The sequence below is a fragment of the Tachyglossus aculeatus genome, chromosome 4 (genome assembly GCF_015852505.1).
Source record: "Tachyglossus aculeatus isolate mTacAcu1 chromosome 4, mTacAcu1.pri, whole genome shotgun sequence".
Taxonomy (NCBI): domain Eukaryota; kingdom Metazoa; phylum Chordata; class Mammalia; order Monotremata; family Tachyglossidae; genus Tachyglossus; species Tachyglossus aculeatus.
This window is the reverse complement of record NC_052069.1, coordinates 36,963,478-37,107,656: the sequence shown is the minus strand read 5'-3', so window position 1 is coordinate 37,107,656 and position 144,179 is coordinate 36,963,478. Positions and strand designations below refer to the sequence as shown.

The 144,179-nt window shown below is 45.0% G+C and overlaps 1 protein-coding gene across 1 annotated transcript; it reads left to right on the top strand.

Annotated features, from left to right (window-relative positions):
• The first annotated feature begins 56,909 nt into the window (after positions 1-56,909).
• Positions 56,910-121,717, top strand: LOC119927311 (uricase-like). The gene is made up of 8 exons (XM_038745906.1): positions 56,910-57,002; positions 73,178-73,396; positions 80,794-80,910; positions 80,998-81,076; positions 100,890-101,076; positions 105,139-105,262; positions 105,945-106,028; positions 120,612-121,717. The coding sequence occupies exons 1-8, from the start codon at positions 56,973-56,975 to the stop codon at positions 120,684-120,686; spliced, it is 915 nt and encodes a 304-aa protein (XP_038601834.1). The 5' UTR covers positions 56,910-56,972; the 3' UTR covers positions 120,687-121,717.
• The last annotated feature ends 22,462 nt before the right edge of the window (positions 121,718-144,179 follow it).

Here is a 144,179-nt window from a genome sequence, read left to right as displayed (position 1 = left end):
GTGCAGAGCACTGTACTAAGTGCTTGGGAAGTACAAGTCTGAAGTACAAGTTGGCAACATAAGCACTTTATTAAGTGCTTACTATGTGCAAAGCACTGTTCTAAGCACTGTGGGGGGAAAGGTAATTAGCTTGTCCCACGGGGGGGCAGGGGGTCACAGGCTTCATCCCCATTTTCCGGATGAGGGAACTGAGGCCCGGAGAAGTGAAGTGACTTGCCCAAAGTCACAGAGCTGAGAATTGGCGGAGCTGGGATTTGAACCCATGACCTCTGACTCCAAAGCCCAGGCTCTTTCCACTGAGCTACGCTGCTCCTCATTCATTCATTCATTCAATCGTATTTATGGAGCACTGACTGTGTACAGAGCACTGTACTACGTGCTTGGAAACATATAGAGACGGTCCCTACCCAAAAACGGGCCCACAGAAGGGGGAGAAAGACAACAAAACAATTTATTATTCTCTGTGCCTCAGTTCCCTCATCTGTAAAATGGGGATGAAGACCGTGAGCCCCACGTGGGACAACCTGATGACCTTGTAACCTCCCCAGCACTTAGAACGGTGATTTGCACATAGTAAGTGCTTAACAAATACCAACATTATTATTATTCTCTGTGCCTCAGTTCCCTCATCTGTAAAATGGGAATGAAGACTGTGAGCCCCCCATGGGACAACCTGATCACCTTGTAACCTCCCCAGCGCTTAGAACGGTGCTTTGCACATAGTAAGCACTTAACAAATGCCATCATTATTATTACAGTGCTCTGCCCACACTGGGCGCTCAATAAATATGATTGAATGAATTAATTAATATGCTTGACTGAGTGACCAACTATTATTTGGTGCCTCAGGTTGCCACCGAGATGGGGCTGGCAGGAGAGAGTGGTGGCCATCCAGGCTTACAAGGAAGCATTCTGGAGCAGCCCGCTCCAAACTAAGGGAGACCTCTCCCCATTCCGGAGGTGAGGTGGTTAACCCAGAAATTATTATTATTATTATTATTATTACTATTATTATAATGATGGTATTTATTAAGCACTTACTATGTGCAAAGTACTGTTCTAAGCGCTGGGGGGGATATAAGGTGATCAGGTTGTCCCAATGGGGCTCACAGTCTTAATCCCCACTTTACAGATGAGGGAACTAAGGCACAGAGAAGTTAAGCCACCTGCCCAAAGTCACACAGCTGACAAGTGGTGGAGCTGGGATTAGGACCCATGGCCTCTCACTCATTCATTCAATCATATTTATTGAGCACTTATTGTGTGCAGAGCACTGTACTAAGCGCTTGGGAAGTACAAGTTGGCAACATATAGAGACGGTCCCTACCCAACAATGGGCTCACAGTCTCCCAAAGCCCAGGCTCTTTCTGCTGAGCCATGCTGCTTCTCTTTACTATTCTTAATAATTAATTATTAATTAATTAATAATTGTTCTTATTATTGTGCTTGTTAAGCTTGTTAGAGAAGCAGCGTGGCTTAGTGGAAAGAGCATGGGCTTTGGGGTCAGAGGTCATGGGTTCAAATCCCGGCTCCATCAATTGTCAGCTATGTGACTTTGGGCAAGTCACTTCACTTTTCTGGGCCTCAGTTCCCTCATCTGGAAAATGAGGATTAAGACTGTGAGCCCTCCGTGGGACAACCTGATCACCTTGTAACCTCCCCAGCACTTAGAACAGTGCTTTGCATATAGTAAGCGCTAAATAAATGCCATCATTATTAAGCACTTACTAAGCACTTACTATGTAATTATATTATATTATTATTATTCTAATAATACCCCCTTTTTCCTCTCCTCCTCCCCATCCCCTTGTACATATTTACTATTTTATTTATTTTGTCAATGATGTGCATTTAGCTTTACTTCTATTTATTCCGATGACACCTGTCCACATGTTTTGTTTTGTTGTCTGTCTCCCTCTTCTAGACTGTGAGCCCATTGTGGGGTAGTGACCGTCTCTATATGTCGCCAACCTGGACTTCCCAAGCGCTTAGTCCAGTGCTCTGCACACACTAAGCGCTCAGTAAATACGATTGAGTGAATGAATGAATGAATACCAAACACAGTTCGAAGCACTGGGATAGATACAAATTAACCAGGTTGGACATAGTCCCTGTCCCCCACGGGGCTCACGCTTTCAATCCCCATTTTACAGATGAGGTAAACTGAGGACCGGAAAAGTACGGCGGCTTGCCCAAGGTCACACAGCAGACGTGGCAGAGGCGGAATTAGAACCCATGACCTTCTGACTTCCAGCCTGGGGATCTGTCCTCTACTCTGTGTCCCTGCACCCTCAGGACAGATGGATGGCGGGCCGTCTCCCACGATGGCTCGGCTTGCCGCTCACGGCAGTCAGTCTTCATTTAGGAACCGGTAGAAAAATCCTTTTCTAAGGACCCGAAGCTCCTCCTCTGGACTGTGAGCTCCTTGTGGGCAGGGGACTTGTACTTCCCAAGCGCTTAGTACAGTGCTCTGCACACAGTAAGTGCTCAAGCTATAATTCTATTGATTTTGACACCTGTTTGCATGTTTTGCTTTGTTCCCTGTCTCCCCCTTCTAGACTGGGAGCCCGTGGTTGGGTAGGGACCGTCTCTATATGTTGCCGACTTGTACTTCCCAAGCGCTTAGTACAGTGCTCTGCACACAGTAAGTGCTCAATAAATACAAATGAATGAATGAATGCTCTGGCAGCGGCCAGGAGGCCCCACTGCTCTGCGACTTTCCCATCCTAAATTGCCGCGGAGACTACAAAGTCACCCCATCGTGAGCCGGTCCACGGACCTGATGGGGAATGATAATAATAATGGCATTTATTAAGCGCTTACTATGTGCAAAGCACTGTTCTAAGCGCTGGGGAGGCTACAAGGTGATCAGGTTGTCCCACGTGGGGCTCACAGGCTTAACCCCCATTTTCCAGATGAGGGAACTGAGGCCCAGAGAAGTGAAGTGACTTGCCCAAAGTCACACAGCTGACAAGTGGCGGAGGCGGGATTTGAACCCATGACCTCTGACTCCAAAGCCCTGGCTCTTTCCGTTGAGCCACGCTGCTTCTCAGCTTTGAGAAGCTTTGAGAGCCTTCTAATGTTTTCAGACTGTGAGCCCGCTGTTGGGTAGGGACCGTCTCTAGATGTTGCCAACTTGGACTTCCCAAGCGCTTCGTACAGTGCTCTGCACACAGTAAGCACTCGATAAATACGATTGAAGGAATGAATGGATGACTGTGTTGCTCCCTGCCAAGGAAATCCAAAAGAAAGAAGCCAACAGCCGATAACAGGGGAGCGAAGCAATAAACGAGAGCAAACACCTCGGCTACGAAAAGGCAAATGGAGAGAAGAATATCTTGGGCCGAAGGGGCTCCCGGCCCTCTACTTCACTCTGGTCTCTAGGACTAAAATATTAAATGCCGAAAGAAAGACTTGCTCTCAATCAATCGTATTTACTGAGCACTTATTGGGTGGAAGCTCGTCTTCTAGTCATTCATTCATTCAATCGTATTTATTGAGCACTTACTGTGTGCAGAGCACTGGACTAAGCGCTTGGGAAGTCCAAGTTGGCAACATCTAGAGACGGGCCCTACCCAACAGCGGGCTCACAGTCTAGAAGGGGGAGGCAGAGAACAAAACAAAACATATTAACAAAATAGAATAAGTAGAAGAAATATGTACATGGGCAGGGGATGCATCTGTTTATTGTTATATTGTACTCTCCCAAGCACTTTGAACACAGCAAGCGCTCAATAAATACGACTGAATGAACAAATGAATGATTGCGGAGCACTGGATTTGGGAGAGTACAATACAGCAGAGTTGGTGGATCCATTCCCAGCCAACAATAATAATAATAATGATGATATTTGTTAAGCACTTACTATATGAAGCAGCGTGGCTCAGTGGAAAGAGTCTGGGCTTTGGAGTCAGAGGTCATGAGTTCAAATCCTGGCTCCGCCAACTGTCAGCTGTGTGACTTCGGGCAAGTCACTTGACTTCTCTGGGCCTCAGTGACCTCATCTGAAAAAATGGGGATTAAGAATGTGAGCCCCACATGGGACAACCTGATCACCTTGTAACCTCCCCAACGCTTAGAACAGTGCTTTGCACATAGTAAGTGCTTAATAAATGCCATCATCATCATCATCATCATCATGTGCAAAGCACTGTTCTAAGCACTGGGGAGGTTACAAGGTGATCAGGTTGTCCCACGTGGAGCTCACAGTCTGAACCTCCATTTTACAGATGAGGGAACTGAGGCCCAGAGAAGTGAAATGACTTGCCCAAAGTCACACAGCTGACAATTGGCAGAGTCGGGATTTGAAGCCTGGGCTCTTTCCACTGAGCCACGCTGCTTCCCTACATATCATTATTTATTGACAATTTTGTATTAGAGAAGCAGCGTGGCTTACTGAAAAGAGCACAGGCTTGGGAGGCAGAGGTCATGGGTTCTAATCCTGCCTCCGCCACTTGTCAGCTGTGTGACTTTGGGCAAGTCACTTCACTTCTCTGCGCCTCAGTTACCTCGTCTGGAAAATGGGGATGAAGACTGTGAGCCCCACGTGGGACAACCTGATTACCTTCTATCTATCCCAGTGCTTTGAACAGGGCTTGGCACATAGTAAGCGCTTAACAAATACCATATTATTATTATTATTATTATTATTATTATTATTAGCCTTTCGCTTTGGATGTGTGATCATGGGAGCCAGGGGAGTGGGAAAGAAGTATCTGAGCACCCTCTTGTCTATAGCACCGTTCTAGTCACAGGGAAAAGAAAGCAGCATGACAGTGGAAAGAGCGCACGGGCTTGGGCGTCAGAGGTCATGGGTTCAAATCCTGGCTCTGCCAATTGTCAGCTGTGCGACTTTGGGCAAGTCACTTCACTTCTCTGCGCCTCAGTTACCTCGTCTGGAAAATGGGGATGAAGACCGTGAGCCCCCAGTGGGACAACCTGATCACCTTGGAACCTCCCCAGCGTTTAGAACAGTGCTTTGCACAGAGTAAGCGCCTAATAAATGCCATTATTATTATTATTCAGTAGAGGAATTCACAACCTGTGAATAAAGTCACAAGGGCAGATGGTGACAGACATACAAAAAAAGACGGAAACCATGAACACCCTAAAGGTAAAACGGTAAAAACAATAAGAGCACTCCAGCTAAAGGAGCAGTTTCCGGCTCCTTGGGGCTCATTCGTTCATTCAATCGTATTTATTGAGCTCTTACAGTGTGCAGAGCACTGTACTAAGCGCTTGGGAGGTACAAGTTGGCAACATATAGAGACGGTCCCTACCCAACAGTGGGCTCACAGTCACAGCCTCATGGTGGGAGGGAGACCCATGAGGTGTGGGAAAAACTTGGGAACTTGCTCGCGACATTTCAGCCCCTCAAGCCCACAGATATCATGGCTTGGAGAAGCAGCGTGGCTCACTGGAAAGAGCCCGGGCTTGGGAGTCAGAGGTCCTGGGTTCAAATCCCGGCTCTACCAATTGTCAGCTGTGAGACTTTGGGCTAGTCACTTCACTGGGCCTCAGTTACCTCATCTGTAAAATGGGGATGAATAATAATAATAATAATGACATTTATTAAGTGCTTACTATGTGCAAAGCACTGTTCTAAGCGCTGGGGGGGTTACAAGGTGATCAGGTTGTCTCTCAGGGGGCTCACAGTCTTCATCCTCATTTTACAGATGAGGTAACTGAGGCACGGAGAAGTGAAGTGACTTCATTCATTCATTCCTTCAATCACATTTATTGAGCGCTTACTGTGTGCAGAGCACTGTACTAAGCGTTTGGGAAGTACAAGTTGGCAACATATAGAGACGGTCCCCACCCAACAGTGGGCTCACAGTCGAGAAGGGGGGCTTGCCCAAAGTCACACAGCTGACAATTGGCGGAGCCGGGATTTGAACCCATGACCTCTGACTCCGAAGCCCGGGCTCTTTTCCACTGAGCCACGCTGCCTTTCGTAAGACTGTGAGCTCACCGTGGGACAACCCAATCACCTTGTAACCTCCCCAGCGCTTAAAAAATGTCATCATCATTATGATTATTATCATAATCAGAAAATCATCTTCTCCTCCAAGATCAATCAATCAATCAATCAATCGTATTTATTAAACGCTTACTGTGGGCAGAGCACTGTCCTAAGCGCTTGGGAAGTACAAGTTGGCAACCCGAGATCCCCTTCGACGGGTTACAGAGAGCTAAATCCCTCTGTGGAGATTCTTTTTTGTTCTTTTAGTAATTGTTCAGACTTTGATGTGCCCATATTTGCTGTTATTTTCTCTGATGCCACAGCTAATTTTCCCTCGTAACATTTCTCCCCCAGGGCAAAAAGCGCCGCTGTGCTCCTGACGACATTACGAAAGACTTGGGCCGGTCGGACCCACCCTCCAATGCTGCCACCTCCCAGGATGAGAAAAATAAAGTCGCCACTTCCTCGGGACCAACAGTCCGGAGTTGGGAAGATTGATCCATCACATGGAATCCCAGAGGCCGGTCCACAGAGGCTCCCTCGGGAGTCTCCCGCAAGTAAGTCTTCGGCGATCATCCCAAACGGCTTCCAACTAGGGGTGCAGATAATGAAATACTTAAGGGGCAGGATTTCTTTTCTTTTAATCGCTTTAATTTTGTCCTTTTGAAAACTGGCCTGGAGGAGCCGGGCTCCTAAAGCATAAGACTGGGATGAACAGGGGAATTCGGTTTACGTTGCTCGCTCTTTTTGCTCTGCATACAGTAAGCGCTCAATCAATCAATCAATCGCATTTATTGAGCGCTTCCTGTGTGCAGAGCACTGGACTAAGCGCTTGGGAAGTACAAGTTGGCAACATATAGCTCAATAAATACGATCGAATGAACGTGGGGATGCGTCTTCTCCTTCGATGAGATGCCTTGGCAAGCTCATCTCAATGGGTGGAAAGGAATGAGAAACTTGAAGGGGATCACTCATCGTCTTCGGTTCTACAGCACACGGATTCCCCCGAAAATAGTAAATAGTAATTGGAATAGTAAAGGACAAGTTTTAGCAGCGCTTTATTATTTATCTTCTAGACTGTGAGCCCACTGTTGGGTAGGGACTGTCTTATATGTTACCAACTTGTACTTCCCAAGCGCTTAGTCCAGTGCTCTGCACACAGTAAGCGCTCAATACGATTGATTGATTGATTGGCAGAATAATTTGACAGATTCTTTTCGGCGTGTTGTCCTTTTTTTTTTTTCTGTCTGGGTCTTCTTCGGCATTTCTTTAGCTGACTCCAACTGTAAATTTCCCCTGACACTTTTAACGAGGGAGAGTTTCGAATGGGAGCGCTACCCTCTCTTTTCCTAGAAAACACACACTAGAGCAAGGTACATATTAGCTGCATTACCTCAAGAATTAAGTTTGCTATAAAACGTTTTATAGAAAGCACGTTATTTTGAAGGTGTCCGTGAGGAGTACTGGAGCAGCAGAAGTATTGCTTTTCTTTTTGTACATAGCTCTTCTCTGCGGGGATCATGCCTACCGACTCTGTATTCTCCTGAGCGCTTAGTACAGTGCTCTGCACACATTAAGAAGCAGTGTGGTTCAGTGGAAAGAGCGTGGGCTTGGAGTCGGAGGTCATGGGTTCTAATCCCGGCTCTGCCACTTATCAGCTGTGTGACTTTGGGCAAGTCACTTAACTTCTCTGGGCCTCGGTTCCCTCATCTGTAAAATGGGGATTAAGACTGTGAGTCCCATGTGGGACAACCTGATTATCTTGTATCTCCCCCAGTGCTTAGAACAGTGCTTGGCACCTAGTAAGCGCTTAACAAATACCAAAATTATTATATTATTATTAATCCACTTTCCTGCTGTGTGATCTTGGGCAAGTCACTTCACTTCTCTGTGCTTCAGTTCCCTCATCTGTAAAATGGGGATTAAGACTGTGAGCCCCATGTGGGACAACCTGATTGCATTATATCTCCCGAGCGCTTAGTACAGTGCTCTGCGCACAGTAAGAAGCAGCGTGGCTCAGTGGAAAGAGTGTGGGCTTGGGAGTCAGAGGTCATGGGTTCTAATCCCGGCTCTGCCACTTATCGGCTGTGTGACTTTGGGCAAGTCACTTAACTTCTCTGGGCCTCAGTTCCCTCATCTGTAAACTGGGGATTAAAACTGGGAGCCCCATGTGGGACAACCCAATTACCTTGTACCTCCCCAGTGCTTGGCACATAATAAGCGCTTAACAAATACCAAAATTATTATTATTATTAATCCACTTGCCTGCTGTGTGATCTTGGGCAAGTCACTTCACTTCTCTGTGCTTCAGTTACTTCATCTGTAAAATGGGGATTAAGACTGTAAGCCCCACGTGGGACAACCTATTACAAGGTAATATCTACCCCAGTGCTTAGAACAGTGCTTGGTACATAGTAAGCGCTTAACAAATACTATTATTATTATTATTATTATTATGAAGTGCTCAGTAAATACCATCAATTGACTGATTGGGATCCAACTGTTGTCTCCAAGAGTGGGACTGGGTTAATTTTCTCCATTCTACTTGGATCTTATTCTTGGAAAATAGAAAAAAAATCGAATAGAAGAATCAATCAAATAGAAAACTGTCAAAGGTAACAGTGCCTTGTTTTTCCCTTATGCCTTGCTCCAAGGATCTCAAACAGGACTTTAAAATGGTTTCATTAAGCTCTGACAGTTTCCCTTTGAGGCAGGAATACATTACGATCCCAATTGCCCAGATTGAGAAACGGAGATTTCCATTAGTGAACTGATTTATTTCGAGTTACGCAGTGTAAAGGACAGATGTGGGAATAGACAGAGATGCCTTGACTTTCAATTTAGTCATTACCCTCCCTTCTAGTAAAAAACAAGCAACGCTATCCCATACTTTCATGTAAAGTTCCTGAAGTGACACAGGTTTTTATTTTAAAACAACAAACATCTTACGTGTTCCTCTCTGTCACATCAATTAAAGACGTTCCGTGCGAAGTCTCTAGTTGTAACCTGTAATTGACCTTAGATGCTCAAAAAGAAGTTTCATCTGGGGACAAAGTGACTCCGCCTTTTACGAAAATGACCCGTCAGATTGACAGAGGCTTCTCGTACTCTCTTTTCTTCGTTTTTTTTTCCTCCACGATTTTGTGAGGATTGAGAAAAGTGGGGGACCAAGAAAATACATGGCCTCCACTTGTCCCGTTTCATTCTGAAATAGGAATGAAGGCCACGGTAGTGTGAGTAAGCCCGCCACTTGGAAATGCAAGGAGGTACGGGAGATGTTCTCCCTCCTACATAGAAAAGCAGCGTAGCTCAATGGAAAGAGCATTGGCTGTGCAGTCAGAGGCCATGGGTTCAAATCCCGACCACCAATTGTCAGCTTTGGGCAAGTCACTTCACTTCTCTGAGCCTCAGTTCCCTCATCTGTAAAATGGGGATTAAGACTGTGAGCCCCATGTGGGACAACCTGATCACCTTGTATCCCCCCAGCACTTAGAACAGTGCTTTGCTCATAGTAAGTGCTTAACAAATGCCATTATTATTATTATTATTAGACTGTGAGCCCCAAGTGGAACCTGGTTATCTTGTATCTACCCCAGCGCTTAGTACAGTGCTTGGCACATAGTACGAGCTTAACAAATACCACGGTTGTTATTATGGGAACTTCACATGTAAGATTAGCCACTCCATTGACAGGACCAATCAATCGATCAATCAGATATATTGAGCGCTTACAGGGTGTACTGAGCCCTTGGGAGAGTACAGTGTTAACAGAGTTGGTAGACATATTCTTTGCTGATAATGAGCTTTCAGTCAGAGGGGGAGACAGGCATTAATATAAATACATTACAAATATGTACAAAAGTGCTGTGGGACTGAAGGAAGGGTGAATAAATAATAATAATAATGGCATTTATTAAGCACTTACTATGTGCAAAGCACTGTTCTAAGCACTGGGGAGGTTACAAAGTGATCGAGTTGTCCCACGGGAGGCTCACAGTCTTAATCCCCATGTTACAGATGAGATAACTGAGGTGCAGAGAAGTGACACGCAGCTGACAATTGGCAGAGCTGGGATTTGAACCCGTGACCTCCGACTCCAAAGCCCGGGCTCTCTCCACTGAGCCACGCTGCTCCTCTAAAGGGAGCAGATCCAAGTTCAAGGGCTAAAGCAGAAGGGAGTGGGTGAAGAGGAAACGAGGGCTTAGTCAGGGAAGACCGCTGGAGGAGATGGGCCTTCAATAAGGCTTTGAAGGTTAGGAAAATAATTGTCCGTCCGATATGGAGAGGGAGGGTGTGGGCGAGGTCGGTGGCGAGGGAGATAAGATCAAGGTATAATAAAGTGGTTACCATTTAGAGGAACAAAATGTGTGGACTGCGTTGGAGGAGGAGAGCAGCGAGTTGAGGTAAGGGGAGGGCTAGGTGATTAATTTCTTTAAAGCCGATGGTGAGAAATGTCTGTTTGATGGGGAGGTGGATGGGCAACCACTGGAGGTTCTTAAGGAGTGGGGAAACATGACCCGAACATTTTTACAGGGAAATGATCCAGGCGGCTGAGCAAAGTGTGGACTGCAGTGGGGAGAGACTAGAGGCAGGGAGGCCAGCTAGGAGGCTGACACGGTAATCAAGGCAAGATAGGATCAGTGCTCCGATGAACACGGGAGCAGTTTGGATGGAGAGGAAATGGTGGATTTTTGCCATGTTGTGAAGGTTGGACTGACGGATTGACCATGTGGGTTGAATGAGAGGGATGAGTCGAGGATAACGCCAGGTTACGGCCTCGTGAGACAAGAAGAATGGTGGTGCTGTCTACAGGGATGGGAAAATCAAGGGGAGGACCGGGTTTGGGTGAGACGATGAGGGGTTCACTCATTCATTCATTCAATCGTATTTATTGAGCGCTTACTGTGTGCGGAGCACTGTACTAAGCGCTTGGGAAGTACAAGTTGGCAACAGAGACGGTCCCTACCCAACAGTGGGCTCACAGTCTAGAAGGGGGAGACAGAGAACAAAACAAAACATATTAACGAAATAGAATAAATATGTACAAATAAAATAAATAGAGTAATAAATATTAAGAGCTTACTATGAGCCAAGCACTACGGTGGATACAAGCAAATCAGGTTGGACACAGGCTGTCATTCATTCAATCGTATTTATTGAGTGCTTACTGTGTGCAGAGCACTGGACTAAGCGCTTGGGAAGTACAAGTCGGCAACATATAGAGACGGTCCCTACATGACAACGGGCTCCCAGTCTAGAAGGGGGAGACAGACAACAAAACAAAACATGTAGACAGGTGTCATAATCGTCCCATGTGGGTCTCACAGTTTCAACCCCCACTTTACAAGATGAGGCAACTGAGGCAGAGAAGTGACTTGCCTGAGGTCACACAGCAGACAAGAGTGACCTTGGGCATTGATTCCCTAACCTAGGTTCTTTTTTGAACATGTTAAGTTTGAGATGTCGGCGGGACATCCAAGTAGAGATGTCTTGAAGGCATTCATTCAGTCGTATTTATTGAGCACTTACTGTGTGCAGAGCACTGTACTAAGCGCTTGGGAAGTCCAACAGTGGGCTCACAGTCTAGAAGGGGGAGAAACGCAGGACTGCAGAAAGGGAGAGAGATCAGGGCTGGAGGTGGAGGTTGGGGAATCATCAGCATAGAGGTGCTAGTTGAAGGCATGGGAGCGAATGAGTTCTCCAAGGGAGGTGGAAAATAGAAAGGGATCCGGAACTGGACTTTAAGGGACTCTCCCAGTTAGGGAATGGAAGGCAGAGGAAAAGACTGGGAAAGAGACCGAGAAGGAGCAGCCAGAGAGATAAGAGGAGAACCAGGAGAGGACAGTGTCAGTGAAGCCAACATTGAATAATGGCACATATGACCTTTGAAGTAGCATTGCCGGATAGAAAATAACGATGATATTTCTATCATAATTTTGAACTCGTTTCAATTTTGGTCAAAATTCAGTAGACTGGACCCTTGGATTTCCATTGTCAGTATCAGAGGTAAGAAAAGTAAGAGGTAAGGCTGATGTGGTAGCATGGATCAGTGGAAAGAGCCTGAGCTAAGAGTCAGAGGTCATGGGTTCAAATCCTGACTCTGCCAATTGTCAGCTGTGTGACTTTGGGCAAGTCACTTCACTTCTCTGTGCCTCAGTTCCCTCATCTGTAAAATGGATATTAAGATGGTGAGCCCCCGTGGGGCAACCTGATCACCTTGTAACCTCCCGGGCGCTTAGAACAGTGTTTAGAGAGAAGCAGCGTGGCTCAGTGGAAAGAGCAAGGGCTTTGGAGTCAGAGGTCATGGGTTCGAATCCCGACTCCACCGCATGACTGCTGTGTGACCTTGGGCAAGTCACGTAACTTCTCTGAGCCTCAGTTACCTCATCTGTAAAATGGGGATTAAGATTGTGAGCCCCAGATGGGGCAACCTGATCACCTTGTATCCCCCCCAGCACTTAGAACAGTGCTCTGCACATAGTAAGCACTTAAATGCCATCATTATTATTATTATTATTAAAAGTCGTCTCAGGTTAACCTAAAATCAGTCAATCAATCAATCAATGGCATTTATTGAGTACTTACTCTCTGCAGTGCAATGTGTTAAGTGCTCGGGAGAGCACAATTCAAAAGAATTAGCAAAAACGGTCGCTGCCCGTAACGAGCTTGCAGTCTAGAGGGAGAGACAGACATTAATATGATAAATAATTTATAATATACAATTTAAGATATAGACATAAGTGCTGTGCAGTTGGGGTGGAGTGAATATCAAATATGCAAATTCTAGCCTGCAGATGGGCAGGCGTCGGGTTTTGGGTTTTTTTACCGTAGATTACTAGTGAGCGATTGTCCTGCATCTCTTGCTCCCAAAAAACTTCAACAGACTGGTGCTAGAGAGACCTTTGCTGCATAATGTCCTTAAGATCGCATATAAGGTTATTCACAATTCAGTTGAATGTCTCATTGCATGAAATGTCCTCCAGACCTCAGGAAGAGATAGCTAGAAATAAGTGGCTTTTATTGCAGGGTTGGAATTAAAGGGGTTATAATACTTTGAAGCTGTTTGCATATCCTAACCACAATCTTCCAAAACCCCATTTGGGGGTAAAGTATTATTTCCCCTGAAGCCCAGAGAGGTTTAATGACTTGTAATAATAACAGTGATAATGATAATGGCATCTGTTAAGCACTTATGACATGACAAGCACTGTACTAAGCAATGGGGCGGATATAAAATAAACAGGTTGGACAAAGTCCCCGTCCTGTACAGGACTCAGAATCTAAGTAGGAGGGAGATCTGGTATTGAATATTATTTATTTTACTTGTACATATCTATTCTATTTATTTTATTTTGTTAGTATGTTTGGTTTTGTTCTCTGTCTCCCCCTTTTAGACTGTGAGCCCACTGTTGGGTAGGGACCGTCTCTATATGTTGCCAACTTGTACTTCCCAAGCACTTAGTACAGTGCTCTGCACACAGTAAGTGATCAATAAATACGATTGATTGATTGATTGAATCCTCATTTCAGAGAGGAGGAAACGGAGGCACAAAAAGGTAAGTGACCTGCCTAAGGTCACACAGCAGGCGAGTAGCAGAGCAGGGGTTCAAACCCATGTCCTCCAGTTCAAGGAACCCCGCTCTTTCGGCTAGGCCATACTGCTCTTTGGCCAAGGTCACCGGATAAATCAGTGTTGGACCAGGACAGAAAACCCCAAAATCCAGAATTCTAGTCTGCCTCTGTGTTGTTATATTGCACTCTCATTCATTCAACCATATTTATTGAGCACTTACTGTGTGCAAAGCACTGTACTAAGCACTTGGGAAGTACAAGTCGGCAACATACAGAAACGGTCCCTACCCAGCAACGGACTCACAGTCTAGAAGGGGGAGACAGATAACAAAACAAAACATGTAGACAGATGTCAAAACCATCAGAATAAATAGAATTATAGTTATATGCACATCATTAACAAAATAAATAGAATAGTAAATATGTACGAGTAAAATGAATGAGTAATAAATCTGTACAAATATATACAAGTGCTGTGAGGAGGGAAAGGAGGTAGGGCGGGGGGATGGGGAGGAGGAAAGGAAAAAGGGGACTCCGTCTGGGAAGGCCAAGCGCTTAGTACAGTGCTCTGCACACAGTAAGCCCTCCATGCCCATCACCCCCGCCAGCTCTTCCGTACACTCAACTCCCTTCTCAGGCCCCCGGTTCCTCCCCCTCCTCCTTCCCTCACCCCCAACGATCTGGCCTCCTACTTCATTAACAAAATTAAATCCATCAGGTCTGACCTCCCCAAAGTCTCTTCCCCCCTTTCTCCATCCCCCCGGCTCTCAACACTCTCTGCTACTCTCCCATCCTTCCCAGCAGTGTCCTCAGAGGAGCTCTCCTCCCTCCTCTCAAGTGCTACTCCGGCCACCTGTGCTTCTGACCCCATTCCCTCTCATCTCATGAAATCTCTCGCTCCATCCCTTCTCCCCTCCTTAACTTCCATCTTCAACCGCTCACTCTCCACTGGTTCCTTCCCCTCTGCCTTCAAACATGCCCATGTCTCTCCCATCCTAAAAAAACCCTCTCTTGACCCCACCTCACCTTCTAGTTATCGTCCCATATCCCTCCTACCATTCCTTTCCAAACTCCTTGAACGAGTTGTCTACACGCGCTGCCTAGAATTCCTCAACAACAACTCTCTCCTCGACCCCCTCCAGTCTGGCTTCCGTCCCCTACATTCCACGGAAACTGCCCTCTCAAAGGTCACCAATGACCTCCTGCTTGCCAAATCCAACGGCTCCTACTCTGTCCTAATCCTCCTCGACCTCTCAGCTGCCTTTGACACTGTGGACCACCCCCTTCTCCTCCACACGTTATCTGACCTTGGCTTCACAGACTCCGTCCTCTCCTGGTTCTCCTCTTATCTCTCCGGTCGTTCTTTCTCAGTCTCTTTTGCAGGCTCCTCCTCCCCCTCCCATTCTCTCACTGTGGGGGTTCCCCAAGGTTCAGTGCTTGGTCCCCTTCTGTTCTCAATCTACACGCACTCCCTTGGTGACCTCATTCGCTCCCACGGCTTCAATTATCATCTCTACGCTGATGACATCCAGATCTCCATCTTTGCCCCTGCTCTCTCCCCCTCTCTCCAGGCTCGCATCTCCTCCTGCCTTCAGGACTTCTCCATTTGGATGTCTGCCCGCCACCTAAAGCTCAACATGACGAAGACTGAACTCCTTGTCTTCCCTCCCAAACCCTGCCCTCTCCCTGACTTTCCCATCTCTGTTGATGGCACTACCATCCTTCCCGTCTCACAAGCCCGCAAACTTGGTGTCATCCTCGACTCCGCTCTCTCATTCACCCCTCACATCCAAGCCGTGACCAAAACCTGCCGGTCTCAGCTCCACAACATTGCCAAGATCCGCCCTTTCCTCTCCATCCCAACCGCTACCCTGCTCATTCAAGCTCTCATCCTATCCCGTCTGGACTACTGCATCAGCCTTCTCTCTGATCTCCCATCCTCGTGTCTCTCTCCACTTCAATCCATACTTCATGCTGCTGCCCGGATTATCTTTGTCCAGAAACGCTCTGGGCATATCACTCCCCTCCTCAAAAATCTCCAGTGGCTACCAGTCAATCTGCGCATCAGGCAGAAACTCCTCACCCTGGGCTTCAAGGCTGTCCATCACCTCGCCCCCTCCTACCTCCCCTCCCTTCTCTCCTTCTCCAGCCCAGTCCGCACCCTCCACCGCTGATCTCCTCACCGTACCTCGCTCTCGCCTGTCCTGCCATCGACCCCCGGCCCACGTCCTCCCCCGGGCCTGGAATGCCCTCCCTCTGCCCATCCGCCAAGCTAGCTCTCTTCCTCCCTTCAAGGCCCTGCTGAGAGCTCATCTCCTCCAGGAGGCCTTCCCAGACTGAGCACCTTCCTTCCTCTCCCCCTCGTCCCCCTCTCCATTCCCCCATCTTACCTCCTTCCCTTCCCCACAGCACCTGTATATATGTATATGTTTGTACATATTTTTTACTCTGTTTATTTATTTATTTATTTTATTTGTACATATCTATTCTATTTATTTTATTTTGTTAGTATGTTTGGTTTTGTTTTCTGTCGCCCCCTTTTAGACTGTGAGCCCGCTGTTGGGTAGGGACCGTCTCTAGATGTTGCCAATTTGTACTTCCCAAGCGCTTAGTACAGTGCTCTGCACATAGTAAGCGCTCAATAAATACGATTAATGATGATGATGACTGAACTAATGAATGTTCGGCATCTTTTTCCGACTCTTAGAAGTGGCTAAGGTTTTATTGTGAAAACGGGGGCCTTCTGTCCTTGTTCTGCTAGTTCATTCATTTATTCAATCGTATTTATTGAGCGCTTACTGTGTGCAGAGCACTGTACTAAGCACTTGGGAAGTACAAGTTGGCAACATAGAGAGACGGTCCCTACCCAACAGTGGGCTCACAGTCTAATACTCTCCTAGTATTCCTCACCACATCCCAAAAGCCCCAGAAGAGACATCTCTACTTAAAATCTTCCCCTTATTCACAAACCCTGATTATTCCGGGGTTTAGTGGTTGCTCCACAAGAAGCAGCGTGGCTCAGTGGAAAGAGCCCGGGCTTGGGAGTCAGAGGTCATGGGTTCTAATCCGCCACATGTCTGCTGTGTGACCTTGGGCAAGTCACTTCACTTCTCTGATCCTCAGTTACGTCTTCTGTAAAATGGAGATTAAGACGGTGAGCCCCACGTGGGACAACCTGATCACCTTGTATCCTCCCCAGCACTTAGAACAGTGCTTGGCACATAGTAAGCGCTTAATAACTACCATCATTATTATTACTATTATTTGATGGAGAAGGACAGAATATATGGGGAGAGATGAGGATGGAAGGCATCTTCTCAATCCTTCACACCTTTCTACGGAATCCTTCTAGTGATCCGGGGCCGCAGTAACGGAACGGGTTAACCCATTTACACTCAACCCTCCCAATCCGTGGTATTTATTAATAATCATCATCATCATCATCATCAATCATATTTATTGAGTGCTTACTGTGTACAGAGCACTGTATTAAGCGCTTGGGAAGTACAAGTTGGCAACATATAGAGACAGTCCCTACCCAACAGTGGGCTTATGTGTCGAGCACATAGGGGAAGCAGCGTGGCTCAGTGGAAAGAGCCCGGGCTTTGGAGTCAGAGGTCATGGGTTCAAATCCCAGCTCCTCCAATTGCCAGCCGTGTGACTTTGGGCAAGTCACTTCACTTCTCTGGGCCTCAGTTCCCTCATCTGTAAAATGGGGATGAAGACTGTGAGCCCCTCGTGGGACAACCTGATCACCTTGTAACCTCCCCAGCGCTTAGAACAGTGCTCTGCACATAGTAAGCGCTTAATAAATGCCATCATTATTATTATTAGAGCACTGTACTAAGGTCTTGGGAGAGTGCATTACAACAGAGGTGGTAGACACATTCCTTGTCCATGATAAAATTCCAGTCTAGAGGACAGGGCTTCTCTCTTTGTGGGGGGGGAGAATGGGAGCTGAAATCTGGTTCCCTATCCCCAATCCAGAGGCCAGATGGGAGCAAGGGAGAAAGCAGAGAGGAGCTGGCCTCCTGTGTCGTAACATGATTCGATCTTATTCCATCATTATTGAGTGCCTTCTGTGTGCGGGGCACTGTACTAAGTGCTTGAGAGAGTACAATATAACAATAAACAGACACATTCCCTGCCCAAAACGAGCTTACAGCCTAAAGGATCAGGTCTCCGAGCTTGAGGAAAGGTTTGGGAGCCTACCACAAACAAGGTAGAATCAATCAATCAATCAATCGTATTTATTGAGCGCTTACTGTGTGCAGAGCACTGTACTAAGCACTTGGGAAGTACAAGTTGGTAACATATAAGTGACCCCCGACTCCTCTCATCCCCTGATTTTGGGGTACCCCAGGAGCAGTGAGAAGACCAGGATAACTGGGGAAGCAGCGTGGCTCACTGGAAAGAGCCTGGGCTTTGGAGTCGGAGGTCGTGGGTTCAAATCCCGGCTCTGCCAACTGTCAGCTGTGTGACTTTGGGCAAGTCACTTCACTTCTCTGGGCCTCAGTTCCCTCATCTGTAAAATGGGGATTAAGACTGTGAGCCCTCCGTGGGACAACCTGATCACCTTGTAACCTCCCCAGCGCTTAGAACAGTGCTTTGCACATAGTAAGCACTTAATAAATGCCATTATTATTATTATTATTATTATTATAGCAGGGATTTTCCTCTTTGTGTTGGCAGCCTTCACACCCTCACCTTGCTTCCAGGTGACAGACGAGTGAGGGTGAGCTGACAGGTGAGCCAATCATCCACAGAGGGAACCTCACAGTAGCCTAGCGGACTGACATTTGATCATTTCCAGGCCTAATTTCGCAAGCCGCCTCTTTGTCGAGCCCCTGAGGGAGGGGATGTGGTTGGAGACGAGGGGGAATGTTGATCAGGCAGACGTGTTAACTTCCAGGTTTTGGGGCCTAGTTTGCTGGGGTCCGAGCACACTTTGCTCCAAATAATCGCTGCTGAGGTTCGGCCGAGGACGCTTATCATCAGGGTTGTCTGGTGGGCATGCCAGATAAAAATGAATCTTTCTTTCCCAGATTATCATAAAACATCCTTTTCTGTGAAGGCTCTTCGGGCTCTATATCATGCTGTTTCAAGCCAAGTTCAAGTTGTAATGATAATAGCAACTGTGGTATTTGATAAGCACTTACTATAATAATAATGATGATGATGGCATTTGTTAATCAATCGTATTTATTGAGCGCTTACTGTGTGCAGAGCACTGGACTAAGCGCTTGGGAAGTACAAGTTGGCAACATATAGAGACAGTCCCTACCCAACAGTGGGCTCACAGCCTAAAAGGGGATGGGAAGGAAGGGAAAGGATGGGAAGGAAAGGAAAGAAAGGAAAGGAAAGGAAGGAAGGGGAAGGAAGGGAAAGGAGGGAAGGAAGGGAAAGGAAGGAAAAGAAAGGAAAGGATGGGAAGGAAGGGAAGGCAGGGAATGAAAGGATGGGAAGGAAGGAAAAGGAAGGAAAGGATGGGAAGGAAGGAAAAGCAGGGAAGGAAAGGATGGGAAGGAAGGGAAAGGAAGGAAAAGAAAGGATGGGAAGGAAGGGGAAGCAGGGAAGGAAAGGATGGGAAGGAAGGGAAATGATGGCAAGAAAGGGAAAGGAAGGAAAAGAAAGGAAAGGATGGGAAGGAAGGGAAAGGATGGGAAGGAAGGGAAAGGATGGGAAGGAAGGGAAATGAAGGGAAGGAAGGGAAAGGAAGGAAAAGAAAGGAAAGGATGGGAAGGACGGGAAAGCAGGAAAGGAAAATATGGGAAGGAAGGGAAAGGAAGGAAATGAAAGGAAAGGATGGGAAGGAAGGGAAAGCAGGGAAGGAAAAGATCATCAATAGTATTTCATCAATCGCATTTATTGAGCGCTTACTGTGTGCAGAGCACTGTACTAAGCACTTGGGAAGTACAAGTTGGCAACATATAGAGACAGTCCCTACCCAACAGTGGGCTCACAGTCTAAAAGTTAAGCACTTACTATGTGCAAAGCACCGTTCTAAGCGCTGGGGAGGATACAAGGTAATCAGGTTGTCCCACGTTAGGCTCACGGCCCATTTTACGGATGAGGTAACAGGCACAGAGAAGTGAATAATAATAATAATGGCATTTGTTAAGCGCTTACTATGTGCAAAGCACTGTTCTAAGCGCTGGGGGGGATACCATGTGATCAGGTTGTCCCACGTGGGGCTCACAGTCAATCCCCATTTTACAGATGAGGTAACTGAGGCTCAGAGAAGTTCAGTGACTTGCCCAAGGTCACACAGCAGGCATGTGGCGGAGCTGGGATTCGAACCCAAGACCTCTGACTCCAAAGCCCGGGCTCTTTCCACTGAGCCACGCTGTTTATATACCTATACTTAATTCATTTTTATTAATGTCTGTCTCCCCCACTAGACCGTCAGCTTGTTGTGAGCAGGGAACGTGTAACAGCGTACTCTCTGTAATCGTGCTTAGTACGGTGCTCCGCACACAGTAGGCGCTCAATAAATACAACTGAAGTGACTTGCCCAAAGTCACACAGCTGACAATTAGCAATGCGGGATTTGAACCCGTGACCTCCAACTCCCAAGCCTGGGCTCTTTCCACCGAGCCACGCTGCTTCTACTATGTGCCTAGATCCGGGCTAAGCCCCGGGGTAAATTCAATACAATCAAATTGGGCACAGTCCCTATTGCACACGGGCTCCATAACCTAAAAAGGAGGGAAAACAGATATTTACTCTCCGTTTTACATTGGCAAAAACTGAGGTAAAAAGGCTAAGTGACTTGCTCAAGGTAACACAGCAGGGATAGGGCAAAGCTTGGATTAGAACTCAGATCTCTTGACTCCTCAGTCCTGCAATCTCTCCCCTAGGCTGTGTTGCTGTTCAGGCCATGTTTGTTCTCCTTATGGCGCATCTCATGATTGATTGATTGATTGATTGATTAATCTCTCCCAGTGCTTAGTACAGTGTTTCAATCAATCAATCATATTTATTGAGCGCTCACTGTTTGCAGAGAACTGTACTAAGTGCTTGGGGGAGTACAATATGTGATCTTTTAGACTGTGAGCCCACTGTTGGGTAGGGACTGTCTCTATATGTTGCCAACTTGTACTTCCCAAGCGCTTAGTACAGTGCTCTGCACACAGTAAGCGCTCAATAAATACAATTGATGATATATACCCTGCCCACAGTGAGCTAATAGTCTAGAGGAAGTGGCTTTGCCTAGTGGATAGAGCATGGACCAGTGAGCTCTAATTCTGGCTCCACCATTTAATAATAATAACGGCATTTATTAAGCGCTTACTATGTGCAAAGCACTGTTCTAAGCGCTGGGGAGGTTACAAGGTGATCAGGTTGTCCCATGGGGGGCTCACAGTCTTCATCCCCATTTTACAGATGAGGTAACTGAGGCCCAGAGAAGTTAAGTGACTTGTCCAAAGTCACACAGCTGACAATTGGAGGAGACGAGATTTGAACCCCTGACTTCTGGCTCCAAAACCCGGGCTCTTTCCACTGAGCCACGCTGCTTCACTTGTCTACTGTGAGACCTTAGGCAAGTCACTTAACTTCTCTGTGCCTCGGTTACCTCATCCGCCCAGTGCTTGGCAAATAGAAAGCACTTAACAAATGTCATTATTATTTATTATGTTGCCTGAAGAATATTTCCTTATTTTGCTATTGCGTTTTAGTAAAAATGTGTTCAAGCTACACATTCAATTCTGTCCTTTCTTGATTCGTCGGAGTCTGATTTATAAGTCTTTAGACTGGCTTTTTCTCCCCACTTCTTTTTTATTGCCTGCTTTTTGACAAATTCATCAAAAATGGCATTCAGGGAGCATCTACTGCATGCAGAAAACTATTCTAGGGGTTCAGGAACTGATAAGCATGAACTGATAAGCATGGGAAGCAGTAGTGGAAAGAGCACGGGTTTGGGAGTCAGAGGTCATGGGTTCTAATCCTGACTCCACCATGTCTGCTGTGTGGCCTTGGGCAAGTCACTTAACTTCTCTGAGCCTCAATGACCTCATCTGTAAAATGGGGATGAAGACTGTGAGCCCTACATGGGACAACCTGATCACCTTGTCTCCCCCCCACTGCTTAGAACAGTGCTTTGCACATAGTAAGCGCTTAACAAATGCCATTATTATTATTATTATTATTAGTAGTAGTAGTAGTAGTAGTAGTAGTAGTAGTAGTAGTAGTAGCACCTCCTCTAGAGATTGTGAAGACTGGAGCAGGGCAATGAAACTCAACAGTTCATTTCATTTACAGTTCTTGTAAAGAATTTTGAGAGAGAGGCGATTCATTCAAACGAAGATCTGAGGATTTAATTTATTCATTTGCAATTCCTGCTCCTCAGTGCCATGAATAAACCGAGTCTCAACTATTCATATTTTATAAGTGACTATACAAATGATATTCGTTGAGTGCTTACTATATGCCGGTCACTGTACTAAGCGTTGGGGTAGATACGAGATCATCAGGGTGAACACCGTTCATGTCCCACGTGGGGCTCACGGTTTTAATCTCCATTTTACAGATGAGGTAACCAAGGCACAGAGAAGTGATGTGATTTTTCCAAGGTCACACAGCAGACACGGTGGAACTGGGATTAGAACCCAGATCCTTCTGGCTCAGATCATCAGGTTGAACACAGTTCGTGTCCCACCTGCGGCTCACAGTTTTAATCTCCATTTTACAGATGAGGTAACCGAGGCACAGAGAAGTGATGTGATTTTTCCAAGGTCACACAGCAGACATGGTGGAACTGGGATTAGAACCCAGATCCTTCTGCCTCTCAGGCCTCTCTTCACTGGGCCACATTACTTATCTGATTGAACTACCACATTTCCTTCATATTTCTCAAGCTCCTCTTGCTTCAGATAATTTTCACCTCTTCCCTAGGGTCCCCAGCGAGAAAATGGGTCCTATAATAGCTTTTCGCTGGAGGGGGTTGTGAGGCTTCGTTAATGGTGCTTAGAGATCTCCAGATAACAGGCAAGACCAGAGTGCCAAGTATTCCTACGACTGTAGAATCGCAGTCTCAAAATATTAATCGGAAAGGGACTGGTGCAAAAACCTCTCCATGCTCGTGACAGGGATGAGGAATCACCTTCCTGAAGTTTTGCAAAGACGCAAAGCAATTTTCATTCTCTCCTGAGCTTTTTCTGGAAGGTTGCTTCCCATTCCGACAGGGCCCCTGAATCTCTGGCCTCTATCCATGCCGAAATCAAAGCCCCATTTATTTATTTTTAGAGGAAAGATGAGGCCAGGGTGTTATGTAGCATTTAAAATAATTCCACGTAGCTGAAGGGCTCTTGTTCCCAGTGGTGAAGAACACCTTCAAGCAGCTTGAACAGTAACGCAGATATGGGAGTTGTGAAACAGGAAATCAAATTTAGCTTAGTGTCTGTCGGTTTTTATATTGGGCATGTTTACTGTAATATCCAGCTGTTCCACTGATTTTGTTTACCTTGATTAATGACTCAATTTGCATCAGGGGACTTCTTCAGTCCCAGATGCTCAGTGCAGTTTGCTAATCAATAATCACAACCATCCTGGGCTTGCAGTTGGAGAAACTGAGGCCCAGAGAAGCAAGGTACTCTGCCCAAGGCTGCACTTGGAACAGAAGTAGAGAAATGAAGGCAATTCAAGCTTCCTGGTGCCAGCTCTGAGTTGCATTCTCTCTCACATATTTAATCCGTTACCAAATGCCGTCGGTCCCACCTTCCCAACATTGCTAAAATCCGCCCTGTCCTCTTCATCCGAACTGCTACCAGCCTCCCAACCTCCTGTCTCTCCCCACTCACCGAGAGTTTGGAAACCCAGGGTGACCTGCAGTCTCCGTCTTCATCCCACTCCCGCAAATTAAAGAGTTCACCAACTCACCGAATTCACAGAGTGTGGAGCTCCAGGGAGACAGAAACTGTAGCGACAGAGTAGTATGATCTGCTGTTACTTTTATTTGGTAGGCCTTTTTTCACAAGGCTTTCAATTCCACCTTTCAGCTTAGAACTTTTCTCTTTTAAAGTGGGGGGAAGGATGGGTTTGTAAGGGGGACGGAAGCAGCAGATTTGCAGGGTCTTCCGAATCCACTGCCCAGATCCTCTTTCTACAAAAATGTTCAGGACGTAAGAATAATAATAATGATGGCATCTATTAAGCGCTTACAATGTGCAAAGCACTGTTCTAAGCGCTGGGGAGGTTGCAAGGTGATCAGGTTGTCCCACGGGGGGCTCACAGTCTTCATCCCCATTTTCCAGATGAGGGAACTGAGGCCCAGAGAAGTGAAGTGACTTGCCCAAAGTCACAGAGCTGACAATTGGCAGAGCTGGGATTTGAACCCAGGACCTCTAACTCTACAGCCCATGCTCTTTCTACTGTCATGCTGCTTTCTTTCCCTGTGACTAGAACAGTGCTATAGACAAGAGGGTGCTCAAATACTTCTTTCCCACTCTCCTGGCTCCCATGATCACGCATCCAAGGCAAAAGTCTAATAATCATAGTAATAATAATTATGGTATTTGTTAAGCACTTACTATGTGCCAAGCACTGTTCAAAGCACTGGAGTAGATAGAAGGTAATTAGGTTGTCCCTCAGGGGGCTCACAGTCTTCATCCCCATTTTCCAGATGAGGGAACTGAGGCCCAGAGAAGTGAGTGACTTGCCCAGTCACACAGCTGACAGTTGGCAGAGCCGGGATTTGAACCCATGACCTCTGACTCCAAAACCCGGGCTCTTTCCACTGAGCCACGCTGCCCCGCTCCTCAAAAATCTCTAGTGGTTGCCCATCCACCTCCATATCAAACAAAAACTCCTCACCATTGGCTTTAAAGCCCTTCATAATAATAATAATAATAATAATAATGGCATTTATTAAGCACTTACTATGTGCAAATCACTGTTCTAAGCACTGGGGGGATACAAGGTGATCAGGTTGTCCCACGGGGGGCTCACAGTCAATCCCCATTTTACAGATGAGGTAACTGAGGCCCAGAGAAGTGAAGTGATTTGCCCAAAGTCACCCAGCTGACAATTGGCAGAGCTGAGATTTGAACCCATGACCTCTGACTCCAAAAACCCGGGCTCTTTCCACTGAGCCCCGCTGCCCTGCTCCTCAAAAATCTCCGGTGGTTGCCCATCCACCTCCTTATCAAACAAAAACTCCTCACCTTTGGCTTTAAAGCCCTTCATAATAATAATAATAATGATGGCATTTATTAAGCACTTACTATGTGCAAAGCACTGTCCTAAGCGCTGGGGGGACACAAGGTGATCAGGTTGTCCCACGGGGGGGCTCACAGTCAATCCCCATTTTCCAGATGAGGTAGCTGAGGCCCAGAGAAGTGAAGTGACTTGCCCAAAGTCGCAGAGCTGGAATTTGAACCTCTGACTTCAAAGCCTGGGCTCTTTCCACTGAGGCACGCTGCCCCGCTCCTCAAAAATGGTTGCCCATCCACCTCCATATCAAACAAAAACTCCTCACCATTGGCTTTAAAGCCCTTCATCACCTCGCCCCCTCCTTCCTCACCTCATTTCTCTCCTTCTATAACTTAACCCACACACTTTGCTTCTCTAGTGCTAAATTTCTCACTGGGCCTCCTTCTTGCCTGTCTCCCTGCCGACCCCTGGCCCACTTCCCGCCTGGCCTGGTGTGCCCTCCCTCCTCAATCCTGCCAATTACTCTCCCAAAAACCTTACTGAAGGCCCATCTCCTCCAAGAGGCCTTCCCAGATTAAGCCCAACTTTTCCTCATCTCCCACTCCCTTCTGCATCACCGTGACTTGCTCCCTTTTCTCCCCCAGCCCCACAACACTTAGGCATATATCTGTAATTTTATTTATTAATATTGATGTCTGTCTCCCTCCCTTTAGACCGTAAGCTCTTTGTGGGCAGGGAATGTCACTGTTTATTGTTGTACTGTACTTTCCCAAGCACTTAGTACAGTGCTCTGCACTCTGTGACTCAGTTCCCTCATCTGTAAAACAGGGATTAAGACTGCGAGCCCCCCGTGGAACAACCTGATCGCCTTGTAACCTCCCCAGCGCTTAGAACAGTGCTTTGCACATAGTAAGCGCTTAATAAATGCCATCATTATTATTATTTAGAGAAGCGGCGTGGCTCAGTGGAAAGAGCACGGGCTTTGGAGTCAGAGGTCATGGGTTCAAATCTCAGTTCCGCCAATTGTCAGCTGTGTGACTTTGGACAAGTCACTTAACTTCTCTGTGCCTCAGTTCCTCATCTGTAAAATGGGGATTAAGACTGTGAGCCCCCCGTGGGACAACCTGATCACCTTGTAACCTCCCCAGTGCTTAGAACAGTGCTTTGCACATAGTAAGTGCTTAATAAATGCCATTATTATTATTATTAATACATAGAATTGAAGGAATGAATGAATTTTCTGCCACATACCTGCTCTGTGACCTTAGGCAAGTCATATGACTTCCCGGCTTCCTTATCTGTAAAATGGGGATTAAATATCTGTCACACCGCCTTCTTAGTCTGAGAGCCCTATTTGGAAAGAGGATCGTGTCAGATCTGATTGCCTGTCTGCTGTGTGACCTTGCTGTATGTCACTTCACTTCTCTGAGCCTCAGTTCCCTCATCTGTAAAATGGGGATTAAGACTGTGAGCCCCACGTGGGACAACCTGATCACCTTGTAACCTCCCCAGCACTTAGAACAGTGCTTTGCACATAGTAAGTGCTTAATAAATGTCATTATTATTATTATTATTATTATTAATACATACAATTGAATGAATGAATTTTCTGCCACATACCTGCTCTGTGACCTTAGGCAAGTCATATGACTTCCCAACTTCCTTATCTGTAAAATGGGGATTAAATATCTGTCGCACCGCCCCCTTAGTCTGAGAGCCCTATTTGGAAAGAGGATCATGTCAGATCCGATTGCCTGTCTGCTGTGTGACCTTGCTGTGTGTCACTTCACTTCTCTGAGCCTCAGCTTCCTCATCTGTAAAATGGGGATGAAGACTGCGAGCCCCACGTGGGACAACCTGATCACCTTGTATCCCCCTCTGCAATTAGAACAGTGCTTTGCACATAGTAAGTGCTTTACAGATACCATTATTATTATTGTACCTATCCACATGATTAGCACATGGTAAACACTTAACAGATACCACTAATATTAGTGTTGACAGGAAGGCCATAGGTTCCAGAATGGTCCTATGTCCCTCTGTTAACCCAGAAGATGGTGCCCAGACTAAATGCTAAAATGTCTTCTCAAAGTCAGTCGCTCGCATTTATTGAGTGCTTACTGGAACCACCGTCTCCCTTTTTAGGTTGAGCAAGTTATCTACACCGCTGCCTTCACTTCCTCTTCTCCTTGAACCCCTCCCATCTGGCTTCCACCCCCTTCGCTCCACGGAAATTTCCCTTTCTAAGATTATCGGATTCTTCTTGCCAAATCCAATGGCTTCTATTCCATCCTCATCCTCTTTGACCTCTCAGTTGCATTCTACAATGTGAAGCATCCCATTCTCCTTGAAACATTATCCATTCTTAGTTTCACTGACACTGTCATCTCAATCAATCAATCGTATTTATTGAGTGCTTACTGTGTGCAGAGCACTGTACTAAGCGCTTGGGAAGTACAAGTTGGCAACATACCTCTCTGGTCATTCATTCTCAGTCTCTTTCCCAGGCCCCTCCTTTGTCCTCTAACCTCTAAATAATAATGATGATGGCATTTATTAAGCGCTTACTATGTGCCAAGCGTTGTTCTAAGTACTGGGGAGGTTACAAGGTGATCTTCAAGCAGAGAAGCAGCGTGGCTCAGTGGAAAGAGCCCGGACTTTGGAGTCAGAGGTCATGGGTTCAAATCCCAGGTCTGCCAATTGTCAGCTGGGTGACTTTGGGCAAGTTATTTAGCTTCTCTGTGCCTCAGTTACCTCAACTGTAAAATGGGGATTAATACTGTGAGTCCCCTGTGGGAAAGCCTGATCACCTTGTAGCCTCCCCAGCAGTTAGAACAGTGCTTTGCACATAGTAAGTGCTTAATAAATGCCATTATTATTATTATTATTATTATTATTATTATCAGGTTGTCCCATGGGGGGGCTCACAGTCTTAATCCCCATTTTACAGATGAGGTAACTGAGGCACAGAGAAGTTAAATGACTTGCCCAAAGTCACACAGCTGACAAGTGGTGGAGCTGGGATTTGAACCCGTGACCTCTGACTCCAAAGCCCGGGCTCTTTCCACTGAGCCACGCTGATTCCCTAATGGTGGAATCCCTCAAGGTTCAATTTTGGATCCCCTTCTATTCTCATCTACACGCACTCCCTTGGAGAACTCATTCCCTCCCACAGCTTCAACTACCACCTCTATGTGGATGATACCCAAATCTACATATCTAGCCCTGATATCTCTCCTTCTCTGCATTTCCTCCTGCCTTTAGGACATCTCTACTTCGCTGTCCTACTGACACCTCCAATTTAACATGTCCCAAACAGAACGCCTCATACCCCGAATCCCAAACACCCAAATCCCCTGTCTTTCCCTGTCTTCCCCATCACTCTAGACAACGCCACCACCCTTCCTGTCTCATAAAACTGTAGTCTTGGCATTATCCTTGACTGATCTCTCTTAATCAATCCGCATGCTCAATCTATCACCACACCCTGTTGGTTCAAACTTCACAACATCGCTAAAATCAGCCTTTCCTCTCCATCCAAATTGCTAGTACCCTGATCCAAACAAACCCATATCCCACCGTGGCGACGGCATCATTCTCCTCCCTGCCTCTTGTCTCTCATCACTCCAATCCATACTTCACCCTGCTGCCCAGATCATTTTTCTAACAAAAGTTTAGTCCATGATTCCCCACTCCTCAAGAACCTCCAGTGGTTGCCCATCCACCTCTGCGTACAACAGAAACTCCTCCCCGTCGGCTTTACAGCACTCAATCAGCTTCCCCCGTCCGATCTTATCCTACATCCCGTCTCCAGTTCCTCTTCTCTAATTCTCTCTTTGGCCCCCTCCAATCTGGCTTCCATCCCCTTTACTCCACAGAAACCACTCTCTCAAAGGTTACAAATGATCTCTTTCTTGCTAAATCCAACAGCCTCTACTCCTTCCTAACCTCCTTGACCGCTCACTGCTTTCCACATAGTGGACCGCCCCATTCTCCTGGAAACATTATCCAACCTTGGCTTCACTGACGCTGTCCTCCTCTCCTGGTTCTCTTCCTGGCCATTCATTCTCGGTCTCTCACGGGCTTCTCTGCCTCCCACCCTCTAACTGTGGGAGTCCCTCAAGATTCAGTTCTGGGTCCCCTTCTATTCTCCATCGACACCCACTCCCTTGGAGAACTCTTTCTCTCCTATGGCTTCAATTATCACCTCCATGAGGATGATTCTCAAATCTACATCTCCGGCCTTGATCTCTCTCCTCCTCTGCAGCCTCGCATTTCCTTCTGCCGCCAAGACATCTCTACTTGGATGTCCTGGTGTCACCTCAAACTTAACATGCCTAAAACAGAACTCATCTTCTCACGCTAACCCAGTGTCAAAGAAAACTTCACGGACTCTGCGTTGTGTTTAAATGGATATGTCAGAGGCAAGTTTATTTCAGCTAGCTCTGGCTGAAAGCAGCTGGGAAGCAGCATGGCTGAGTGGAAAAGAGCCCGGGCTTTTGAGTCAGAGGTCATGGGTTCAAATCCCACTCTGCCAATTGTCAGCTGTGTGACTTTGGGCAAGTCACTTAACTTCTCTGTGCCTCAGTGACCTCATCTGTAAAATGGGGATGAAGACTGTGAGCCGCATGTGGGACAACCTGATCACCTTGTAACCTCCCCAGCGCTTAGAACAGTACTTTGCACATAGTAAGCGCATAATGAATGCCATTATTATTATTAGCTCTAGCAGGGAGCAGTGGTTGGCAAGGCCATTTCTTTTGCCAGAAAAATCCAGCTTAAATTCAACAGTACAGTATTCACAGCATCCTAGCTTCGCCCGTATTGGAAGAGCACAATGCATGATACATACCTGAAGACAAACAACAGTAAATTTCTACTTGGGGTAATTGCTAGACCCTGCCTGGTTAATAATAATAATGGCATTTATTAAGCACTTACAATGTGCAAAACACTGTTCTAAGCACTGAGGAGGTTACAAGGTGATCAGGTTGTCCCTTGGGAGGCTCAAAGTCTGAATCCCCATTTTACAGATGGGGTAACTAAGGCCCAGAGAAGTGAAGTGACTTGCCCAAAGTCACACAGACGGGGATTGAACCCATGACTTCCGACTCCAAAGCCCGGGCTCTTTCCACTGAGCCACGCTGCTTCACTTATGGTTCTCTCCATTATATGGATCAGGTGGGTAAATGCCACTGATAAACCACGGAGGGGTCATGATTTTTCTAAGGGAAGACAGCTCCAACCCGTCTCAAGACCTTGGCATACCAAACTCCTCCAAAAGGCAGACAGCTGGACAAGAGGAAACAAAAGAGGAGAGGACATGAGGCGTTCCTGTTTTGAGTAAATGGCGGCTTGGCCAGACAAAACGGAGTCCAGGCCTAAATCAATCAATCAATCGTATTTATTGAGCGCTTACTCTGTGCAGAGCACTGTACTAAGCACTTGGGAAGTACAAGTCGGCAACACATAGAGACAGTCCCTACCCAACAGCGGACTCACAGTCTAGAAGCGGGCTCACAGCCTAAAGGCCCATCACATTCCACTCTTTGGTAGTCTACCATTCCTAGGGTATTTAATTACTGGAGTTACTCTTGTTCATTTAAACAAGATGGGTAGGAGACAATCAAGCAGGCCATGAGACATAATGGCTCAGTGGGTACAGTTGGATGAGAAGGGGCTAAATGCAAGTCCTAGACCACTGTGTTTCTACACCTGTCCTCCCCCTGACTTCTAGACTGTAAGCCCAGGATTGTCTCTGTTGCTGAATTGTACTTCCCAAGTGCTTAGTACAGTGCTCTGCACACAGTAAGTGCTCAATAAATACGATTAAGTGTAGTTGCCTAGTCACTGTACCTCAATCTCATCTATCTCACCCCTGACCCCTCACCCACATCGTGCCACTGGCCTGGAAATCCCTCCCCTTTCAATCCCCACTAGACCGTGAGCTCCTTGTGGGCAGGGGTTGTCACTGTTTATTGTTGTATTGTACTTTGCAAAGCTCTTAGTACATGCAGTAAGCACTTAACAAATATGACTGAATGAATTACCCTTCCCACAGCACCTGTGGCTCAGTGGAAAGAGCCCGGGCTTTGGAGTCAGAGGTCATGGGCTCGAATCCCGGCTCTACCACATGTCTGCTGTGTGACCTTGGGCAAGTAACTTAACTTCTCTGAGCCTCAGTTCCCTCATCTGTAAAATGGGGATTAAGACTGTGAGCCCCACGTGGGACAACCTGATCACCATGTATCCCCCCAGCACTTAGAACAGTGCTTTGCACATAGTAAGCGCTTAACAAATGCCAACATTATTATTATTATTATATATGTATATATGTTTGTACATATTTATTACTCTATTTATTTTACTTGCACATATTTATTCTATTTATTTTCTTTTGTTAATAAGTTTTGTTTTGTTGTCTGTCTCCCCCTTCTAGACTGTAAGCCCACTATTGGGTAGGGACCATCACTATATGTTGCCAACTTGTACTTCAATCAATCAATCAATTGTATTTATTGAGCTCTTACTGTGTGCAGAGCACTGTACTAAGCGCTTGGGAAGTACAAGTTGGCAACATATAGAGACAGTCCCTACCCAACAGTGGGCTCACAGTCTAAAAGGGGGAGACAGAGAACAAAACCAAACATACTAACAAAATAAAATAAATAGAATAGATATGTACAAGTAAAATAAATAGAGTAATAAATATGTACAAACATATATACATATATACAGGTGCTGTGGGGAAGGGAAGGAGGTAAGATGGGGGGGATGGAGAGGGAGATGAGGGGGAGAGGAAGGAAGGGGTTCAGTCTGGGAAGGCCTCCTGGAGGAGGTGAGCTCTCAGTAGGGCCTTGAAGGGAGGAAGAGAGCTAGCTTGGCGGATGTGTGGAGGGAGGGCATTCCAGGCCAGGGGGAGGACGTGGGCCGGGGGTCGATGGCGGGACAGACAAGAACGAGGCACGGTGAGGAAGTTAGCGGCGGAGGAGCGGAGGGTGCAGGCTGGGCTGGAGAAGGAGAGAAGGGAGGTGAGGTAGGACGGGGTGAGGGGATGGCAGCCTTATAGCCGAGGGTGAGGAGTTTCTGCCTGATGCGCAGATTGATTGGTAGCCACTGGAGATTTTTGAGCAGGGGAGTAACATGCCCAGAGCCTTTCTGGACAAAGACAATCTGGGCAGCAGCATGAAGTATGGATTGAAGTGGGGAGAGACACGAGGATGGGAGATCAGAGAGAAGGCTGATGCAGTAGTCCAGACGGGATAGGATGAGAGCTTGAACGAGCAGGGTAGCGGTTGGGATGGAGAGGAAAGGGCGGAGCTTGGCAATGTTGCGGAGCTGAGACCGGCAGGTTTTGGTGACGGCTTGGATGTGAGGGGTGAACGAGAGAGCGGAGTCGAGGATGACACCAAGTTTGCGGGCTTGTGAGACGGGAAGGATGGTAGTGCCGTCAACAGTGATGGGAAAGTCAAGGAGAGGGCAGGGTTTGGGAGGGAAGACAAGGAGTTCAGTCTTGGACATGTTGAGTTTTAGGTGGCGGGCAGACATCCAGATGGAGATGTCCTGAAGGCAGGAGGAGATGCGAGCCTGGAGAGAGGGGGAGAGAGCAGGGGCAGAGATGGAGATCTGGGTGTCATCAGCGTAGAAGTGATAGTTGAAGCCGTGGGAGCGAATGAGGTCACCAAGGGAGTGAGTGTAGATCGAGAACAGAAGGGGACCAAGCACTGAACCTTGGGGAACCCCCACAGTAAGGATATGGGAGGGGGAGGAGGAGCCTGTAAAAGAGACTGAAAATGAATGACCGGAGAGATAAGAGGAGAACCAGGACAGGACGGAGTCTGTGAAGCCAAGGTCGGATAGCGTGTTGAGGAGAAGGGGGTGGTCCACAGTGTCGAAGGTGGCTGAGAGGTTGAGGAGGATTAGGATAGAGTAGGAGCCGTTGGATTTGGCAAGTAGGAGGTCATTGGTGACCTTTGAGAGGGCAGTTTCCGTGGAATGTAGGGGACGGAAGCCAGACTGGAGGGGGTCGAGAAGAGAGTTGGTGTTGAGGAATTCGAGGCAGCACGTGTAGACGACTCGTTCAAGGAGTTTGGAAAGAAATGGTAGGAGGGATATGGGGCGATATCTAGAAAGTGAGGTGGGGTCAAGAGAGGGTTTTTTTAGGATGGGAGAGACATGGGCATGTTTGAAGGCAGAGGGGAAGGAACCAGTGGAGAGTGAGTGGTTGAAGATGGAAGTTAAGGAGGGGAGAAGGGATGGAGTGAGAGATTTCATGAGATGAGAGGGAATGGGGTCAGAAGCACAGGTGGCCGGAGTAGCACTTGAGAGGAGGGAGGAGAGTTCCTCTGAGGATACTGCTGGGAAGGATGGGAGAGTAGCAGAGAGTGTTGAGAGCCGGGGGGTTGGAGAAAGGGGGGAAGAGACTTTGGGGAGGTCGGACCTGATGGATTTAATTTTGTTAATGAAGTAGGAGGCCAGATCGTTGGGGGTGAGGGAAGGAGGAGGGGGAGGAACCCGGGGCCTGAGAAGGGAGTTGAATGCACGGAAGAGCTGGCGGGGATGATGGGCATGGGTGTGAATAAGGGAGGAGAAATAGTTTTGTCTGGCAGAGGAGAGGGCTGAGTTAAGGCAGGAAAGGATAAACTTGAAGTGAACGAAGTTGGCATGGTGTTTAGACTTTCGCCAGCAGCATTTGGCAGCTCGAGCATAAGAACGAAGGAGGCGGACAGTAGCAGTGATCCAGGGCTGTGGGTTAGTGGTACGAGAGCAGTGAAGGGAAAGGGGAGCGAGGGAGTCTAGCTGAGAAGAAAGGGTAGCATTGAGAGCAGTGCTTTGCCATAGTAAGTGTTTAACAAATGCTATTATTATTATTAGAACAGTGTTTTGCACATAGTAAACGCGAGTGATGGTAGAGGTTCAGGTACTGCATATCAGAAGTGCTCAAGAAATCTGCTTGATGGATTGACTGATCGAAGTCTAGCATTTAGAAGATGAAAGAACATGAAGAACGGATAGCAGCATTCACAACACTTTTCTAAGAAATCTGGGGAGTTGCAGAACATTGTTGATTTCACCCCTTCAGGAGCTTAATTCTAACGTCTGGGGATAAAGCACTGAGAAGTCCCTCGGAGAGGTGAATCGGGTTCATAGTTTCTCCTGAGAATTAGGAATCTGCAAACGATGCTGAGGAGCAGCATGGCCTAGTGGAGAGAGCACGGGCCTGGGGAATTAGAAGCACCTAAGTTTTAAGCCGAGATTAAGCAAGCAAGCAAGCAACTGTTTGCTGTGTGACCTTGGGCAAGTCACTTAACTTCTCCGTGCCTCGGTTTCCAACAATGTAAAATGTAGATACCTGTTCTCCCTCCAACTTAGGCTGTGAGCCCCATGAGGGACCGGGACAGTGTCCGACTTAATTGCCATGTACCTACCAAGTGCTGTGTTTGGCACATGGTAAGTAAGAAGCGTGGCTCAGTGGAAAGAGCCTGGGCTTTGGAGCCAGAGGTCATGGGTTCAAATCCCAGCTCCGCCAACTGTCAGCTGTGTGACTTTGGGCAAGTTACTTCACTTCTCTGGGCCTGTTACCTCATCTGTAAAATGGGGATTAAGACTGTGAGCCCCCCGTGGGACAACCTGATCACCTGGTAACCTCCCCAGAGCTTAGCACAGTGCTTTGCACATAGTAAGTGCTTAATAAATGCCATCATTATTATTACTTAACAAATACCATTAAACACACACACACAATTTCTAGCAGTAGGCTGACCTTTATAAGGGCCGGATTTGGGGTGATCAAGTGCTAATGGCCCGATTAATTTCTCGACTTTTACTCCATTATCCCGTACTATCTCCTCCACACATCTACACCACCTAAGAATTTGTGTACTCACAATGCTCCGTAGCACTTCCGTATATTTCTTGTGTACTCCGTTACCTCCTCGAAGCAGAGAAGCAGTGGGACCTAGTGAAAAGGGCACGGGCTTGAGTGTCAGAGGTCGTGGGTTCTAATCCTGGCTCCGCCACATGTCTACTGTGTGACCATGGGCAAGTCACTTCACTTCTCTGGGCCTCAGTGACCTCATCTGTAAAATGGGGATTGAGACTGTGAGTTCCTTGTGGGACAGGGATGTGTCCAAGCTGATTACCTTGTGGCTACCCCAGGGCTTAAAACAGTCCTTGGCACATAGTAATAATAATAATAATGGTATTTATTAAGTGCTTACTATGTGCAAAGCATAGTTCTAAGCGCTGGGGAGGATACAAGGTGATCAGGTTGTCCCACGGGGTGCTCACAGTTTTAATCCCCATTTTCCAGATGAGGGAACTGAGGCCCAGACAAGTGACTTGCCCAAAGTCACACAGCTGACAATTGTGGAAGTAGCGTGGCTCAGTGGAAAGAGCCCGGGCTTTGGAGTCAGAGGTCATGAGTTCAAATCCCAGCTCCACCACTGGTCAGCTGTGTGACTTTGGGCAAGTCACTTTACTTCTCTGTGCCTCAGTGACCTCATCTGTAAAATGGGAGTGAAGACTGTGAGCCCCCCATGGGACAACCTGTTCACCTTGTAACCTCCCCAGCGCTTAGAACACTGCTTTGCACATAGTAAGCGCTTTATAAATGCCATTAAAAAAAATTGGTGGGGCTGGGATTTGAACCCATGACCTCTGACTCCAAAGCCCGGGCTCTTTCCACTGAGCCATGCTGCTTCTCTAAGTAAGCACTTAAATACAATTACTATTATTGTCTGTCATATACTATCTTGAATACAATGTCTGTCTCCCCCACAAGATTGTAAGCTCCTCAAGGGCAGGGGTCATGTCTACTAATTCTGTTGGATTCTCCCAAGGGCTTAGTACAGTGCTCTGCATTCAGTAGGCCCTTGAGGGTTCAGAGGGCAAGGTTGGAGCGTGGCTCAGTGGAAAGCGCACGGGCTTTGGAGTCAGAAGTCATGGGTTCAAATCCCAGCCTCGCCAATTGTCAGCTGTGTGACTTTGGGCAAGTTGCTTCACTTCTCTGGGCCTCAGTTACCTCATCTGTCAAATGGGGTTAATAATAATAATAATAATGATGATGGCATTTGTTACGTGCTTATTATGTGCAAAGCACTGTTCTAAATGCTGGGGAGGTTACAAGGTGATCAGGTTGTCCCACGGGGGGCTCACAGTCTTAAACCCCATTTTACAGATGAGGTAACTGAAGCACAGAGAAGTTAAGTGACTTACCCATAGTCACCCAGCTGACAACTGGAGGAGCCGGGACTTGTGCTCTTTTCCACTGAGCCATGCTGCTTCTCTGAATGAAGACTGTGAGCCCCCCCCCGCCCCCCCCCCCATGGGACAACCTGATCACCTTGTAACCTCCCCAGCGCTTAGAACAGTGCTTTGTGCATAGTAAGCTCTTAATAAATGCCATCAGTATTGTTATTATTATTATTGGAGAAAGAGAAGACAAATACAGAGGAGAGTTTGCTCTCACCCCTACTCTCCCTATCCCTTCTCTCTTCTTCCTCTTCTCCCCCGCCATAGGCCTCCATCAGAATCAACCCATCAGTGGTACTTACAGCTTGAGTACTCTCTCAAGTGTTTAGTACAGTGCTCTGCACACAGTAAGCTCTCAATAAATACAACCGATCGATCGATTGATTTCAGAACACTAAGAATGTCCTCAAAGCTAGAAGAGGATTCCTGAAAGACCAGTGTTTGCTTTCTCAGAAACTCCTAGACCAGATCTTTTCATATTGTTGAAACTCTCCAATATCTGGTATCTCTAATATCTGGGATGTCTGCTGTGTGACCTTGGGAAGGTCACTTGACTTCTCTGAGCCTCAGTTGCCTCAACTGGAAAATGGGGATTAATAATAATAATGGCATTTATTAAGCACTTACTATGTGCAAAGCACTGTTCTAAGTGCTGGATTAAGCTGGATCAAGCACCTGTATATATGTTTGTACGTATTTATTACTCTATTTATTTTATTTGTACATATTTATTCTATGTATTTTATTTTGTTAATATGTTTTGTTCTCTGTCTCTCCCTTCTAGACTGTGAGCCCACTGTTGGGTAGGGACCGTCTCTATATGTTGCCAATTTGTACTTCCCAAGTGCTTAGTACAGTGCTCTGTACACAGTAAGTGCTCAATAAATATGATTGAATGAACAAATGATATTCAGTGGGCACTATCCTAATTGGCTAGGAGGGCTCAGTCCTGCTACATAATGGTTTGACCATCTATAATAATAACAATAATTGTGGTATTTGTTAAGCTCTTACTATGTGACAGTCATTGTACTAAACACTGAGGTAGATATAAGTGAGTCAGGTTGGACACAGTACCTGACCCCCAGAGGGTTTACAGTCACATTTTACAGATGAAGTTAACTGATGCCCAGAGAAGGAAAGGGATTTACCCAAGGTCACACAGCAGACAAATGGCAGAACTGGGATTAGAACAGAGGTCCTTCGGACTTCCAGCCTCGTGCTCTAACCATTAGCCCACGCTGCTTCCCCTCTACTAAGGGAAGACACAATTTAATCCCAGAAGGGAAATCTGGAGCAGTGGAATCAGAGACCTGGGCTCTCATTTCACCAGACTGAAGCCTCACCATTGGGTTTGGGAAGTGGATTGAAGCCGTGGCGGATGTGGTGGTCGGCTAACTTGAAAGGCCAGAGCTAACCTTGCTCTCCGAAAGGGTTTTCATAGCAAACTCATCACGCTCTTTTTGGCCTTGCATGGATGTTTGCAATTTCAAAGAATATGGGTGCACTTTTTGTGCGGGAAGAGTGGTTCCTTCTCAAAAAATAGGCAAAGAACAGAACCATTCGCTCAGCGAAAAGCCTTCAGAGACAGAGATTTGACCTTTTTTCGGTCTCTCTATCATCCCCTTTGATGAGCCCCTTTACCCCAACGGCGCTGTGGGCAGCGAGATGGGTGTACCTCTTACCGATAACAGAGAAATGGGATTTTGCAGTGGAGGAAATCTTCGCTCCTGGGCTGATGGCAGGTTGGGGAGATGTCAAAGAGGCATCAGAGGCAACTGAGAGCCAGCATACTGCTTAACCAACTGGGGTAGTCCTGGTGGAAAATGGCAAAGATGAAGCACCTGGAGGTACTTGGATTGCAGCTAATAGCTGGCAGTTGGAGTGGGATGGCCATGGAAAGGAATTGACAATCAGGAGGGAAATGAAATTCTGCTGATAGTGGCTGATTGCTCTATTCCCCGTTCAGTTTCCTCTGGCTCCTTCAACCACAATGCATTCCAAAAGCGAATCTTTTCCACAGAGCCAGTTGGAGTGTTTTTGAGCTTTCTGTGGAAAAAGCACAGACTTGGGAGTCAGAGGACTTGGTTCTAATCCTGGCTCCACCACTCTCCTGCTCTGTGACCTTGGACAAGTCATTCAGCTTCTCTGTGCCTCAGTTTCCTCCTCTGTAAAATGGGTTTCAATGCTCTGTGAGTTCTGTGTGGGACAAGGACCTTATCTGATCTGTATTTCCCCCAGTACTTGGCACAGTGCTTCATCATCCTCATTAATGCTATTTATTGAGTGCTCATATCATGCAGAATACTGTACTAAGAGATGAAGAGAGTACAGTTCAACAGGGTTGGCAGACATATTCCTTGCCTACAACAACTTGTACTTCCCAAGTGCTTAGTACAGTGCTCTGCACACAGTAAGCACTCAATAAATATGATTGAATGAATGAATGAATGAACAAGCTTACAGTCTCCAGGGGGAGATTGCCATTAATTGGCACCTAATAAACACTTAAACACAACAATTATAGTAATAATGAATGAGTTTATCCTTCTGGGGGAATACAACTTGACCCAAATATTATGGCCTAGGCATTTGACGAATATGAATTCTAATCCTGGTTCTATCACTGGGACAAGTCAGTGACTTCTCAGTAACTGCAAATTTATTTATTTTAATTTTTATTATGGCATTTATTAAGCACTTACTATGTAAAAAGCACTGTTCTAAGCACTGCGGAGGTTACAAGGTGATCAGGGTGTCCCACGGGGGGCTCACAGTCTTAATCCCCATTTTACAGATGAGGTAGCTGAGGCTCAGAGAAGTGAAGTCACTTGCCTAAAGTCACACAGCTGACAATTGGCGGAGCCAGGATTTGAACCCATGACCTCTGACTCCAAAGCCCAGGCTCTTTCCACTGAGCCACGCTGCTTCTCTAATTGAAGCTGGTGGATCAGTCTGTTGATGAAGACACTGAGGTACTAGGGTTTAGGGTATTTTTAAAATAATAATAATAATAATGGTATTTATTAAGCACTTACTATGTGCCAAGCACTATTCTTAGGGTAGATACAGGATAATCAGGTTGCCCCACGTGGGGCTAATATTTTTAATTCTCATTCTGCAGATGAAGTAAAACCGAGGCACAGAGAAGTTAAGTGCCTTGCCCAAGGTCACACAGCAGACAAGTGGCAGAGCCAGAATTAGAACTCACATCCTCCAATTTCCAAGCCCGGGCTCTTTCCACTAAGCCATGCTGCTTCTTCAAACTGGTCGTAATCATCAGCAATACAGACTGACCATTTTTCTTCCCACCGGGTAGATATTCATAGCCTTCTTGAGGAAATGGAGGCAAGCAGGGGACTGGGTGAATCAGCCAGAATCCTACCCGAGAGTTGAGAGCTGTCAAAGAAACAGTTCATGCAGAAGAATTAGGAAAACGAAGCTTCCTTTTCACAGGCTCTAAAGCTGCAGGATTCAAAGCTAGCTTATTAGACACCAGCTTTTTTGCCCATGGTCCCAGCTTTGCATACTAATTCAAACTAATAAGGTCAAGTTCTGACTTTTTTTCCAGCCCTTATTGCCTTCAAGGGTCAGGTGGCATTTTCAGACTTTGAAAGCAGTATGGAATCCTAGAATTTCGAGGGACCTCAGAACTGTAGAAAAACAATCAGGATAAACCTCTTACCTCCAGGAAGGTGAATGACTAAACTAGGAATAATAATGATGGTATTTGTTAAGTGCTTACTATGTGCCAAGCACTGTTCTAAGTGCTGTGGGGGGAGATACAAGGTAATCGGGTTGCCCCACGTGGGGCTCATAGCCTTAATTCCCATTTTACAGGTGAGGTCACTGAGGCGCAGAGAAGTAAAGTGACTTGCCCAAAGTCACACAGCTGACAAGTGGCGGAGCTGGGATTAGAACCCATGACCTCTGACTCCCGGGATCTTTCCACTGAGCCACATTGCTTCTCTAGAATATTCAAGACAGTGTTTAGCTGTAACCCTTATGTATATGCTCGTATTAATTCACCCTAGTACTCTGGTGATCCTCCAATCAGTCGATAAATGGTATTTACTGAGTGCTTACTGTGTGCCGAACACCGTAGGAAAGTACGACAGGAATGTACAATGCAATCTTTTTCTGCTGCATTTTTTTCCCTTCTTCTCTAGCAGTGTCATGTTCAACAATATACCCTGAACTTCTGTTTACTGAACAACACTTACTGAACTGAGAAGAAGTGTCATCTAGTGGATAGAGCATTGGCTTGGGAGTCAGAAAGACCTGGGATCGAATCCCGGCTCTGCCACTTGTCATCTGTGAGACTTCGGGCAGGTCACTTCACTTCTCTGGGCCTCAGTTACCTCAGCTGTAAAATGGGGATTAAGACTGTGAGCCCCACGTGGGACGGGGACTGTGTCCAACGTGATACACTTGCATCTACCCCTAGCACTTAATACAGTGTCGGGCACATAGCAAGCACCTAACCAATACTAAAAATCAAAAACCTCATCTTGTGTACAGAACACTGTCTAGGTACTTGGGAATTACACAGAAGAGTTATATGTTCATGAGTCACTTCCCCCTTCCCTGAAGGGCTCTGGGAAATGTTGTCACATTCATTCATTCAATCGTATTTATTGAGCGCTTACTGTGTGCAGAGCACTGTACTAAGCATTTGGGAAGTACAAATCGGCAACATATAAAGACGGTCCCTACCCAACAAGGGGCTCACAGTCTAGAAGGGGGAGACAGACAACAAAACAAAACATGTGGATGGGTGTCAAGTAGTCAGAACAAATAGAATTAAAGCTAAATGCACATCATTAACAAAATTAATAGAATAGTAAATATGTACAAGTAAAATAGAGTAATAAATCTGTACAAACATATATACAGGTGCTGTGGGGAGGGGAAGGAGTTAGGGCGGGGGGGATGGGGAGGAGGAGAGGAAAAAGGGGGCTCAGTCTGGGAAGGCCTCCTGGAGGAGGTGAGCTCTCAGTAGGGCTTTGAAGGGAGGAAGAGAGTTAGTTTGGCGGATGTGTGGAGGGAGGGCATTCTGGGCCAGGGGGAGGAGGTGGGCCGGGGGTCGATGGTGGGACAGGCGAGAACGAGGCACCGTGAGGAGGTGAGCGGCAGCAGAGGAGCGGAGGGTGCGGGCCGGGCTGGAGAAGGAGAGAAGGGAGGGGAGATAGGAGGGGGCGAGGGGATGGACAGCCTTGAAGCCGAGAGTGAGGAGTTTTTGCTTGATGCGTAGGTTGACTGGCAGCCACTGGAGATTTTCGAGGCAAGGGTTAAAAATGATTCTGTGTAGTTTCAACAGAAGGGAATTTGGTTTGGCAGAATGCACTTACAACTAAATTGGAATTTGACCATGTTAAAGATGTTAAAGCTGCTGGGTAGAGTAGGCTACATCTCAGTTGCTGAATGGCTTTCTCTAGTCAGCTAAAAATGGCTGGGAAACAACTTCCGCCACGATAGAAAAGCAGGAACCTTTCCTTCAGAAGAAATTCCTGAGAAGAAAAATGTTCTTGCTGGTTGCATTCAGATTATGTTGTCAACTTGTACTTCCCAAGCGCTTAGTACAGTGCTCTGCACACAGTAAGTGCTCAATAAATATGATTGAATGAATTAATTCAGGCCCAGAATAATAAAACCCATGTCCGATGGTGGCTGAGGAAAGGCCCACCTCTGCCTAGGCTGAAAAAGTAGAGGGAGGGGACATGGGGAAAAAAATACTTTTTTTTTTTAAATGGCATTTATTAAGCGCTCACTATGTACAAAGCACTGTTCTAAGCACTGGGGAGGTTACAAGGTGATCAGGTTGTCCCACCGGGGGCTCACAGTCTAAATCTCCATTTTACAAATGAGGTAAAAAATACTTGATTCCAGATTGACTTTCGATAGTCCGTATTTCCAGAGGGAAGAATGGAGAAAAAAATAGAGTGAGGGAAAAGACAGTTTGAGTTCAGAATACTATGTGAGAGAATTTCTATGTTGTGATTTCAATAAGGTGTTCATTCATTCATTCATTCATTCAATCGTATTTATCGAGCACTGCGTGCAAAGCACTGTACTAAACGCTTGGGAGAGTACAGTATAACAAGAAATAGACACGTTACCACATGTAGTTGTCCATCATACTGGAAGACAGCACCGCTGGTGTGCAGGGATTGTGTCTACCAATTCTGGGGGAGTCTATTTTGTCAATCAACCAGTGATATTTGTTGAGCGCTTACTGCGTGCAGTGCACTGTAAAGCGCGTTTCCCTAGGGCTCCGTAAATACCACTGCTTTTTTTTTTTAATGGTATCTGTTAAGTGCTTACTTTGTGCCAGGCACTGTACTATCGTCTGAGGTACTTACAAGATAATCAGGTTGGGCACAGTCTCTGTCCCACACGGGGCTCACATTCTTAACCCCCATTTTATGAGATAACTGAGGCACAGAGAAGTAAAGATTTGCCCAAGGTCACACGGAAGACAAGCGTTGGAGCCGGGATTAGAACCCAGGTTCTTCTGAACCTTTTAGACTGTGAGCCCACTGTTGGGTAGGGACTGTCTCTATATGTTGCCAACTTGTACTTCCCCAGCGCTTAGTACAGTGCTCTGCACACAGTAAGCGCTCAATAAATACGATTGATTGATTGATTGATTGATTCTGATGCCCAGGTCATATTGGCGATACTCACTGCACAAACTGGGCTCTTGGTTTTTGAGCAGCATGGCATAGTGGATAAGAGCCTGGGCTTTGGAGTCGGAGTTCATGGGTTCGAATCCCGGCTCCGCCAATTGTCAGCTGTGTGACTTTGGGCAAGTCACTTCACTTCTCTGTGCCTCAGTTATCTCATCTGTAAAATGGGGATTAAGATTGTGGGCCCCCCGTGGGACAGCCTGATCACCTTGTAACCTCCCCGGTGCTTAGAACAGAGCTCTGCACATAGTAAGTGCTTAACAAATGCCATTATTATTATTATTATTATTATTACTGAATGCAGAGCACTGTACTAAGCACTTGGGAGAGTACAATACAAAAGTAAACAGTCGCATTCCCTGCCCACAATGATCTTACAGTCTAGGGATTAAGGCTGTGAGCCCCTTGTGAAAAAGGGACTGTGTCCAACCCAATTTGCTTTTATCCACCCCAGCGCTTAGTACAGTGCCTGGTTCCCAGGAAGCACTTAACAATGGCCAGAATTTTTATCATCGTTATTCAGTGTCCTGCTGCTGTTTTTGCTAACCGGTCAATTAATCAATCAATCAATCAGGTACTTATTGAGTGCTTACTGTGTGCAGAGTACTGTACTAAACACTTGGGAGAATACAATACAGCAGAATTGGTAAACTTCTGCCACAAGGAGTTTACAATCTGGAATGACTTATCTTCGGAGGAACTTTGGGAATATTCTGAATTTAGTCGTGTCTTTTTCTGAATCTAGTCATGTCTTTTGTTCTGTAGGGAGCAGATTCCTGCACGCTTTACCAACTTTACCTCAGAGACTGTGCCCAGGTCAAAAGCTCATCTCTGATGAACAGGGGATTGATCCCTGTGCTGTGAGGAAAAGCACGGGATCAGATCCCGAAGCCAACATTGCCTAAGCAAGTTGGCTGACCTTCAGCAAACAAAATGTCCTGCCACGCTGAAATAATAAACAATTCTGCCTGTCTCAGTCGCATGAAAAATGGAGGCAATTATCCAGATAATTCAGGCGAAAATATTCCCACCTCAGGCTAAAAGCCTCCACTCTTCAAATCACCTTACTTATTGAAATCCAAATGCCTTTGGTATTATTCACCTATCCAGACGAATCAAGAAAAAATAAAATTCCTTCCATTTGTAACAGGTTGGCTGAGACGGAAATGTGCTTTTGCCCAAATTCTTATTTCAAGCTTACCCTCAAACCGGGACTAGCCATTGATAATAATGATAATGATAATGATAATAATAATAATAATAATAATAATAATAATAATAATGGCATTTATTAAGCGCAATGTGCAAAGCACTGTTCTAAGCGCTGGGGAGTTCACAAGGCGATCGGGTTGTCCGACGTGGGGCTCACAGTCTTAATCCCCATTTTACAGATGAGGGAACTGAGGCACAGAGAAGTTAAGTGACCTGCCCAAAGTCACACAGCTGACAAGTGACGGAGGCGGGATTTGAACCCATGACCTCTGACTCCAAAGCCCATGCTCTTTCCACTGAGCCACGCTGCTTCCCCACTGCTTAGTACAGTGCCCTGCACACAGAAAGCGCTCAATAAATACAATTGATTGATTGATTGGGGAGGTTCATTCATTCAGTCACATTTATTGAGCGCTCACTGTGGGCAGAGCACTGTACTAAGCGCTTGGGAAGTCCAAGTTGGCAGCACATAGAGATGGTCCCTACCCAACAGCGGGCTCACAGTCTAGAAAGCAGTAGATAACAGTAATAATAATGATAATAATAATGATAACAATGACAGTGGTATTTGTTAAGCGCTTACTACATCCCAAGCACTGTACTAAGTGCTGGGGTAGATACAAGATGATCAAGTAGGACACAGTCCCCATCTTACATGGGGCTCAAGGTCTAATTAGGAGGAAGAACAAGTATGGACCGTCTCTATATGTTGCCAACTTGTACTTTCTAAGCGCTTAGTACAGTGCTCTGCACACAGTAAGTGCTCAATAATACGATTGAATGAATGAATTAATTTTACAGATGAGGAAATAAATGGCCTCTGTCCCGTGACAAGCTTTCCTCTGATCCCCCTCTTCCTTTCACTGTTGGATGTGTTTGAAAAATGTTTATTTCGAAGTTGTTTGAGTGCTTTGGAGCAAAGGTTCTACTTAAATCCACGTGACGACTCAGTCAATCCGTAAATGCCCGGAATTCCCACCCAAAAAGGAAATGAGAACTCAGGCTGGCAGCAGACCCTTGGCCTGTCCTTATAATTCACTGAAATGCAGGGGCCCAAGGCACGTTCATTCAATCATATTTATTGAGCTCTTACTGTGTGCAGAGCACTGTACTAAGCGCTTGGGAGAGTACAACAACAAGCAACAAACGTTTACAGTCGTTCTAACTGTGCGTTCCACCACTTGTTAGACTTACCCTAGCTCAGCAGGAGCACACTAGATTTATAAGTCAGTCCACCGCCTACTCATTCATTCATTCAATCGTATTTACTGAGCGCTTACTGTGTGCAGAGCACGGTACTAAGCGCTTGGGAAGTCCAAGTTGGCAACATCTAGAGACGGTCCCTACCCAACAGCGGGCTCACAGGCTAGAAGGGGGAGACAGACAACAAAACAAAACATATTAACAAGATAAAATAAATAGAATAAATATGTACAAATAAAATAGAGTAATAAATACGTACAAACATATATACATATATACAGGTGCCGTGGGGAGGGGCATATTCAGACTGAAGAATGACTTTTTCACAAATTCCCTTGAGGTCTCATTCTTCCCCTTAACCGGCAACTCACTCTACAGCATGGATTCACTGCTTGCCTAAGAAGGCAGGAAGGGGTGCATTTTTTAATAGTATTTTTTTTAATGATGATGATGATATTTGTTAAGTGCTTACTATGTGTCAAGCACCGTTCTAAGCCCTGGGGTAGATATAAACTAATCAAGTTGGACACAGCCCCTGTCCCTCATGGGGCTCACGATCTTAATCTTAGAGAAGCAGCGTGGCTCACTGGAAAGAGCCCGGGCTTTGGAGTCAGAGGTCATGGGTTCGAGTCCTGGCTCTGCCAACTGTCAGCTGTGTGACTTTGGGCAAGTCACTTAATTTCTCTGTGCTTCAGTTCCCTCATCTGTAAAATTGGGGATTAAGACTGTGAGCCCCCCAAGGGACAACCTGATCTCCTTGTAACCTCCCCAGAGCTTAGAATAGTGCTTTGTACATAGTAAGCACTTAATAAATGCCATTATTATTATTATTATTATTATTAATCCCCATTTTAGATATGCGGTAACTGAGGAACAGAGTAAAGTGACTTGCCCATGGTCACACATAAAAATAAGTGGCCACACAACTGACAGGAGCCAGGATTCGAAATCAGGTCCTTCTAACTCCCAAGCTGGGTTCTCTATCCACTAGGTCATGCTGCTTCTCTTACTAAGCACTTATTCATTCATTCATTCATTCATTCATTCATTCATTCAATGGTATTTATTGAGCGCTTACTGTGTGCAGAGCACTGTCCTAAGCGCTTGGGAAGTACAAGTATCATGTGCCAGACACTGTACTAAGTGCTGGAGTGGAAAGAAGATAATCAAGTTGGATATAGTCCATGTCCCACATGGGGCTCACAGTCTTAGAGAAGCAGCGTGGCTCAGTGGAAAGGGCACAGGCTTTGGAGTCAGAGGGCATGGGTTCAAATCCCGGCTCCGCCACTTGTCAGCTGTGTGACTTTGGGCAAGTCACTTCACTTCCCTGGGCCTCAGTTCCCTCATCTGGAAAATGGGGATTAAGACTGTGAGCCCCTCGTGGGGCAACCTGATCACCTTGTATCCCCCAGTGCTTAGAACAGTGCTTTGCATATAGTAAGCGCTTAATAAATGCCATCATTATTATTATGATTATTATTAATCCCCATTTTACAAATGCGGTAACTCGGGCACAGAGAAGTGACTTGTCCAGGGTCACCCAGAAGATAAGTGGTAGCCCTGGGATTCGAACCCAGGTCCTCCTGACTCATTCATTCATTCATTCAATCGTATTTATTGAGCGCTTACTGTGTGCAGAGCACTGTACTAAGCACTTGGGAAGCACAAGTATAGAAGCAGCGTGGCTCAGTGGAAAGAGCACGGGCTTTGAAGTCAGAGGTCATGGGTTCAAATCCTGCCTCTGCCGATCGTCAGCTGGGTGACTTTGGGCAAGTCACTTCACTTCTCTGGACTCCCAGCCTAAGCTCTTTCCCTAGGCATTCTTGGAGCACCCTGCTCCAGCTCTGGGATAATAATAATTATGCTACTTGTTAAACATTTACTATGTGCCAAGTACTATTCTAGGCGCTGGGGCAGATAGAAATTAATCAGGTTGGACACAGTCCCTGTCCCACCTGGGGCTCACACTCAAACCCATTTTACAGATGAGGTAACTGAGGCACAGAGAAGAAAAGTGACTTGCCCAAGGTCACACAGCAGACATGTGGCAGAGCCGGGAGTAGAACCCAGGTACTTTTGACTTGATTACCTTGTATCTACCCCAGTGCTTAGAACAGTGCTTTGCACATAGTAAGCGCTTAATAAATGCTATTACTATTATTATTATTATTATTATTTTGACTCCCAAGCCCATGCTCTAACCACCAAGCCTGGCTGCTTCTCCAAACACCAGGATCCCCAGGTCGGATGATGTGACTTATCAGGCGGGGCATTTTGTTTTTTCTCTTAAAACCGTCAAGTGATCAGAGTCGTTAAATATTTGTTCAGGAAGGGGCACGACATTAGGATTGTAAGCCAGGTGCTTTCCACTGAAGAGCACAGGAACGAGGCAGCTAGGAGTAGGAAAGGTCGCCCTTATCTGAGCCCTTACTTGGAATTTTTTCCACCCATTCTGGGTTGGGACAGTCAATGATGTGGGCCATTTTCCTCTCAATTCTCTGTCCCCTGCAGAGCTAGCTCAGACTCCTTCTCCGCTCACCACAGTCCTCAGTAGACCAGTTTCCCTGAAGGCCGCATGAAAACATGAAACATTACGGCCACCCATAAAATACCTCTCCACACTGAGACCGGAGTGCTCACCTGAAAGTCTCTCCTCAGGCCACTTCTCCGTCACATCACTGTGTTAGCGGACCATTTTCATGACTGGAAAAAGGGAGAAACTGTGTATACCAGCTTTCATTTCCCCCGGCAATCTTCCTGCAAACGCTTAAAACACCCACTCAGATTTTGAGGTGAGCTATGCCCACTGTTGGGTAGGGACTGTCTCTATATGTTGCCAACTTGTACTTCCCAAGCACTTAGTACAGTGCTCTGCACACAGTAAGCGCTCAATAAATACAATTGATGATGATGATGCTCCATATTGTGTTTTGAAATACTGTGTGTGAAGTGCACACAGTAAGTGCTCAATAAACACGATTGAATGAATTGAATGAATGTGCTTTGTACAGCCACACGCATGAAGCCGCATGGCCAAGTGGATAGAGCACGGGCCTGGGAGTTGGAAGGTCCTGGCTTCTAATCTTGGCTCCGCCACTTGACTGCTGTGTGACCCTGGGAAATTAATAATAATAATAATAATAATAATAATAATGGCATTTATTAAGTGCTTACTATGTGCAAAGCACTGTTCTAAGTGCTGGGGTGGTTATAAGGTGATCAGGTTGTCCCTCGGGGGGCTCACAGTCGTCATCCCCATTTTACAGATGAGGTAACAGGCCCAGAGAAGTGAAGTGACTTGCTCAAAGTCACACAGTTGACAATTGGCAGAGCCGGGATTTGAACCCATGACCTCTGACTCCAAAGCCCGTGCTCTTTCCACTGAGCCACGCTGCTTCTCAATTCACTTCATTTATTCATTCATTCAATTGTATTTATTGAGTGCTTACTGTGTGCAGAGCACTGTTCCAAGCACTTGGGAAGTACAAGTTGGCAACATATAGAGACGGTCCCTACCCAACAGCGGGCTCACAGTGCTTAGTACAGTGCCTGACATATAGTAATTGCTTAACAAATACCACAATTATTATTACTAGTAGTAGTAGTAGCAAGCTCTTAACAAATACCACTATCATTTTGATTACTATGATTAGAGAATGTTACAACTGTACCACAATTATTCATTCATTCATTCAATCGTATTTATTGAGCGCTTACTGTGTGCAGAGCACTGGACTAAGCGCTTGGGAAGTACAAGTTAATTGTTATTATTATTAGTAGTAGTAGTAGCAAGCTCTTAAATGCCACTATCATTTTGACTACTATGATTAGAGAATGTTACAACCGTACCACAATTATTATTAGTAGTAGTAGTAGCAAGCTCTTAACAAATACCACCATCATTTTGACTACTATGATTAAAGAATGTTACAACCGATAATTTTACAGATTCACCTCATCACGGCCTCACCTGACACTGACTTACATCACCCAACTTAGCCTGCAGGGATGCTTTAATGGCAAGGATTTTTTGTTGTCATTTTTATTTCTTAATGGCGTTTGTTAAAGGAAGCAGCATGGCCTAAGGGATAGAGCATGGGCCTGGGACTCAGAAGGATCTGGGTTCCAATCCCAGCTCCGCCACTTGTCTGCTGTGTGACCTTGGCCAAGACACTTCACTTCTCTGTGCCTCCGTGACTTCACCTGCAAAATGGGGATTAAGACTGTGAGTCCCATGTGGGACATGGACTGTGTCCGACCTGATTACCTTTAATCTACCCCAGCGCTTAGTAAGTGCTTAACAAACGCCGTGAAAAAAAGTGCTTGACACATAGTAAGCAATTAAAAAAATAATAAAAAATAATGTGTGTCAAGCATTCTATTAAGCACTGGGGATGGTACATAATAATAATAATAGTAATAATAATAATGATGGCATTTGTTAAGCACTTACTATGTGCAAAGCACTGTTCTAAGCACTGGAGGGCTGTGAGCCCACTGTTGGGTAGGGACTGTCTTTATGCGGGGCCAATTTGTACTTCCCAAGCGCTTTAGTACAGTGCTCTGCACATAGTAAGCGCTCAATAAATATGATTGATGATGATGGAGGGGGATACAAGGTGATCAGGTTGTCCCACATGGGGCTCACAGTCTTCATCCCCATTTTACAGATGAGGTCACTGAGGCACAGAGACGTTAAGTCACTTACCCAAGGTCACACAGCAGACAAGTGGCAGAGCTGGAATTACAGCCCAGCAGAGCTGGAATTACAGCCCAGGTCCTCTGATTCCCAGTTTTGGCTTCTATCCACTCGGCCACACTGCTTCTCTATTGAACCAAATAAGTCTTCGGCATAAGGATTCTGCACTCAATCAGTCTCCTTTCAAGCGTTGTGTTTTACTTTGCTTAAAACGGCTAAACCTTTTATTAACCTACCGATCAACAGCTGCAGGATCCTCATTCCTGTAGGAAATATCTGCTCTTCACTGGATCCCTGCTGAATTATTCGTTCATTCAATTCATTCAATAGTTTATTGAGCGCTTACTGCGTGCAGAACACTGTACTAAGCGTTTGGGAAGTACCAGAATTAAGCAAGATCGAAGTAAGACGAGACTACGAGAATGTTGTAGCCATGATCAGTTTGACACAAACATTAAAGGTGAAAACAGACTAGAGAAATTGAAGGGTGGTTCTCTTAGAACTTGCTGATTTGGGATTTGATTATTTGTTGCTGAATCGTACTTCCCAAATGCTTAATACAGTGCTCTGCACACGGTAAGCGCTCAATAAATACGAATGAATGAATGATTAGGTCTTGCTAATAATAATAATAATAATGATGGCATTTATTAAGCTAAGCTGTCAGCGGTCCCTAAATTGGCGGTGTGGGGGTGGAGTTGGAAATCGCGTAATTGTGTAATTGTGTGAGCCTACCGAGTGTCAGAGTGACTCAGTGCGTCTGTGCAGAATTGTTATCTGATTGGAAAGGCACACAATAGCCCAGAAAAATGGAAATAGATCTTCACAACAGCTCCCCTAAAAACAACCAAGGACCCAAGGAGAAACTTTCAAACATCTAGCTACCTTTTTTCAGGGGAATAGAGGAGGATTTTTGCCTAGACCGAAAAGCACCTTAGCCCAGTGTAGTAAATATCTGTCAACCTTTGAAACAGGGGAGAGTCCACTGTGTTGTGGAGAGCCCTGAACTACTAGGCTCCTCCAGTAGATTGAAAGCACTCTGAGGGCAAGGCTTGTGTCTACCAATTCTGTTCTCTCCCAGGAACTCAGTGCAGTGCTCTCTCCACAATAAGGGCTCAATAAGTACTTTGATTGACTGATTGATTTCACTGCTTCCCCATGTCACCAAGGGAACCCAGAGTTCTCCCTGACGATGGGAGCCGAACGTTTGACGGATTTTGTTTTTTTAAGCCATACCGCAGGTTCGGTTGGACTTTCACCATTAGTAACATTGTCTTTGAATTATGCAAGTACAATCAATCAATCAATCAATCGTATTTATTGAGCGCTTACTGTGTGCAGAGCACTGTACCAAGCGCTTGGGAAGTACAAGTTGGCAACATATAGAGACAGTCCCTACCCAACAGTGGGCTCACGTGTCTGTAGGGGAAAAGGAGTGCGAAAAATATCTCCTTCACCCAAAGCCCCTTTCTTTACCTCCGGGATTCATAGGAAATTTACAATTTAGGACTGTAAACATAGGAATTTTCTATAGAAATTCCATGTCGAGGGAGCAGTGTAAAAGCATATCCTGAATAAGATATTAAGGATATGTATCAAGTACCTAGAAGTCTACCAGTCTCAACTAACTCCCCAGGTACGACCCTGAGAGGGGACTAAGTGCTTTGAAGAGTACAGTGTAACACAGTTTGGCTACACAGTAAGTGCTTAATAAAGACCATCGATTGATTAAGATCAGACACACAGCTCCTGCCCCACATAGGGCTTACAACCTATCTCATCCCCATTTTATAGACAAGGAAACTGAGGTCCAGAGGGGTTAAATGACTGGTCCGAAGTCACACAGTAGGCCAGTGATGGAGCTGAAACTTGAACTCGGGTAAAATCAATCAATCGTATTTATTGAGCGCTTACTGTGTGCAGAGCACCGCACTAAGTGCTTGGGAAGTACAAGTTGGCAACATATAGAGACGGTCCCTACCCAACAACGGGCTCACAGTCTAGAAAGGGGAGACAGAGAACAAAACCAAACATATTAACAAAATGAAATAAATAGAATAGATATGTACAAGTAAAATAAATAAACAAATAAATAGAGTAATAAATATGTACAAACATATATACATATATACAGGTGATTTACATATATACAGGTGATATACATATATACAGGTGAAATATATAAAATGGGGATTCAATACCTGTTCTCTCTATTACTTAGACGGCGAACCCTATGTCGGGCAGGGACTGTGTGCAACCTGATTAACGTGAATCTACCCCTGCATCTAATACAGTGCATGGCACACAGTAAGCACTTAATCATTATTATCATCGTGATTATTATTGTCACCCACCCTCCAGGGTTACGAGTGAAGAACTGAACCCTCTACGGGACCAAACTTAGGGCTTCCCCTTCTTAGGTCTCCCCCTTCTAGACTGTGAGCCCACTGTTGTGTAGGGACTGTCTCTATATTTTGCCAATTTGTACTTCCCAAGCGCTTAGTACAGTGCTCTGCACACAGTAAGCGCTCAATAAATACGATTGAATGAATGAATGAATGAAAGTACCCCTTCTAGATTGTGAGCCCACTGTTGGGTAGGGGCCGTCTCTATATGTTTTCAGCTTGTACTTCCCAAGCGCTTAGTACAGTGCTCTGCACACAGTAAGCGCTCAATAAATACGATTGAATGAATGAACGATTGAGCTGCTGTGGGCTGTGTTTAACTGGCTTCTGCTCAGAGAACTGGGCTAAATCCCTTTCTAGGGGAAAAATATGGGGATCATTCATCTCTCTGTCTCCAGCAGCTTTGGGATGAGGGGATGGAGGTCTCCTGGAAATGGGGGGAGAAATGGGGGTTATACCCCTTCTAGGAACAGAGAAGCAGTGTGGCTCAGTGGAAAGAGCCCGGGCTTTGGAGTCAGAGGTCATGGGTTCGAATCCCGCTCCGCCACATGTCTGCTGTATGATCTTGGGCAAGTCACTTAACTTCTCTGGGCCTCAGTTACCTCATCTGTAAAATGGGGATTAAGACTGTGAGCCCCACATGGGACAACCTGATCACCCTGTATCCTCCTCAGCGCTGAGAACAGTGCTTTGCACATAGTAAGCGCTTAACAAATGCCAATTATTATTATTATTATTAGGCTGTCTGGCTGAAGGGAGGAACCTCATGCCCTAAACCACAAAAAAGCCAAGTTTAATGCATTCAGATTCCATCCTTACATACTCTGAGATGGTATTGATGACTATTTTAAATTCCCAAGAATTCAAATCTAACATATCCCGCCTACTGGAAAGAGAACGGGCCTGAAAACCGGGGGACCTGGGTTCTAATGCCGCCTCCGCCACTTGTGTGTGACCTTGGACAAGTCGACTAACTTCTCAGTGCCTCATTTTCTTCTGCTGTAAAATGGGGATTCAGAACCTGTTCTCCCTCCCTCTTAAACTGTGAGCCCCCTTTGGGATTGATTATGCCCAACCTGATCATTTTGTATCTACCCCAGTACTTCATCAGGTGTTTGGCATGAGCTTAATGAACACCACAATTATTATTGAGAGCTCACCTCCTCCAAGAGGCCTTCCCAGACTGAGCCCCCTTTCATTCAATCGTATTTATTGAGCGCTTACTGTGTGCAGAGCACTGTACTAAGCGCTTGGGAAGTACAAGTCCGCAATGTATAGAGACGGTCCCTACCCAACAGCGGGCTCACAGTCTAGAAGGGGGAGACAGAGAACAAAACCAAACATATTAACAAAATAAAATAAATAGAATAAATATGTACAAGTAAAATAAATAGAGTAATAAATATGTACAAACATATATACAGGTGCTGTGGGAAGGGGAAGGAGGTAAGTTGGGGGATGGGGAGGGGGAGGAGGGGGATTAGAACAGTGCTTTGCACATAGTAAGTGCTTAACAAATGCCATTATTATTATTATTATTATTATTATTTGGCCGAGATCAGTCTGGTGAACAGGCTACTATACCTCACCAAGACGTTTATATTTGTACAGATTTATCACTCTATTTATTTTACTTGTACATATTTACTATTCTATTTATTTTGTTAATTGATGTGCATTTAGCTTTAATTCTATTTGTTCTGACGACTTTGACATCTGTCTACATGTCTTGTTTTGTTGTCTGTCTCCCTCTCCTAGACTGTGAGCCCGTTGTCGGGTAGGGACCGTCTTTATATGTTGTCAACTTGTACTTCCCAAAAGCTTAGTACAGTGCTCTGCACACAGTAAGCGCTCAATAAATATGATTGAATGAATGAATGAATGAATTATTACAAGTTTAATTTTTCCCAAAAGTTGAGATAGAATCCCCTCCCGTCGCCTACTCCGTGGGATGAGCCACTTGAAGAAGAAAGGTTCTTTCTGTGGGGTTTCAGAGATCTCCTTATAGAACAGAGACATCACTTTCATTCAGTTGTATTTATTGAGTGCTTACTGTGTACACAGCACTGTACTAAGCACTTGGTAAGTACAATGCAGCAATAAATATATAGACTATAGAGAAGAAATATATAGAAGAAAATATATAGAGAAGCAGCGTGGCTCAATGGAAAGAGCACGGGCTCTGAAGTCAGAGGTCATGGGTTCGAATCCCAGCTCTGCCACATGTCTGCTGTGCGACCTTGGGCAAGTCACTTAACTTCTCTGAGCCCCAGTTACCTCATCTGTAAAATGGGGATGATGACTGTGAGCCCCACGTGGGACAACCTGATCACCTTGTATCCCCCCTAGCGCTTCAAACAGTGCTTTGTACATAGTAAGCACTTAACAAATGCCGTTATTATTATTACTATTATTAATAAAGGGAGACAATCCCTGTCATCCCCGAGTCAGGATGTGAGCAAGAGGTCAGTGGCGAGTTCGAGGGATAGTGAGAAGGCGATACATACAGTGCATATGGATATATGATGGGTATATGATCAAATCAATCAATCAATGATATTTATTAAATGTTTACAGACCTGGGAATCAGAAGGTCAAGGGTTCTAATCCTAGCTTCGCCACTTGTCTGCTGGGTGACCTTAGGCAAGTCACTTTACTTCTCTGGGCCTCAGTTACCTCATCTCTAAAATGGGGATGGAGACTGTGAGCCCCACATGGGACAGGGACTGCGTCCAACCCGATTTCCTTGTATCCATCCCAGCGCTTAGTACAGTGCCTGGCACATAGTAAGCTCTTAACAAATACCATCAATATTTGTTATTATTAAGTACTTGGAAGAGTAGAATACAACAGAGTGTATGATGGATGTACTACAATGCACAACTAGAGGTGACCAGAAGCACAGAGGCTAAATCTGGATGATGGGTCCCATGGCTTTTTAAGTTGGACTCCATTCCCTGCTCATCCCAAATCCCTGCTGCTACTGAGAACTTCCAGACCATCAAGCGCTTAGTACAGTGCTCTGCACACAGTAAGAGCTCAATAAATATGATTGCTTGCTTGATTGATTGATTGATCTGGGAAATACATCAAATGGTGGCTTACTGGCCTCTCAGTTCCTTGAAGTTCCTCCCTCCCAGGCCCCCTCCTGCTTAAAATCCTTGCCTCCTTTCTGCCCCTTCACTCCACATAATAATAATAATAGTAATAATGGCATTTGTTAAGCGCTTACTATGTGCAAAGCACTGTTCTAAGCGCTGGGGGGGATACAAGGTGATCAGGTTGTCCCACGTGGGGCTCACAGTCATAATCCCCATTTTACAGATGAGGGAACTGAGGCTCAGAGAAGAGAAGTGACTTGCCCAAGGTCGCACTGCAGACATGTGGCGGAGTTGGGATTTGAACCCATGACCTCTGACTCCAAAGCCCGTGCTCTTTCCACTGAGCCAAGCTGCTTTTGACTCCGATGACTTAAGGCCCAGATCCATACTGGTACGGACGAAATGAATAAATATAATGAGGCGCAAGCCCAAAGATAGAACGGTGCTTTGCACATAGTAAGCGCTTAATAAATGCCATTATTATTATTATTATTATTATTATTATTATTATTATGTGATGGACTTTTGTTGCCAAAACACGTCTCTCTCCAAAAGAAAACTGCTCTCTAATTTGAGAAAAAATTGGATTGAGCTCAACGGAGAAGAAACTGTGGAACTGAGTGAAATTGAGTTTTCCTCAGATAGAACAGTGCTTTGCACATAGTAACCTCTTAATAAATGCCATTATTATTATTATTATTGTTATTATTATTATTATTATGTGATGGACTTTTGTTGCCAAAACACGTCTCTCTCCAAAAGAAAACTGCTCCCTAATTTGAGAAAAAATTGGATTGAGCTCAACGGAGAAGAAACTGTGGAACTGAGTGAAATTGAGTTTTCCTCAGATAGAACCGTGCTTTGCACATAGTAAGCGCTTAATAAATGCCATTATTATTATTATTATTATTATTATTACTATGTGATGGACTTTTGTTGCCAAAACACGTCTCTCTCCAAAAGAAAACTGCTCTCTAATTTGAGAAAAAATCGGATTGAGCTCAACGGAGAAGGAACTGTGGAACTGAGTGAAATTGAGTTTTCCTCAGATAGAACAGTGCTTTGCACATAGTAAGTGCTTAACAAATGCTATTATTATTATTATTATTATTATTATTATTATTATTATTATTATCATTATTATTATTATTATTATGTGATGGACTTTTGTTGCCAAAACACGTCTCTCTCCAAAAGAAAACTGCTCCCTAATTTGCGAAAAAATTGGATTGAGCTCAACAGAGAAGAAACTGTGGAACTGAGTGAAATTGAGTTTTCCTCGGATAGAACAGTGCTTTGCACATAGTAAGCGCTTAATAAATGCTATTATTATTATTATTATTATTATTATTATTATTATTAGTATTATCATTATGTGATGGACTTTTGTTGCCAAAACACGTCTCTCTCCAAAAGAAAACTGCTCTCTAATTTGAGAAAAAATTGGATTGAGTTCAAGGGAGAAGAAACTGTGGAACTGAGTGAAATTGAATTTTCCTCAGCAGTGTTTACACGCCCTCCTCACCTCCCTGACTCTGGCTGTTCAGCACGTAGCTTTACTTTAACGAGGAGCAGCTATCTGATTGGCCGAAGTAGAAGGCAGATAATCATACTGACCTTCCATCCTTTAATACAAATAAAAAGCAAAAATCACCAGTGTTACGAGTCTTGCCCAAGGTAGTCCTCCTCATTCCCGAAATTGAACCAGCAGGCCAACAGGAAAAATGTCCCATCACGATGACAAGCTTAAGCAGGTGAGCAGACGTGGCTACTTTGCTAGGGAAGAGACCTCTGGGTTTCCCACTGTTGGGTAGGGACTGTCTCTCTATGTTGCCAACTTGTACTTCCCAAGCGCTTAGTACAGTGCTCTGCACACAGTAAGTGCTCAATTAATACAATTGATGGATGTGTTGGATCCATTCGATTGGAAAACCACATTTAGGCAGAAGTCTGCCAAGGAGGGGAATCAAGCATGGCCTGGTGGAAAGAACACAGGCCTGGGAATCAGAGGACCTGGGTTCTAGTCCCAGCTCTGTCACTTATCTGCCATGTGTCCTTGGGCAAGTCACTTCACTTCTCTGTGCCTCAGTTTCCTCATCTGTAAAATGGAGATTCCTCTCCTCCTTCCTCTCCCCCTCCTCATCCCCCCACCTTACCTCCTTCCCTTCCCCACAGCACCTGTACATATGTATATATGTTTGTATGTACTTATTACTCTATTTATTTATTTTACTTGTACATATTTATTCTACTTATTTTATTTTGTTAATATGTTTTGTTTTGTTCTCTGTCTCCCCCCTCTAGACTGTGAGCCCGCTGTTGGGTAGGGACCGTCTCTAGATGTTGCCAACTTGTACTTCCCAAGTGCTTAGTACAGTGCTCAGCACACAGTAAGCGCTCAATAAATACGATTGAATGAATGAACGAATGAATGAATGAATGAATGAATGAATGAATGAATGAATGAATGAATGAATGCCCTTTCTCCCTCCTACATAGCCTGTGAGCCCCAAGAGGGACAGGGATTATGTCCTACCTTAATTATTTTGTATATACGCCAATGCTTACAACATTGTTTGACTGTCTCCCCCTTCTAGGCTGTGAGCCCGTTGTTGGGTCGGGACCGTCTCTATATGTTGCCGACTTGTACTTCCCAAGCGCTTAGTCCAGTGCTCTGCACACAGTAAGCGCTCAATAAATACGGTTGAATGAATGAATGAATGAAATAGTAAGCGTTCAGTAAATGCCATAATAATAACTAGGCCATTTTTCTTACATCCCTAAGCTTCCCTGCCCCCGGGGCAGGTTTGTGCCAGATCTAGGAGAAGCAGTGTGGCCTAGTGGATAGAGCCCGGGCCTGGGATTCAGCAGGACCTGGGTTCTAATCCCGGTTCTTCCATTTGTCTGCTCTGTGACCTTGGGCATGTCACTTTCCTTCTCAGTGCCTTAGTTCCCTCATCTGTAAAATGAAGATTAAGACTGTGAGCCCCATTCATTCTGTATATATATGTATATATGTTTGTATGTATTTATTACTCTATTTTACTTGTACATATTTATTCTATTTATTTTATTTTAATATGTTTTGTTTTGTTGTCTGTCTCCCCCTTCTAGACTGTGAGCCCGCTGTTGGGTAGGGACCGTCTCTACATGTTGCCAACTTGTACTTCCCAAGCGCTTAGTACAGTGCTCGGCACACAGTAAGGGCTCAATAAATACAATTGAATGAATTCGTTCATTTATTCATTCACTCGTGTTTATGGAGCGCTTACCGTGTGCCGAGCACTGTACTAAGCGCTTGGGGAAGTACAATACAGCACTAGAGAGAGACGATCCCTGCCCACAACGAGCTCACAGTCTAGAGGAGGGGAGACAGACATTCATTCATTCAATTCAATCGTATTTATTGAGCGCTTACTGTGTGCAGAGCACTGTACTAAGAGCTTGGGAAGTACAAGTTGGCAACATACATCAATACAAGTAAACAGACATCAATATAAATAAATAAAATTCAAAGTGGAACAGGGACCGTGTCCAAGCTGATTTGTTTGTAGCTACTCCAGGGCTTAGTACAGTGACTGGAGCATAGTAGGCGCTTAAGAAATAAGGTGATTATTATTTAGGGGTATCCTGACCCTTAGGGGTGCAGGTGCTGTTTGGGGTAGACCCAAAGGGACCACTCCAGACACCTTGATCTTGCCCCGTCTTCTCTCTAAGAACCGGAGGCCCCGGGCAAAGAAAGCAATTAATTCCCAGTCTGGTCCCTCCAACAAGACCAGAGGGCTACCGGATGAACCCTGGCTCTGGGCCTACCCTAGCCAGGGAAGTCTGATCCTATTCTATTTTATTCTATTTGATATATTGATTTATTCTATTTATTCTATTTGATTCTATTTGATTTTGTTAGTATGTTTGGTTTTGTTCTCTGTCTCCCCCTTTTAGCCTGTGAGCCCACTGTTGGGTAGGGACTGTCTCTACGTGTTGCCAACTTGTACTTCCCAAGCGCTTAGTACAGTGCTCTGCACACAGTAAGCGCTCAATAAATACGATTGATTGATTGATTGATTACTCTGTTTATTTATTTATTTTACTTGCACATATCTATTCTATTTATTTTATTTTGGTAGTATGTTTGGTTTTGTTCTCTGTCTCCCCCTTTTAGACTGTGAGCCCACTGTTGGGTAGGGACTGTTTCTATATGTTGCTAACTTGTACTTCCCAAGCGCTTAGTACAGTGCTCTGCACACAGTAAGCGCTCAATAAATACGATTGATTGATTGATTGATTGATTGATTGATCCCAGCCCGGATCTTCCCGGTACTCGGACTAGGGCTGGGCTGGATTGGGTCTGATTCTGACTGGGGTCTGATGAGAAGCAGTGTGGCTCAGCGGAAAGAGCCCGGGTTTGGGAGTCAGGGGCCGTGGGTTCGAGTCCCGGCTCTGCCACCTGTCAGCTGTGTGACTTTGGGCAAGCCACTTCAATCAATCAATCAATCAGTCATATTTATTGAGCACTTACTGTGTGCAGAACACTGTACTAAGCGCTTGGGAAGTACAAGTCGGCAACATCTAGAGACGGTCCCTACCCAACAGTGGGCTCACAGTCTAGAAGGGGGAGACAGAGAACAAAACCAAACATATTAACAAAAAAAAATAAATAGAATAGATATGTACAAGTAAAATAAATAAATAAATAGAGTAATAAATCTGTACAAACATATATACATATATACAGGTGCTGTGGGGAAGGGAAGGAGGTAAGGCGAGGGGATGGAGAGGGAGAGGATGGGCCTCTGTACCTCTTCTGTAAAATGGGGACTAAAACTGTGAGCCCCACATGGGACATCCTGATAACCTTGTAATCTCCCCAGCATTTTGAACGGTGCTTTGCACATAGTAAGTGCTTAATAAATGCCATCATTATTATTGTTATTACCCCAGTGCTTAGAACAGTGCTTGGCACATAGTAAGCGCTTCACAAATACCATCATTATTATTATTGTTATTGTTATTATTATTCTGGCTGTGGCGCTCGCTGGCACCAGGGTAAAACAGAGAAGCAGCATGGTCTAAGTGGATAGAGCACAGACCTGGGACCTGGATTCTAATCCTGGCTCTGCCACTTGTCTGACGGTATGATCTTGGGCAAGTCACTTTTTTTTAAACGCTTACTATGTGCAAAGCACTGTTCTAAGCGCTGGGGAGGTTACACGGTGATCAGGTTGTCCCAAGAGGGGCTCAAAGTTTTAATCCCCATTTTACAGATGAGGTAACTGAGGCCCAGAGAAGTTAAGTGACTTGCCCAAAGTCACACAGCTGATAGTTGGCGGAGCTGGGATGTGAACCCATGACCTCTGACTCCAAAGCCGCTGCTCTTTCCACTGAGCCACGCTACTTCTCTGTGTCTCAGTTCCCTCATCTGTAAAATGGGGATTAAGACTGGGAGCCCCATGTGGGATGCGGACTGTGTCGTAGGATGTAAGCTCGTTGTGGGCAGGGAATGTGTCTGCTTATTAATATATTGTATTCTCCCAAGTGCTTAGTACAGCGCTCTGTACACAGTAAACGCTCGATAAATACAATTGAATGAATGAATAATTGGATTGTAGCTTCTGCAGTGACTGGCACATAGTAAACCCTTAACAAATACCATATAAAAAAATAATGAGGACGGGGGTGTCTGGCCTTGTGTGGACTCTTATTGATTTATTTATTTTTATGCTATCTGTTAGGCGCTTACTGTAAGCCAGGCACCATACTAAGTGCTGGGGTAGATACTAGCTAAGCAGGTTGGTCTCTGTCAATATCCCCCATGGGGCTCACAGTCCTAATCCCCTTTTAACAGATGAGGTAACTGAGGCACAGAGAAGTGAAATGACTTACCCAAGGACACACAGCAGACAAGCGGCAGAGACGGGATTAGAAATCAGGTCTATGCTCTATCCACTAGGCCACTCGGCTTCTCCCTCGCATTCGCTTCCTTATATTCTAATCTCTGCCGCCCCGGGCTCTTTTCCCTCTCCTGAGTGTGGGTTGGATGGGCACGAACAACTCGTTTCTACCCTCACTAGTGGCTTTTTTCTTTTTTACGGCATTAGTGAAACACTCACTACGTGCCAGGCACTGTTCTAAGCACTGGGGTAGACAAAAAATAATAAGATTGGACACGGTTCCTGTCCCACATGGGGCTCCCCATCTTAATCCCCATTTCACAGTTGAGGAACTGAGGCCCAGAGAAGAGAAGAGATTTGCCCAAGGTTACCTACTGGCCCACCCGTCCAGCATGAGGAATATCTTTAGGTTGGTCGGTCACACAAGGAGGGCTGATTCTGAGGAACGGATTTCTTCCTGGGGTGCCAATCAATCAGTCAATCAACCAGTCCCATGAAGGAGATCATTGAAGATATGGAAATCCAGGAAATCCAGTGACGGGAAATAGCTTTGGAAAGCAAGAGAGGCAGGATGGCTCAGTGTCAAAGAGATTCTTTTTGGGTAAATCAGTGAACCCACCCGCCTTGTTATAGTAGTAGTAGTAGTGGTGGTGGTAGTAATCATCATCAATCGTATTTATTGAGCGCTTACTGTGTGCAGAGCACTGTACTAAGCGCTTGGGAAGTACAAGTTGGCAACATATAGAGACAGTCCCTACCCAACAGTGGGCTCACAGTCTAAAAGGGGAGCTCACATAATGTTATTTGTTAAGCGCTTATTATGTGCCAAGCACTTTTCTAAGCCCTGGGGCAGATACAAGGTAAGCAGTTTGTCCCATGTGGGGCTCGCACTCTCAATCATTCATTCATTCATTCATTCAATCGTATTTATTGAGCGCTTACTGTGTGCAGAGCACTGGACTAAGCGCTTGGGAAGTACAAATCAGCAACAGCTGTGAGCCTAGAAGGGGGAGACGGAAGACAAAATGAAACAAGTAGACAGGTGTCAATCCCATCAGAATAAACAGAATTATAGCTATATTCATTCAATCGTATTTATTGAGCGCTTATTGGGTGCAGAGCACTGTACTAAGCACTCAATCATATCTACTGAGTGCTTACTGTGTGCAGAGCACTGGACTAAGCGCTTGGGAAGTACAAATCAGCAACAGCTGTGAGCCTAGAAGGGGGAGACAGAAGACAAAACGAAACAAGTAGACAGGTGTCAGTCCCATCAGAATAAACAGAATTATAGCTATATTCATTCAATCGTATTTATTGAGTGCTTACTGTGTGCAGAGCACTGTACTAAGCGCTTGGGAAGTACAAATCAGCAGGAGCTGTGAGCCTAGAAGGGGGAGACAGAAGACAAAACAAAACAAGTAGATCCCATTTGATAGATGAGGTAACTGAGGCACAGAGACTATAATAATAATAATGGCATTTATTAAGCGCTTACTATGTGCAAAGCACTCTTCTAAGCGCTGCAGGGGATACAAGGTGATCAGGTTGTCCCACATGGGGCTCACAGTCTTAATCCCCATTTTACAGATGAGGTAACTGAGGCACAGAGAATGATAATAATAATAATCATGATGGCATTTATTAAGCTCTTACTATGTGCAAAGCACTGTTCTAAGCACTGGAGAGGTTCCAAGGTGATCAGGTTGTCCCTCGGGGAGCTCACAGTCTTCATCCCCATTTTACAGAGGAGGTCACTGAGGCACAGAGAAGTGAAGTGACTTGCCCAAAGCCACAGAGCTGACAACTGGCGGAGCCGGGATTTGAACCCATGACCTCTGAGTCCAAAGCCCAGGCTCTTGCCACTAGGCTGATAATAGCCATAGTAAGTGTGGTATTAGTAGTAGTTGTGATAGTATTTCTCTTTTTATTTTTGTTACGCGCTTATTATGTGCCACATACTGAACTAAGCAATGGGGTAGATACAAGATCAACAAATCCCCCATGGGACTCACAGTCTAAGTAGGAGGGAGAACGGGAATTGAATCCCAATTTTGCAGATGAGAAAACTGAGGCACAGAGAAGTCAAGTGACTTTCCCAAGGATCACACGGCGGAGAAGCGGAAGAGCCGGGATTAGGACCCAGACCCTCTGACTCCAGACTGAGCCCCTTCCTTCCTCTCCCCCTCGTCCCCCTCTCCATCCCCCCATCTTACCTCCTTCCCTTCCCCACAGCACCTGTATATATGTATATATGTTTGTACAGATTTATTACTCTATTTATTTATTTATTTATTTATTTATTTATTTTACTTGTACATATCTATTCTATTTATTTTATTTTGTTAGTATGTTTGGTTTTGTTCTCTGTCTCCCCCTTTTAGACTGTGAGCCCACTGTTGGGTAGGGACTGTCTCTATGTGTTGCCAATTTGTACTTCCCAAGCGCTTAGTACAGTGCTCTGCACAAAGTAAGCGCTCAATAAATACAATTGATGATGATGATGATGATGATGATGACTCTAAGATCTGGACTCTTTCCATTTGGCCATGCTGCTTACTGTGGGCAGAGCACTGTGCTAAGCGCTGGGAGAGACTACACAAGTGGGAATTAGACACTGTCTCTGTCCCTAGCGAGGCTCACAAACTATAAATGAAAGGGGAAAGAGGGGACCGGAGATAGATATATATGGAGAAATGAAACAAATAGCCAGTCAGTCACTCAACAGCACCGATCGAGAGCCGGCATTTTGTTATTATCAGCAGAAATGCTAAATATGAAATGTGAAGAGAGGGAGAGAAAGAGAGAAAAACAGCATGGCCCCTTCCTTCCTCTCCCCCTCGTCCCCCTCTCCATCCCCCCCATCTTACCTCCTTCCCTTCCCCACAGCACCTGTATATATGTATATATGTTTGTACATATTTATTACTCTATTTATTTATTTATTTTACTTGTACATATCTATTCTATTTATTTTATTTTGTTGGTATGTTTGGTTTTGTTCTCTGTCTCCCCCTTTTAGACTGTGAGCCCACTGTTGGGTAGGGACTGTCTCTATATGTTGCCAACTTGTACTTCCCAAGTGCTTAGTAATAATAATAATAATAATAATGGCATTTATTAAGCGCTTACTATGTGCAAAGCACTGTTCTAAGCGCTGGGGAGGTTACAAGGTGATCAGGTTGTCCCACGGGGGGGCTCACAGTCTTCATCCCCATTTGACAGATGAGGTAACTGAGGCCCAGAGAAGTGAAGTGACTTGCCCAAAGTCACACAGCTGACAATTGGCAGAGCCGGCATTTGAACCCATGACCCCTGACTCCAAAGCCCGGGCTCTTTCCAGTGTACTTTTCTTAGTACAGTGCTCTGCACACAGTAAGCGCTCAATAAATACGATTGATTGATTGATTGATTGATTAGTGGAAAGAACACGGGCTTAAGAGTCAGAGGTTGTGGCTTCTAATCCCGGCTCTGCCACTTATCTGCTGTATGATCTTGGGCAAGTCACTTCTCTGCCCTGTACCTCAGTGACCTCATCCGTAAAATGGGGATTAAGACTGTGAGCCCCACGTGGGACAACCTGATCACCTTGTTTCGGCCCCAGTGCTTAGAACAGTGCTTGGCACATAGTAAGCGCTTAACAAATGCCATCATCATCATCATCATCTGTAAAATGGGGATTGGAATTGTGAGCCCCACATGGGACAGGGATTAAGCCCAACCCAATTTGCTTGTACGCTCCCCCAATGCTCAGTACAGTGCCTCGCACATAGTGAGCCTTCCCAGACTGAGCCCCTTTTTTCCTCTCCTCCTCCCCAGCCCCCTGCCCTACCTCCTTCATTCATTCATTCAATTGTATTTATTGAGCGCTTACTGTGTGCAGAGCACTGTATTAAGCGCATGGGAAGTACAAGTCGGGAACATATAGAGATGGTCCCTACTCAATAACGGGCTCACAGTCTAGAAGGGGGAGACATCATCATCATCATCATCATCATCATCATCATCAATCGTATTTATTGAGCGCTTACTATGTGCAGAGCACTGTACTAAGCGCTTGGGAAGTACAAATTGGCAACATATAGAGACAGTCCCTACCCAACAGTGGGCTCACAGTCTAAAAGGGGGAGACAGAGAACAAAACCAAACATACTAAAAAAATAAAATAAATAGAATAGATATGACATGTAGATGAGGGCTGTGGGGTTGAGGGTGGAATGAATTTCAGGTGCCTAAAGAGCATAGATCCTTTACTGCATGGTTGAAGCTGTTGCTTCTCGGGACCCTTAAAATATTTATTTGTTGCTCCTTGCTTAAAGCCTCTATATAATAATAATAATGGTGGCATTTGCTAAGCGCTTACTATGTGCCAAGCACTGTTCTACGCACTGAGGAAGATACAAGGTGATCAGGTTGTCCCACATGGGGCTCACAGTCTTCATCCCCATTTTACAGAGGAGGGAACTGAGGCACAGAGAAGTGAAGTGACTTGCCCAAGGTCACACAGCAGACAAGTGGCGGAGCCGGAATTTGAACCCATGACCTCTGACTCCAAAGCCCGGGCTCTTTCCATTGAGCCACGCTGCTTCTCTGAATGATTCTGAATGATGCATTCATTCATTCAATCGTATTTATTGAGCGCTTACTGTGTGCAGAGCACTGGACTAAGCGCTTGGGAAGTCCAAGTCGGCTGCATATAGAGACGGTCCCTACCTAACAACGGGCTCACGGTTTAGAAGGGGGAGACAGACAACAAAACAAAACATGTAGACAGGTGTCAAAATCGTCAGAACAAATTGAATAATTCTATTTGTTCTGACGATTTTGACACCCGTGACTGAATAATTCTATTTGTTCTGACAATTTTGACACCTGTGACTGAGTAATTCTGTCACGAGGTTGTGGACTGGAAAGTGGCGGAGACAACTGAGCCTACGAGAAGGGCGGTTTTCATTCATTCATTCAATCGTATTTATTAAGCGCTTACTGTGTGCAGAGCACTGTACTGAGCGCTTGGGAAGTACAAATCGGCAAGATATAAAGACGGTCCCTACCCAACAACGGGCTCACAGTTTAGAAGGGCCATGCATATATGCCAGTATCCCGTAACCAAAGCAATCGTGCATATAACTGGAAAAGAATTAAAACCATCTTAATTTAATGGCTTCTGCAGTGATAAACAGTTTAGCTGAATCACAGGGACAGACGTCTTAAAAATAATTTGAGAGCATTTGGAATTTTCAGTTTCAGTCGATTCTCAGATCACCGATCATCATCATCATCATCAATTGTATTTATTGAGCGCTTACTGTGTGCAGAGCACTGTACTAAGCGCTTGGGAAGTACAAATTGGCAACATATAGAGACGGTCCCTACCCAACAGTGGGCTTACGGTCTAAAAGGGGGAGACAGAGAACAAAACCAAACATACTAACAAAATAAAATAAATAGAATAGATATGTACAAGTAAAATAAATAAATAAATAGAGTAATAAATATGTACAAACATATATACATATATACAGGTGCTGTGGGGAAGGGAAGGAGGTAAGATGGGGGATGGAGAGGGGGACGAGGGGGAGAGCAAAAGGTGAACTGCCCTTTAAAAATGGCTTTAAATGAAGCACAGAGATAACCAAGAGCGAGAATTCCAGCAGCGACTCAAAACCATACAGAACTAGTTCGAAAGAAACAGCCGTCGGCCAGTACGAATAATCTGAGGTGCGAAGCCAAAAATAAAATCTAAAAGTTTAAAACGTCCCATAAACAAAGATAAACATACATTATATCTTAAGTGAAAATGCCTGCTAGTAACATAGACGAGTGCGAGCTGTTGCTCGAACTTACGGGTGAGGTTTTGATTCTGTTGGCGGAAAACATCCAGAAGTTCTCAGCTATTCCAATGGAGGTGGGCTTTCAGGCGGATTTAAGAACAGTGGCTCCAGGAACATTAGCTCCAGGAGGCCTATTCTATTTATTTTCTTAATGATTCATTCATTTAATCATATTTATTGAGCGCTTACTGTGTGCACAGCACTGTACGAAGCTCTTGGGAAGTACAAGTTGGCAACATATAGAGACGGTCCCTACCCAACAATGGGCTCATAGTCTAGATGTGCATCTAGCTTTATTTCTATTTATTCCGATGACTTGACACCTGTCCGCATGTTTTGTCTTGTTGTCTGTCCAGGCAAGCTAACCAGTGTACAGTAATGTCATTATTTTGTTACTGCATTTCTTGGGAAATCCAGGGAATGTCATTATTTTGTTACTGCGTTTCTTGGGAAATCCGGGGAATATAGTAGTGTGTGATGGGCAGGGATTGTGTCTCCATAGCGTATCCCTGTGCCTTGGTCTTGTCTCTCTTTCACAGCCAACTCCTTACTCATATCCACCCTTTGGCCTAGCGCTCCCTTCCCCTTCCTATCTCCCCATCGTCAAATCCTTACTAAAATCATGTCTCCTCCAGGAAGGCTTCTTTGACTAACCTCTCATCTCTCCCCCGACCCCCCATCGTTCTCCCTCCCTTCTGCATCCTCTATACAATTGGGTCTATACCACTTAAGCACTTTGATATTCAGCCCACCCCAGCCCCCCCATCCTTTATGCACAAATAATGATAATAATAATGATAAGAATTAATATTGTGGGGTTGGACACAGTCCCTGTCCCACAAAGGGCTCACAGTCTTAATCCCCATTTTATAGATGAAGTAACAGGCCCAGAGAAGTTAATTGACTTGCCCAAGTATGTTTGGTTTTGTCTCCCCCTTTTAGACTGTGAGCCCACTGTTGGGTAGGGACTGTCTCTATATGTTGCCAATTTGTACTTCCCAAGCGCTTAGTACAGTGCTCTGCACACAGTAAGCGCTCAATAAATACGATTGATGATGATTGAGGGCTTACTGCGTGCAGAGCACTGTACTAAGCGCTTGGGAAGTCCAAGTCGGCAACATATAGAGACGGTCCCTACCCAACAGCGGGTTCACAGTCTAAAATTACAGAACAGGCAAATGGCAGAGTCAGAATTAGAACACAGGTCCTTCTGCTGCTTAGAGAAGCAGCGTGGCTCAGTGGAAAGAGCCCGGGCTTTAGAGTCGGAGGTCATGGGTTCAAATCGCGGCTCTGCCAATTGTCAGCTGCGTGACTTTGGGCAAGTCACTGAACTTCTCTGGGCCTCAGTTCCCTCATCTGTAAAATGGGGATTAAGACTGTGAGCCCCCCGTGGGACAACCTATCACCTTGTAACCTCCCCAGCGCTTAGAACAGTGCTTTGCACATAGTAAGTGCTTAATAAATGCCATTATTATTATTATTCTGGTTCCCAGGCCCGTGCTCTAGCCACTATACTATATCCTTCTAATTTATGGCTTCAACTATCTGGAATTTATTTTAATGTCCAACTTGAGTGAAAGTCACATGAGGGCCGGCAGCATATTGTATTCTCCCAAGTATTTGGTAACCGTTGCTCTGCATACAGTAAGAGCTCAGTAAATACCTCTGATTGACTGAAGAGAGGAGCGTTTTAGGGAGTGGAGCTATCTAAAGATTCATGACTTTAAGAAGAATATCGGGAATAATTCATCTGAAATGGGCTTGGAGCCTAACAGCAGTTAAATCAAAATATTTTCCAAGGACTTTTTGGCATCGGAATAAATGTCAGTCTCTTTTTGTTTTTCAAACAGAAGTTTTTCCTCAGTGGATTTCTTTTGGCCGGATTTTCTTTCCCTGACCTTACTCCTGTATCCACCATTCTCTGCTACTTCCTCCACATTGTTCCTGTGTACCGTGAACTGCTTTCGGCGAGAAGAGAATTTAAAAAAGCAGTTCCCCTTCCCTCTGTGCTTCTTTCTGTTTTTCTCACCATGGGCAATGCAGGAAGCAAAATGGGAGTAATTGAATACCTGGGTCTGCCTGTCCTTTTGAAATGCACTGCTGGGAATCCAACAAGCCAGGCTTCCTCAGTTACATAATTCTGCAGAGTAGTGCCTGTCTGCATCTTAAAATACACTGGAGTATTTTATTTGAAAAAAAAAAATATCGATGGAGTCATGATTTTCACATATATTCTATCTCAGAGAATCTCTTCCCAAGGTAACTTTAAATTGGCTTTATTTTAATCAGTCTCTTCCCTTGGTTCCTCTCCTGCACTGGAGTATAGCAAAATGACATGTCCTAACTTGGCTGTGGTAATATCCTCTGATTTTGCATTCTGTAGATCTTGGGTAATTGCCAAGTACAGGTAGGGGCTCCTTCACTCAACCTCTAATTAATGTAACTGTTGATTACATGATTAAGATCAACGAAAATAATGGCTCCATCTCCCTATATTTGATTAGAATGTTTCAGTAGTCTAGGGAAAAGAGGGAAAAGAGGGAAAAGAGGAGGGGAAAAGAGGAGGGGAAAGTTACTGTTACACTGTTACACTGTAGTATACATTCAATTATCCACAATTCTCGAGATCAAAGTCAATCTGGATACTTGGCATATTTGAGTTTTTCTCTCATAGAAAATCAAAATAGCTGCATTTCATTCATTCATTCATTCATTCAATCGTATTTCTAGACTGTCTCTATATGTTGCCAATTTGTACTTCCCAAGTGCTTAGTACAGTGTTCTGCACACAGTAAGCGCTCAATAAATACGATTGAATGAATGAATGAATGTACTATGTGCCAAGCACTGAGGTAGATATAAGGTAATCAGATATCAGTCTTTTAGACTGTGAGCCCACTGTTGGGTAGGGACTGTCTCTATATGTTGCCAATTTGTACTTCCCAAGCGCTTAGTACAGTGCTCTGCACATAGTAAGCGCTCTATAAATACGATTGATGATGATGATGATGATGATGATTGAGTGCTTACTGTGTGCAGAGCACTGTACTAAGCACTTGGGACGTACAAGTTGATAGAGACGGTCCTATCCAACAGTGGGCTCACAGTCTAGAAGGGGGAGACAGAGAATGAAACAAAACATGCTAACAAAATAAAATAAATATGTACAAATAAAATAAATAAATAGAGTAATAAATACATACAAACATATATACATATATACAGGTGCTGTGGGAACGGGAAGGAGGTAAGGTGGGGGGATGGAGAGGGGGAGGAGGGGGAGAGTTACTATGTCACTCAAAAAAAGAAGGTGGCAAATTAAAGGATTGGAAAGATAAAGAGACAACTTTTCTGCATGGGCTTGAGAGTCAGAGGACCTGGGTTCTAATCCTGACCCTGCCATTTGTCTGCTGGGTGATCTAGGGCATGTCACTTATCTTCTCAGCGTCTCAGTTTCCTCCACTGCAAAATGGGGATTAGATTGTGAGCCACGTGTAGGACAGGGAATGTGTTAGACCTGATTACTTATATTTGCCCCAGCACTTAGAGAGCAGCTCTTAACAAAGTAAGCGTAGTAAGTAATAATAATAATAATAATGCTGGTATTTGTTAAGCGCTTACTATGTGCCAAGCACTGTTCTAAGGTGAGCCCGCTGTTGGGTAGGGACCGTCTCTATATGTTTCCAACTTGTACTTCCCAAGCGCTTAGTACAGTGCTCTGCACACAGTAAGCGCTCAATAAATACGACTGAATGAATGAATGAATGTACTATGTGCCAAGCACTGAGGTAGATATAAGGTAATCAGATATCAGGTGTCCCACATGGGGCTCACAGCCTTCATCCCCATTTTCCAGATGAGGTCGCTGAGGCCCAGAGAAGTGAAGTGACTTGCCCAAGGTCATACAGCTGACAAGTGGCAGAGCCGGGATTCGAACCCATGATCTCTGACTCTCAAGCCCGGGCTCTTCCCACTGAGTGCTTAACTTAGTATATAGTAAGTGCCTGTTCACTTTATTTGGAGATGAATTCTGTATAATAATAGTAATAATAATTATGGCATTTATTAAACACTTACTATGTGCCAGGCACTGTTCTAAGCACTGGGGTAGATACAAGATAATCGGGTTGGACCCAGTCCCTGTCCCACAAAGGGCTCACAGTCTTAATCCCATTTTACAGATGAGGGAACTGAGGCCCGGAGAAGTGAAGTGACTTGCCCAAGGTCACACAGCTGATAAGTGGCGGAGCCGGGATTTGAACCCATGACCTTTTCACTCCCAGGCCTGTGCCGTAGCCACTAGACCGTGCTGCTTGTATTATGCCTTATAGTATCTACTTTAGGTCAGCACTGAGGTCACTTTGACATGCTTTATTTTCATCACCGTGTCACTTACTACTTATCACTTACTGTAACTCCTGTTTCAATGATTTGAATAATAATGATTAATTGCGGTCTTTGTTAAGCGCTTACTGGATAATCAGGTTGGACACGGTCCCCGTCCCACAAGAGGCTCACAGTCTAAGTAGGAGGTGGGGAAGGGGAAGTGCAACCCCATTCTACAGATAAGGAAGCTGAGGCCCTGAGAAGTGAAGTGACTTACTTAGCTCTCTTCCTTGGCTCTCCTCCTCCCTTCAAGGCCCTGCTGAGAGCTCACCTCCTCCAGGAGGCCTTCCCAGACTGAGCCCCTTCCTTCCTCTCCCCCTCGTCCCCCTCTCCATCCCCCCCTCTTACCTCCTTCCCTTCTCCACAGCACCTGTATATACGTATATATGTTTGTACAGATTTATTACTCTATTTATTTATTTTACTTGTACATATCTATTCTATTTATTTTATTTTGTTAGTATGTTTGGTTTTGTTCTCTGTCTCCCCCTTTTAGACTGTGAGCCCAATGTTGGGTAGGGACTGTCTCTATATGTTGCCAATTTGTACTTCCAAAGTGCTTAGTACAGTGCTCTGCACATAGTAAGCGCTCAATAAATACGATTGATGATGATGACTTACTTTCCCAAGAGCCCCCAGCAGACAAGTGACCTGAGAAGCAGTGAAGCCTAGTGGATAAAGCATGGGCCTGGGATCCAGAGGACCTGGGTTCTTATCCTGACTCTACCACTTACCAGATGTATGACCTTGGAGAAGTCATTTAACCTCTCTGGGCCTCAGTTTCCTCATCTGCAAAATGGGGATCCAATACCAGTTCTCTCTCCTGCTTAGACCGTGGGACCATATGTTCCCTCAGGTCCACGTGAGACCTATATTATCTATATTATCTATATTACCATATTATCTTACATCTACCCTAGTGCTTAGTATGTTGCTTTGTATTTAGTAAGTTATCATTATTATTATTATTATAATTCTATTTGTTCTGATGATTTTGACACTTGTCTGCATGTTTTGTTTTGTTGTCTGTCTCCCCCTTCTAGACTGTGAGCCCGGTGTTGGGTAGGGACCGTCTGTAGATGTTGCCAACTTGGACTTCCCAAGCGTTTAGTACAGTGCTCTGCACACAGTAAGCGCTCAATAAATACGATTGAATGAATGAATGAATAAACGCCCAACAGGCCCCTTCTCCCCAGGGAGATATCACCTGTCTACATGTTATGGTTTTTTTTGTTGTCTGTCTCCCCCTTCTAGACTGTGAGCCCGTTTTTGGGTAGGGGCCGTCTCTATATGTCGCCTACTTGTCCTTCCCAAGCGCTTAGTACATTGCTCTGCACACAGGAAGCGCTCAATAAATAAGAATCAATGAATGAATGAGAAATTTGATTCCGTTCACCCCCATTTCCTTTCTTCATCCCAGATTGAGAAGCAGCGTGGCTCAGTGGAAAGAGCCCGGGCTTTGGAGTCAGAGGTCGTGGGTTCAAATCCCGGATCCGCCAATTGTCAACCGTGTGACTTTGGGCAAGTCGCTTCACTTCTCTGGGCCTCAGTTACCTCATCTGTAAAACAGGGAGGGAGACTGTGAGCCCCCCGTGGGACAACCTGATCACCTTGTAACCTCCTCAGTGCTTAGAACAGCGCTTTGCACATAGTAAACGCTTGATAAATGCCATTATTATTATTATTATTGGGACGCACATCTATCACCACACCCTCATGGAGGGCCAGAGTCTCATCTTTCGTTGCTGGTAGACAATCTGGCCCAGAGCTTCCGTTTTTTTGTCTAAACCCGCTAAACCACCCTTGTTTTTATTTCAGCTTGATGATGTGGAATTTGTCTGCACTGGCTATGGAAAGGACATGGTCAAGGTACTCCAAATCCAACGAGACGGCAGGTTCCACACCATCAAAGAAATGGCGGTGTCAGTACAACTCACGCTGAATTCCAAGAAAGATTATCTCCACGGAGACAATTCGGACATCATCCCCACGGACACCATAAAGAACACAGTCCACGTCTTAGCAAAATTCAAAGGGGTATGTACAGCAGCGTGGCTCAATGGAAAGAGCCCGGGCTTTGGGGTCAGAGGTCACGGGTTCAAATCCCGGCTCCGCCGATTGTCAGCTGGGTGACCTTGGGCAAGTCACTTCACTTCTCTGTGCCTCAGTTCCCTCATCTGTAAAATGGGGATTAAGCCTGTGAGCCCCACGTGGGACAACCTGATTACCTTGTATCCTCCCCAGTGCTTACAATGGTGCTTTGCACATAGTAAGCGCTGAATAAAATGCCATTATTATTATTATTTAGCCACTCTGCCCTTCAAGTCCCTTGAAGTTGGATGCAGCACCCGCTGACTGACATTTCATTCGGGGTTCTCTTCGCTGCTCTGAACAAATAAGTATTTTCTCCCTTCCTATCATGCCTTGTCATGCCCTCAAAAATCCCTGATTCTAGAAAACCTTTCGAGGAAAGAAGCATGCACTATTGGAACCCGTAGGGCCTCTTCAAAGGGAATTCATTCATTCATTCATTCAATCGCATTTGCTGAGCGCTTACTGTGTGCAGAGCACTGTACTAAGCACTTGGGAAGTACAAGTTGGCAACATATAGAGATGGTCCCTACCCAACAGTGGGCCCACAGTCTAGAAGGGAATAGAGAAAAACCGTAAGCTGAACTATCAGGGGAATCCTGGAAAAATAAACCTTACCGGACACTGATTCATTCATTCATTCATTCGATCGTATTTATTGAGCACTTACTGTGTGCAGAACACTGGACTAAGCGCTTGGGAAGTACAAGTTGGCAACATAGAGAGACGGTCCCTACCCAACAGCGGGCTCACAGTCTAGAAGGGGGAGACAGACAACAAAACAAAACATGCGGACAGGTGTCAAGTCATTAGAAGAAATAGAATTAAAGCTAAATTCATTCATTCATTCAATCGTATTTATTGAGCACTTACTGTGTACAGAGCGCTGTACTAGGTGCTTGGGAAGTACAAGTTGGTGACGTAGAGAGACGGTCCCTACCCAACAACGGGCTTACAGTCTAGAAGGGGCAGACAGACAACAAAACAAAACACGCAGACAGGGGTCAAGTCATCAGAACAAATAGAATTAAAGCTAAATTCATTCATTCATTCAATCGTATTTATTGAGCACTTACTGTGTGCAGAGCACTGTACTAAGCGCTTGGGAAGTACAGTTGGCGACATAGAGAGACGGTCCCTACGCAACAATGGGCTCACAGTCTAGAAGGGGGAGACAGACAACAAAACAAAATATGCGGACAGGTGTCATCAGAAGAAATAGAATTAAAGCTAAATTCATTCATTCATTCAATCGTATTAATTGAGCGCTTACTGTGTGCAGAGCGCTGTACTAAGCACTTGGGAAGTACAACTCGGCGGCATATAGAGACGGTCCCTACGCAACAGTGGAACTCACATCAGTAACAAAATAAATAGAATAGTAAATATGTACAAGTAAAATAAATAGAGTAGTGCTACAGTACTCCGGATTGGGTTTCCCGGGGGAAGTTTGGAAGGGTCCACGATGGGGGTGTGATTTGCTCGAGAGACATTTTGTTGGCTTATTCATTCAATTGTATTTATTGAGCGCTTACTGTGTGCAGAGCACTGTACTATGAATTTTACTGGTCATCCTACCCCTCTCCCCCTGTCTCTCTCCCCATCCCCCCCACCTTACCTCCTTCCCCTCCTCACAGCACCTATATATATGTATATGTTTGTATGAATTTATTACTCTATTTATTTATTTATTTATTTAATTTGTGCATATTCATTCTATTGATTTTATTTTGTTAATATGCTTTGTTTTGTTCTCTGTCTCCACTTTCTAGACTGTGAGCCCACTGTTGGGTAGGGACCGTCTCTGTATGTTGCCAACTTGCGCTTGCCAAGCGCTTAATACAGTGCTCTGCACGCAGTAAGCGCTCAATAAATACGATTGAATTAATGAATGAGCAACAAAATAAATAGAAAAGTAAATATGTACAAGTAAAATAAATAGAGTAATGCTACGGTACTCTGGATTGGGTTTCCCGGGGGAAGTTTGGAAGGGTCCACGATGGTTGGCTTTTGCGCTTAGAACAGTGCTTCACACATAGTAAGTGCTTAATAACTGGCTCAGTGGGAAGAGCCCGGGCTTTGGAGTCAGAGGTCATGGGTTCAAATCCCAGCTCCGCCACTTGTCAGCTGTGTGACTTTGGGCAAGTCACTTCACTTCTCTGTGCCTCAGTTCCCTCATCTGTAAAATGGGGATGAAGACTGTGAGCCCCCCATGGGACAACCTGATCACCTTGTAACCTCCCCAGCGCTTAGAACAGTGCTTCACTCATAGTACGCGCTTAATAAATGCCATTATTATTATTATTATTATTATGAATTTTACTGGTTGTCCTACCCACCTACCACTCTCAAAGCGAGGAGGTTGAACTACAGCCGAAAATAGCCCCACTTCCCCGTGGTGGTCATGTGATGTGACCTGACGCTGGCCTGATAATAATTATAATGTTGGTATTTGTTAAGCACTTACTATGTGCCAAGCACTGTTCTAAGCACTGGGGTAGATACGAGGTCATCAGGTTGTCCCACCTGGGGCTCCCATTCTTCCCCCTCATTTTCCCGATGAGGCAACTGAGGCCCAGAGAAGTGAAGCGACTTGCCCAAAGTCACACAGCTAAGTGGCGGAGCCGGGATTAGAACCCATGGCCTCTGATGCCCAAGGCCCTGCTCTTTCCACTAAGAGAAGCAGCGTGGCTCAGTGGAAAGAACCTGGGCTTTGGAGTCAGAGCTCATGGGTTCAAATCCCAGCTCCGCCAATTGTCAGCTGTGTGACTTTGGGCAAGTCACTTCACTTCTCTGTGCCTCAGTCCCCTCATCTGTAAAATGAGGATTAAGACTGTGAGCCCCGCATGGGATAACCTGATCACCTTGTAACCTCCCCAGCACTTTGAATGGTGCTTTGCACCTAGTAAGCGCTTAATCAATCAATCAATCATATTTATTGAGCGCTTACTGTGTGCAGAGCACTGTACTAAGCGCTTGGGAAGTACAAGTTGGCAACATATAGAGACAGTCCCTACCCAACAGTGGGCTCACAGGTCCCCTCAGCCCCCGCCAGCGGGGATCATCCATCCACACTTCAATTTTGGAGGGACGACGAGGACAAAAAGAAAATATCACCAGAGAAAATAATCATCATAAACATGACCACACAACAAAGGAGAGTCTTTTTGTGTGCAAAATAATAATAATGCTAATTGGGTCGTTTGTTAAGAGCTTACTATGTGCCGAGCACTGTTCTAAGCACTGGGGTAGAGATAAGGTGATCACATGGGGCTCACAATCTTGATCCGCATTTTACAGATGAGGAAACTGAGGTCAGAGAAAGTGAAGAGACATGTCCAGGGTCACACAGCAGATATAATAATGATAATAATAATAATAATAATAATGTCATTTGTTAAGCGCTTACTATGTGCAAAGCACTGTTCTAAGCGCTGGGGTAGAGATAAGGTCATCACAAGGTGCTCACAATCTTAATCACCATTTTACAGATGAGGAAACTGAGGTCAGAGAAAGTGAAGAGACATGTCCAGGGTCACACAGCAGATATAATAATAATAATAATAATAATAATAATAATAATAATAATAATAATAATAATAATAGCATTTGTTAAGCACTTACTATGTGCAAAGCACTGTTCTAAGCGCTGGGGGGATACAAGGTGATCAGGTTGTCCCTTGGGGGGGCTCACAGTCTTAATTCCCATTTTACAGATGAGGTCACTGAGGCTCAGAGAAGTTAAGTGACTTGCCCAAGGTCACACAGCAGACAGGTGGGGGAGCCGGGATTCAAACCCATGACCTCTGACTCCAAAGCCCTTGCTCTTTCCATTGAGCCATGCTCAAATAACAGTATTTGTTATTACACAGCACCTGTATATATGTATATATGTTTGTACGTATTTATTACTCTATTTATTTTACTCGTACATATCTATTCTATTTATTTTATTTTGTTAATATGTTTGGTTTTGTTCTCTGTCTCCCCCTTCTAGACTGTGAGCCCACTGTTGGGTAGGGACCGTCTCTGTATGTTGCCAACTTGTACTTCCCAAGCGCTTAGTACAGTGCTCTGCACACAGTAAGCACTCAATAAATACGATTGATTGATTGACTGACTGATCAGGTTGTCCCACGGGGGACTCACAGTCTTTAATCCCCGTTTTCCAGATGAGGTAACCGAGGCCCAGAGAAGTGAAGTGACTTGCCCAAAGTCACACAGCTGACAATTGGCGGAGCCGGGATTTGAACCCGTGACCTCTGACTCCAAAGCCCGGGCTCCTACTTACCTATTTTTTTATGGTCTTTGTTTAAGCGCTTACTGTGTGTCAAGCGTTGTTCTAAGCGCTGGGATAGATACAAGTTTATCAGGTAGGACACTGTCCATCGGTGTCTGGATCTGATCTGGAGGGAGAACAGGTATCGAATCCCCATTTTACAGGTGAGATAATGGAGGCACAGAGAAGTTAAGTCACTTGCCTAAGGTCACAGGGCAAGCATTTGGCAGGGTGGGATTAGAACCCAAGTCCTCTGACTCCCAAGCCCCTGGTCTTTCTCTCCCACCTCACCACAGCTCGTACTCTACTTCCTGTCACGATAACGACTCACTGTACTTCACACTCTGAGAGATGGCCGAGGGCCCTGTCAGTCAGTCAGTCATATTTACTGAGCGCTTACTGTGTGCGGAGCACTGCATTAAGCGCTTGGGAGCATACAATATAACAATAATAATAATAATGATGATGGTATTTGTTAAGCACTTACTATGTGCGAATCAATCAATCAATCAATCAATCAATCGTATTTATTGAGCGCTTACTATGTGCAGAGCACTGTACTAAGCGCTTGGGAAGTACAAATTGGCAACACATAGAGACAGTCCCTACCCAACAGTGGGCTCACAGTCTAAAAGGGGGAGACAGAGAACAAAACCAAACATACCAACAAAATAAAATAAATAGGATAGATATGTACAAGTAAAATAAATAAATAAATAAATAGAGTAATAAATATGTACAACCATATATACATATACACAGGTGCTGTGGGGAAGGGAAGGAGGTAGGATGGGGGGATGGAGAGGGGGAAGAGGGGGAGAGGAAGGAAAGAGCTCAGTCTGGGAAGGCCTCCAAACCAAACCATGTTTGGTTTTGTTCTCTGTCTCCCCCTTTTAGACTGTGAGCCCACTGTTGGGTAGGGACCGTCTCTATATGTTGCCGACTTGGACTTCCCAAGCGCTTAGTCCAGTGCGAAGCACTGCTCTAAGCACTGGGGGGGACACCAGGTGGTCAGGTTGTCCCACGTGGGGCTCACAGTCTTCATCCCCATTTTACAGATGAGGGAACTGAGGCACAGAGAATAATAATAATAATAATGATGGCATTTGTTAAGCGCTTACTATGTGCAGAGCACTGTTCTAAGCGCTGAGCACTGTTCTAAGCGCTGTTAAGTGGCTCAGTGGGAAAGAGCCCGGGCTTTGGAGTCAGAGGTCATGGGTTCAAATCCCGGCTCCGCCAATTGTCAGCTGTGTGACTTTGGGCAAGTCACTTCACTTCTCTGGGCCTCAGTGACCTCATCTGTAAAATGGGGATTAAAACTGTGAGCCCCCCGTGGGACAACCTGATCACCTTGTAACCTCCCCAGCGCTTAGAACAGTGCTTTGCACATAGTAAGCACTTAATAAATGCCATCGTTATTATTATTATTAATAATAACAATACTATTATTATTATTATCCCCCTCATCCCCCTCTCCACCCCCCCATCTTACCTCCTTCCCTTCCCCACAGCACCTGTATGTACGTATATACGTTTGTAGATATTTATTACTCTATTTATTTATTTATTCATTTATTTTACTTGTACATATCTATTCTATTTATTTTATTTTGTTAGTATGTTTGGTTTTGTTCTCTGTCTCCCCCTTTTAGACTGTGAGCCCACTGTTGGGTAGGGACCGTCTCTATATGTTGCCGACTTGTACTTCCCAAGCGCTGAGTCCAGTGCTCTGCACACAGTAAGCGCTCAATAAATACGATTGAATGAATGAATAAACAGACACATTCCCTGCCCACAATGAGCTAATGGTCTAGAGGGAGAGACGGACATTAATATGAGGTCACCTATTTATTTATTTATTTATTTATTTATTTTACTTGTACATATCTATTCTATTTTATTTTGTTAGTATGTTTGGTTTTGTTCTCTGTCTCCGACTGTGAGCCCACTGTTGGGTAGGGACCGTCTCTAGATGTTGCCGACTTGTACTTCCCAAGCGCTTAGTCCAGTGCTCTGCACACAGTAAGCGCTCAATAAATACGATTGAATGAATGAATAAACAGACACATTCCCTGCCCACAATGAGCTAAGGGTCTAGAGGGAGAGACGGACATTAATATGAGGTCACCTATTTATTTATTTATTTATTTATTTATTTTACTTGTACCTATCTATTCTATTTATTTTATTTTGTTAGTATGTTTGGTTTTGTTCTCTGTCTCCCCCTTTTAGACTGTGAGCCCACTGTTGGGTAGGGACCGCCTCTAGATGTTGCCGACTTGTACTTCCCAAGCGCTTAGTCCAGTGCTGTGCACACAGTAAGCGCTCAATAAATACGATTGAATGAATGAATAACCAGACACATTCCCTGCCCACAATGAGCTAACGGTCTAGAGGGAGAGACGGACATTAATATGAGGTCACCTATTTATTTATTTATTTATTTATTTTACTTGTACATATCTATTCCATTTATTTTATTTTGTTAGTATGTTTGGTTTTGTTCTCTGTCCCCCCCTTTTAGACTGTGAGCCCACTGTTGGGTAGGGACCGTCTCTATATGTTGCCGACTTGTACTTCCCAAGCGCTTAGTCCGGTGCTCTGCACACAGTAAGCGCTCAATAAATACGATTGAATGAATGAATAACCAGACACATTCCCTGCCCACAATGAGCTAACGGTCTAGAGGGAGAGATGGACATTAATATGAGGTCACCTATTCATTTATTTATTTATTTATTTATTCATTTATTTATTTATTTATTTATTTTACTTGTACATATCTATTCTATTTATTTTATTTTGTTAGTATGTTTGGTTTTGTTCTCTGTCTCCCCGTTTTAGACTGTGAGCCCAATGTTGGGTAGGGACTGTCTCTATATGTTGCCAATTTGTACTTCCCAAGCGCTTAGTCCAGTGCTCTGCACATAGTAAGCGCTCAATAAATACAATTGATGATGATGATGATGATAAAGTATTGCCAGTCAAGACAAACAACAGTGCGGGAACCTGCGGGGATAAAGTGTCTAGCGGTTCATGGTTGTCATCAACTTTGCCTTCGCAGATCAAAACGATAGAAATGTTTGCCATGGACATCTGTGAGCACTTCATCTCTTCATTTTCACACGTCACCAGAGCCAGGGTGTACATCGAGGAGGCCCCTTGGCAGCGTTTCGAGAAGGTAGGGGGGAAACTTAAACTTCCAGAATCACGGAGGAAAAACGGGAACGGGTCTGAATTTCACCTGAACCGTTTTCCTTGCTTTCAGAACGGGGTCCAACACGTCCACGCATTCATTTACAGCCCCACTGGGATTCATTTCTGTGAAGTCGAGCGGTTCAGGAACGGTGAGAAAATAATGTTTCCCTTTTGTTGGTTAAAGAGATGGACATCATTTAGCCGTTTCCGAGGGGGAGACGTATTCACCACCACCTTCACCAGCACCAAACCGGGATGATGAAGAAGTGCACGGGTGGGGGATAATAATAATAATGGCATTTGTTAAGCTCTTACTATGTGCAAAGCACTGTTCTAAGTGCTGGATAATAATGTTGGTATTTAAGCGCTTACTATGTGCAAAGCACTGTTCTAAGCGCTGGGGGGAACACAAGGAGATGAGGTTGTTCCATGTTGGGCTCACAGTCTTAATCCCCATTTTACAGATCATCATCATCATCATCATCAATCGTATTTATTGAGCGCTTACTATGTGCAGAGCACTGTACTAAGCGCTTGGGAAGTACAAATTGGCAACATATAGAGACAGTCCCTACCCAACAGTGGGCTCACAGTCTAACTGAGGCACAGAGAAGTGAAGTGACTTGCCCAAGGTCACACAGCAGACATGTGGGGGAGGCGGGATTCGAACCCATGACCTCTGGCTCCCAAGCCCACGCTCTTTCCACTGAGCCACGCTGAGATCTTCAAGAGATCCCATTTGTGTGTCCATCTGAAGCCAACTTGTACTTCCCAAGCGCTTAGTACAGTGCTCTGCACACAGTAAGCGCTCAATAAATGCGATTGAATGAATGAATGAATGAATGAAGAGCAGCTGCTTAGTTACCGCCACCTCCAAGCCAGAGCTGAATTCAGTGCTTAATTTAGACTGAAACAGTGTGGCCTAGTGGAAAGAGAGCAGCCCAGGGTTTCAGGGGACTTGGGTTCTAATCCCTACTTCACCCCCTTTTTTATGGTATTTAAGTGCTTACTATGTGCCAGACACTCTACTAAGCGCTGGGGTAGATACAAGATTATTAGGTTGGACACAGTCCCTGTCCCACATGGAGCTTACGGTCTTAAACCCCTTTTTTACAGATGAGGTAACGGAGGTACAGAGAAGTTAAGTGACGTGCCCAACATCACAGTGTCAGAGCTGGGATCAGAGCGACCTGGGTTCTAATCCCGGCTCCGCCACATGTCTGCTTTGTGACCTTGGGCAAGTCACCTAACGTCTCTGGGCTTCAGTTACCCCAACCGTAAAACGGGGATGAAGAGCGTGAGCCGTATGTGGGACCGGGACTCTGTCCGACCTGATTAGAGAAGCAGCGTGGCTCAGTGGAAAGAGCTTGGGAGTCAGAGGTCATGGGTTCAAATCCCGGCTCTGCCAGTTGTCAGCTGTGAGACCTTGGGCAAGTCACTTAACTTGTCTGCACCTCAGTTTCCTCGTCTATAAAATGGAAATTCAATCCCTATTCTCCCTCCTTCTTAGACTGTGAACTCCATGTGGGACAGGGACTGTGCCCAACCTGATTATCTTGAGTTATCTCTTCTAGACTGTGAGCCCACTGTTGGGTAGGGATCGTCTCTATATGTTGCCAACTTGTACTTCCCAAGCGCTTAGTACAGTGCTCTGCACACAGTAAGCGCTCAATAAATACGATTGAATGAATGAGTGCTCAGCACACAGTAAACTCTTAATAATAATAATAATAATGATGGCATTTGTTAAGCGCTTACTATGTGCAAAAGTGACTTGCCCAAGTCACACAGCTGACAGTTGGTGGAGTGGGATTTGAACCCATGACCTCTGACTCCAAAGCCCAGGCTCTTTCCACTGAGCCACGCTGCTTCTTAATAAGTACCACAATTATTATTATTACTGGGAGAGGTCCTGCAAGAAACCTAGTCACTTTAGTTGAGAAATTATTATTATGGTTATTAGACCATGGTGGGGCCGGAAGGGGCCAGAGAGAGAGAGGGGAGAAAAGCCCACCGTTGGGTAGGGACCGTCTCTATATGTTGCCAACTTGTACTTCCCAAGCGCTTAGTACAGTGCTCTGCATACAGTAAGCGCTCAATAAATACGATTGGATTGAAGCGGGAGAAAGAAATCACAGTGACATTTGCCGAGCGATAACTCTGTGCGGAGCACTTTACTTACTAAGCACTTGGGAGAATACAGTAGGGTTGGTAGATAGGATCCCTGCCCTCAAGGAGATTATGAGAGAGAAAGGAAGAAGGAAGGGGGAAGAGGAAAGAAGGCATTGTGAGGAAACAGGAGGAGAGGGGGAAAAACGGAGAGAGAAAGAGGGAGAGAGAAAGAGAGGGAGGAAAAGAGAAAGAAGGCATTGTGAGGAAACAAGAGGAGAGGGGGGAAAACGGAGAGAGAGAAAGAGGGAGAGAGAAAGAGAGGGAGGAAAAGAGAAAGAGGGATGGGTAATAATAATAATAACAATAATAATAATGGCATTTGTTAAGCGCTTACTATGTGCAGAGCACTGTTCTAAGCGCTAAAGATGGGCGAGAGAGATAAATGTAACTCTTCCTCCAGATTAGCCACCGCTGTCCCCCACCACGTTGCCGCTGCTGTTCACTACATCCCTGTCAGGGCTAGCACCAGATGAACACCCAACTCCAGCTTTTTGGGGGCAGGCCAGAGGGTGGGCACTGCCATTATGGGCAGGGAATGTGTTTGCCAATTCTGTTGCATTGCATTCATCCACTCAGTCATATTTATAGAGCCCTTACTGTGTGCAGAACACTGTACTAAGCGCTTGGGAAAGTACAATACAACAATAAACAGTGGCATTCCCTGCCCACAACGAGCTCCCAGAAGGTGGGCACTGCCATTTCTAGACTGTGAGCCCACCGTTGGGTAGGGACCATCTCTATATGTTGCCAACTTGGACTTCCCAAGCGCTTAGTACAGTGATCTGCACACAGTAAGTGCTCAATATATACGATTGAATGAATGAATGAATGAATGAATGAATGAATGAATGAATGAATGAATTAGCCTATTATGGGCAGGAAATGTGTTTGCTCATTCTGTTGTATTGTACTCTTTCGTTCATTAAGTTGTATTTATTGAGCGCTTACTCAGTGCACCATACTCTCCCAAGTACAGTGCTCTGCACTCAGTAAGCACTCAGTAAATATGCTTGATTGATTGATTGGCCACCAGGGACATCAGGCACTAACGCAAATAATTTAATAAATGCTGTTTAGCAATAATTTGAGTTTCCCCAAATGTAAAAGTTATCTGAACAGGCTTATGTAGTAGGAAGAGCTGGCAGCAAGCTCTCCCAATTGAACTTTTGATTTTTTTTTTAATGGTATTAAGTGCTTACTATGTGCCAGGCACTGTACTTAAAGTGCTGAGGTAGATACAAGGTAATCGGACTGGGAATTAGTACTGTGAGCCAATGTGGGACATGGACTGCATCCAATCTTTTTCCAACCCCCTTTTCCCTTTCCTCCTCCCCATCCCCCCCCCACCTCCTTTCCCTCCCCACAGCACTTGCATATATTTGTGCAGATTTATTACTCTATTTTACTTGTACATATTTACTATTCTATTTATTTTGTTAAGGATGTGCATATAGCCTTAATTCTATTTGTTCTGGCAATTTGGACACCTGTCTACATGTTTTGTTTTGTTGTCTGTCTCCCCCTTCTAGACCGTGAGTGCGTTGTTGGGTAGGGACCGTCTCTATATGTTGCCGACTTGTCCTTCCCAAGCGCTTAGTACAGTGCACTGCACACAGTAAGCACTCAATAAATATGATCAAATGAATGAATCTGCTCACTTCTGGTGCCATCTCACCTGGGAACACTGTCACCTGGCCCCATCTCCATTGTTCAGTCAACCCCCTCCCAGACGGAGTGGCTGACCCTGGGGGAAGGGAAGGAGTCTGAGGAGAAGATTCATCTTCTTATTCATCTAATAGATAATAATAATAATGTTGGTATTTGTTAAGTGCTTACTATGTGCAAAGCACTGTTCTAAGCGCTGGGGTAGATACAAGGTAATCAGGTAATCAGATGAATATCATCTATTCATTCAATCGTATTTACTGAGTGCTTACTGTATGCAGAGCACTGTACTAAGCGCTTGAAAAGTCCAATTCAGCAATAGAGAGACAATCCCTTCCCACAACGGGTTTACAGTCTAGAAGGGGGAGACAGACATCAAAACAAGCAAACTGGCATCAATAGCATCAATGTAAGTAAATAGAATTATGGATAAATACACATCAAAACCAGTAAACAGACATTAATATAAATAAATAGAATTATAGACGTATATGTACATACACAAGTGCTGTGGGGTGGGGAGAGCAAAGGGAGTGAGTTGGGGCGATGGGGAGGGGGAGCTGAGGAAAAGGGGGTTTAGTTTGGGAAGGCATCTTGGAGAGGGTGAGCCTTAAGTAGGGCTTTGAAGGGGGGAAGTGTGATTTTCTGGTGGATTTGAGGAGAGCGGGCATCCCAGGCCAGAGGGAAGACGGGGGCCAGGGGTCGATGGCGGGATGGGCGAGAATGAGGCCCAGTGAGGAGGTTAGTGGCGGCAGAGGAGCGGAGGGTGCGGGCTGGGCTGGAGAAGGAGAGAAGGGAGGTGAGGTAGGAGGGGGCCAGGGGATGGGGAACTCCCTCTGGGCTGAAACCCACAGGCAACGTTTCTAGACTGTGAGCCCACTGTTGGGTAGGGACCGTCTCTATATGTTGCCAACTTCCCAAGCACTTAGTACAGTGCTCTGCACACAGTAAGCACTCAATAAATACGAATGAATGAATGAATGAATGAACGTTGTCTGATAAGAGATGATGCCTTGGTGTCCAGGACAGGGTGGCACCCCGACATCGATGGGTTTGACAGGTTAGGGGAACCCCAGAGGTCTGAATACAACTACCAATCGTGGCACATTTCTCTCTACGTCGAACAGAAAGTCCCCACCATCGCCTATAAGGTAGTCTTCCAGCTCTCCTCCTCCTACTTATCAATCCTCCCCCACTGCACTTCAGTCTCATGCTCTTCTTCCTCTCAAGATACCGTACTGGGTGGGCCTCATTCTCATCCCTCCCACTGCCGACCCATTTCTCTGGCCTTTCCTCAACCTTGGAACTCCCTCCCAGTTTACACCCATCAGACCACATCACTCTCTTTTCAAAGCCCTTCTGGAATCACACAGAAATGCCTGAAGGGGTGGCGATCGAATCACTGTTTCTGAATTTCTCCTAAATTGGTGAAAGTGGTATATAAGCAAGTCGCATATCAAACTATATGGAAAGCCGCATGGCCTAGTGGAAAAAGCCCAGACTTGGGAGTTAAGGGGACCTGGGTTCTAATCCCACCTCCACCAACTTGTCTGTTAATTATTATTATGGTGTTTATGGAGAAGCAGCGTGGCTCAGTGGAAAGAGCCCGGGCTTTGGAGACAGAGGTCATGGATTCAAATCCCGGCTCTGCCAACTGTCAGCTGTGTGACTTTGGGAAGTCACTTAACTTCTCTGGGCCTCAGGTCCCTCATCTGTGAAATGGGGATGAAGACTGTGAGCCCCCTGTGGGACAACCTGATCACCTTGTAACCTCCCCAGTGCTTAGAACAGTGCTTTGCACATAGTAAGTGCATAACAAATACCATTATTATTATTATTATTAAATGCTTACTATGTGCGAGGCACTGTACTAAGAGCTGGGGTGGATACAAACAAATCTGGTTGGACACAGTCCCTGTCCCATGTGGGGCTCACATTCTCAATTCCCATTTTACAGATGAGGTAGCTGAGGCACAGAGAAGTGAAATGACTTGCCCAAGGTCCCACAGCAGGTCAGTGGCAGAGGTTGTTTTTTTTTAATGGTATTTGTTAAGAGCTTACTATGTGCCAAGTGCTGTTGTAAGTGCTGGGGGAGATACAAGGTTATCAGGTTGTCCCTGGTGGGGCTCACGATCTTAATCCCCATTTTACAGATGAGGTAACTGAGGCCCAGAGAAGTGAAATGACTTGCCCAAAGTCACACAGCTGAGAAGTGGCAGAACCGTTATTAGAACCCATGACCTCTGACTCCCAAGCCTGTGCGCTGTCCACTAAGCCACGCTGCTTCTCATGACCTTTGGACTCCTAGGCCCTTATTCTATCCACTACGCCATGCTGCTTCTCTGTTGTGTGACCTTGGGCAAGTCACTTGTTTGTATAATAATAATAATAATGGCATTTGTTAAGCACTTACTACGTGCAAAGCACTGTTCTAAGCGCTGGGGAGGATACAAGGCCATCAGGTTGTCCCACATGGGGCTCACAGAAGCAGCTTGGCTCAGTGGAGAAGAGCCTGGGCTTTGGAGTCAGAGGTCATGGGTTCAAACCCTGGCTCCGCCAATTGTCAGTTGTGTGACTTTGGGCAAGTCACTTCACTTCTCTGTGCCTCAGTTACCTCATCTGTAAAATGGGGATTGAGACTGTGAGCCCCAGGTGGGACAACCTGATCACCTTGTAACCTCCCTAGCACTTAGAACAGTGCTTTGCACATAGTAAGCACTTAATAAATGCCATCATTATTATTATTATTAATCCCCATTTTACAGATTAGGTCCAGAGAAGTGAAGTGACTTGCCCAAAGTCACACAGCTGACAAGTGGCTGAGCCGGGATTTGAACCCATGACCTCTGACTTGTAAGCCCAGGCTCTTTCCACTGAGCCACGCTGCTTCTCTATCCACCCCAGCCTTATAATATAGTGCCTGACACACAGTAAGTGCTCAACAAATACCAAAATTATTATTATTGCTATTATTATCTCCACCAGGAGACCTTCCCCAGTTCATTTCTCACTTCACCACCCTATATTTCCCTAACTGCCAATCAATCAATCAATCGTATTTATTGAGCGCTTACTGTGTGCAGAGCACTGTACTAAGCACTTGGGAAGTACAAGTTGGCAACATATACAGTCCCTACCTAACACTTCTGAGCTACTTAAGCCATTAAGCATTCACTACCCTCCATAAGCACTTTTCACACGTCTTTATGTTCTCCATTTTCTTGTATTTATTATTTATTTTTAAAATCCATCTCCCCCACTCCAGTTTGAGCTTCTCCAGGGCCAGGTCCCTGAACTAATTCTATTGTACTCTCCCAAGTGTTTAGGATAGTAGCCACATCAAGTCCTTCCAAAATAACTTGCTCTTTTGTAACTGAACGATCAGCCACCAACATCCGAGGCCCCCTACTCTCCATTAAATCAATCAATCAATCAATCAATCAATCAATCGTATTTATTGAGCGCTTACTGTGTGCAGAGCACTGTACTAAGTGCTTGGGAAGTACAAGCCGGCAACATATAGAGAGAGTCCCTGCCCAACAGTGGGCTCACAGTCTAGAAGGGGGAGACACTTGGACAGAGAAGGAGAAGAGGACTGTGAGCCCACTACTGGGTAGGGACTGTCTCTATATGTTGCCAACTTATACTTCCCAAGCGCTTAGTACAGTGCTCTGCACACAGTAAGCGCTCAATAAATACGATTGATGAAGAGGAGGAGTGGAAGTAGACAGGGAGAGCATATCTAAAATTTGCTCTGTGACCTTCGGCAAGTCAATTCAGTTCTCTGTACCTCAGTTATCTCATCAATCCATCAATCAATCAATCGTATTTATTGAGCGCTTACTGTGTGCAGAGCACTGTACTAACCACTTGGGAAGTACAAGTTGGCAACACATAGAGACGGTCCCTACCCAACAGTGGGCTCACAGTCCGTAAAATAATAATAATAATAATAATGGCATTTATTAAGCATTTAATATGTGCAAAGCACTGTTTTAAGCTCTGGGGAGGTTACAAGGTGATCAGGTTGTCCCACGGGGGGCTCACAGTCGTCATCCCCATTTTCCAGATGAGGTAACTGAGGCCCAGAGAAGCGAAGTGACTTGCCCAAAGTCACACAGCTGACAGTTGGCAGAGCCAGGATTTGAACCCATGATCTGTGACTCCAAAGCCCGGGCTCTTTCCACCGAGCCACGCTGCTTCTCTATGAGAAGCAATGAGAATGAGTTGTGAATGAAAATGAGAATGAAAATGAGAATTAAGACTGTGAGTCCCACGCGGGACAGGGACTCTGTCCAACCCGATTTGCTTGTATCCACGCCAGCACTTAGTACAGTGCCTGGCACATGGTAAGAGCTTAACAAATACCATTATTATTAAATACCACAATTATTATTACAATTATTAGGCAATAAGAGGATCCCTGCTGGTCAAATGAGAGGCACTGCCCTCTTCTATTGGCAGAAGTCATTGTCCCAGGTTTTCCCTTATTCCTCAACCAAGGTCGCCTTTATTTTTTCTTTTTTATGGTACTTGTTAAGCACTTACTATGCACCAAGCACTGTGCTAAGCAGTGCGGTAGATACAAGGTAATGGGATTGGACGCATTTCAAGTCCCACATGGGATTCACTGTCTTAATCCCCAATTTAAAGACGAGGTAACTGAGGCCCGGAGAATTCATTCATTCATTCAATCGTATTTATGGAGCGCTTACGGTGTGCAGAGCACTGTACTAAGCGCTTGGGAAGTACAAATCAGCAACATATAGAGAGGGGTCCTACCCAACAGCGGGCTCACAATCTAGAAGGGGGAGACAGACAACAAAACCAAACATATTAACAAAATAAAATAAATAGAATAAATATGTACAAATAAAATAAATAAATAAATAGAGTAATAAATACGTACAAACATATATACAGGTGCTGTGGGGAGGGGAAGGAGGTTAGAGAAGCAGCGTGGCTCAGTGAAAAGAGCACGGGTTTTGGATTCAGAGGTCATGGGTTCAAATTCCAGCTCCGCCAATTGGCAGCTGTATGACTTTGGGCAAGTCACTTCACTTCTCTGTGCCTCAGTTCCCTCATCTGTAAAATGGGGATTAAGACTGTGAGCCCCGCGTGGGACAACCTGATCACCTTGTAACCTCCCCAGCGCTTAGAACAGTGCTTTGCACATAGTAAGCGCTTAACAAGTACCATCATTATTATTATTATAAGGCAGGGGGATGGGGAGGGGGAGGAGGGGGAGAGGAAGGAGGGGGCTCAGTCTGGGAGGAGGGGGCTCAGTCTGAATAATAATCATGGTATTTGTTAAGCACTTACTATGTGCCAAGCGCTGTTCTAAGCACGGGGGTAGATACAAGGTGATCAGGTTGTCCCACGTGGGGTTCACGGTCTTAATCCCCATTTTACAGATGAGGGAACTGAGGCACAGAGAAGTGAAGTGACTTGCTCCAGGTCTCTCAGCAAACAAGTGGCAAAGTCAGCATTAGAACCCAGGTCCTTCTGACCCCCAAGTCCAATGCTCTATCCACTAGGCCACGGTGTTTCTCTTTTTTATGGCATTTATTAAGTGCTAACTATGTGCAAAGCACTGTTCTAAACACTGGGGAGGTTACAAGGTGATCAGGTTGTCCCACGGGGGGCTCACAGCCTTAATCCTTATTTTACAGATGAGGGAACCAAGGCCCAGAGACGTGAAGTGACTTGCCCAAAGTCACCCAGCTGACAATTGGCGGAGCCGGGATTTGAACCCATGACCTCTGACTCCAAAGCCCGGTCTCTTTCCACTGAGCCACGCTGCTTCTCTTGGCACCTCTCCACTGGTGCGGGCAAATGCCGATTTTCCTTTCCCACTGGGTAACGTCCTTACCTTTCCAGCTTCAACGTGGCTCAATGGAAAGAGCCCAGGCTTTGGAGTCAGGGGTCACGGGTTCAAATCCCGGCTCCACCAACTGTCAGCTGTGTGACTTTGGGCAAGTCACTTCACTCCTCTGGGCCTCAGTTACCTCAGCTGTAAAATGGGGATTAAAACTGTGAGCCCCCCTGTGGGACAACCTGATCACCTTGTAACCTCCCCAGCGCTTAGAACAGTGCTTCGCACATAGTAAGCGCTTAACAAATACCATTATTATTATTATGATTATATCAGGAACCACTTTGTAGTTCTCGGAAGAAACTTACCTCACTATTGAAGAAAATATTTGAAGCCGCTCAGGTTGTATTAGTTCACCAATCATTGTATTTGAAGCCAATCAATCAGATTGTATTGCTTCGCCAATCGAGTACTCATTCATTAGTTCATTCAATCGTATTTATTGAGCGCTTACTGTGTGCAGAACACTGTACTAAGTGCTTGGAAAGTATAATTTGGCAACAGATAGAGACAATCCCTACCCAACAACGGGCTCACAGTCTAGAAGGGGGGAGACAGATAACAAAACAAAACAAGTAGACAGGCATCAATAGCCTCAATATAAATAAATAGAATTATAGATATATATACACCTCGTTAATAAAATAAATAGAATAATAAATATGTACATATATACACAAGTATGAGAAGCAGTCTGGCCCTAGTGGATAGAGCACGGGCCTGGGAGTTAGAAGGGAGCTGGGTTCTAATCCCACTTGTCTGCTGTGTGACCTTGATCAAGTCACTTCACTTCTCTGGGCCTTAGTTACCCCTTCTGTAAATTGAGGTTAAAACTGAAAGCCCCAAGTGGGACATGGGCTGTTTCCATCCTGATTAATTTGTATCAATCCCAACACTTAGTACAGTGTCTGGCACATAGTAAGTGCTTAATGTATATCATTTTAAAAAATATGCATAGCTCATTGATTCAAATTTCCTTATTTCACCCAAGCAGAAAAAAGACTCTTTAGATAGGGTTCATTTTGCGACTGGGCAAGGCCTGGGAATGTGTGTGCATACCTTTAAATTATGAACATATCTTTAAATTATATATTAGCAGTGACTTATTTACTCATATTAATGTCTGTCTCCCCCTCTAGGCCTTTAGCTCATTATGGGCAGGGAAATGTGTCTGCTAATTCTGTTGTACTCACCCAAGCACTTAATATAGTGTTTTCAGTGCTCAATATATACCATTAATTGATTGATTGATAGGGAAGTGTTGTAACTCTCCAAGGTCCAGAATTTGGGCTTAATAATAAAAGTATTTATCAAGTGTTTACTCTGTGCCAACCTATCAGAGGCATCTTTTGAGCTCTGAACTATGCACGGTACTGTAGTAAGGGTTAGGGAAAGTTTAATAAGATAGAGCTGATAGATGTGATTCCTGCCCAAAGGGAGTTTACAGACATTAAAAGAGATTACAGCTAGGGGAAGTAGTAGTGTTTAAGGATTGGTACAGAAGTACTGGGAGGCTGGTGGGGAATATCAGAATATACAGCCAAGTACATAGGTGATGCAGAAGGGAGAGAGGGTGGAAAAATGAGGAATTGGACAGGGAAGGCCTCTTGGAGGAGATGTGATTTTAGGAGGGTTTTGAAGGCTGGGAGAGTGATGGAATGTCGGATATGAAGGCAGAGGGAGTTCCAGGCCCTAGGAAGAACGTGGGCTAGAGATTGGTGGCACAATAAACTAATAATAATAATAATGATGATAGTGTTTGTTAAGCACTTACTATGTGGAAAGCACTGTTCTAAGCGCTGGATTATAGTAGGAAATCAGCAACGTAAGGTAAGGTAAAGAAATCGGTGTGGTAAGGAGGAGGCAACCTGTTTGAGTGCTTTAAAGCTGCCGGTAAGGAGTTTCTGTTTGAGGAGGAGGTGGATGGGCAACCACTGGAGGTTCTTGAGAAGCAGCGTGGCTCAGTGGAAAGAGCCCGGGCTTTGGAGTCAGAGGTCATGGGTTCAAATCCCAGCTCTGCCAATTAGCTGTGTGACTTTGGGCAAGTCACTTCACTTCTCTGGGCCTCAGGTCCCTCGTCTGTAAAATGGGGATTACTACTGTGAGCTCCACATGGGACAACCTGATCACTTTGTATCCTCCAGTGCTTAGAACACTGCGTTGCACATTGGAAGCGCTTAACTAATACCATCACTATTATTATTATTATTATTATTGAGGAGCAGGGAGATGTAGACTGAACTTTTTTTTAGAAAAATGATCCGGGCAGCAAAGTGAAGTATGGCCTGCAGAGGGGAGAGACAGGAGGTAGGGAGATCAGCGAGGAGGTCGATGAAGGAGAGGATAAGTGCTCGGATCAGAGTGGCGGGAGTTTGGCTGGTGAGGGAAGGGCAGATTCTAGCAATGTTGGTAAGATAGAACCAACCAGCGGAATTCCCTACCAGACCGAATGGGAGGCTGAGTGAGAGAGAGAGAAGCGGAGGTTAACACAAAGGTAGAGTCAGAGGACGTGAGTTCGAATCCCCGCCCCGCCACATATCTGCTGTGTGACCTCGGGCAAGCCACTTCACTTCCCCAGGCCTCGGTGACCTCATATGTAAAATGAGGATTAAGACTGTGAGCCCCTCGTGGGACAACCTGATCACCTTGTATCTACCCCAGTGCTCAGAACAGTGCTTGGCACATAGTAAGTGCTTAATAAATACCATAATAATAATTATTATTATGCAACAGGGGGGCTGTACCTCATTCTCGCCCGTCCCGCTGTCGACCCCAAGCCCACGTCCTGCCTCTGGCCTGGAATGCCCTCCCTCCACAAATCCCCCAAACCAGCTCTCTTCCTCCCTTCAAAGCCCCACTGAGAGCTCACCTCCTCCAAGAGGCCTTCCCAGACTGAGCCCCCTTTTTCCTCTCCTCCTCCCCACCCCCCCGCTCTACCTCCTTCCCCTCCCCACAGCACCTGTATATATGTTCGTACAGATTTATTATTCTATTTTACTTGTACATATTTACTATATGATGTGCATGTAGCTTTAATTCTATTTATTCTGAGGACTTGACACCTATCCACGTGCTTTGTTTTGTTGTCTGTCTCCCCGTTCTAGACTGTATTGGGTAGGGACTGTCTCTATATGTCGCCGACATAGAGAGCACAAGCGCTCAGTGCTCTGCACGCAGTAAGTGCTCAATAAATATGAATGAATGAATGAATATTCCAGACATCCGGGCAGTACTACGTTCGGAGTGTCCCCCCGGGGTCCTGTAATCAAAAATCAGCGGCTTATGGGTGCCACTGGGAGAGGCCTGTTAGCACTGGTAGAACAAGGGTTGGGAGCCCCCCAAAACACCATGGTAGCTACCCACCCTGGGGAAGGAGGAGTCTCTGCTCCGGACTGTCACCATTGAATTGTCCCTGCTGCCCCGGCCGCCCCTGGCCACTTGGACACTGTCCCTGCTGCTGTCATCTACTTCGGGGTTTCTGGAGAAGGAAGAAGTGCGATTACAATGGAGTAGGAGAGTGCTCAATCGATCGATCGTAGTTCTGGAGCACTGTAATGAAAATAATAATACTGAAGGTATTTGTTAAGCGTTTACTATGTGCCACACACTGTCCTAAGCTCTGGGGGAGAACAGTCAGTCAATCAATCAATCATATTTATTGAGTGGTTACTATGTGCAGAGCACTGTACTAAGCGCTTGGGAAGTACAAATTGGCAACATATAGAGACAGTCCCTACCCAACATTGGGCTCACAGTCTAAAAGAACAAATACCATTATTGTTATTATTATTATTATTATTATTATTATTAGCATAAGGTCAGTGTTGCACCTCTTTGCTAGAGCCAGATTGATTGTGGTGGTTAAGCATTTACTGTGTGCTGGGCACTGTAAGCTCTTTGTGGCAAGGGAATGTGTCTGTTTATTGTTTCTAGACTGTGAACCCGTTGTTGGATAGGGACCGTCTCTATATGTTGCCAACTTGTACTTCCCAAGCGCTTAGTACAGTGCTCTGCACACGGTAAGCGCTCAATAAATACAATTGAATGAATGAATGAATACAAGGTAATCAGGTTGTCCCACTTGGGGCTCACGGGCTTCATCCCCATTTGACAGATGAGGTCACTGAGGCCCACAGAAGTGAAGTGACTTGCCCAAAGTCACACAGCTGATAAGTGGCGGAGCCGGGATTAGAACCCACGACCCAGGTTCTTGCCACTAAGTCATGCTTTACTGAGTGTTTTCCCCAGCTCTGAGCGTGGCTCAATGGAAAGAGCTTGGGCTTGGGAGGCAGAGGTTGTGGGTTCTAATCCAGGCTCCGCCACTTGTCAGCTGTGTGACTTTGGGCAAGTCACTTCACTTCTCTGGGCCTCAGTTCCCTCATCTGTAAAATGGGGATTAGGACTGTGAGCCCCACGTGGGACAAACTGATCACCTTGTTATCGACCCCAGCACTTGGAACGGTGCTTGGCGCATCATAAGCACTTAACAAATGCCATAATTGTTATCTGCCATTGTATTTATTTGCACTGATGTCTGTTTCCCCCTCTCTAGATTGTGAGCTCATTGTGGGCAGGGGATGCCACTGTTTATTGTTGTATTGTTGTTTCCCAAGCATTTAGTACAGTGCTGTGCACCCAGTAAGCGCTCAATAAATATAATTGAATGAATACAAGACAGTAGCGTTAGTAGACAGGATCCTTGCCCTCCAGGAGCTTCCAGTCTCATGAGGAGCTGGCAGTCTAGAGAGGAGGAGCTGAAGAGGGGGAGGCATGTTGTCTGGGGGTCAATGAAGTGGACAGCAGTGGGCAGAACGGCCTTCGGAGTGAAGATGCAGAGAAGAGTTAATAACAATAATAATAATAATAATAATAATAATGGCATTTATTAAGCACTTACTATGTGCATAGCACTGTTCTAAGAGTTGTACACAAAGCTCTGTGGGGGTTGGAAGGCAGCAGAAGGGGAGAGGAGCTATAATGGGGCATGGGAGTCGGACAATCATGGGTTCTAATCCTGGCTCTGCCACTTGTCTGCTGGGTGACCCTGGACAAATCACTTCACTTCTCTGGGCCTCAGTTATCTCATCTGTAAAATGGGGATTGAGAATCTGAGCCCCCCGTGGGACACTCATTCATTCATTCATTCAGTCGTATTTATTGAGCTCTTACTGTGTGCACAGCACTGTACTAAGCGCTTGGGAAGTACAAGTTGGCGACATATAAAGACGGTCCCTACCCAACAACGGGCTCACAGTCTAGAAGGGGGAGACGGACAGTGAAACAAAACATGTGGACAGGTGTCAAGTCATCAGAATAAATAGAATTAAAGCTAAATGCACATCATTAACCAAATAAATAGAATAGTAAATATGTACAAGTAAAATAAATAAAATAGAGTAATAAATCTGTACAAACATATATACAGGTGTTGTGGGGAGGGGAGGGGTAGAGCTGGGGGGACAGGAGCTGTGTCCAACCTGATTTGCTTGTATCCACCCCAGCGCTTATTATGGTACAGTGCCTGGCACATAGTAAGCGCTTAACAAATGCCACCATTATTATTTTTATTATTAGATACTGCAGGGCCGGGTTCTCTCCCTGGCCAAAGGAAGGGCCTTGGCTCATCAGAATCATCATCATCAATGGTATTTATTGAGCGCTTACTGCGTGCAGAGCACTATAAGCTGTAAGTGCTTGGGAGAGGACCAGTACAGAGGCGGGAGGGGCCGTATCTGTCAGTCATTCGGTCAATCGTATTTATTGAGCATTTACTGTGTGCAGAGCAATGTACTAAGCGCTTTGGAGAGTACAATAGAACAATCTAACAGACACATTCCCTGCCCACAATGAGTTTACAGTCTCGAGTCTGCTCAGGGCAGCCCCTGGAGAGGCCAAGAGGAAGAGAGACTTTCTGGTTTTCAGGAGGCAAGTGGGAACAACTTACATGTCTTTGCTAATTATAATAACGATAATGGTATTTGTTAAGTACTTACTACATGCCAGGCACTGTACTAAGCACTGGGGTGAATACAAGGCAAACCAAGTTCCAGAACAGTGCTTTGCACATAGTAAGCACTTAACAAATGCTATTAGTATTATTATTATTATTATTATTATTATTATTATTATTATTATCCCAGCTCCGCTAATTATCAGCTGTGTGACTTTGGGCAAGTCGCTTCACTTCTCTGGGCTTCAGTTACCTCATCTGTAAAATGGGGATTAAGACTGTGAGCCCCCCGTGGGACAACCTGATCACCTTGCAACCTCCCTAGCGCTTAGAACAGTGCTTTGCACATAGTAAGTGCTTAATAAATGCCATTATTATTATTATAAGTTGGACACAGGCCATGTCCCACATAGAGTTCACAGTGTCAATCCCCATTTTACAGATGAGGTAACTGAGGCCCAGAGCAATTAAGTGACTTGCCCAAGGTCATACCGCATACAGCACTTGCGTCTATTTGTACAAATTCTATTTATTTTATTAATGATGTGTATATATCTATAATTCTCCTTATCCAAGTTGATACTATTGATGCCTGTGTACTTGTTTTGTTTTGTCGTCTGTCTCCCCCTTCTAGACTGTGAGCCCCTCGTTGGGTAGCCATTGTTTCAATCTGTTGCCAAATTGTACTTTCCAAGCGCTTAGTACAGTGCTCTGCACACAGTAAGTGCTCAATAAATACGGCTGAATGAATGAACGGAGTGGCAGAGCCGGAATTAGAAGCTATCACCTTCTGAGTCCCAGGCTATCAATGCGCTATCAACTAGGCCATGCTGCCAGAGAAGCAGCATGGCTCAGTGGAAAGAGCCCGGACTTTGGAGCCAGAGGTCATGGGTTCAAATCCCGGCTCCGCCACTTGTCAACTGTGTGACTTTGGGCAAGTCACTTCACTTCTCTGGGCCTCAGTTACCTCATCTGTAGAATGTGGATTAAGATTGTGAGCCCCCCCGTGGGACAACCTAATCACCTTGTAACCTCCCCAGCGCTAAGAACAGTGCTTTGCACATAGTAAGAGCTTAATAAATGCCATTATTATTATTATTATTATTATTACCCTCTCTCCTCACCCCAGTGAACCCAAGGCTAGCTCAGCCCTGATTCTTCTATGAGGGGGAAGACAGAGAGAGAAAGGGGAAGATGCGATTCTCCTATCCTTCTCTTTCCACTCAATTCCAAAAATGCGGGAAGCATCTGGGTGTTCTAATGAGTTTTGGCTTCAGTTTTGTCCAGAAAGAAAGGCAAACATTCCTGGAGACAATTAACTCTGACCACATTTTTGGCAGATCAAGTCCGACTGACTTTGGCTTGCTCATCTTTTTATGGCAATCACCGCTTTTTCTTTTCCTCCTTGGCGATTCTTGGCAAACGTGAAGAACCCCGGATGGAGTCAGAGGGCTTATTTTATCTCCTTCCCTTGTCAGGGCCCCAACGTTTAGTACGATGGTGCCTTTCAAATTCACCAGCTAAAATATTATGCCTCATACGTTTTTAAGAAAAGAGATACAAATTTCTGCAAACAAGGAGACATGCATCCAAAAGACAGCCCCCCTCTTCAGTTCCACTTTCACACAGCCACAAAGTCAGCTTTTCAGGATTCCTTCGGTGGGAAAAGAGTAAGATGCACAAGAAAGCTTTCAACACCTCAATTTCCTAAAACATAATTTCTCTAGTTCCTCCTACACACTCATTAACCAAAACAGATTGCAATTTATCTCTCTGAGAGCCACACGGCCTACTCTTTAGCTTTCTTAGGGAAAAGGCTCATGGAGAATTGATAGAAAATAGACCTGTTTCCTTACCTACACACCAGGTGTCAGGGAATACAAAGCTTCCCTAAGGCAGAAAAAAGTCCTGTCATGAGGAATATAATTGGTTCCACATTTAACACCTCCGAAAAGGACATAAATAACCAAAAAAGGGATATTTTAAAACTGCATTAAAGCATTCTAGTAAAAAAATCTTTCAAAGGGAAAACTTGTAAGGTACCAGGAAAACTAAGATAGAATAAATTCCATCTGCCGTGGTGAGAATTAGGCTGTTTTGTACTAAAGAAAGAAGCCTGGAATTCACTTAGAGTATGTGAAATTTGGAGAGCAAAGTGGTGGGATGGTTTGGGTGACAGTGAGTTTACTGTGGCTTTCTCTATCTGTAGGAGATGATGATGATGGTTAGAAAAGTTATTTTGTTTAAATAGGATCTTTCACTACAAGGATTCACAAAGCACTTTCTGTAACGTCACCAGGATCAGTGGGCTTTCTTCTCTGTGTGGTTCTCTGTTTCCAACTTTATCCTCCTGAAACTAGTCCAGCATAACAATTCAATCTGATCGTATTTATTTGGTGTTTTCTGTGTGCAAAGCACTGTACTGAGTGCTTGGGAGAGTACAATATAACAACAGACACAACGAGCTCACAGTCTAGAGGGGAAGACATCAACCTGAGTCTCTCCCACCTTAGCATCTAGTACTCACCCTACCCCTACCTCCACCAACTCAGTTGCTCCCCTACCTGTAAATTATTTTAATTCCATCTTCCCCACTAGACTGTAAACCCCTCGAGGGTAGGAACTGTGTCAATTTACTCTGCAAAGATGCAAAGATGTCCCATCTCCCTCCTACCATTCCTCTCCAAATTCCTTGAGGGCGTTATCTACACCCACTGTCTCAAGTTTCTTTCCTCCAATTCTCTCCTTGACCCCCCGTCGATATAGCTTTCGTCCCCTTCACTCCGCAGAAGCCGCTCTCTCAGAGGTCGCAAACGATCTCCTCCTTACCAAATCCAATGACCTCTACTCCATCCTAATCCTCCTCGACCTCTCTGCTGTCTTTGACACTGTGGACCACCCCCTTCCCCTGGAAACCTTATCCAGCCTCGACTTCACTGACACTGTCCTCTCCTAGTTCTCCTCTTATCTCTCTGGCCGTCTCCTTCGCGGGCTCCTCCTCTGCCTCCCATCCTCTAAATGTGGGGCTCCCCCAAGGTTCAGTTCTGGGCCTCTTTCTATTTTCCATCTACATCCGCTTCCTGAGAGAACTCATTCGCTCCCATGGCTTCAACTACAGCCTCTATGTGGATGATTCCCCAACCTACATCTCCAGCTCTGATCTCTCTCCCTCTCTGCGGTCTCGCTATTTCCTCCTGCCTTCAAGACATCTCTACTTGGATGTCCTGCCATCGCCTCGAATTGAACATGTCTAAAACATAATTCATCTTCCTGCCTTCCCCTTGACTTTTCCATCACTGTAGACATCACCACCATCCTTTCTGTCTCCCCTTGCTTCTCTCCTATTACAATTCAGCCGGCATAGTTCACTCCTCTAATGCTAACCTACTCACTGTACCTTGATCTTGTCTATTTTCCGCTGATCTCTCCCCCATGTCCTGCCTCTGGCCTGGAATGCCCTCCCTTTTCATATCCAACAATTACTCTCCTCATCTTGAAAGCCTTATTGAAGGCACAGCTCTTCCTGATTTAACCCACATTTCCTCTTTTCCCACTCCTTTCTGCATAGCCCTGATTTGCTCCCTTTATTCACCCTTCTCCCTGCCCAGCTCCACAGCACTTATGTCCTTGTCTGTAATTTCTTTATTTATATTAATGTCTGCCTCCCCCTCTAGACTGTAAGCTCATTTTGGTTAGGGAATAATAATAATAATAATGGCATTTGTTAAGCGTTTACTATGTGCCAAGCATTGTTGTAAGCGCTGGGGGGTGGGGGGGGGGATGCATGATGATGAGGTTGTCCCATGCAGGGCTCACAGTCTTCATCCCCATTTTACAGATGAGGGAACTGAGGCCCAGAGAAGTGAAGTGACTTGCCCAAAGTCACACAGCTGTATGGGGCTCACAGTCTTGATCCCCATGCTACAGATGAGGTAACTGAGGCCCAGGGAAGTGAAGTGACTTGCCCAAAGTCACCGAGCTGACAAGTGGTGGGGCCAGGATTAGAACCCACGACCTCTGACTCCCAAGCCCGAGCTCTTTCCACTAGGCCACGCTACTATTCTATTTATTCTAATTATTCTAATTATTCTAATTATTATTATTATTATTATTATTATTATTATTTATTCTATTCGGTTGTCTGTCTCCCCCTTCTAGACTGTGAGCCCGCTGTTGGGTAGGGACTGTCTCTAGATGTTGCTGACTTGTACTTCCCAAGCACTTAGTGCAGTGCTCTGCACACAGTAAGCGCTCAATAAATACAATTGAATGAATGAATGCTTCTATCCGCACCTTTCAGGAAACCCTGACGTTCACTCCGGAATCAAGGACATGACGCTTTTGAAAACAACCCAGTCAGGCTTTGAAGGATTCTTAAAGGATCAGTTCACCACCCTCCCCGAAGTGAATGACCGATGTTTTGCTACCAAAGTATACTGCAAATGGCGCTACAACAAATTCAGGGATGTGGATTTCCAGGCTGCATGGTAGGTAGGCCAAGGATTTTTCCCAACATTGCTGACTCGAAGAGTCCTGGGGCTTGACTTGAGTATGTGTGCGTTTCATGAGCACGCAAGATGCTTTAATCAATCAATCAATCGATCAATCAATCAATCGTATTTATTGAACACTTACTGTGTGCAGAGCACTGAACTAAGCGCTTGGGAAGTACAAGTTGGCAACATATAGAGACGGTCCCTACCCAACAGCGGGCTCACAGTCTAGAAGGGGGAGACAGACAACAAAACCAAACACACTAACAAAATAAAATAGACTGTGAGCCCCCCGTGGGACAACCTGATCACCTTGTAACCTCCCCAGCGCCTAGAACAGTGCCCTGCACATAGTAAGCGCTTAATAAGTGCCATCATTATTATTAATTAAGGCTGTGAGCCCTGTGTGTAGACATCTATAATTCTATTTATCTACTTTGATGCCGGTCTATTTGTTTTGTTGTCTGTCTCCCCCTTCGAGACTGTGACCCATTGCGGGCTAGGGACTGTCTTTACCTGCTGCCGAATTGTAATAATAATAATGATGGCATTTATTAAGCGCTTACTCTTTGCCACTGTTGCAAGGAATATAATCCCCTAGGCTGTAGACTCCCTCTAGACTGTAAACTCGTGGGCAGGGACTGTGTTCTTTCATTCATTCAATCATATTTACCTTTATAAATAAATCATATTCATTCAACCGAAGTCCCTTCTAGACTGTGAGCCCGCTGTTGGGTAGGGACCGTCTCTATGTGTTGCCAACTTGGACTTCCCAAGTGCTTAGTACAGTGCTCTGCACACAGTAAGTGCTCAATAAATACGATTGATTGATTGATTGATTTACCTGACCACATGTTTTGTTTTGTTGTCTGTCTCCCCCTTCTAGACTTTGAGCCCGTTGGTGGGTATGGACTGTCTCTATTTCTTTCCAACTTGGACTTCCCAAGCGCTTAGTGCAGTGCTCTGCACATAGTGAGTGCTCAATAAATACGATTGAAGGAATGAATGAATTTATTGAGCACTTACTGTGTGCAGTACGCCATACTAAGCGCTTGGGAAGTACAATATAGCATTAAAGAGGGTTGTTATATTTACTCTCCCAAGTACTTAGTACAGTGCTCTGCACACAGTAAGCGCTCAATAAATCGAATTGACTGACTAGTGTGGGCTAGGGGATGGGTCATCAGTGAACTGGGATTGGGGAAAGCTTCCAAGAGCTTCTTTTCAATCAATCAATCGTATTTATTGAGCGCTTACTTAGGATCTTTCTAAGATTTTTCTTAGGATGGGAGAAAGTTGGAGGCAGAGGACCTATCTAGGAAGCCACATTTCTTCTCTCATATCTCCTACCCTAAGCCGGGCAGTGGATGATTCATTCATTCATTCAATTCAATCCTATTTATTGAGCGCTGACTGTGTGCAGAGCACTGGACTAAGCGCTTGGGAAGTACAAGTTGGTAACACATAGAGACGGTCCCTACCCAACAGCGGGTTCACTGTCTAGAAGGGGGAGATGGACAACAAGACAACCAGACAGAACGTATTAGCAAAATAAAATAAATAGAATAAATATGTACAAATAAAATAAATAAATAAATAGAGTAATAAATCCGTACAAACTTATATACATATATACAGGTGCTGTGGGGAGGGGAAGGAAGTAAGGCCAGGGGGAGGGGGAGAGGGATGATGCATCCAGAAGAGTCTCAGAGACTCTAAGCTCGTTGTGGGCAGGGAATGTGTCTGTTTATTGTTACATTGTACTCTCCCAAGCACTTAGTACAGTGCATTGCACACAGTTGGTGCTCAATAAATATGACTGACTGAATGAATGAATACCTATAACCTCCATAGCGTTCGTGGGAATTTTGAGGTTGAGAGGTAGCAGGGCTAGTAGAAAGCCCATGGGATGAGAAGCAGCGCGGCTCAGTGGAAAGAGCCCGGGCTTTGGAGCCACAGGTCACGGGTTCAAATCCCGGCTCCGCCAACTGTCAGCTGTGTGACTTTGGGCAAGTCACTTCACTTCTCTGGGCCTCAGTTCCCTCATCTGTAAAATGGGATTCAATCAATCAATCAATCATATTTATTGAGTGCTTACTGTGTGCAGAGCACTGTACTAAGCGCTTGGTAAGTACAAGTTGGCAACATATAGAAATGGTCCCTACCCAACAGTGGGCTCACATCCCCCCAAGGGACAATCTGATCACCTTGTAACCTCCCCAGCGCTTAGAACAGTGCTTTGCACATAGTAAGTGCTTAATAAATGCCATTCTTATTATTATTAGCATTCAGGAGACCAAGGTTGTACTCACTGCTCTGCCACTGGCCCACTGTGTGGGCAGCGTGGCTCAGTGGAAAGAGCCCGGGCTTTGGAGTCAGAGGTCATGGGTTCAAATCCAGACTCTGCCAATTGTCAGCTGTGCGACTTTGGGCAAGTCACTTCACTTCTCTGTGCCTCAGTCACCTCATCTGTAAAATGGGGATTAAGACTGTGAGCCCCCCGTGGGACAACCTGATCACCTTGTAAGCTCCCCAGCGCTTAAAACAGTGCTTTGCACATAGTAAGCGCTTAATAAATACCATTGTTATTATTGGGCAAGATCTCTGGACTGTAACTCCTTGTGGGCAGGGAACATGTCAACCAACTCTGTTGTATTATACTCTCCCAAGTGCTTAGTGCAGTGCTCTGCACACAGTAAGCGCTCGGTAAATACGATTGACTGATAAATCACTAGGGCAAGTCCTTCGAACCTCAGTCTCCTCATCTGTAAAATGGGGATTTAATCGCTGTTCTTCCTCTGACTTGGACTGTGAGCTCCACGTGGAACAGTGACGGTTTCTGAGCTGACTGGCTTATATCTAGCCCAGTATTTAGAACAGCACGAAGCAATATGGCCTAACAGAAAGAGCACAGGCCCGGTAATCAGAGGACCTGGGTTCTAATCCTGGCTTCTCCAAGAAACTGCTGTGTGACCTTGGGCAAGTCGCTTCACTTCTCTGGGCCTCGGTTCCCTCAACTGCAAAACAGGGATTCAATCCCTGTTCCCCCTCCTACTTAGACTGTAGGACCTGTTTCTCTTTTATCTCCCCCAGTGCTTAGTACAGAGCTTGGTCTAGAGAAGCAGCATGGCCTAGTGGCACGGCATGGGTTTAGGAGTCAAAGGTTCTGGGTTCGAATCCCGGTTCCACCACTTGTCTGCTGTGTGACCTTGGGCAAGCCACAACTTCTCTGTGCCTCGGTTACCTCATCTTTAAAATGGAGATAGACACTGTGAGCCCTATGTGAGACAGAGGCTGTGTCCAACCTGCTTGCCCTGTATCTGCCCCAGAACTCAGAACAGTGCTTGGTACATAGTAAGCGCTTAACAAATACCATTATTATCATTATTATTTAATGAATACCACAATCATTATTATTAGAACCGTGCTAGACACAATCGGCACTTAAAAAAAATATAATTATTATTGTAAACATGTATCCAATACAATGGGCATTTTCCCCAAAGGCTCTTGATTTGAATAGTTCCACCAGTTCCAAAAGATTGACATTTTCAGACAAACCAGCATTCATTCATTCATTCAATCATATTTATTGAGTGCTTACTGTGTCCAGAGCACTGTACTAAGCGCTTGGGAAGTCCAAGTTGGCAACATATAGAGACGGTCCCTACCCAACAGTGGGCTCACAGTCTAGAAGGGGGAAACAGCATACATCTCACTCCCTCAGTGACATCATGCAGACTTATTTCTGTCAGGAATCTTATTTCCAAAGCCCCGAGGAGGAGGAGGAGAAGTGCTGTGGCTGAACTCAGAGAAAGGAAGTAGGGCTTCCCTCAAAAACTCCTTTAAGATGTTGTTGTTCACTTTCCCATGTAGATAGGGAAAGTTTGAATTCATTTGCAGTGCCAAAGATGCAGAAAAGTGAAAAACATAATTAGTATGTTAGAATTCCTAGGGCTAAAACATGTGGAGAAGTGGGAGTTTGTAAAGGAAATGTTAGTAAAAATGATTTTATTGTAGAGCCACTGATCTCTCTCTCTCTGTTCTTTTTTCAAGGAATCTTGTTCGGGACACTATCCTAGAGAAATTTGCCGGACCCTATGACAAAGGGGAATATTCTCCCTCTGTCCAGAAAACTCTTTATGACATTCAGGTACTCACCTTGAGCAGAATTTCAGAGGTACGTCTTCCCACTTTACGTTTGAGGGGGTTTAGTTTGCTATAACCCGTCATTTTGAGGAAACTGTTCAGAGAAGGTAGAGAAGTGCGGGGATGTGAAACTTTTCTGTGAGAAAGATTTGCGTACCAATGAAATTTAACAATCATGTGAAATTCACTCATCCAGTCGTATTTATTGAGCGCTTACTGTGTGCAGAGCACTGTGAAGTGGGTGAGGTGGGCCACTGTTGTCATTTTTTTAATTTGTCTTGGGACATCTTGATCCTTTTGGGTCACAACAGATTTAACCTCCCTCAATCCCAGCATACCTCACTGGTCAATATGACAAGGTGTCCTCAAAGAGAAGTGATGGAGAGAAGTAGGGTGGAAAAGAGGGAAGATTCAGTGAGAAGGGGATTAGGGTAAAGGTGTCTCCTAAAAAAGAGGATGCTGAAGGAGGAGCTTAGTACAGTGCTCTGCACACAGTAAGTGCTCAATAAATACGATTGATTGATTGATTGATTGCTTGATTGATTGAGGAGGGAGTGCGTATCTATCGCGGGGTGCAGACAGGAGGGAGAGGGCGCGGGATCAGAAATGGAGAGATTCACCAGGTCTTGGAAAGAGAGGCTCAGAGCCAAACAGAGATTGAGCAGGGATCATTAATAATTATATGATGAAATATTTATTTTTATGGGTTCCAGATTGATGATATAGAAATCAGCCTGCCAAACATTCACTACTTTACCATCGATATGACCAAAATGGGACTCATTAACAAAGACCAGGTAAGAGAACCTATGAAGTACTAAAGTACATGAAGTACATTCATTCAATCGTATTTATTGAGCGCTTACCAGGTGCAGAGCACTGTACTAAGCACTTGTGTATGAAATACGTATGTATGTACATACAAACATATGTATATATGTTTGTGCACATTTATTACTCTATTTATTTATTTTATTTTGTTAATTTGTTTTGTTCTCTGTCTCCCCCTTCTAGACTGTGAGCCCGCTGTTGGGTAGGGACCGACCCTATATGTTGCCAACTTGTACTTCCCAACGCTTAGTACAGTGCTCGGCACACAGTAAGCGCTCAATAAATACGATTGAATGAATGAATGAATGAATGAATGAAAGTACATGAGAAGCAGCGTGGCTCAATGGAAAGAGCCCGGGGTTTGGAGTTAGAGGTGATGGGTTCAAATGCTGGCTCCGCTAATTGTCAGCTGTGTGACTTTGGGCAAGTCACTTCACTTCTCTAGTGGCTCAGTGGAAAGAGCCCAGGCTTTGGAGTCACAGTTCATGGGTTCAAATCCCGGCTCCACCAATTGTCAGCTGTGTGACTTTGGGCAAGTCACTTAAAATCTCTGTGCCTCTGTTACCTCATCTGTAAAATGGGCATTAAGACTGTGAGCCCTCTGTGGGACAACCTGATCACCTTGTAACCTCCCCAGCGCTTAGAACAGAGCTTTGCACATAGTAAGCACTTAATAAATGCCATCATTATTATTAATAATATTATCATTCCCTGGGCCTCAGTTACCTCGTCTGTAAAATGGGGATTAAGACTGTGAGCCCTCCGTGGGACAACCTGATCACCTTGTAACCTCCCCAGTGCTTAGAACAGTGCTTTGCACATAGTAAGCACTTAATAAATGCCATCATTATTATTATTAATATTATCATTCCCTGGGCCTCAGTTACCTCATCTGTAAAATGGGGATTAAGACTGTGAGCCCCCTGTGGGACAATCTGATCACCTTGTAACCTCCCCAGCGCTTAGAACAGTGCTTTGCACATAGTAAGTGCTTAATAAATGCCATCATTATGATTATTATTATTATTCTCTGGGCCTTAGTTACCTCATCTGTAAAATGGGGATGAAGACTGTGAGCCCCCCCCGTGGGACAATCTGATCACCTTGTAAACTCCCCAGGACTTAGAACAGTGCTTTGCACATAGTAAGCGCTTAATAAATGCCATCATTACTATTATTATTATTATTATTAAACATCTTGCCACCATCTTGAGAAATGGAGTGCCATTCTATATAACAGCCACTGCCGCCTTATTTTAAAAGTAACCTTCCAGTCCAACACATTCCCGGTTGTTGATCCAAATGGCATTCCCACTCTCTCTCCCTGGCCTTCCACAGTTTCTGATATACCTTAGCCCCAGAGGTTTTGCTACAGAAAGAGTCTGATGGTCAGAGGCAACCCGAGAAACAGAGAGCCTGTTCATTCATTCAATCGTATTTATTGAGCGCTCACTGTGTGCAGAGCACTGAACTAAGCGCTTGGGACGTCCAAGTCGGCAACATATCAATCAATCAATCGTATTTATTGAGCACTTACTGTGTGCAGAGCACTGTACTAAGTGCTTGGGAAGTACAAGTTGGCAACATATAGAGACGGTCCCTACCCAACAGCGGGCTCACAGCCTAGAAGGGGGAGACAGACAACAAAATAAAACAGATTAACAAAATAAAATAAATAGAATAGTAAATATGTACAAGTAAAATAAATAGAGTAATAAATCTGTACAAACATATATACAGGTGCTGTGGGGAGGGGAAGGAAGTAGGGAGGGGGAGATGGGGAGGGAAAGAAGGGGGAGAGGAAGGAGGGGGCTCAGCCTGTTGCCATGAGAAGCAAGATACAGGGGAAGCTGTGTTTTTACCATACTCACACTCCTGGGTTCAAAACTATAAGGAATTGTGTCACTGGTATGAGAGACTCAATAGACAGATTTTCCCACCAATTCATTCATTCATTCAATCATATTTATTGAGCGCTTACTGTGTGCAGAGCACTGTACTAAGCACTTGGGAAGTACAAGTTGGCAACATATAGAGATGGTCCCTACCCAACAACGGGAGATCCTACTTGGGGGAAGCAATCAGAGGAAGCGGTGGGAGAGACGGACTGCATACCAATGTTTTAACGGAAGAATACGAACAATGAAGGTTTACCAGAAGCCTTTCGTTGTCTGTGGAAGTCGGAGTTTAGCAAGCCAGCGTAATGATAATAATAATGATGGCATTTATTAAGTGCTTACTATGTGCAATGCACTGTTCTAAGCGCTGGGGAGGTTACAAGGCAATCAGGTTGTCCCACGGGGGGCTCACAGTCTTAATCCCCATTTTACAGATGAGGGAACTGAGGCCCAGAGAAGTGAAGTGACTTGCCCAAAGTCACACAGCTGACAATTGCAGAGGCGGGATTTGAACCCATGACCTCTGACTCCAAAGCCCCGGCTCTTTCCACTGAGCCAAGCTGCTTTTCATGTACCCATCAAAACCATACGTAGCCCTTGTATATTTGGGGGGTACTTTCATTCATTCATTCATTCATTCATTCATTCAATTGTATTTATTGAGCGCTTACTGTGTGCAGAGCACTGTACTAAGTGCTTGGGAAGTACAAGTCGGCAACATATAGAGACGGTCCCTACCCAACAACGAGCTCACAGTCTAGCAGGGGGAGAAAGACAACAAAACAAAACATGTAGACAGGTGTCAAAATCGTCAGAACAAATAGAATTATTGCTATATGCACATGGGATGTAGCTCAGTGGTAGAGTGCATGCTTTGCATGTATGAGGGCCCGGGTTCGATCTCCGGCATCTCCACTGATTTTTAACTTTCTCTTCTAGACTGTGAGCCCGCTGTTGGGTAGGGACCCTCTCTATATGTTGCAAACTTGTACTTCCCAAGCGCTTAGTCCAGTGCTCTGCACACAGTAAGCGCTCAATAAATACGATTGAATGAATGACTGAACAAAATAAATAGAATAGTAAATATGTACAAGTAAAATAAGTAGAGTAATAAATCTGTACAAGTTCATACAAGTGCTGTGGGACTACAAGTGGGACAGCTCACCTCGGGTGAATAATAATAATAATAACATAGTAATAATAATAATAATAATAATAATGGTATTAGCTAAGCGCTTACTAGATACAAGGTAATCAGATTGTCCCAATGAACTTAAACTTGTTTACACCCTGTTCTAAGTGCTGTGGTAGTTGCAAGCTAATCAGACTTAACGCAGCCCTCATCCCACATGGGGCTCTAAGTCGAAGTAGGAGGGAGAACGGGCGTTGAATCCCCATTGTATAGTTGAGGAAACAGAGGCCCAGAGAAGTGAAGCAACTTGCCCAAGGTCACACAGCAGACAAGCAGCAGAGCCGGCGGTGCCTCGATCTCTCCCGTCTCACCTCCGACCCCCGGCCCACATCCTACCTCTGGCCCAAAACGCTCTCCCTCCCCAAATCCGCCACACGATCATTCTTCCCCCCTTCAAAGCCCTACTTCAATCAATCAATCAATCAGTCGTATTTACTGTGTGCAGAGCACTGTACTAAGCACTTGAGAAGTCCAAGATGGCAACATCTAGAGACGGTCCCTACCCAACAGCGGGCTCCCAGTCTAGAAGGGGGAGACAGAGAACAGAACAAAACATATGAACAAAATAAAATGAGTAGAATAAATATGTACAAATAAAATAGAGTAATAAATATGTACAAACATATATACATATATACAGGTGCTTTGGGGAGGGGGAGGAGGTCGCGAGCCCCAGGCTCCTACCTGCCAGGGAAGCCTCGGTGACCCGTAGTATCATCATCATCAATCGTATTTATTGAGCGCTTACTGTGTGCAGAGCACTGTACTAAGCGTTTGGGAAGTACAATTTGGAAAATTTTATCTCAGCACTCTTAGGTGATCTATTCTAGACCCTCCTAGGTATTCACAATCTTTTTTTAAACTCTCATACCAGAGAGGGGATTAGAACCCAGTCCTCCAGCCTTTCAAGGCTGTTACTTTCCCTCTGAGCCACCACAGGTAGTAGAAGTCAAACCACCCCTCTGATGACCAAGGTTACCGTGGAAAAGTTTTTAATTAATTTTACCAACATGCAAGGGAGTGACACAGACACACACCCACTCACTCCACTCCACCAAGGGTCCAATACCAGTCTGGGGTCAAAGGAGCCCGTCCTGCCAACGTTTCTTCTTCCTGCTTCCAAGCGCTGTCGTCTTCTGCGGCTTTCTGCTGCTTCTCTGCATGGCGCCTTCTTTGCGCGCCTCATTTCTGGGTGCCTCCATGTGTGCCTCTTCGCAATTCAAATCTGCCTTAGGCGTCGCAGCTGTGGCTCTATGTGACAGTCATTCATCATCATCATCATCATCAACCGTATTTATTGAGCGCTTACTGTGTGCAGAGCACTGTACTAAGCACTTGGGAAGTCCAAGTTGGCAACATCTAGAGACGGTCCCTACCCAACAGCGGGCTCCCAGTCTAGAAAGGGGAGACAGAGAACAGAACAAAACATATGAACAAAATAAAATGAATAGAATAAATATGTACAAATAAAATAGAGTAATAAATATGTACAAACATATATATATATATATACAGGTGTTTTGGGGAGGGGGAGGAGGTCGCGAGCCCCAGGCTCCTACCTGCCAGGGCCTTCCTGGGCCGGGGAAGCCTCAGTATCATCATCATCATATTTATTGAGCGCTTACTATGTGCAGAGCACTGTACTAAGCGTTTGGGAAGTACAATTTGGAAAATTTTATCTCAGCACTCTTAGGTGATCTATTCTAGACCCTCCTAGGTATTCACAATCTTTTTTTAAACTCTCATACCAGAGAGGGGATTAGAACCCAGTTCTCCAGCCTTTCAAGGCTGTTACTTTCCCTCCGAGCCACCACAGGTAGTAGAAGTCAAACCACCCCTCTGATGACCAAGGTTACCATGCAAAAGATTTTAATTAATTTTACCAACATGCAAGGGAGTGATACAGACACCCACCCACTCACTCCACTCCACCAAGGGTCCAATACCAGTCTGGGGTCAAAGGCGCCCGTCCTGCCAACGTTTCTTCTTCCTGCTTCCAAGCGCTGTCGTCTTCTGCGGCCTTCTGCTGTTTCTCTGCATGGCACCTTCTTTGCGCGCCTCGTTTCTGGGTGCCTCCGTGTGTGCCTCTTCGCGATTCGAATCTGCCTTAGGCGTCGCAGCTGTGGCTCTATGTGACAGTCATTCATCATCATCATCATCATCATCAACCGTATTTATTGAGCGCTTACTGTGTGCAGAGCGCTGCACTAAGCGCTTGGGAAGTACAAGTTGGCAACAGAGTCAGTCATTGATTGATCCAGGTCCGTTACGGGTAGAGCAGGGAGAGAAATCCACCCCTCCAGCCCGCAATCACCTGCCATCAGGTAGAGCCCATCAGTGCCTTTGCCAGTCTCTTCCTTCTTGTGGTTTACGGGATCACAAATAATCACTAATAATCAATCAATCAATCATATTTTTTGAGCGCTTACTGTGTGCAGAGCACTGTATTAAGCGCTTGGGAAGTACAAGTTGGCAACATATAGAGACAGTCCCTACCCAACAGTGGGCTCACAGTCTAAAAGGGGGAGACAGAGAACAAAACCAAACATACTAACAAAATAAAATAGAATAGATATGTACAAGTAAAATAAATAGAGTAATAAATATACATATATACATATATATATATATATATATATATATACACATATATATAGGTAAGGCAGCTTGTTGTGGGCTCACCACACTACTGAATGTCCACCTCCTCCAAGAGGCCTTCCCAGACTAAGCCCTCTTTTCCCCTTCCGCATCAACTCGACTCCCTCCTTTCGCTCTCCCCCGCGGCCCCCACAGCACTTATATATGGATAGAGAAGCAGCGTGGCTCAGTGGAAAGAGCCCGGGCTCTGGAGCCAGAGGTCGTGGGTTCAAATCCCGGCTCCGCCACTTGTCAGCTGGGTGACTTTGGGCATGTCGCTTCACTTCTCTGGGCCTCAATTCCCTCATCTGTAAAAGGGGGATTAAGACTGTGAGCCCGCTGTGGGACAACCTGATCACCCTGTAACCTCTCCAGCGCTTAGAACAGTGCTTTGCACATCGTAAGCGCTTAATAAATGCCATCATCATTATTATTAGCCATTCATTCATTCAATCATATTTATTGAGCGCTTACTGTGTGCAGAGCACCGTACTAAGCGCTTGGGAAGTTGGCAACAACTTGTGTATGTATATATCTATAATCTATATCTATTAGATATTATCTATATCTATATCTATACTATACTAAGCGCTTGGGAAGTTGGCAACAACTTGTGTATGTATATCAATCAATCAATCGTATTTATTGAGTGCTTACTGTGTGCAGAGCACTGTACTAAGCGCTTGGGAAGTACAATCAATCAATCAATCAATCATATATATTGAGTGCTTACTGTGTGCAGAGCACTGTACTAAGCGCTTGGGAAGTACAAGTTGGCAACATGTAGAGACGTCCCTACTCAACAGTGGGCTCACAGTCTAGAATGGGGGGACAGAGAACAAAACCAAACATATTAACAAAATAAAATAAATAGAATAGATATGTACAAGTAAAATAAATAAATAAATAAATAAATAAATAGAGTAATAAATATGTACAAACATATATACATATGGTCATGGGTTTGAATCCCGGCTCCGCCACCTGTCAGCTGTGTGACTTTGGGCAAGTCATTTAACTTCTCTGTGCCTCAGTTCCCTCATCTGTGAAATGGGGATTAAGACTGTGAGCCCCCTGTGGGACAACCTGATTGCCTTGTAACCTCCCCAGCGCTTAGAACAGTGCTTTGCACACTGTAAGCACTTAATAAATGCTATCATTATTATTATTATATACAGGTGCTGTGGGGAAGGGAAGGAAGATGTATATATCTATAATCTATATCTATTCGATATCTAGATCTATATCTAATCTATATCTATTAGAATTATATCTATAATTCTATTTATTTATATCGATGCCTGTTTACTTGTATCGATGCCGGTCTCCCCGCCGCTAGACTGTTGTGGGCAGGGACTGTCTCTCTTTATTTCTGCATTGTACTCTGCAAGTGCTTAGAACAGTGCTCTGCATACAGTAAGCGCTCAATAAATACAACCGAATGAGTGAATGAAAGTCCTTTGAACTCCCAGGCCCAGGCTCTAACCGCTCGACCACACTGCTTCTCAAGCTCCCTTCCCCACAGCACCTGTATATATGTATATATGTTTGTACATATTTATTACTCTATTTATTTTACTTGTACATATCTATTCTATTTATTTTATTTTGTTAGTATGTTTGGTTTTGTTCTCTGTCTCCCCCTTTTAGACTGTGAGCCCACTGCTGGGTAGGGACTGTCTCTATATGTTACCAACTTGGACTTCCCAAGCGCTTAATACAGTGCTCTGCACACAGTAAGCGCTCAATAAATACGATTGATGATGATGATGATGATGATGAGGGGCAGAGCCAGAGGCAAGCGTGCCGAGGAGAGTGGAGACTCAAGCTCCCCGGCCCTGTATCTTTCCAACTTTATGGGCACCTCTCCTCTCCTGAGGGTTTCGGGGTGTTGACAGCACCCCGAGATCTCTGCCTCCCCCGCAGCTTGGCTACACATATCGCAAAAACTCTAGGAGATCCTCCTCTGCCAAATGACGCATACCGCCGAAGCATCCTCAAAAACGATTCCGGTCAGAAAGAGAGAAAAAGCATCTTTCCATTAACCCTCACCCCCATGTTTGATTGATGAGGGAGGAGGCCCCCTCAATCAATCAATCAATCGTATTTATTGACCGCTTACTGTGCGCAGAGCACTGGACTAAGCGCTTGGGAAGTATAAGTTGGCAACATATAGAGACGGTCCCTACCCAACAGTGGGCTCACAGTCTAAAGGGGGGAGACAGACAACAAAACCAAACATACTAACAAAATAAAATAAATAGGTTAGATATGTACAAGTAAAATAAATGGAGTAATAAATATGTACAAGCATATATACAGGTGCTGTGGGGAAGGGAAGGAGGTAAGATGAGGGGGATGGAGAGGGGGACAAGGGGGAGAGGAAGGAAGGGGCTCAGTCTGGGAAGGCCTCCTGGAGGAGGTGGAAGGCCTTCCCAAGAATACATTAGAAGGGAAGGCATGTTTGTTTTTCTAACGGGGATTAAGGCAGCAGCGCGCAGGTAGCACTAATGACTGTTTTCCGAAATGAATGCAGGCTATTAACCCGCCTCATTTTACTTCCCAAGCGCTTTGTACTTCCCAAGCGCTTAGTACAGTGCTCTGCACATAGTAAGCGCTCAATAAATACGATTGATGATGATGATGATTTTAACTCATCAGAAAATGTTGTCATGCCTAGTGTACGTGGCTATGAAGCCTATGATCATTTTTGACATCATTAGGAGCCTGCTCTTGCCCTTCTAGACTGTGAGCCCACTGTTGGGTAGGGACCATCTCTATATGTTGCCAACTTGTACTTCCCAAGCGCTCAGTACAGTGCTCTGCACACAGTAAGTGCTCAATAAATATGATTGATTGATTGATTGATTGATTGCTCAACCCAAATAGAGGAAAAAGCATAAAGATGAGAAAAAAAATTTCTTGAACATCTGGGTATTAAGCCAGGACTGGAAGATATGATCCCCTCCCCATCCCCCTCGCCTTACCTCCTTCCCCTCCCCACAGCACCTGTATATATCTATATATCTATATCTATATGTATATATGTATGTGCATATATGTATATATGTTTGTATGTATTTATTACTCTATTTTAGCGTGGCTCAGTGGAAAGAGCACAGGCTTTGGAGTCAGAGGTCATGGGTTCAAATCCCAGCTCTGCCAATTGTCAGCTGTGTGACTTTGGGCAAGCCACTTCACTTCTCTGGGCCTCAGCTACCTCATCTGTAAAATGGGGAGGAAGACTGTGAGCCCCAGGTGGGACAACCTGATCACCTTGTAACCTCCCCAGCACTTAGAACAGTGCTTTGCGCATAGTAAGCGCTTAATAAATGCCATTATTATTATTATTCTATTTATTTTATTTTGTTACTATGTTTCGTTTTGTTGTCTGTCTCCCCCTTCTAGACTGTGAGCCCGCTGTTGGGTAGGGACCGTCTCTAGATGTTGCCGACTTGAACTTTCCAAGTGCTTCGTACAGTGCTGTGCACACAGTAAGCACTCAATAAATATGATTGAATGAATGAATGAATGTGATGAATTGTGGACAAAGTGGAGATTCAATCAATCAGCCATATTTACTGAGTGCTTCCTATGTGCAGAGCACCATACTCCATGCTTAGAAGAGCACTGTACTAAGTGCTTCTGTATGTTATAACAAAAATGGTAGACATGTTCCCTGCCCACAAGGAACTTACAGTCTAGAGTGGAAGACTCGCTATGGGCAGGAATGTGTCTGTTTGTTGTTGTATTGTAATAATAATAATAATAGTAATGACATTTATTAAGCGCTTACTATGTGCAAAGCACTGTTCCAAGTGCTGGGGGGATACAAGGTGATCAGATTGTCCCACGGGGGGCTCACAGTCAACCCCCATTTTACAGATGAGGTAACTGAGGCCCAGAGAAGTTAAGTGACTTGCCCAAGGTCACACAGCTGACAATTGGCAGAGCTGGGATTTGAACCCACGACCACTGACTCCAAAGCCCGGGCTCTTTCCACTGAGCCACGCTGCTTCTCTGTACTCTCCCAAGTGCTTAGTACAGTGCTTCGCACACAGTGACTGCTCAATAAATACTATTGAATGGATGAAGATAAATAAATCTAATTTCAGCTATGTACCTAAGTGCTGTGAGAATGAAGGAGGCAGATGAAAAAAGGGAACAAATCCAAGCGCAAGGGTGAAGCAGAAAGGAGAGGGAGAAAAGGAAATGGGGGATTTTAGTCAGGGAAGGGCTCCTGGAGGAGGCGTGCCTTCAATAAGTCTTTGAAGACGGGAGGGAATCGTAGGACTGGGGTTTTAAAAAGGCACGGCGGTAGTGGAGACAATTTTTGTGTAAATAAAAGGGTGTCGTTTCTTTTGAAATGCCCCATAGCCGTTGGGAACCCAATAAGCCACTTCTTCTACTCTGTCCCCCCCATCCTAAACCAAGGCTCTGTCCAGATCATTTTGGGCTGATGAGAGTCTGCAGACTTTTCTGTATTTCAGCACATTCTTCCAGGATTTGTAAAGTAACTCTTTCCCCAACTGAGTCATGATCACATCTATTTGTGCACTAATCGAGGTTAAAGCTCATTTTGCCTGACGGTGATTCGTCGTGCAGTTTAATAATAGTTTGGCCTCTGTGGGAAATGAACTCAGTCTACACTTTGTACAGAGATGATTCAGTCTCTGGCCCCACTGAGCTAAGAGCCACAAAAGGGAGCTTAATCTGCCTTAATGGATGGAGAGCCTCCTATTTGGTGAATTCCCCAAGTTTGTTAGTTTTACAGAGTGATTGTTTCCTTTCTCAAATAATGATAATAATAATAATAGTGGCATTTATTAAGTGCTTACTATGTGCAAAGCACTATTCTAAGCGCCAGGGAGGTTACAAGGTGATCAGATTGTCCCACGGGGGGCTCACAGTCTTAATCAGACTGAGCCCCCTCCATCCCCTCCACCTTACCTCCTTCCCTTCCCCACAGCACCTGCATGTATGTATATATGTACGTAGTTATTACTCTATTTAGAGTAATAAATAGAGAAGCAGCATGGCTCAGTAGAAAGAGCACGGGCTTTGGAGTCAGAGGTCATGGGTTCGAATCCTGACTCCACCACATGTCTGCTATGTGACCTTGGGCAAGTCACTTAACTTCTCTGAGCCTCAGTTACCTCATCTGTAAAATGGGGATTAAGACTGTGAGCCCCACATGGGACAACTTGATCACCTTGTATCCCCCCCGCAGCGCTTAGAACAGTGCTCTGCACACAGTAAGTGCTTAACAAATGTGATTATTATTATTTATTCATTTTACTTGTACATATTCTATTTATTTTGTTTTGTTAATATGTTTTTTTTTGTTCTCTGTCTCCCCCTTCTAGACTGTGAGCCCACTGTTGGGTAGGGACCGTCTCTATATGTTGCCATCTTGCACTTCCCAAGCACTTAGTACAGTGCTGTGCACACAGTAAGCGCTCAATAAATATGATTGAATGAATGAATGAATGAATAATCCCCATTTTACAGATGAGGTAAGTGGGCACAGACAAGTTAAGTGACTTGCCCAAAGTCACACAGCTGACAAGCGGCGGAGCCGGGATTTGAACCCATGACCTCTGACTCCAAAGCTCGGGCTCTTTCCACTGAGCCACGCTGCTGCTCAATAATGATGGCATTTGTTAAGCGCTTACTATGTGTGAAGTACTGGTCTAAGCACTGGGGGGATACAGGTGATCAGGTTGTTCCACGTGGGGCTCACAGTCTTAATCCCCATTTTACGGATGAGGCAACTGAGGCCCAAAGAAGTTAAGTGACTTGCCTAGAGTCACACAGCTGACAAGTGGCGGAGCCGGGATTGGAACCCATGACCCCTGGCTCCCAAGCCTGGGCTCTTTCCACTCCACGTGGGCATACCAAGGTGCAGAGGTGGGAGCACTGTGGTTGCAGTTCCCGACCACGTTTCTAATAATTAGTACAGTGCTCTGCACACAGTAAGTGCTCAGTAAATATGATTGATTAATTATGGTACTTGCTAAGCGCTTAACAATGTGCCAAGCACCCTTCTAAGCGCTGGAGTAGATACAAGTTAATCAGGTCGGACACAGTCCCTGTCCCACATGGGGCTCAACGCGCTTAATCCCCACTTTGCAGATGAGGTAATTGAGGCCCAGAGAAGAGAATTGACTTGCCCAAGGTCACACAACAGATATGAGGAGGAGCAGGCATTAGAACCCAGATCCTTCGGACTCCCGGGCTCCTCCTCTATCCACTAAACCACGACAAGAGGCAGACCCACGATCCTTGCCGTCCGCTCATGGTCAAGAGAGCAGGAGAGGGGCAGAACTGGGACTAGAATTTGTGGATATTGACTCCAATTTCCATATTTCTTTCCATTAGTCAGGGTCTGGCCCCTCTCAGGGTGGCCCCTGGAGAGTTTCCAGTCCTCTACCAGACACGACTACGGGAGGGAGAGTCATCATCATCATCATCATCAATCGTATTTATTGAGCGCTTACTATGTGCAGAGCACTGTACTAAGCTCTTGGGAAGTACAAATTGGCAACACATAGAGACAGTCCCTACCCAACAGTGGGCTCACAGTCTAAAAGGGGGAGACAGAGAACAAAACCAAACATACTAACAAAATAAAATAAATAGAATAGATATGTACAAGTAAAATAAAATGTACAAGTAAAATAAAGCAGAGGCCTACCCATTCCATTCCTAGCTTGGCCGGTGGCTAGCGAGTGGAAGGCAATCGGCCACAAGTCAAAACTCCCCTGTGCTGGGCAGCAGTAGAGAGAGTACGGAAGGAGGCAATGGGAAACCAATTCCATATTTTTACCAAGAAAACTCAATGGATATGCTACCAGAACGATTGCAGATGGAAATGAGATAATCGGTTTGGACACGGTCCCTGTCCCATGTGGGGCTCGCGGTCAGAGGGAGAACAGGGATTTCATCCCATTTTACAGTAGATGAAACTGAGCCACGCAGACATATTTACTATTCTATTTATTTTGTTAATGATTCATTCATTCATTCAATCGTATTTATTGAGCGCTTGCTGTGTGCAGAGCACTGTACTAAGCGCTTGGGAAGTGCGAGTTGGCAACATATGGAGACGGTCCCTACCCAACAGCGGGCTCACGGTCTAGAAGATGTGCATCTAGCTTTACTTCTGTTTATTCTGATGACGACACCTGTCCACGTTTTGTTTCGTCGTCCGTCTCCCCGTTCTAGACTGTGAGCCCGTTGTTGGGTAGGGACCGTCTCTAGATGTTGCCAACTTGTACTTCCCAAGCGCTTAGTCCAGTGCTCTGCACACAGTAAGCGCTCAATAAATACGATTGAATGAATGAATGAATGGGAGAGATGTGTCTATGGCCTCACTATGGATCGGACACAGGTCGACGGCATAAGACAGCAACAACAACACGTCAGGGTCCGGGCACTGGGAACCCACTGCCCAGCTGGGTTGAGAAGCTGGAATTGCGTGGGCACCTCACAACCCCAAATCGTCGGTCATCCCTTCTCCCGGCAAAGATGGCAGGGTGGTATAAAATGGGCATTAGCTCAAAGAGGCGCTACTTCCATGTCAGTATCCTCTCTTCTGCCCACATCCCTTCAGGCAAGCATACTGCACAATATTCCTTCCCCTCCTGCATCCGGCTGTCCCAGGAAGAGCCAATCTGGTCCAGGATGATGATGATAATAATAATAATAATAATAATAATAATAATAATAATAATGACGGTATTTGTTAAGCGCTTACTATGTGCAAAGCACTGTTAAGCAGCGTGCCTCAGTGGAAAGAGCCCGGGCTTTGGAGTCAGAGGTCATGGGTTCAAATCCCGGCTCTGCCACTTGTCAGCTGTGTGACTTTAGGCCAGTCACTTAACTAATCCCGGCTCCACCACCTGTCACCTGTGGGACTTTAACTTCTCTGTGCCTCAGTTACATCATCTGTAAAATGGGGATGAAGACAGTGAGCCCCCCCGTGGGACAACCTGATGACCATGTAACCTGTCCAGCACTTAGAACAGTGCTTTGCACATAGTGAGCGCTTAATAAATGCCATTATTATTATTATCATTATTATTATAACGTTGTGCATCACACTAGGACAAATAGATGATAATTAGATCAGACACAGTCCCTGAGCCACGTGGTTCACAGTCAAAGAGGTAGGATTTTTTTTTTTAATGTTATTGTTAAAGTCCAGGATGATACTCTTTAAATCATATTTATTGAGTGCTTACTGCATGCAGAGCACTGTGCTACATGCTTTGGGGAGCACAATATAACAGTAGACAGATACATTCCCCGCCCACAATGAACTTGCAGTCTAGATGGGGAGATCACGCTGTGCTTCACACTAGGAAAAATACTGGATAATCAGATCAGGCAGTGTCCTGAGCCACGCGGCTAACAGACTAAGAGGTAGAGTGAGCTTTTTTTGAATGGTATTTGTTAAGCACTTACAACGTATCAGGTACCGTACTAAGGGCTGGGATAGATACAAGATACTCACGTTGGACACTATCCGCGGCTCACAATTTTAAACCCCATTTCACGGACAAGGTCACTGAGATATGAGGAAGTGACTTGTCCAAGGTCACGCAGCAGACAAATGATGGAGCTGGAATTAGAACCCAGGTCCCCTGATTCCTAAGGCCCGGGCTTTTTCCACTAGGCCACGCTGCCTCTCCACGGCACATAGTCCACGGTATTCTCCCATAAGGCATTCTCAGAGCACGTAGTACAGTGCTCCGCACACAGTAAGCGCTCAATAAATACGACTGAATGACTAAAGCTCAACCTCATCTCACCTACAGGTTTTGCTACCGACGGACAACCCATTTGGCAGAATCACCGGCACGGTCCGAAGAAGGCTGCCCTCCAAACTGTGATTAATGGACGTCAGGAACCGGCCTGTCGTCAGCTGAGCCACGACGGGGCCAAACTAAACATCCCCTGCTACTTTTCTGAGCGCTGGGTTAATTCCTAGCATGCTTTCCTTCATGCATCAATCCTCTGGCGTCTGCTTGACGTACCTCGCAGAGATGATGGGGGAATTAAAGAGTTGTCGCGTGTGACTCGCTTGGAAAATACAAAGTACTCTATAACTGTTGAACAGTATTATAATCACCCTTTATCAACTTTTCCATTTAGCTCTTTTGAGTCATCGGAAATTATCAAAGCATTAGAATCGACTCATTAGGTCGCTAACAATGAATCACGAAGTTCTTCAAATCGATTAATTAGCACCCAGCTGTCTTTTTTTCTGATTGGGGAAGAAAATAATCGATAATGTTGATTTGTTAATGTTTTCGTTTAAATGATGGCAAAATTACTTTTAGGATGACACAGGTTGATTTGCTGAAGGAATTAAAATAAAACGACTTACCGATGTAAGTTCAGTCGGATGCTGACATTCCTACGCTTGGTAAGAGCACCAGAGCCCGTTAATTATTTGAGAGCCTAAACCAATTTCTAGCGATACATATTTGGCAATCTGGCATGTTGGTGATGTGTCATCATCATCATCATCATCAATTGTGTTTATTGAGCGCTTACTGTGTGCAGATCACTGTACTAAGCGCTTGGGAAGTACAAGTTGGCAAGTACAAGTGTCCTTAATGGGATTGGGGGAGAATATGAAAATTGCTTTTCTTTTAATCATTTCATCAGTGTGGAACTCCATGTCCAATATGGTGCTTAATAAAGAAAATTTTAAGAACTACACGGATTTTATGTAGAGGTTGCTGCATTTTTTTAATGACAGGATAAACAGTTGAGCAGGTATGGCCTTTATGGCTCTCTTGTCATTTGGAGATAAACTAAATGACACAATTGGCAAAAAATGAAAATTGTAGGTAACTTTTCAGGAACTCCTTTTGAAAGTTCAGATGAAGGCAAAATAAAGATGATTTGATAAGGATTCTTGGCATTTGTCTTTCTTCTTCCTCACGGAGAGACCGGTTATTCTGTCGGATCTGTAGTCAGGCCAGCTGCCATAAATGCCATTATTATTATTATTATTATTATTATTATTATTATTGTTATTTCTGGCCTTTCTCAGTCTTGGTAAAGTCCAAGGCACCATTAGCCTGAGGTGAGCATTCAAAGGAATATTTGAGAATCTCAGACCAAAAAAGAATGTGATTTGAGAATCTCAGCCCAAGAAAGAATGTGATTATTTGGAAACTGCTGCCTCCCTGGGTAAGGCAGAGATAATGATAATTTTGGTACTTGTTAAGCGCTTACTATGTGCCAAGCACTGTTTTAAGTGCCGGGGGGAGATACAAGGTAATCAGGTTGTCCCACACGGGGCTCACAGTCTTAATCCCCATTTTAAGATGAAGGAACTGAGGCACACAGAAGTTAAATGACTTGTCCAAAGTCACACAGCTGACAAGTGGCAGAACCAGGATTAGAACCCATGACCTCTGACTTCCAAGCCCAGGCTCTTTCCACTGAGCCACGCCACTTCTCTAAGGTGCATGTTTGTAGCTAAAATCATTTTGGCAAGGAAAATTTGAGGCAAAACTCCATTAGTCAGTCAATCATATTTACCAAGCGCTTACTGTGTGCGGAGCACTGTACTAAGCTCTTGGGAGAGTACAACAATGAGCTTACAGTCCAGAGGTGGAGAAAGACATTAATATACATAAATTACATATATGAATATAAGTGCTGTGGGGCTGGGACGGGGGGATGAATAAAGTTAGCAAGTCAGGGTGATGCAGAAAGAGGTTGAAAAGGAAAAGAGAGAAACGAGCATCAGATTAAAGAATCAATCATATTTATTGTTTACAGTGTGCAGAGCACTGTACTAAGCGTTTGGGAAAGTGCAATATAACATAGTTGATAGACATGTTTCCTAGAGGAGAAGACAAACAATATGAGCAGCAGCATGGCCTAGTGGGTAGTGCGTGAACCTGGGAATCAGAGGTCATGGGTTCTAATCCTGCCTCTGCCACATGTCTGCTAAGTGATCTCGGGCAAGTCATTTAACTTCTCTGTGCCTCAGTTACCTCATGTGTAAAACGGGGATCAAGATTGTGAGCCCCTCGAGGGGCATGGACTGTGTCCAAACTGATTACCTTGCTTGGCACATAGTAAGCGCTTAACAAATGCCATTATTATCATGCAAATTAATAAATTATAGATGTGTACAAAAGTGCTGTGGGACTGAGGGAGGGGTGAATAAAGTGCAAGGGGGGTGCAGAAGGGAGTGGGAGGAGAGAAAATGAGGGCTATTAGGGAAGGCCTTTTGGAGGAGATGTGCCTTCAGTAAGGTTTTGTAAGCAGGGAGAGTGATTGCCTGTCCTTTATGAAGAGGGAGAGCGTTCCAGGCCCAAGGCGGGATGCGGGCTAGAGGTTGGAGGCGAGATGAGATCGAAGAACAATGAGTAGGTTGGCATTAGAAGCGAGAATTTTAAGAATTTAATAATAATAATAATAATAATAATGACGGCATTTATTAAGCGCTTACTATGTGCAAAGCACTGTTCTAAGCACTAGGGAGGTTACAAGGTGATCAGGTTGTCCCAAGGGGGGCTCACAGTTTTAATCCTCATTTTACAGATGAGGGAACTGAGGCACAGAGACTTGCCCAAGGCACTGTAATAATAATAATGATCGTGGTATCAGTTCAGTGCAAGAACTTGCAGGCTGGGTCATAGTAGAAAATCAGTGAAGTAGGAGGGGCAAGGCGATTGCGCGCTTTCAAGTCGATGGTAAAGGGTTTCTGTTTGACGCGGAGCTGGCAACCACTGGAGGTTCTTGAAGAGTGAGGAAACATGGACTGACCATCTTGGTAGAAAAATGATGTGGGCAGCGGAGTGAAGTTTGGACTGGATGGAGGAGAGACAGGAAGCAGGGAGGTCAGCAAGGAGAGTTAGGATAAGTGCTTAGATTACCATGGTAGCAGTTCGGATAATAATAATAATGATGATGATGATGGTATTTGTTAAGCAAAGCACTGTTCTAAGCGCTGGGGAGGTTGCAAGGTGATCAGGTTGTCCCACGGGGGGCTCACAGTTTTAATCCCCGTTTCACAGATGAGGTAACTGAGGCCCAGAGAAGTGAAGTGACTTGCCCCAAGTCACACAGCTGACAATGGGCGGAGCCGGGACTTGAACCCATGACCTCTGACTCCAAAGCCCATGCTCTTTCCACTGAGCCACAGTGCTTCTCTGTGGAGAGGAATGGGAGAATTTTAAATACAAATCATTGATAACTGAATTTTGTATCTCTAAAAAGAGAAGAGTGAAAGTTCCCAAAAACTTCCTAAATAGAAACCTTTAGGTTTCAGATGCCATTGATTGATTTGGGCTTATTTTTCATTGTCCTGGCTCTGTTTCTAAAATCCATAATAACCGGTTCAAAGGAGTTCACCACCGTGGTGTCCTTCAAGCAACGCGGCAGACGATCTCTGAGATTTCCAAGGATAGGGGTTCCTTACTTCCTATCAGCGAAAGGTGGGGAATTTTGTCAGGTGGGGTTAAAATTTATTTTGTGCTTCCCCTGACTGCTTACCTGGCACTTTCAGGTGATTCTTAAAATTTTCTGCATGAGGACACTTAGACTCTACATTAGGAATACAGGAAGAGCAGAAGCCAGCATGAGGAAAGAGAGAGGCGAGGAAGAGAGAAAGATTGTTAATTACATTGAAAGATCCTTGAGGGCAGGGATCATGTATACTCATTTTATTGTACTCTCTAATTGCTGTTGAATGAGAGAAAGGAAAATGAATAAAGACAGATAGAAAGAGAAACAGAAACAGAAAAGCAGTGTTGCCTAGTGGAAAGAGCCCAGGCCTGAGAGTCAGAGAATTTGTGTTCGAATCATCATCATCATCATCATCAATCGTATTTATTGAGCGCTTACTGTGTGCAGAGCACTGTACTAAGTGCTTGGGAAGTACAAATTGGCAACATATACAGTCCCTACGCAACAGTGGGCTCACAGTCTAAAAGGGGGAGACAAAACCAAACATACTAACAAAATTAAATAAATAGAATAGATATGTACAAGTAAAATAAATAAACAAATAATCTTGTCTGTTGTGTGATCTTGAGCAAGTAACTTAGTTTCTCTGTGCCGCAGTAACTTCACCTGTAAAATGGGGATTAAGACTGTGAGCCCCTATGTGGGATTATCTTGTATCTACCCCAGCGCTTAGTACAGTGCCTGGCGTGTTGTAAATACTTAACAATTACCACACAAGAAAGCGAGACAGAAAGAGAGAGACACAGTGAGGGAGAGAAAGACAGAAACTGTCATTCCAGGCGTGTTTGGATTACAGGCCACCCTTTTCATTCCTCACACCTCTTGTCTCTGGAGCAGATCTCTGCTCCTCGGCTCTCTTTGACAGTCTTGGTTCAGAGAATTGTCACATCGAAAGCATTCAGGATCTGTCCGCACAACACGAGTATTACACTATACTGAAGTTTTTGGTGGATTCAGAGGTTTTCGGTCAATCTCAACATGCAGACACCACACAGTGATCCAACCAAACCAGCCACCACAAAGTTCACACCCGAAGAATCGACTTTTCCTTCATCTGAAATCCTTACCGCCGGCTTTAAAACAGTCTCCCCTCCTGTCTTATTCCACTTATTTCCCACTACTTCTAGACTGTGAGCCTGCTGTCGGGTAGGGATCGTCTCTATATGTTGCCGACTTGTACTTCCCAAGCGCTTAGTATAGTGCTCTGCACACAGTAAGCGCTCAATAAATACGATTGAATGAATGAATGAATGAAATGAACCCAGCTGGCCTCCCTGAAGTCCCAGCCTAGCCTCTCCCTAACTCCTTCCTCTCCACTCCCTGCCTTCTTAAAATGCTTCCCACTGTTCCCTACTCATCATCATCATCATCATCATCAATCGTTTTTATTGAGCGCTTACTATGTGCAGAGCACTGTACTAAGCACTTGGGAAGTACAAATTGGCAACATATAGAGACAGTCCCTACCCAACAGTGGGCTCACAGTCTAAAAGGGGGAGACAGAGAACAAAACCAAACATACTAACAAAATAAAATAAATAGAATAGATATGTACAAGTAAAATAAATAGAGTAATAAATATGTATATACATATACATACTCCTACTTCCTCTCCTGTGTCAGCCTTGCACTTTGATTTGCGCCCTTTAAGCACTTAATCTACTCTCTACACTCAGCTCCACAGCATTTATGTACATATTCATAATTTATTTTATTATTATTATTATTAATAATAATGGCATTTATTAAGCGCTTACTATGTGCAAAGCACTATTCTAAGTGCCGGGGAGGTTACAAGGTGATCAGGTTGTCCCACGGGGGGCTCACAGTCTTCATCCCCATTTTCCAGATGAGGGAACTGAGGCCCAGAGAAGTGAAGTGACTTGCCCAAAGTCACACGGCTGACAAGTGGTGGAGTTGGGATTTGAACCCATGACCTCTGACTCCAAACCCCGGGCTCTTTCCACTGTGCCACACTGCTTCTCTAACCAAACCACCACAAATGGACATTTTAATGTCCATCTCCCCCTGTAGACTATAAACCTGTGGGAAGAGAACATGGTTACCAAACTCAATCATACTCATTCATTAATTCAATCATATTTATTGAGCGCCTACTGTGTGCAGAGCACTGTACTAAGCACTTGGGAAGTACAAGTTGTCAACATACAGAGACGGTCCCTACACAACATTGGGCTCACAGTCTAGAAGCTCGACTCTCTCAAGTATTTAGTACAGTGGTCTACACACAATAAGTACCCATTAAATAATAATCATAATAGCCGAGGTATTTGTTAAGCACTTACTATGTGTCAGGCACTGTACTAGGCACTGGGGTGGATACAAGCAAATTGGTTTAGGTGTAGTCTCTGTCCCACATGGGGCTCATACTCTTAGAGAAGCAGTGTGGCTCATTGGAAAGAGCACGGGCTTTGGAGTCAGAGGTCATGGGTTCGAGTCCCGACTCTGCCACATGTCTGCTGTGTGACCTTGGGCAAGTCACTTAACTTCTCTGAGCCTCAGTTCCCTCATCTGGAAAATGGGGATTAAGACTGTGAGCCCCACGTGGGACAACTTGATCACCTTGTATCCCCCCAGCGCTTAGAACAGTGCTCTGCACATAGTAAGCGCTTAACAAATGTCATTATTATTATTATTATTATTATTGTTAATCCCCATTTTACAGTTGAGGTAATTCAGGCCCAGAGAAGTTAAGTGACTTGACCAAGGTCACCCAGCAGGCAAATGGAAGAGCCAAGATTAAAATCCTGGCCCTTCTTGATTCCCAGGTTCATACTCTATCCAGCGCTTAGAACAGTGCTTGGCACATAGTAAGCGCCCAACAAATACCATGATTATTATTATCCACTAGGCCAAGCTCGTCTCATCTCCGACCCATAGCGACGCCATGGACAAGCTTCTCCCTGAATGCTCCACTCTCCTGCTGCTTCACCAATAAATACAACTGATTGCTGATTTCCCCATACCTCATAAGCTTCTAAAAAAAATTCCACCCCTCGCTTCGACTCCAATCCCCGCTTGCTCACACCCCAACTTTGGTGCCAGGAAAAAAGCGAGCGCTGTAAAGACAAATATGTTGCATTGTAAAACTAAAGCAGTGCCAATTTAGAGACGTTGAACAGGCCGCTCTTTGAAACTCAAGCCACGGTGCTCGTAACAGTCTCTACAAACAACGGCCAAGACTCAGACACGCGCGCCCACTTGCAGATGAGGTAACTGAGGCACTTAGTGGAAGCAAAGTGTCTTAAAGAAGCAGCGTGGCTCAGTGGAAAAAGCCCGGGCTTTGGAGTCAGAGGTCATGTGTTCAAATCCTGGCTCCGCCAACTGTCAGCCGTGTGAATTTGGGCAAGTCACTTCACTTCTCTGGGCCTCAGTTACCTCATCTGTAAAAATGGGGATGAAGACTGTGAGTCCCCCCTCCATCCCCACCATCTTACCTCCTTCCCTTCCCCACAGCACCTGTATATATGTACATATATTTGTACATATTTATTACTCTTTTTATTTATTTATTTTACTTGTACCTATCTATTCTATTTATTTTATTTTGTTAGTATGCTTGGTTTTGTTCTCTGTCTCCCCCTTTTAGACTGTGAACCCACTGTTGGGTAGGGACTGTCTCTATATGTTGCCAACTTGTACTTCCCAAGCGCTTAGTACAGTGCTCTGCACACAGTAAGCACTCAATACAAATGATTGATTGATTGATTGACAACCTGATCACCTTGTAACCTCCCCAGCACTCAGAACAGTGCTTTGCACATAGTAAGCACTTAATAAATGCCATTATTATTATTATTATTATTGTTATTAATGGATAGAGCACAGGCCTGGGAATCAGTAGAACCTGGCTTCTAATCCCAGCTCCACTACTTCTCTGCTGTCGGACCTTGGACAAGTCATTTCCCTGTGCCTCAGTTAACACTTGTACTTCCCAAGTGCTGCTCTGCACACAGTAAGCGCTCAATAAATACGATTGAATGAATGAATGAATGAACCCATCTGTGAAATGGGGATTAAGAGTGTGAGCCCCATGGGACAGGGACTGTGTCTAACCTGATTAACTTGTATCTACACTAGCACTTAGAACTTCTAGACTGTGAGCCCACTGTTGGGTAGGGACCATCTCTATATGTTGCCAACTTGTACTTCCCAAGCGCTTAGTACAGTGCTCTGCACACAGTAAGTGCACAATAAATACGATTGAATGAATGAATGAATTATTACTTAATGCATAATTGCTAAACTGACAAATGCACTCTGCTGTAAACTGACCCTGGTCCATCTTTTCTTCCTGCTGCTGCCAATCAATCAATCAAGAGAATCAGCGAGACCTTGCTAAAATACCACTGGCCTGGGGGACAGAAGCCCTGAGTTCTAATCCCAGCTCTGCCACTTACCTTACCTTGGTCAAATCGCTTAATTTCTCTGTGCCTCAGTTCCCCCGTCTGCACAATGGGGATTCAATATGCCTTCTCCCTCCTACTTAGACTTAGCCCCCATGTGTGACCGGAGAATCTTGCATCTACCCCAGTGCTTAGTAAGTGCTAAACAAATACCACAGTTATCAGTAATAATAATAATAACAATAATAATAATAATGGTGGCATTTATTAAGCGCTTACTATGTGCAAAGCACTGTTCTATGCACTGGGGAGGTTACAAGGTGATCAGGTTGTCCCACGGGGGGCTCACAGTCTTAATCCCCATTTTACAGATGAGGGAACTGAGACCCAGAGAAGTGAAGTGACTTGCCCAAAGTCACACAGCTGACAAGCGGAAGAGCGGGGATTTGAACCTGTGACCTCTGACTCCTCCTTTCCACTGAGCCATGCTGCTTCTAGTGGTAGTATTAATCAGTCATATTTACTGAGTGCTTTCTGTGTGTAGACAACTGTACTAAGCGCTTGGGAGAGTACAATAGACCAGAGTTGGTAGACACATTCCCTGCCCACAAGAAGATGAGTCTGTAGAGGCGAAGACAGTCATGAAAATAAATTGCAGATAGGTACATAAGTGCCATAGAGCTGAGGGTGGGATGAGTGAAGTATACAAATCCAAGTTAGAGCTTAGATGGAGAAGGCCACTTAGAGGAAATGTGATTTCAACAAGCCCTTGAAGGTGGGGAGAAAAATCCTGTCGGATATCAAGAGGGAGGGAGTTTCGGGCTAGAGGTAAGATGTGGAGAGATCGAGGTGCAGTGAGAAGGTTGGCACTTAAAGGAGTGAAGTCAGCATGCTGCGTTGTAGTTGGAAATTAGTGAGGAAAGATGAAGGGGCAAGGTGATGGAATGCTTTAAAGCCAATGGTAAGGAGTTTCTGTTTGATTCAGAGGTGGATGAACAACCACCGAAGTTTCTCTAGGAGTGGGGAAACAAGGACTGAGTGTTTTTTAGAAAAATGCTCTGGGCATCAGAGTGTAGTATGGACTAGAGTGAGGAGAGATAGGAGGCAGGGATGTCAGGGAGGAGACTGATGCAGTAAGCAAGATGGGATAGGATAGGTGCTTGGATTATTGTGGTTGCAGTTTGGATAGAAAGGAAAGGGAGGAATGTCCTTAGCAATGTTAAGAAGGTAGAACTGACAGGGATTGGTGACAGATTGAATACGTGGGTTGACAGAGAGATGAGTCAAGGATAGTACCAAGGTTATGGGCTTGTAAGATAGGGAGGGAGGATGGTGATAATGTCTACAGTGATGGGAAAGTCAGGGGGAGGACAGAGTTGGGGAAGGAAGATGAGGAGTTCATTCATTCAATTGTATTTATTGAGCACTTACTGTGTGCAGAGCACAGAGTTCTGTTTTGAATGCTAAGTTAGAGGTGTTGACAGGACATCCAAGTAGAGATTTCCTGAAGGCAGAAGGAAATATGAGATTGCAGAGAAGGAGAGAAGTCAGGCTAGAGGGGGAGATTTGAGAATCACCTGAGTAGAGATGGCGGTTGAAGCCATGGGAACAAATTAGTTCTCCAAGGGAGTGGATGTAGATGGAGAATAGAAGGAGACCTAGAAATGAGCCTCGAGGGAATTCCACAATTAGGGGTTGGGTGGCAGAGAAGGAGCAGCCAGAGAGATAGGAGGAGAACCAGGAGAGGACAGGGTCATTGAAGCCAAGGTTGGATTATGTTTCCGGGATAAGTAGTGGTCCAGAGTGTCAAAGACAGCTGAGAGTTCAGGATTAGTACAGTGCTCTGCATACAGTAAGCATTCAATAAATAAGATTGAATGAATGATTAGGATGGAGCAGAGGCTATTGGATATGGCGAGGAGGAGATCACACGGGTGATCGTAGAAAGGGTGGTTTCCTGGGAGTAAAGGAGGCAGAAACCAGACAGGGGCTGGGGGCGGGTCAAAGGAGAAAATTGAAGGAGAGGAAATGGAGGCAGCAGGTATAGACAATTCACTCGAAGAGTTTAGAGAGGAATGGTAGGAGGGAGAGGGGAGATAACTGCAGGGAGCCGTGGTGTTAATGGTGCGTTTTTTTAGAATAGGGGAGACATGGGCATGTTTGAACCCAATGGGGAAGAAGCCATTGGAGCGTGAAGAGTTGTAGATGGCAATCAGGGAGGGAAGAAGGGAACAGGCAACTGTATTGATAATAAGATGGAAGGGGTAGATTTTGAGAGAAGATGGGAGATCTCAAGATACTGCTGGGAAAAGCAGGAGAGTTCAAGAGGGTGCAGGAGGTGGGAGGTACTGAGGCAGGGGGGATTTTAGGGAGGTCACACCTGATGGTTTCCATTTTCTCAATAAAATATGTGGCCAGGTCACTAGGGGCAAGGGATGGGAGGACAAGGGTTTTGAAGACAGTTAAATGTCTGAAACTGGTGAGGGAAATGGGAATCCACAAGGATGGACTAAGTTAAACACTTAGTACAGTGCTTTACACACAGTAAGCACTCAATAAATATGACTGAACGAATTCATGAATGAATGGAGAAATAATAATGTTGCCAGGTAGAGGAGGAGGCAGAATTGAAGCAGGCAAGGAGGAATTAGGGATAAAGGAGGCTAAAGATTCTGGTAAAATGACTCTCCTCTCATCCCGTTTCTGTGACTGGGTGGTTGCATAGCAGGAGGGGAGCAGTGGTAATAATAATAATAATGGCATTTATTAAGCGCTTACTATGTGCAAAGCACTGTTCTAAGCGCTGGGGAGGTTATAAGGTGACCAAGTTGTCCCACGGGGGGCTCACAGTCTTCATCCCCATTTTACAGATGCGGTAACTGAGGCTCAGAGAAGTGAAGTGACTTGCCCAAAGCCACACAGCTGACAAGCGGAACCCATGACCTCTGACTCCAAAGCCCGGGCTCTTTCCACTGAGCCACACTGCTTCTGGTAGGTAAGTAGGTAAGTGGTAGGTGGTAGGTTTCCGGGGCCTCCTGTGGAAGTGGACAGAGGTGGGCAATGCTGGATTTGTGCTAGAATCTGCAGGGCGGGGGAGTTGGAGGGAGGAAAGAATTGGGGCTCAGACCTCTACTATTCAGTCATTCAATCATATTTATTGAGCGCTTACTGTGTGCAGAGCACTGTACTAAGTGCTTAATAAGCGCTTATTACCAAGCATGCCTTCAGTATGTCAACCCAAAATGCACCCAAAACTTTGTGAATCTACCAGACACCCTAAGTGCTTAGCCATCTATTGGTAGATCTACACTGCCTCTATTCATTCGGTTACCGAAGCAGCGTGACTCAGTGGAAAGAGGCCAGGCTTTGGAGTCAGAGGTTCAAATCCTGGCTCCACCAATTGTCAGCTGTGTGACTTTGGGCAAGTCACTGAACTTCTCTGGGCCTCAGTTACCTCATCTGTCAAATGGGGATTAAGACCGTGAGCCCCCGTGGGACAACCTGATCACCTTGTAACCTCCCCAGCGCTTAGAACAGTGCTTTGCACATAGTAAGTGCTTAAAAAATGCCATTATTATTATTATTTATTCCCTGTCCACCATTTCTTAGTCCTCTATTCCAGTTGTACCCGGGAGGACCTGAGTTCTACTTCCAGCTATACCACTTGTCTGCTATGTGATCTTGGGCAAGTCACTTCACTTCTCCGTGCCTCAGTTACTTCATCTGTAAAATGGGGATTAAGAGCGTGAGCCCCATATGGGACAAGGGCTGTGTCCAACCTGATTTACTCGTATCTACTATAGTGCTTAGAATAGTGCTTGGCACATGGTAAGCGCTAAACAACTATTATTATTATTATCATTATTATTATTATTTGTAGCCTCCTCGTTGTGGCTAGAGCATGGGCCTAGGAGTCAAAAGGTCAGGGGTTCTAATCCCGGCTCCATCGCTTGTCTGCTGTGTGACCTTGGGCAAGTCACTTCACTTCTCTGGGCCTCAGTTCCCTCATCTGTAAAATGGGGATTGAGGTCGTAAGCCCCATGTGGGACATGGACTGCCCAACCCGATTTGCTTGTATTCACCCCAGTGATTAGTACAGTGCCTGGCACGTAGTAAGCACTTAACAAATACCACAATTATTATTATAGAGAAACAACGTGGCTCAGTGGAAAAAGCAAGGGCTTGGACGTTAGAGGTCGTGGGTTGTAATTCCGGCTCTGCCACTTGTCAGCTGTGTGACTTTGGGCAAGTCGCTTAACTTCACTATGCCTCAGTTCCCTCATCTGTAAAATGGGGAGCCCCATGTGGGACAACCTGATTACCTTCTATCCCACCCAGTGCTTAGATCAATGCTTGACACATAGTAAGCACTTAACAAATGCCATTATTATTATTATTATTATGTGTATTCCCCATCAGACTGTATACTCCTTGAGGGCAGGGAAAGTTTTGTACCTCACTCTCTCAAACCTTTAGTAGCCTACAGTAGGTGCTCAATAAGTACCATTGCCTGATTATCCTCCTTGGGGCAGGTCTCGCAATTGGCATTGGACTCGATTTTTCATGGCACGGAAGGAGAAGAGCTTCCCCCATCCCACCCAGACTTGGGGATTCTGCACCTGTGGGAGTTTCCTTGATACATTCAATTATTGTCCACGGTTCCTTTAAACCAACCAGAACTTTACTCAATTTCCCTGAAGAAATTACCAAAGTGCATCGCATTGTCATTTCTCAAGACGTTCGACCAGCTACAAATGACCACCGAAATTGAAAAGGCATCAGAGGCATCGGAGATATGACATTCTGGGGCCTTTGCTATTCATTTTGATTACTGAGCGCTAGCAAGTAGAGTGGGTGGGAATCATCATCATCATCATCAATCGTATTTATTGAGCGCTTACTATGTGCAGAGCACTGTACTAAGCGCTTGGGAAGTACAAAATCCTTCAGAACTCATGAAGCACCACAACCAATTTTGCGTATGCTCTGGAGACCCAAATAAAATTCAGCTGCATTTAGCCAAATACCTTTTCCATGACTAATCAAACCCATTTGTATTATCGGAGAGCTTAGCTCCTAATTTGTTTGCATTTACCTCATGGGGATTTCATCCGCTTATAGGACAAACTGGTGCACTTTCTTCTAGCCTCCCTCACTTTCCTCCTTTCTGCCTCTCTGCGCCCACCGGACACTTTGGGGGAAGCAGCATGGCCCAGTGGAAAGAGCCCGGGCTTTGGAGTCAGAGGTCAGGGGTTCAAATCCCAGCTCCGACAATTGTCAGCTGTGTGACTTTGGGCAAGTCACTTCACTTTTGTGTGCCTCAGTTACCTCATCTGTAAAATGGGGATTAAGACTGTGAGCCCCCCGTGGGACAACCTGATCACCTTGTAACCTCCCCAGCGCTTAAGAGCAGTGCTTTGCACATAGTAAGCGCTTAATAAATGTCATCATTATAATTATTATTATTATTTTAGGTCCTTCCCCTGCCTGCCTTAAGCCTCCCTCCACACCACCTCTTCCAAATCTGGTCATTTTACCACCTCTTTCCCAATAAATCCTATCACAAATGGCAAACATTTTTAAACTTGGGGAGTTCAGAATGGGTCTTACCTCAATAAATCCAGCCCTATCCTGTTTGGGCTGAGTGGAGGGCAGAGGGAGATGGATTAGATGGAACCTAAATGTCCGACTCAAGCAGGTCTGCTCTGGATTCCTGATCCTCCATCTGTACCCAGGACAGGAGTCAGATCTAACCCTTTCCCTTCACGTAGACAGTGAAATTTACAAATAATAGCTGTGGTATTTGTTAAGTCCTTACTAGGTGCCAAGCACTGGCGTATTATTATTGTTATGGTATTTGTGAAGCGCTCACTATGTACAGAACACTGTTTGTAAGTGCTCGGGTAGATACAAGATAATCACGTTGACCCACATGGGGCTCACAGTTTTAATCCTCATTTTACAGATGAGGTAACTGAGGCACAGAGAAGTTAAGCGGCTTGCTCAACGTCACACAGAAGGGGAGCGGCGGAGCCGGGATTAGAATCCATGTCCTCTGATTCCCAAGCCCGTGCTCTTGCCATTAAGCCACACTGCTAACCAGGACTCACAGTCTAATTAGGAGGGAGAACAGGTGTTGAATCTCCATTTTGCAGATGAGGGAACTGAGGCTCAGAGAAGTTAAGGTGGCTTGCTCAAGTCCCCACAGCAAGCACTTGGCAGGGGCGGGATTAGAACCCGGGTCCTCTGACACCCAGGACCGTGCTCTTTCCACTAAGGCAATGCTGCTTCTGACTTCTTCAGAAGAAAGATGCTAGCCCCTCTGAGCAGGGTATTAATCAAGAATGAGCTACATCACTGAGTTCAGCTAAATTTAGCAGAAAAAGCATGGGCTTGGGAGTCGGAGGTCGTGGGTTCTAATCCTGGATCCACCACTTTTTCATTCAATCGTATTTATTGAGCACTTACTGTGTGCAGAGCACTGGACTAATAGTAATAATAGTAGCATTTATTAAGCGCTTACTATGGGCAAAGCACTGTTCTAAGTGCTGGAGAGGTTACAAGGTGATCAGGTTGTCCCATGGGGGGCTCACAGTCTTAATCCCCATTTTACAGATGAGGTAAGTGAGGCACAGAGAAGTTAAGTGACCTGCCCAAAGTCACACAGTTGGCAATTGGCAGAGCCGGGATTTGAACCCATGACCTCTGACTCCAAAGCCCAGGCTCTTTCCAATGAGCCACGCTGCTTGGGAAGTACAAGTCGGCAACATATAGAGATGGTCCCTACCCAACAATGGGCTCACAGTCTAGAAGGGGGAGACAGACAACAAAACAAAACATGTGGACAGGTGTCAAGTCATCAGAACAGATAGAAATAAAGCTAAATGCACATGATTAACAAAATAAATAGAATAGTAAATTTGTAAAAGTAAAATAGAGTAATAAATCTGTACAAACATATATACAGGTGTTGCAGGGAGGGGAAGGAGGTAGGGTGGGGGGGATGGGGAGGAGGAGAGGAAAATGGGGGCTCAGTCTGGGAAGGCCTCCTGGAGGAGGTGAGCCCTCAGCAGGGCTTTGAAGGGAGGAAGAGAGCTAGCTTGGTGGATGTGTGGAGGGAGGGCATTTCAGGCCAGGGAGAGGACATGAGCCAGGGGTCGACGACGGGACAGACGAGAAGGAGGCCCAGTGAGGAGGTTAGTGGCAGAGGAGCGGAGGGTTCAGGCTGGCCTGGAAAAGGACAGAAGGGAGCTGAGGTAGGAGGGCGTGAGGTGATGGAGGTGATGGCCTTGAAGCCGAGAGTGAGGAGTTTTTGCTTGATGCATAGGTTGACTGGCAGCCACTGGACATTTTTGAGGAGGGGAGTAACATGCCCAGAGCGTTTCTGCACAAAGATGATCTGGGCAGCAGCATGAAGTATGGATTATTATATTCATTCATTCATTCATTCAATCGTATTTATTGAGTGCTTACTGTGTGCAGAGCACTGTACTAAGCGCTTGGGAAGTACAAGTTGGGAACATATTGAGACGGTCCCTACCCAACAGTGGGATCACAGTTTAGAAGGGGGAGACAGAGAACAAAACAAAACATATTAACAAAATAAAAATAAACAGAATAAATATGCATAAATAAAATAAATAGAGTGTATATATATATATATATATATATATGTCAGCTTTGTGACTTTGGGCAAATCATTTAACTTCTCTGGGCCTCAGTTACCTCATCTATAAAATGGGGATTAAGATTGTGAGCCCCATATGGGACTATCTACCCCAGCGCTTAGAACAGTGCTTGGCACATAGTAAGCGCTTAACAAATACCAGCATCATCATTATTATTATAAGCGCTTAGTACAGTGCTCTGCACACAGTAAGCACTCAGTAAATACGATTGAATTAATAAATTCCAAAGGAATACGGAAGAGCAACAGGAAATTCTGACTCATTCAGCCCAAAGGATGACAACTCATCGTGGTCATTAGTTACCACTCGGCCATTACCAGATGGATTCAAGTAGCTTGTGAGCTCTGGCAGATTAGACAAGGAGCAGAGGGTTGCCCAAATACAGGCCTCTGACTCCCATTCATTCAGTCAGTCATATTTATTGAGCGCTTACTGTGTGCAAAGCACCGTACTAAGTGCTGGGAGAGTACAATATAACAATAAACAGTCCCATTCCCTGACCACAGTCATACAATTGAATGAATGAATATATGAATGAACGCCACTTCCAAATGTTTGGGTCGTCATTCTCCCAGGGGAACTCTAAAATCCCAACAGCCACAGAGACTAAACGGAATTCCACTCTTGCCTGGTTAGTACGATACCATTCCAGGCTCTTGCTTCCCATTACTCAAGAAATTGGAGCTAGACTGTTTGGTCTTCTGCGAGCCAAAGAGGGTGAGCTAGGAATTTGTTCCTCCACTGTAACTCCTCCCCGCCCCTGCCTCCTTTTTTAAAATGGTTGTTGAGTGCTTATTATGTGCCAGGCACTGTTCTGGGCGCTGGGGTAGACATAATTCTATTTATTTGATTTTATTAATATGTTTTGTTTTGTTGTCCGTCTCCCCCTTCTATTCTAGACTGCGAGCCCGCTGTTGGGTAGGGACTGTCTCTATATGCTGCCAACTTGTACTTCCCAAGCGCTTAGTACAGTGCTCTGCACACAGTAAGCGCTCAATAAATATGATTGAATGAATGAATGAATGAATGGGTAATCAGGTTGGACACAGTCCATGTCCCACATAGGGCTCACAGTGTTAATCTCCATTTTACAGATAACTGAGGCACCTCAGGCAGAAGTGAAGTGACTTTCCCAAGGTCACAGCAGACAGGGACGGAGCCAGGATTAGAACCCAGGTTTTTCTGACTCCTGGGCCCATGCTCTAGCCACTAAACCATGCTGCTTCTCCTTGTTAGTCAAAACCACACACAACTCCTCTCCCTGCTTCCCGTCTATAAACGATGCCGGCGATATCTGGGTGCTAGTCTGGACCACCCATTATGTGAACAGAGCTGACAGTAATAGTAATAATAATAATCATAATGTGCGGTATTACTATGTGTCAGGTGCTGTACTAAGCATTGGGATAATAATAATAATGATAATGATGGCATTTATTAAGTGCTTACTATGTGCAAAGCACTGTTCTAAGCGCTGGGGAGGTTACAAGGTGATCAGGTTGTCCCATGGGGGGGCTCACAGTCCTAATCCCCATTTTACAGATGAGGGAACTGAGGGCCAGAGAAGTGAAGTGACTTGCCCAAAGTCACCCAGCTGACAACTGGCGGAGCTGGGATTTGAACCCATGACCTCTGACTCCAAAGCTGGTGCTCTTTCCACTGAGCCACGCTGCTCCTCTACATACATACAAGCTAATCAAGCTGAATGCAGTCCCTGTTCCAAGGGGCTCATAGTCTTACTCCCCATTTTCCAGATTCATTCATTCATTCATTCAATCGTATTTATTGAGCGCTTACTGTGTGCAGAGCACTGTACTAAGCACTTGGAAAGAGGTAACTGAGGCACAGAGAAGCAGTGACTTGCCCAAGGCCACACAGCAGACCAGTGACAGAGCAGGGGTTAGAACCCATGACCTTCTGACTCTCAGGCCAGTGCTTCTATGCTTGGCATGACTATTTAAATGAGTCATTATGTAAAAATTGTCATCTTTGCTTCTGTGCCTAGGTCACGGGGCCTAGGTCAGCTCTCACGCGGTTAACTCCATCTATATCCTGCAAGGTGCCCAGCCAATTTTCAATTGGCACCAACAAGTCTCTCTTGGTATTCTCAAGGATCAGTCAATCGATCGTAATTATTGAGCGCTTACTGTGTGCACAGCACTGCACTAAGTGCTTGGAAGAGCATTCATTCATTCAATCGTATTTATTGAGCGCTTACTGTGTGCAGAGCACTGGACTAAGCGCTTGGGAAGTACAGGTTGGCAATATATACAATATATGTACAATATAACAGAGTTAGTGAGACACATTCCCTGCACACATCGAGAAGCAGCATGGCATGATGGTTAGAGCACGGGCCTGGAATTCTCTCTCCAGTCTCGTATCTTCTCCTGCCCTCATTATATCTCCACTGGGATAATGATAATAATAATAATAATAATAATAATAATAATAATAATGGCATTTATTAAGCGCTTACTATGTGCAAGGCACTGTTCTACGCGCTGGAGGCATACAAGGTGATCAGGTTGTCCCACAGGGGGCTTACAGTCTTCATCCCCATTTTACAGATGAGGTAACTGAGGCCCAGAGAAGTTAAGTGACTTGCCCAAAGTCACACACTGTCACCTCAAACTTAATATTCCCGAAACAGAACTCCTTATCTTCCCACTCAAACCCGGTCCTTCCCTTAACTCTCCCATCACTGTAGACGGCACCACTAGCCTTCCTGTCTCACAAACCCGTAACCTTGGCGTTATCCTTGCCTCCTCTCTCTCATTCATTCATTCATTCACTCATATTTATTGAGTGCTTACTGTGTTCAGAGCACTGTACTAAGCACTTGGGAAGTACAAGTTGGCAACATATGATAATAATAATGATGGCATTTGTTAAGTGCCTACTATGTGCAAAGCACCGTTCTAAGCGCTGGGAGTATACAAGGTGATCAGGTTGTCCCACGTGGGGCTCACATTTTTAATCCCCATTTTACAGATGAGGGAACTGAGGCCCAGAGAAGTGAAGTGACTTGCCCAAAGTCACACAGCAGAAAAGTGGCAGGGCCGGGATTAGAACCCATGATCTCTGGTTCCCAAACCCGGGCTCTTTCCACCGAGCCACGCTGCTTTTCATAAAGAGACGGTCCCTACCCAAAAACGGGCTCACAGTTTATTCAACCTACACAGTCAATCCGAAACTAAACCCCGTCGGTCTCATCTTCACAACACAGCTAAAAATTCACCCTTTCCTCTCCAGCCAAGCTGCTACTGCATTTAACAAAATCAATTGTCCCATCCCGGCTGGATTATCGCATCAACCTCCTTGCTGACCTCCCAGCCACCTGTCTCTCCCCGCTGCAATTTACTCTGCTGTCCAGATCATTTTCCTACAAAAAAGTCCAGGATACGTCACCCCGCTCCTCACAAAACTCCAGTGGTTGCCCATCCACCTCCGCATCAAACAAAAACTCCTCACCATTGGCTTTAAAGCACTCCATCACCTTGCTCACTACAACCTCACTTCACTTCTCTCTTTCTAAAACCCAGCCCACGTACTTTTCTCCTCTAGTGCTAGTGAGAGTCTATCTCACTGCCGACTTCTAGCCCACATCCTGCCTCTGGCCTGGAATGCCCTCCCCTGTCAAATCTGACAGACAATTACTCTCCCCCCTTCAGAGCCTTATTAAAGGCACATCTCCATCAAGAGGACTTCCCAGATTAATCCTCCCTTTCCTCTTCTCCCACTCCCTTCTGTGTCACCCTTTGTTCTTCCCCCTTTCCAGCCCCACAGCATTTATGTACAGACCTGTAATTTTATTTCTTTGCATTGATGTCTGTCTCCCCCACTCTACACTGCAAGCTCATTGTGGGCAGGGAATGTGACTACTTATTGTTGTATTGTACTCTCCCAAGTGCTTAGTACAGTCCTCGGCACACAGTAAGCGCTCGCTAAATCTGATCAAATGAATGAATGAATAATCCCTGTTGTTCCACTTGTCTGCTTTGTGTCCTTGAGCAATTCACTTCATTTTTCTGTGGTTCAGTGACTTCATCTGAAAATGGGGATCCTAGTGGGACATGGCCTGTGCCCAGCCTAATTTGCATGTATCTACCCCAGCGCTTAGTACAGTGCCTGGCCCATAGTAGATGCTTTAAAAAACAAAACAAAACAACACCCACCCCCCCCACACCCCGAGAGTTTACAGTCCAGTGATGCTCTGCTCTTACCACATAATCCTACTTTTATCTTGGGGAGCTGGCTCCCCTAGAAACAGGGACCTCCCCCCACACCCCATCAGGATCACCCCAATATCCGCCTCTGCTATTGGACGGAGGACAGGATGCTCTGCCCAAATGGTACCTCTAGCCACAGCAATGAAGGGAGAATTAGCGCCATAGGGAACCACAAAATGATCGGCCTTGAAGAGTCTTTGAAGTTCATAAAGTGCAGCCCCTAGCTTCCAAGACAGCATCACAAACAACCTCCAAAAGAGTCTTTTAAAAGCTCCCCAAACAAGTATTTTTAGTGTTTCACGAGCATAATGCTTTCTGGAGAAAAAGCACTTTATAAATCCCTGAAATAAATACAAACTTGGTCTAACCCCAGTCCCCCCAGTGGTATTCCCTCCTGTCCATTTCCAGTGGAAAGAGGAAGCAGCTGCCCTCCTCCCTCCACTCTCACAGCTTCCTTTCATACACTCAAAGACGGTTATTAAGTTCCCCTTCAGATAACTAACCCCAATTTCTTAAGTCTTTCCTCAAAGGACTATTTTTTGGGGAACTTGGCTTGTATCGGTTGCCCTCCTTGGAACCATTTTCAAGGTCTCCGCATTGAATCCAAGTTGCAGGTTGCCAAATCGGACCCATTGCTTTATAAAGGCCTGGTCGATCATCAATCGATTGTATTTATTGAGCGTTTACTGCATGCAGAGCATTGTACTAAGTGCGTGGGAGAGGAGTTGGTCAGAGCCGAGCTCAGTGAGAAGATCACGTCGTTGTCGGTGCCTGCTTCATTCTGGGAGATATAAGTGCTCAGTACAGTGCTCACAGTTAGCGCTCAATAAATACGATTGAATAAACACAATTGAATTCATTCATTCATTCATTCAATAGTATTTATTGCACGCTTACTGTGTGCAGATCACTGTACTAATCGCTTGGGAAGTACAAGTTGGCAACATATAGAGACAGTCCCTACCCAACAGCGGACTCACAGTCTAAAAGGGGGAGACAGACAACAAAACAAAGCATACTAACATAATAAAATAAATAGAATAGTAAATATGTAAAAGTAAAATAAATTCATTCATTCATTCATTCAATCGTATTAATTGAGCGCTTACTGTGTGCAGAGCACTTACTAAGTGCTTGGGAAGTACAAGCTGGCAACATATAGAGATGGCCCCTACCCAACAGTGGGCTCACAGTCTAGAAGGGGGAGACAGACAACAAAACAAAACATATTAACAAAATAAAATAAATAGGATAAATATGTACAAATAAAATAAATGGAGTAATAAATACGTACCAACATACATACATATATACAGGTGCTGTGGGGAGGGGAAGGAGGCAAGGCGGGGGGACGGGGAGGGGGAGAGGAAGGAGGGGGCTCAGTCTGGGATTCCCAAGCGCTTAGTACAGTGCTCTGCACACAGCAAGCGCTCAACAAATACAATTGAATGGATGAATGAAAAGGCTCTACAGACCAAGATCAGTTTGGTCTAAGTCGGAAGCCAGATGGCCTGACACACGCTCTGTCCTCTTCCTCCTCCGCCTCCAGCTTCCTTCATTCTGCTTTCTCCTTTTCCTCCATATTTTTCCCCACTGAATGAATTGAATGAATACAAGCCATGCTTGGGCTTCTAATGTAGCACTATGTTGCTGACTCACTATGTTGTTCTTACTTTTAAGGGTCTAATTTGGGCAGAGCACTGCAGTAAGTACTTGGGAATACACCAAAATATAGACAGTCCCTGCCCACAGAAATAATAATAATTATGGTTCCAAGTGCTAGGGTAGATACAGCTATGGTGCTGACACATTATAGTGCCACGATCCACCGTGATCTCTTTCTGATGTACTTTCTTACAAACTCGCCTCTTCTATTGAGTTTTTTTAATCAGTAGAGCTCCACCTTAAATGAATGACCCCGTAATGGTCCATTCTAATTTTCATCCAGCTTACTTCTCTAATCTGTCAACCTTCATCAAGTCCTCGGTCTTGGCGAAGGGCTAATTTTTAGACTGTGAACCCCTGGAAGGGCAAGGCAAGGTCAAATTCTCCCTTGTGCATTTTTTTCCCCAAGGCTTATTTCAGCCCGCTCCTCATTGTGGGTGCTTAATAAATACCATCACACAACAGGCTATTTGGGAGCTCATTTTCTTGGGCCACCCTCCTTGGAATCACGTGATTCTCTAGACTGTAAGCTTGTTGTGGGCAGGGAACATGTCTACCAACTCTGTTGTAGACGCAGAGAAGCAGCGTGGCTCAGTGGAAAGAGCCCGGGCTTTGGAGTCAGAGGTCATGGGTTCAAATCCAGGCTCTGCCAATTGTCAGCTGGGTGACTTTGGGCAAGTCACTTCACTTCTCTGTGCCTCAGTTACCTCATCTGGAAAATGGGGATTAAGACTGTGAGCCCCCGTGGGACAACCTGATCACCTTGTAACCCTCCAGCGCTTAGAACAGTGCTTTGCACATAGTAAGCACTTAATGCCATCATTACTATTATTATTATTGTATTGTTCTCTCCCACATGCTTAGTACAGTGCTCTGCACACAGTAAGTGCTCAATAAATATGATTGATTGATTGACTATCAGAATGCCCAAGCCTGCTCCTCTCCAATCAATGAAGAAGGAGTATGGCCTAGTGGATAAAGCATGGACCTGGAAATCAGAAGGCCATGGGTTCTAATCCTGGCTTTGCCACTTGTCTGCTGTGTGACCTGGGACAAATCGCTTATAATAATAATAATAACAATGGCATTTGTTAAGCACTTACGACGTGCCAAGCATTGTTCTAAACGCTGGGGGGATACAAGGTATTCAGGTAGTCCCACATGGGGCTCACGGTCTTAATCCCCATTTTCCAGATGAGGGAACTGAGGCACAGATTTGCCCAAAGTCACACAGCAGACGTGGCGGAGTCAGCATTAGGACCCATGACCTCTGACTCCAAAGCCCGTGCTCTTTCCTCTGAGCCATGCTACTTCTCCATCTTCTCTGTGCCTCAGTTCCCTCGTCTGTAAAATGGGGATTAAGACTGTGAGCCCCACTTGAGACAGGGACTGTTTCCAACCCTATTATCTTGTATTTATCCCAGGGCACAGAAAAGTGCCTGGCACACAGTAAACTCTTGACAAATACCATAATTATTATTATTATTGTAGGCAGGGAATATTGGCATATTCCCAAGCACCTACTAGAGTGATATACCCAAACTAGTCTTTAACAAACAGTAATAACAATCCTGACACCTTCCCATTGATGTCATTAGGAAATCAACAACATTAAGTCTTCAATGAAAACATGAAATGCCCAGGAGTGGAAAATTCCATTACCTCATCCCCAGGGCTGATTCTGACCCTTAGATAATGAATTCTGGTTGATAGCTCTCCATGTATAGGCATAATCTAGAAACCACGGGGTTTTCTTTTTACTACTGAGAATTGAATTTGTTCAATAAAATAGGCCAATCGCATACCATAAGGGTTCACTGTAGGTAACTGTCAGCATATACTATCCTTAGAGCAAAACCCATAATCATACAAGATATCCAATGACTGGATTCATCTAGAAACTGCTATGAAATTGGGCTAAATTTCTCTGTCTT

Excerpts from the sequence above, each read along its gene's own strand:
- LOC119927311 (XM_038745906.1), top strand. The coding sequence starts at position 56,973 with ATGTCCCATCACGATGACAAGCTTAAGCAG. Across the intron at positions 73,397-80,793 it reads TCTTAGCAAAATTCAAAGGG|ATCAAAACGATAGAAATGTT; the intron begins GTATGTACAGCA and ends TTGCCTTCGCAG. Across the intron at positions 105,263-105,944 it reads CCTTGAGCAGAATTTCAGAG|ATTGATGATATAGAAATCAG; the intron begins GTACGTCTTCCC and ends TATGGGTTCCAG.